We start from the raw sequence: 121896 nt of genomic DNA, 5'->3' as shown, positions 1-121896 counted from the left end.
GTAATCCTGATGGGCTTTGGGAGGCCGATGCAAGAGGATCGCGAGTTGAAAGCCAGCCCCAGAAACTGGGCAAGGCCCTGTCTCAAAATAAATAAATAAATAAATAAATAAATACACACACACAAATACTGGGGTTTGACTCAGTGGTTAAGCACCCTTGTAAAAAATAAAATAAAATAACCCATCTCCCATGGCACGTGGCATTGCCCAGCGGTAGGCAAGGCCAGAGAGCGGTCAAGACTCCTCCACAGGGAAGCTGTCGTCTTTAGGCAGAGCTGGGAACAGCCGGGAGCCAGCAAATAAGGACACTTTCCCCGGGTTTGTGGACACTGTAGCTAAAAGAAGGTGCCCTAGGGCCCAGAAAGGAGGCACCCCAAGTCTGGACAACACCTCAGCGCAGCCTGCACAGGATAAGATGCTGGGGGCGGGAAGCTGTGCGCCCTTCACCCAATAAAACCCAGACACGTCATTCTCACAGCGAGGCTTGAAACCAGTCAAGCACTTTTTATTTATTAAAAACAAAAACCAAAGAACAAGCCTACTGGTCAGGTGACAGTCTCTGCATGCTACAGCTAGGTGCCCCTCACATCAGACACTCAGTGTTTGCTTTTGTGTCAGAAGGAACCTGTCACTTTTCCACAAGGGTATGGGCCGTGTTGAGGTACCCAGGGATCCCCAGCATCGTCCCACGAGCAGACACCAGCTGCGGCAATGCTGCCCAGAGTCCACTGCTCCTGGAGGGATGAGAAGTGGCCCAGTGACGTGAGGCTTCCTGGAGCCGAAGGCATGGCTTGTAGTTCAAGGTCCTGTCTCAGTGGGGTGCTACTAGTTACTGGGCACAAGGCACAGCCAGGCACGCTGGGGTGGACTGGAACCCTCCATTGCATTAGAATTGCTACTGCTATGTTAGCCCCGGGGCCTTCTTTTTCAATACTGAAAGCAAAGGCCACCGGCTATGGCACAATCTGGTCCTTCCAAGGACCAAAGAGGCTGAGCCCCCTCTCTGGGGCCAAGAAGGCTTCCTTCGCAGGAGACACAGAATCAGGAAGGCGGAATGTTGAGCCACAGGGGGCTGGAGGCCTTGCAGGCTAGCACCAGAGCAGGATGGCCATGCAGCAGGGGGAGGCCGCTGCGGAGGGACACTCGGAGGGTGGTCCATGGGCAGGTGAGGGGGTGGAGCCTGGCTGGACCTCTGCAGGGGACCCTACTCCAGGTGGGAGCAGTTCCTACCAGAGGAAGCAGAGTGCCCTCACCCTCAGGCCTCCTTGCAAACCCATCTCCTGCTCACCTGGGCCAGGTCCCGCTGCCGCTGGGGAATCTTTGGTCTAAGGTATGGACGGCTGTCTTTAGTGCACACAAGAGCCCTGAGAGGATGAGACGAAGAGGTCATCCATGGCTAGGCTGCAAGGTGCCCATTAAGAAGTGGGCACAGTGGAAGGAGGGCAGTCAGGCTGTGGGGTTGCTGCTGCAGTGCTGGGGATGGGACGCACATGCCAGGCAGGCACTCCACACCGCGCCACGCCCAGCCCTCTTCTTAACCATGTCAGCTGTCATTTGAGGGCAGGAGTGGTTTCCTCTGTAGCCCACTCAGGGATGGACACTTAGTAATGAGTACTACACGTAGTAATAAGTACTTAGTAATAAGTACTGTCCAATTCTCGGCCCAATGTCCTTCCCCAGTCCTGGGCGGTTTGGCGCCTGTCCTTCAGTGTGGCGTATCTATTCATTCCTCCACTTTCCACCTGGCACTGAAACCCCCGGGGGCTCAGAAACACTTTAAGGCTAAGAACTTTGCCCTAGAAACGTACTCTATGCAGCACCTTGTGACAGAGGCTCAAATGACCCCTGAAAGCCTGGTGTGGCTCTAGCAGTTTCCTAGGAGGGTGGGGGCATGAAAAGTGGTTCGAGCTGGAGCTCAGCTCTCCCCAAGTCTCAGCCTGGGACAAAGGCCAATGTCACCAAATAGTGAAGACTGATTCTCAGCAGAGAATCGAAGCAAAATCCTGTTTTACCAAGTGGTGGTTTTCAAATTCAGATTTTTCAGACTTGGTGGCACTAGGACAAGCTGTACATCTGCCCCAGCTTGTAAGATAAAGTGGCCGGCACAAGGCAGTGAGCGGAAGTGAGTAGGCAAAAACCCACCTGTGCCCACCCTTGGCTGGCACTTCTCTTGTGACCTATTGAAATGTTTGACCAAGGGGTGGTGACAGCTAACTTCAGAGACTGGCCCCCTGGGAGCCCAGTGCACATTTCACCTCTGAAGGGGCAGGAAGGTCAGGGCACCAGGAAGAGCAAGTCCCCCACCTGAGTCCCAGTGAGGCACTGATTGGATGAGGTGGGGCACGGGACTCCACCCTCATGCATCGCTGTGCACCGAGTGGCTCCTGTTCCCCTCGCAGGATTGTCTCGAGAATAAAGGAGGGGACGTGGTGAAGAGCCGGTGAGGTGACCTGTTAGTATGTGGCACGGTGTCATTGATGGCCCCAGATGTTTTCCTGGTCAAGACTCCAGGGAATTCTGCATAAGCTTCGTCAGTTGCTCCCAGACTAGTGAGCATCGTCCTGGATACTGTAAACCTAAGTCCCCAAGCAAGAACAGCGAGGAGGGTCTCTGCCATAGAGATCCAGACAGCTTAGTTGCCTAGGGGCATGTCCACCACTGCAGCAGTGAGCAGACACAGGAGTCCTCAGGCCACAGAGGTGACCCCAGCAAAGAACAGCCACCACGGAGGAAGGAGCTTCCACGCCACACAGTTCCTGTCAGTGCTAGAATAGTCTAAAAGGCAAGTTCTTTGACTTGCAGGAAGACATCCTACCCACAGGAGGGCAGAGCAGGTCTGGTCCCACTGGCTGACCCCGGGGGGAGAGGGACGTGAGGCCACTGATACTCCTTCAGTGGACAAAGCGTGGAGCTCTTCACAGCCCGTGTTGGAGCCCCCACACCCTGGTCTACCCAGCGTCTGAGACGCAGTAGGTGCTTCCAAAATGCCTGAAAATGTCACTGAAACCAGAGGCGAATCAGAAAGAAAACCAGTCAGCTGTGTCTTTGGAAAGGTAGTCAGACCCCGTAAAGCAGCTCCACAAACAGGTTGATCAACAGGGTCCAAACCGCAGGAAAACCATGCTGGGCTTCCCACGCGGAGGGCCTCACATAGGGGTGGTCCTCTCCCACCTCCCTTTCCCCGCACTGCCACCTTCCTCCAGGTCGGGGCACAAATCAAGCCCTGCAAGAGAGAGCTCAGGCTGAGCCAAGGACGCAGGGCTGGCGTGCCACCGTGGACTGAGTGGGACGCCTGTGGAAGTGGCCAGAGCCCAGGGTGCAGCCTGGGGCTGGGGTGCAGAAGGCGGCTCTCTGCACAGATCTTTGGCACGGCAGGTAGATGCAAGCATTCCCTCTAGCAGAGGGACACCGGAATGTGGCAGCAGGTGAATGCTGTGCACCGGAGGTCTCTGGGGCAGGGCAGGGCAGTGGGCTGGGTTCTAGGGCTCTCGTCACACACCAGCAGCCGGCACACAGAAGAGATCTCTGGGATGGGAGCTGGAAAGCCTGGGTCCCGATTCTACTTCTGCAGAATGGTGCCTCTTCAGTCAAATCGGTAGAAGGCTGCCTGGTTCTCCTGGGGTGTATGCACAGGGAGATCTCCTTCATGTGCCAGAGAGAGCAGGAAGCCACGGCAGGGAGGGACAGGGAGGGACGGGCGGCCTCTGCCTGGCCCTGGGCACCTGCCTCCTTCTTGGGCTCCTAATCACCATGCTTCATTCTGCAGGGACCTGGCTGCTGGCCTGTGAGCCACCAGAGCCCCTCGTGGCTGGCAGGGGAGAGGCCACCTCAGCTCCCTCTGTCCCTTCGGCCTCATCCCCCCAGGGGCACCAGCACAGGAGCAGGGAATAGGGTCTGTGCCAGCCACCCAGGACCCCACAGTCCCCCCAAGCTGGGGCAGCAGCTGCTCAGCCTCTGGGCAGCCTGCTATATATGCTGCAGGGGCCTGAAAGGGACATCAGGTGGGGGAGCAGGTGTCCCCTGCTCACACCACAAGGAAGGCACGGGGCCACCTCTCCTGGCGGCTCCCTCCATGTGACTGGTTTGCCTTTCCCTGTGGGGGAACTCGGGCAGCCTGGTCAGAAATCCTCTTTCCTCTCTTCCTGGCTAGCACGTCCTTGGCCGAATTGAGTTTCCTCATCTATGAATGGGCCTAGTGACGGAGGTCTCTGTGAGCACTAAACCATGAGTGCTAAGTGCCACCTCATGTTTGGCACCTGTTGGTTATTGGGGGGGGGCGGTGCTCACGAGGGGCGTGGCTTGTGAATGGACCCTTATTCAGACAACCTCGAGCCTCTGGTCCTAGGAAGACAAACATGAAATGTCCCAAGCAGGGGACAGGAGTTTGCATTGAAGAGCCCCAGGTGGCGCAGAGCCTGCAGCAGCAAGTGAAGCGTGCTGGGGCTGGAGCCAGCCTGTGGCGCTGCTCAGGTCCAAGGCAGAAGACGGGAGCAGGGTGGCTGGTGGACCTCCAGTCCCCTCCTGGGGGAGCGGCATCTGCTGGAGCCTCAGAAGCTGGAGGGCCTGGGGCTCGGGGAAGAGGCCACTTTCCTGGGGACTGGCAACAGAGCTGATGCCTACCGGTCACCGCTCTTCCCGGCACCAGGCATTTGGGAGACAGTGAGCAAAGCGCCTGGGCTTCTAGAAACATGGAGAATCAGAGCAAGTCATGGTGGATCGGGCAGGCTGCCCTGTCCTGTGCCTCTCCAGGCAATGGGGGAGCCAGCGTGGAACTCCTCCTGGTGATAGGAGCTGGTCCTGGAGGCTTGGGAGGGTCACTACCACTGGTCAAGAGGAGGAGGTCTGTTAAGGCAGGGTGTTGGCGAGGACCCCCATCGAGCGGGGGCTGTGGCGTGCACCTTTGGGGTGCCACCACAGGGGGAGACCCGGCTGTGGGTCAGCTGCTCACTCTCCAGCCTCCCAGGGGAGGAGCCGAACTGTGGAGTCGGATAAATTAAGAGGCCATTAAATACGTGGGGAGGCCACAGGCAGCAGCGGGCCTCGGGCGGGAGGGCGCTAGGGCTTCTTCCTGAGGTAGTTGGAGGGGATCCAGCCCTCCCAGGAAGGGGCCCCGCTGAGAGCCTGGCATAGCCACCAGCCGCTGCTGCTCTTCTCCCGGACTTCGAACACCGTCCCCTCCTGAAAGCTGCTTGTATCTTCGTCTCCTTCAAAGTTGGCCACGGCCACATACAAAGAGTCCTTCAGGCTGTCGATGTCAGGCAAGGAGGCCGCAGCTGCCCTCTCTCTGTGGTCCTCCGCTTTGCCAGCTGCCCGCGGCCCCAGCCCACCTTTGCCCCCCGAGGAGTTGGAGAGGAAAGGTTTGGCCTTTGGGGGCACGAGGAGGGCACGGCCGGGGGCAGCAGCTGCCCTGCTTTCGCTGGCTTCCGGCTGTGGCCCTCTGATCTCCGGGAGGGGTCTGGAGGAAGACGAGGAGGAGCCTTTCTTGGGGGGCGGTGGTCTCCGGGGTGGGACCACAGGTCTCTGCTGGGTCGCCTCTTGGACAGGGACGGGCACATTCTTGGGCCCAGGATCGGTGGTCTTGGCTGGCCGCAGGGGGGCTCTGCAGGACAGCTCCTTTGGGCTGAGTCCGTCCTGTCTGCCAGGCCTATCCTGGGCACGGCCAGGTCCCTCCCCACCTGGAAGGAAGCTTCGGCTGAAGGCCATGTCTTGGCTCCCAGCAGCCAGGGCGCTCTCCCCGTCCAGTGAGGATTTCTCCTGGGACTTGGCGGGCCTGAGCTTACTCCTAAGGTTGCAGATATCCACTTGGTCTCCGCCCTGAGGTGGCTCTGTCTTGGGGCAAGGAGCTGGTTTGGGCCTGACCTGAGGTTTGGACTTCAGGAATGGATTCTGGGGGACAGCTTCTGGCTTCTCCTCAGGCTCAGCCTTGGACTTGGAGACTGGCCGGAGGTTGGGCTTCCTCACTTCCTTGGCCAAGACCTTGTGGCCGCACTCCAGCCCCATGTCATTCTTCAGCTGGAACAACTTGCTTTTCTCAGGTTTGGGCTCTGGCTTCCTGCCGTCCCGGGCCGGGGAGTGCTTGGCCGGAATCATTGGCAGGATCATGCCAGGAGGCTTCGGCGAGGAGCCACGGAGCTGCTCCAGCCTCTGCCGCTCCCTCTCCAGCAGCTCCCCCTCCGACTTGATCATGGATTCCTTCCGCGGAGGGAGGCTGGGCTTCTCCTCCAGGCCGGGGTCTGAGATCTCCTCGTAGCCTGCCGACGAGGACGCGTCTGTGGACGCCTTCCTCAGGGCCTCCTTCCCACCCTTCCAGTCTTTGCACCAGGACATACCAGAGTCGAGGGCACCGTGCGGGGTATCAGGCAGGGGCCGGGAGGGGCCCACGGCTTCGCTGCCCACGTTGTTCTCCACTGCCGCTGCATCCCCCAGCCGGAGCTGGGCCACCTCGTGGGGCAGGGGAGCCAGGAAGTTGGGTCTCGAGGCATTGCTGGTCTTCTTGTACTTGTCGATGAAGGTTGCTGGGGCCCACCCTTCCTTGTCTTCGATCTGAATGTACCACCAGCCGCTCAGATTCTTCTCGATCACCTGTAAGGGGACAGAGGTTAGCACGGTGGCAGTGTGGCATAAGGCAGGCAGATCAGAATGGCCTAGAAGAACCCACATGCCACCCAGCGCTGGCAGCTGTGCCTTTGAACTCTGCAGGTTCTCCTAAAGGCCTATGGAGCCATTCCCCTGCCTTAGTGCATCTTACAGAAGGCAGGTTCTCATCCAATATGATTTGTGTGTGTTTTTGAGACAGGGTCTCACCTTGTTGCCCAGTCCAGCTTGGGACTCTGGGCTCCAGCCGTCCTCCTGTCTCAGCCTTCCCAGTAGCTGGGGTTATACTCATGTGCCACCGCACCTAGCGGGTTCTTATACAATTTTGGATTCCTCCAGTCACCCAGACTGAACTTGAGTGCAGGTTTTGAAGTTAATACCTTCAAGTAGGGAAGTGGAGCAGGGGAGAGGGGAGGTCAACTGGGGCGTGAGCCACCAAGGACCATCTGAAGGTCCTGCAGACAGTGCTCAGAAGGGTCCCTTGGGGGTGAGGCATTGATTCTGTGGCCACCAGCATCTCCCAACAAGGGCATCAACTCCCCTGCCGCTGGGAGGTGGGACGCTGCCAGCCTGCAGGGACGTGTCACACAGAGCCCAAGTTACCCTGATCCCGCTTCCTTGGTTGAGCACTGGATGAAGTAGTCACCCAGTGGCTCAAGGACACCCTCATGCTATACCCAGGGTGCTGAGGCTGATGGAGTTGGCAGGCTCCTCCCTGTCCAGCCTCCTTGGCACCCACACACCCACCGACTGCAGCGGTAGCTAGAATCACCCACAGCCTGGAAGATCGTGGGTTTCTTGGTTCTTTTTGGTGCAGGATCAGATGGCTGGATTCACATGGGTGAAGGTGCACAGCCCAGAGACTATGGCTGAACCGTGCTGCAAAATCCACACGCTGAAGCCTTAACCTACCCAGTATGTCCGAACGTCACTGTACTTGGGCGGGGACTTTAAGGAGGTAACTAAGTGACAATGGGAGGCCCAAGTCCAATGTGATTGATGTCTTCATAGGGGGAGGGGATTCGGAAACAGAGACTGGGGGCCCACCACATAAGGACACAGGGAGCCATCCAGAGCCCAGCAGGGAGGCCTCAGGAGAAGCCAGACCTGCTGGCACCTCGATCCTGGACTTCAGCCTCTAGAACTGTGAGAAGCAAACCACTGCTGTGTAGCCCGCCTGCCTGTGGTGCTGTGTCCAGCAACCTCAGCGGATGAACACGCTGCCCTCCCTGGCAGAACGTGACAGGAGGTCTGACTATGCATTCAGCTCCCTGTGATACAGGGACTATCGTCCTATTGAGGAGGCAGGCAGGCGGGCTCCAAAGCCAGACCCTGTGGAGGATCCAGGCCTGGGTGAGAGGCTGCCAGGGGTAGAGGACTGTGGCCATGGTTCTGCTGCTGCGGTGCGGAGGCCTGGCTGGAAAGGGATGGCACCAACAGACAGAGCCAGGAGGCTGGGCCCGCCCGCGGTCCTGAGGTCAGTTTTAGCTCATGGCCTGCTTCCCAAATGGCCTGGGCAAGCCTCATGCCCCACATTCCAACCTGAGTGGGGATAATGATGAAAACAGCAACATCCACCTGGGGACTCCACTCACAGCTGCACCAGCACTGCAGGCAGGCGCCCGGCAAGTGCTGGCAGCCAGTGTGGTCTGTCCTTCAGTTGGAGCGGAGGTCCCTGGGAAAAAGCAGGCGGCACTGGACAAGCACAGGGAGCGAGGCCCTGCTCTGTGCAGCACAGGATGAGCGCTGTGAGCGCTGACCACGAGGGTAGCGCTGGGCACAGGGTCCTCATCAGCTCGCGTGAACCCACAGTGCCAAGATCAAGTCCCACACCCGAGGCAGCAGAAACAGGACCACAGACTGTGCACCAAGGAGGATCTGTTACGCTTCTGCTCTGTGCACAGGATTGTGGCACAGAGACCTGGTTCCAACCCAGGCTCCGCCACTTACTAGCTGTGTAACCTTGGGGATCCATTTACCCGGCTCCTCTGAGGCTCATCTGTAAAAGGGGCTGATGATTATGACCACGCAGGACTTCTGTAAAGGTTCATTATCAAGTCAGTTGACAAGATACATGCACTGAAGAGGCACGTGTATCATCATCACATCGTCACCACCGTCACTGTCATGATCATCATCATCACTACTGCAGTCATCATCATAACCACCTCTATCACCACCACCACCACCACCACCACCATCACCATCACTGACATCATCCCTACCACCACCACCACCTCATCACTGTCACCACCACCACCATGACCATCATCACTACCACCACATCACCATCACCACCATTGTTATGATTATAACCATCACTAACATCACCAGCACTATCACCACCACCATCACCACCATATCACCACCATATCACCACCACCACCATGACCATCATCAACATCACCACCACCATGACCATCAACATCATCTCCACCACTGACACCACCCCCCCCATCACTGTCACCACCACCGTGACCATCATCACCGTAAACCACGCCCCCAGCAGCCTGGACGAGGAGCCCAGCTGTTGCGGCAGCCCTACTGTTTGCTAGGAAGCTGTGGCTCCATGAAGACATCTTGAAGACTCCGGTGATTCTGAAGTGAACCAGGAGGCAAAAATGGGAAGGGAGAACAGAGCATGTGGGATTTATCAGAAGGAAAGAGCACCTGCCTAAGCCACCATCTTCAGACCACTCCTTCCCACCACGTCCCTCAGGCCACCTCTGGCGGGGCCTGATGTCATGGGGAGTAGGGCAGAGGCTCGAGGCTGGGTTGGAGAGCCAGAGGGAACAGGCGTGGTCTGCTCGGAGGCCCCACCAGCCTCAGCAAGGGCAGACGAGATGCCCAGGGCTGGGCCCTCTTTTGCTCTTGTGTGCCTGGAGCTAAGCCTCCTTCTGGGAACAGCAGCCTCGAGTTCCCTGGGGTTCTTGTCCTATCCAAGGTCCAGGAGTGGGAAGGCCAGTGGAATGGCCAGAACCCTGGCCCTAGGGACCCCAGCGGACAGGCTGGAGCTGGGGCGCTGGGGCCGTCTTCCCTGCTCCTGAGAATAGTGTGGATGGACTGGGCTTGGAGGACGGTGGCCACAAACAGAGACGAAGCCCTGCCCATTCCGGGCGCCTCTGCCAGCCAGGTCTGAAGCAGACCTACAGCACCTGTGTGGTGATGGTGACCGTGGCCATGATGACGGTGACGGTGAGGACCCCTGCTCGGGCTGCCTGAGCACACTGGTACCTCAAAGCAGAATTCCTCCCAGTATGCTGAAAACCGAGCTTTCAGAAGCCAGTCAACTTGCTCAGGTCCTGCCTTTGTCCCAGACTTCTCCTGCCTTTCTCCACAGCTGAGCTCCTAGAGTGTCCTGCGACCAGTGTCCCCATTCCTTCGCCTCCCGGTGCTTCCCACTCCTGTGATCAGGCTGATGCTCCCACCTCTCCTCTGGGTACTTCCTTCCTGGGTCACACACTGTCAATCACCTGCTCCTTCAAGTGGAAGCCACAGCTTCCGTTTGCCATCATAGGTCACTTTCCTCTTCAAACACGATGTCCAACCCCCCTGGGCAGCTCCACGGGGTACCCTCAGGCTGCTCTGCTTCCTCACGCTCAGCTCCAGCCACACAATGTTCCCTCCCAGCCCCATCCCCACCAAGTCCCATGGAGGCACTAGGTACACATGTGCATAATTAATAATGACATCAGGGCAGATTTTCTGTTAAAACAGAACTCAGGATTCCTCCAAATTCCTCCAAGTTCAATCCCTCTATCTCTTGACTCAAATAAGAGCAAAGTGAAATCACAGAAGGGATCAAGAATCTTTACTTTGGCCAGGTGTGGTGGCCCACGTCTGTAATCCCAGAGGCTCGGGAGGCTGAAACAGGAGGATCTCAAGTTCAAAGTCAGCCTCAGCAATAGTGAGGCGCTAAGCAACTCAGTAAGACCCTGTCTCTAACTAAAATATGAAATAGGGCTGAGGATGTGGCTCAGTGGTCCTCTGAGAGCACGTGGCACACGCATCCACCTGTGTGAAGTGCCCAGGCAGGCCACCTGCAGATGGCAGGCCGGGGCGGGCGGCCAGGACTGCAGGTGGGGGTGCCGGGTGTTCTGGGTGCACTCTCTTAAGTGCGATAAGGCAGTGACTCTGATCCCAGTGGCCGACTCACCTCGACCTTTAGGCCGGCCTGGAAGCTGATGCCGTCGGGGATGGTGGTCTGGAACTCGGCGATGGTGTAGTACTCCTCCTCCACATGGGGCGGGACAGGTGGCTTGGGCAGGTTGAGACCCCGAGGCTGGGAGGACACATATAGGGCTCATTCCAGGGGGAACAAGCCCCACAACATCACTGGGGTGAGACGAGGGGCCCGGGACACGCGGTCACCATGGAAGGTGCTGGTGGACCGACTTAATTCTGACGGACACACGGAGGACACCACTGGCATCTCCCAGTGAGCTCTCACTGACCCTCCAACCTCGGAGATGAGTGGACACACAGGGCATCTGGCTGCACCATGAAAGCATGGGGCAGGACAAGGTCTGAGGTGAAGTGGCCGCAGGGCCCAGGAAGAACAGGCTCGCGGGCCAGGCTATCTGGGTGGGGGGTGTGGCCCTGGGCAGTGGTCTCCCCTCTGAGCCTCAGTCTGGCCTCAGGCAGAGGGAGCATGGAAAATCTCAGCCTGGTGGCCGGCTGCAAGGGTCACACCGGTCACCACAGTGAGTGGCCAGTGCACTGCATGGTGCTCAGTGAACGGCACGCCTTCCAAAATAGGGCAGCAGCTCAGGGAACAGTGGGACAACCCCTGTCCAAAACGCGTGGGCCCAGGAGAGCTTTGGGTTGGGATCACCACACCATATAACGGGAAGTCTTGGGGACCCAAGTCCAAGCATGAAATTCTCTCATGTGTGTTTCACGTCTACAGAGCCTGACGATGGCATTAGACAATATTTTTAGTGTGCCTGTGTTTTGAAAGCAGCCCGGCAGGTGAGGTCAGGTGTGGAATTTTCCGTAGTGTGTCATCTTGGTGCTTAAAAAGTTTGATTTTGGATATTCAGAGAAGGGAGGCTCCACCTGTTAACAAGGCAGCTGGAGAACCCCAGATGTGGAGCAGGATATCAGAACGGCACCACAGATGCCATCCCTGTGCCTCCTCAGCCTGGGCCTGGGCAGAGGATCTGGAGAAGTGGGGCAAGAGCAGGACACAGGGGCAGAGGACCCTGGGAAGATGGCTTCCCTGCCTGGACCCGTCTTTCCACCTGCAGAGGGGACAGTGATCTGCACTGCCTGCTTCACCAGGCTGCTGCATGGACAGGAAGAGAGCTCTGGACAGGGCAAAGGCCTGGGGGATCTGCGGCATCCCTGATGGCCACAGACCAGGGTCCACTTACGATGGTCATGTCCCGGCGAGGAGGGGGTCTCTGCCTCATCTTTGGTGATCCTGTGGAGAAAAGAGACATATTTCCATCACGGCAAAGCTCCGTGTGTGAAGTTCCTGGCGTGGACACCAGGAGGGGCCAGCTGTCCTGCAGAGGGTGGGGCGCAAGCTCCGCACCAGTCAGCTTGCTGCCGAGACCCTCCCGGGAGAGAAGAGCTGTCTGCGCTCTTCCCTGGGTGGCTCAGGACCCTGTCAGTGTGGCACTGCCTGGATCTTTTCCACTCAGGAACCAAAGGGGACAGAGAGTGTCCTCAAGCAACAGAGAACTTTCCAGCAAGGGCAAGAAGCGCAGGCTTCAGAGCCACATGGAGAAGGGTCCTGGCCTGGCTCCAAGGCTCAAGGGCCTCAGCACAGGACAAATAGGTGACTGGACTCTCTGGACCACGAGGCCGTGTCCTGTGGAACAGGCACAGCGGGCACCTCCTGGGCAGGGGATGTAAACATTGCCAAGGCTCTTGGCCAGCGGTGGGCACGCAACAGATGTCACTGGGCCTGGCTCGTGGCCAGGGGAAGCCCAGACTGAGCGATGCCCCAGGCGAGCAGAGCCAAACACACCTGCGCTTGGAGGCCTCACCCTGGAGCCAGGCTGCCCAGCTCTGGGACTCAGGGTCCACAAGAAGACCACTCTGGTCAGGGGGAAAGTCACTCACTCTGCCGGATATCGCCATCGGGCGCCGCGCGGCCTTCGGTGCGGCCATCCCTCTGATTGTTGAGCAGCTCCTTCTCCCTGGCCACTGCGCTCTGCTGCCGAGAGACGCCGTCCAGGTCCAGGGCGCCCGGGGGGGCAGACGAGCCGGGGCCCAGCTTCGGGGGCAAGGGCTCCCCGCTGGTCTTCTTCAGGTAGGAGGCGGGGGCCCAGCCCTCTTTGCCTTGGTACCTGGGAGGAGGAGGAAGGGGCTGGTCAGGCCCATGGGAGGTCACCAGGCTCCTGCTGAGAGTCACGCTCAGGCCCCAGTGGGTAGGAACAACAGGCCGGGCTGCCCAGGGCCAGGCCTTCCGATGACACTGAGCCCTCTGCCAGGCACTGCAGGCCCTTCCAACGGGGCCTCTGATGGCCTCACACAGCAGCCTCCAGGCCACTGCCCTGCCCAGCTGCAGTCTCCTAAACGCCCCGTGCCTCTGACCCCGGCGCATCCTGTCCTTGGTGATCCTTGCCTGTCCCTCTCCTTCCTGGCTCTGCTCGATTCCATTCCTCATGAGAGCCTCTCCCACCCACCCTCCTGGGGAGGAGGCCCACCTCCACGCTGCCCTCATGTCTCCAGCAGGCTCTGCCATCCCAGCGCCATGACACGCGGTGGCACCACCAGTTGGAATGAAGTACTGGGGAGGGCACAGTGAGTTAAGTCCACACCGGTACCTGGGTGTGTGAGCTGAGGGGGAACAGGAAGACGGCGGACATGCCAGTGGGCATGGTGCTGAGGGAACCGCCGCAGACCTGTCACAACCACTGTGACGGCTTCACAGTGGTCCCCTTGCAACCCTGCAGTGAGGACGACAGCGTGACAAGGAGGTCAGCCTTGTGGGCACCTCCTCTGGCAGCCTGCCCCTCGCCCTCGAACCACTTCTGTACTTAATCCCAGCTGAATCGGGGGCGGGGGAGACAGGCTGAGCGCCCCCCCCCCCCCGGGTGACATGTTCCAGAGTCTAAAGCCTAAATGTCTACACCTGCCCTCAGGTGATGGGTGCAGTGGAGATGCAGGTGCGCCCAAAATACCATACAAAAATCTCGAGGCTCTGTGAACAGGTGCCCCTGAGATGCGAACGAGTTCCGTGCTCAGACTCAGGTGTGTTCCCGAGTCACCTCAGTCCACACGTGCCACTATTCCAAAACTCAAACCTCTGAAATCTTCCACACACCCGGTGCGGAGCACTGGGATGGGGTCTGTTTACAGACGGAGGCTGAGTGCCGAGGGGAGAAGCGCCCAGCTGACGTCACAGGCAAGCCTGGCAGGTGGGCAAACAGAACCCCTGGCTGCTGCCTGTTCCCGACAGCCCTGTGCTGGTGCAGAGTTCGGCCCCACCCAGGCTGCTTCACCTTGGGTGAGATGCCTGTCCAGGGGACGAGGAGCTGGCCTGGGCCAGCTGCCACTCAACTGTGGGCTGCCCGGGTCCCAGACAAAACGCACCAAGTGCAGTGGCCACTCAGTCCTCTGTGCGGCAGGGCTGAGATCAACAGCCATGACCAGAGGGGCCCTCCTGGATAGAGGTGTGCCGGGGCAGCCGCTGGGTGCACACTCCTTCTGGACTCCATGCTTAGTGACTTCATGCCGTTAGCTTGAAATTGGCCAGAGTGAAAGTAGCCACACCGTGGAAACCGTCCAACGTCACAGCTCGGAGCACGTGGGCTCGGCGTTGGCCAGCATCCACAGTGTGGGCAGCCAGCCACGCCTGTGGAAAGCGGAAGAGACCCGACAGACCATACGGCCAGTGGTGGGCTGCTCTCCTGTCAAGAGCCACTTAGGGGGTCACAGCCCTGGGTTCAATGAAAACAGGCCTCCACGACCACAGGCCACCAGGAGGTGGCAGGCCACCGCTCAGCGTCCCTCAGCCTTTGAGTATTCTGAGAAGGAATAAAACCTGGACTAATTGGTCCACATCAGGCTGCACATGATCCACATCCTCAGCTGCAGACAGGTCATCACGCAGGGACAGAAGCTACGAGGAGGAAGCATGCAATCGGAAGCAGGTGGCCAAAGCCCAGGCTCACCCAGGGTCCTTTGAGCCTCAGTCACGGGCTTGGCTGCCCTGTCAGCCATCCTACCATAACCTCCTGGGAGACCAGGTGCAACCCAGTGGCTCTTGAGTGCCAGCCCCCTGGCTCCAGGATGACTGGCTTCCCAGCACGGTGACAGGGACCGGGGATGTGCCCAGCGGCCCCAGTGCTGTGCGAAGGCCACCAGGAGGTGCAGCTGCCACGCACCATGCAGTCCCCTGCTCCCAGGGCCACCAGCAAGAGAAAACGGGGACTCCAGAGAGGGTGCAAACACAGGAGCCCAGGGCTCAGCGAGCCTGACGTGGAGGCACTGAGAGCAGCGAGCACAGGGACACGGTGGCCAGCACAGGTGTCTGTGACCTTTGCCAAGTACCGTGGAGGCCCACGGCCATGCTGCACTTTCACAGGAATGGCCAAGGCACAGCGCACCACTACCACGTCAGGGTCACAGCACCACCAGAGGATGGGACCTGCGCTGAAAGCTGCAGGGCGCTCCTCCTGGTGTCCCTGTGGTCTCCGCTGTCCCTGCAACCCTGCTGTGGCTGGTGACCACACGTCCTGACACTGTCCTCCTCACTCCCTTGTATCTCAGCTCTGAGGTCCCCTCCCTCAGGAAGCCCCTGAGCGGGGGATCCCCCCTCACTGCACCCCAGCGCCCCCCACGTCCCCCTAGAACTCTGGCATCCTCGCCGCACTGCTCTGTGGTGACTGTCCCCACTCGCTCTTGCTGGGGAAACAGTGGGGCTTGTTTGGCTCCACTGCAGGCTAAGGAAGTGCCCGGGTGCAGCCTCCCGCCCTGCAGCTGGATCTGGGGATAAATGAAACCAGAGGCCCGAGGAGGGTGACCGTGGTGCGGGGTTTGCACCACATGGTCTCAGTGGGGCTGCAGCGGGCGACTACTCACGTGGGCAGCCTCAGCCTCCAGTCACTCATCACAGAACATCTGGAGATGGAGACCAGTCTTGCTTAACAGGGCTCCCGCTGACTGGCTCCATGTGTTTGGAGAAGGCAATTTTGCTTATTAAGGGTTTTTAGGGAAGGACGTGGGTAGGAAAGAAGGCCAACGGCACCGAGAAGCGTCCTTCCATGGCCCAGGCAGAAACTTCCCCTCATCTGCAATCACTTATAGACCTGGAGGCTGGAGCCTGCATGACCCTGAAACCGCCCGCGACAGTGGGAACCAGCGGCAGTACCTGATCTTCCACCAGCCCTCCAGGTTTTTCTGGATGACTTCCACCATGGCCCCTCTCTCCAGGTTCATCTCATCCTGGTCGCGGGCTGTGTACGGGTAGATGACTGTGTACTTCTCCTCTGAGGGAGAAAGGACATTGGGTGAGAAACAGACAAAGTGTCCCAGGACTCTGATCCTGGGGTGACGCGGAGGCAGACTTGGCCTCACCTGCTGTGGTTCCCTAGGTGCCAGCAGCATCAGGACCCAGGACCCAGGACCCAGGGCAGATCCAGTCCCTCGAAAGCACCAGCAGCACTTCCCCCCCTCCCTTCCCAGGCCTGTCCTTCAAGGTCAGTGTCCTCGACCACCTCATGCAATATTCCAGCCCGTGGCATCCGCGTCCCCGTCCTCAGGCTGATGGCCCGTCCAGGGACGGCTTTCTAACACGCACACACTGCGCATCCTGTCCTGCGTCTGTGAGCTCCGCTGGACTGTGAACCCAGGAGCCGAGCTGTGTCCGCCCCGGCCAGTCCCTCCCCTAGCACTGGGCATGAGCCTGGGATATCGCTGCTCACGGGTAAAGTAGCCAGCACTCAGTAACTGGACAAGTCCCCAGGCCGGCTGGAGCCACTTGGCTCACACAGGGCCAGTTACACCCTTGGGGCTCCTCGCCTGGGAGAGGGGAGAATTCAGAGATGAGCTGGACTTGGGCAGCAGAAGTTTCAGGCTGAATACCCCCGAGGTGGGGATGGCCAGCCACATCCATTCCCTAGCTGGCAGCAGGTCTTGACCTTTCACTAACGATGCTCGAGGCCCTGGGTCCACAGCAGCGGGCAGCCCGAGGCCAGGCTCCAGGGCGCTGCTCACTGCTGCCCAGGCAGCGGCTCCAGAGAGCAAGGCCAGCCCTGGGGCAGAAGTGGAGAGATGTGGATGCCATCCTGGGGCCTGGCAAGGAGAGGGGAGGCTGCCAGCTCCGGTTACAGTTCAGTCACCAGGTGACGGAGCCAGTGCCAAGGCTGTATGCTGGCGTGGCCTCGGTGACTCTGGGAAAAGCTACAAGCCACCCCCTGCTGCAGAGGGAGGCGGGAGCACTGGGGTCTGTGTGAGGACCTGGCCGGTGACCTGCTCTGTGGGGGCAGCAGTCTGCACGGATCCTCAGCAGTTAGCGGCTCCCAGGCCCATGGAAGCCGAGGCTGGGCGCCGGCCATGGTCAGCGGAAGGGGGGGCTCAAGGCCGCACAGAGGCTCTGCCTGGTCTGGGCTGCAGGGCTGCCGTGTGGGCCTGAGTGTGGGCGCAGTCAGCCCTTTGACCCTGGTCTCCCGGGTCCCCTCACCCTGTGGCTGCATGGCACAGGATTCCCCAGCACCCACAAGGCCCTCTCTGGGACCACAGAGGCCGAGCAATTCCAGACAGGTGCAGTGAAGTCCCTGTAGGAGTGTCATGGGTACTGAAGTGGCCTGTCTGGCACCCATGTGCCCTCCCCTGGTGGCCTGCTAGCCTCTGCCCATGGGAGGCTGGGGAGGCCGGGCTTCCCACCTCCTGGGGCAGGGAGTGGCTAGGTGAGCCCGGCCAGCCTCAGTGCTGCACCCTCCCACCTCTGGGACTGGTTCAGGGATGCCATGGGACCCAGGTGGGTCAGCAGGACCCAATCCTGGGGCTTGAGTTGAAGGAGAAGCCCTATCTTTGGTGGCTGTCCCTGAAGGTGCCTAGAACTACTGTTACCACAGAGAATGGGGCCAACAAGGCAGAGAACAGGGCAGAGAGGTGGCAAGAGCTGCAGGTCCTGAGAACATTCTCAAGCCCCTGGATAAAGCCATGCCTGAAGCTAGCCCTCCGTTGGGCTTTCCAGGGACATGACTGAATAGACCTTGCTTCTGCCCACCCAACTCAGAAGGCCCGATGGCAGGAGCAGGCTGCGGGGTCAGCGTTACGGTTTTTAAACTAGGAAAGTTCCGGGCCTGGGGCTGACAGGGCTCGGGCTCCCCCTCCCTGACCCCCATGCCGGCACACACACACAGGAGGACAGACCAGCACTTCTCACATGCAACAGGCACGGGCAGTGCCGGGCAGAGGCTCATGCAGATGTCCAGGCACCCAACGGGCAGACAACTCCGCGGTAGGCACCTTGGTGCCAGCTGGAGGAGTACAAGTCCCCCAGCGTCCGGCGGCGGCCCACGGGCCGGGGCAAAGACCAGTACCTCCAGGAGACTGGACGGGCAGCATGTGGAGGGGAGGGCAGAGACAGAGGTGAGAAGAAGGCACCCAAGTGTCCGGGGGCCAAGGGGGCACAGGCCCCTGCTCCCTGAGAGGAATCCTGAGTCAGTGCTGAGGCCCTGGAGTCTCAGGGAGGCCGAGCACCTGCTTATCACCTTAAACTTGAGTGGAGAGGGGACCAGTGGACACGATTCTATCCCTAGTACAAGTGGAGATGGCACCAAGGGAAACCCTTGTGGGAGAGGAGGGAGAACATGGCCTCTCTGCTTCCCTCGAGCTGTGTGACCTGGGGCAAGTTGTTCTACCTCCCTGAACCCTTTCCCCGTCTGTGAGGTGGGAGCAGTACTCAGGCCCTCACAGAGGCACGCACACACCATATCATGGACTGTCTAAGGGGCTCCAGGTCCCATGTAGTGGACCTCCTTCCTCAGCTTGAGCTGGCTGGCCCCTACCACTCGGTGGGCCCCTGAGACACAGAGCAAAGCAACTCTGAGGTGTGCTGGCTGCGGTCTGACTACATGAAAGCCACGTGCAACCCCTCTCCTTTTTCTTACCCTGTTTTTGGCAATACTGAGGACGGAACCCAGGGGCAGTGATCACTGAGCTATATAGTCCAGTCTTCTTTATTTTTTATTTTGAGACATGGCCTCGCTAAGTTGCCCAGGCTGGTCTCAAACTTGTGATCCTCCTGTTGCAGGGGTCACAGGTGTGCACTGTCCCTGCCCTGCCCCCTCTTCTGATACATATAGGCTTCAGGTGGCTCTGTGCTTCCTCCCCGGGGTCCAGGACCAGCAGAGGCACAGGGCGGCTGGTCCAGTGCCTGCCCGTGATTACTGTTCCTGCTGCTTTGCATTTATCATTTCTTTTAATTTTTTAAAACCTCCATGTTATAGATACCACTCTGTCCACTATCAGATGAGGAGACTGAGGCTTAGAGAGGTCAAATGTCTGCCTCAAGACCACTCAGTGAGCGTGTGGCACAGCTGAGATTCAGGTCCAGTCCGCCTGGCTCCACGGCACCCGTCTATTGATGCAGGTGAAGGGGGGCTTTGGCTTTAGGAAGCTACTGGGGGAGAGGGAGCCTTAGCCTTGCAGTGTGACAGGTGTCAGGACCCCCGTAGGGAAGGGTGCCGGGGAGACGGAGCATTGACACCGCCAGGGCCATTTATACCTGCAGAGAGCTGACGTCTTTAAGCAGGCGGGGTCAAAGATCTCGAATCCGAGTGTCCTGCCACCAGAACTCCAGAGGCCCAGTGAGGGGTGGACCTGGATCAGACTGGGGCCCTCCTGAGGGTCCATGAAGGCATCAGGCCCAGCTTGGCCACGCTCACCCCAGGGGCTCTCAAAGGCCCCTAGAAAGGACGGACGGCCTCCCGCCCACCCCACAGCAGGCTTCATCCACAGGCTGCCCTTGGGCTGAGCCCGTGGCCTCCTGTGATCCAGGGCAGCAGCTGCCCAGGCTTCCTACCTTCTTCAGGCTGCAGGGAAAACTCATCCTGCCCAGCGTCCTGCCCCTCCAGGCAGGTGGCGGGGACCCAGCCTTGCTCCTCAGCCGTGCTGACGAACCACCAACCTGGGGACGGACAGCAGAGACGTCAGTGGGCTCAGAACAGGATCACAGGCGTCCCCCAGCACCTGGGCACTGGCCACAGCACCCCGAGGGTCCAGAGGACGTCCAGTCCCTTGTACAAGACGGGGCAGTAACAACATGACCGATCACCTCCTGGTCCCCTTGAGATCACCTCTGCAGGACCTACAAGACCTCACGTGACCCAAATGCTATGTGAATAGTGGCTCCAGGAACTGTTTGGGGATATTGACAGGAAGCAGTGTGGACGTGGTCAGTTTTGATGCCTTTTTGCCCTGAACATTGGCTGAATCTGGGGATGCGGGCCAGGGGCACGGAGGCCACTGAGCCTCAGCTGCTGCGTTAGTTAAGGCTCAGGGAGGCTGAAGAGCCAGGAATCCCGGAAGGACACGATGGCCCAGGTCAGCAGCTCACCGCCAAAAACAGGCCGGAGAGAAACTTGTTCCCGAGCCTGGGACAGGGAGAGAAGGGGCAGCTCAGGGAGAATGGAGAAGGCTCACCATGGGCGGGCCCTCACACCACCATCTCAGAGCCAGCACCCACCAGCCCACCGCACAGAGGGGGCGAACCCAGGTCCACATCCACCAGGCGGTGGCAGGGCAGGGCTGTGTGCCGGGATGTCTGTCACTGGGGCACAGTCTAATGGCTTCTCCAGGACTTGGATTCTGCATTTGTGCATGTCAAGGGATGTCCAGCTGCCAGGGCCACTGCTGGAGAGGCCTCACGCCAGACCCGGCATCCCTAGGAAAGGGCTGGCAGGGGCCTGACCTCCCAAGATGCCCACATTGACCCCAGAATACAGTCAGCCTCTGCACCTGCCGACTCTGCATTCACAGATTCAACCAACCACTGAATCAAACTACACGCCTGCGTCTGTGCTGAGCCTATAGGTGGTGTCCCCCGGCACCTGGGCACTGGCCCCATAGGTCCGTAAGGACCGCTCCCTTCACCGTTGTTCCCTGAACAACTCAGAGTAAGACGTGCCCAGGTGACATGCCAGTCTGCACTATTCTATCCAAGGGCCTTGGGCACCCATGGAGTGTGGAACCTGTGGGGTGCTGAGCCAGTCCCCTGCCATGCTGAGGGGTGACCGTCTGCAGCCTGCTGGCTGCTTGAGGACTGAACATCCACCCCTGTGGGGGCCCCTGTGGACACACGAACCCCCATCCCGACCCTGCTCCTTCCTGACTTCACTTGAGCAGGTGGCCCAGGGCTCACGTCATGCTGAACTCCCGAGGGCGTGTCCTGGCCACCCACGTGTTCTATGCATGTCCAGCCTCAGGAATCAGAGTCACAGGCCTGAGGGCAGCTGGAAGGGTCTGGGACCCTGGCCAGGCTGCCCAGCATCAGACTGGGTGAGTGGTCACTTGGAGCCGTGGCTTCTTCAGCTATGATGCAGGGATGACAGGGGTGACAGGTCCTGGTCCTCACTGTGGCTCCTGGCCTGTTGCTTTGCAGGCCTTGGTACTTCCAGTGTTCAGTCTAGAAGGATGCTGGGCCGTCGGGCCCCAGGTGACCCAGAGCTTCTCTCCACCCTCTCGCCTCCTACCACCCACGGACTGTCCACTGACCAGTCCCTCCTACTGTCCATGTGCTCTGTGACCCACGCTAGTGGTAGGTGAGGACAGCCCCACTTTGGAAAGGTCCTGCCCTGTGCCAGGAGTGGGAAAGGCTACACAGGGCGGCCACAGAGACTCTGACCCGGGAGCCTGCGGGGTCCCCACAGGTCAATCAGACCCCTCCACACAGTCCGGTCCCGACAGGGCCAACCGTGTTTCATTCATGCCTACAGTGAAGTCTCCCCAAGGCCCCAGGGGACAGGGGAGCTCCCTTAGTGAACCCTGGAGGTTCCTGGAAGGTGTCTCTGGGTGGACAGAATGAACTGGGTCAGAGGAGGCCCAGTGGGTGTCCACTGCAGGACCGCCTGCTTTCTTTTTGGTGGGAGAAATCCCCACACCTTCTGGGGTCACAGAAGTGATGTGCACTGTGAGCAAGTCTCAGGAGAAACCGAGATGAGCTGGGAGCAGCGCGTTCCTGGGTCCTGCAGAGATGACACTTCCTGGGTTGCGTAATTCAGGAGGTCTGGCCAGCAAACGCGGTCCCGTGGCTGGCGGTAATGTGATCTAGGGGATGCCAGGAACATCACCATCCCCTGTTCTTTGGAGCAGGGACAATTCCTAGATTGAGCAGCTGAGGTCTCACACCCAACGTGACTAAGGGTAACGTGACCCACAGATGCTGGCCACATATGTCTTCCTCCTGCTCCTTGGACCTCAGCTGCCCACGGGGTTATCACAGAGTCGGGCCCCTGATGACATTATCAGCCCTGCCACCATCTGCCACGGCCCCCAGGGAGGACACAGGCCTCTCTGGCCCCTTCCTTCTTCCCGCTCTTTGCCGTCATGATGCAAGGCTGCCCTAAGGCCATGGACATTTTGGGAGCACCTACTATGGGCCAGGTGCAGGCTCAGGCCCTCCGTCTGCGTATCCCCTGAATCCTCCCAGAGGCTCTCTGGGGGAGTTTTCTGTATTTTGCAGATGAGGAACCTGATGGCCAGATGAATGAGGCAGGCTGGATAACTGTGAGACGTGGCAGTCAGGAGGAAACACAAGCCAAGTGTCCTGCAGTCCCCTGAGGGCAGCAATGCTAAGGGACACTGAGCCCAGAGCTGTTGGACCCTTCCTGGACTCCCATGGAGGAATCAATAATCAGATCTCCAGTGTAAGCCCAGCTGTGTCTCCCTGTGCCTGAGGACCGGGAGTGTGCAAGGAACGTGAACCTCAGGACAAATCACTGACACCTGACCCAGTGGGATGCTAGCAAGTGGTGGCCCAGTGGTTACTTGAGCCTTATGATCAATCCTAGGCCTGGGAGGCCTCAGTTGGACCTGGGGAGATGCACCGGGCTGCACTGGTGATTTGTCCCTGAGTTTCCAGGCACTTTCAGTCCAAGGGGCTCGCTGACAGTGCAGGGTGGGAGGGAGCTGGCCTATGTCCCTACCTGACTCGTTCTTCTCGATGATGTCCACCACCTGCCCCACACTGAGGCTGATTTCTGAACTCTCCTGCTTCTGGTAGTTGGCCACCACCACATACTGCTCCAGGACCATGGGGTCCACCGAGGTCAGGTCTCCCCCTGTGGACAGGAAATGCAATCAGATGTCACTTCTGGCCACCACCCAAGGGTGAAGGAGCAGGAGCCAGGGGAGTCGGCGGGTCAGCAGGACCTTCCAAACGGAGAAGGGAGTTGTCACAGGACTCCTCTCCAGGGCCACCCATCCATGCATCCCTTTATCCATCTGCTCACTCAGCCACCGAAGCTCACCAAGTGCCCATTCTGAATAAGCCCTAGAGGTCCTGAGGTGACTGACACATGGTACCTGCTCCCAAGAAGCTGATGGCCCAGCAGGAGCTCACTGCTAGTGGTTCAAATATCCTCTCCAAAAGTCAAGTGGAAATGTAACGGCCACTATGACAGTGTCGGGAGGTGGATCCTTAGCAGATAATTAGAATGGACGGAGGTATTTGTCATGGCACCAGGTGAATGACGGGGGACCAGCCAACTCTTTCTGCCATGCGATGCCTCTGCCATGTTATGCTGCGGCAACGAGGCCCCCACCAGGTGCCAGACTGATATTACTGGGCTCCAGAACTTGGGAAATATATTTTCTCTATAAATAACCCAGTCTGTGGTTTTGTTATAGCATCTGAACATGGACTAGGACACATTCATTCTTATCCACCCAGCCAGCCACCATGCCTTCAACCACCTAGCCGCCCACCTCCATCAAGCCAACATCCGTTCATCATCACCCAACACCTGATTGCCCCAAATTATTCATCTGTTATTAGCTTGTTAAGTCCCCGTGATGTTCCAGATACTCCACTGGGCACCATGGGTACCAAAGTGGATGAGGCAGGTGTGAGTCCAGCCTCTACCCCTCAGGCTGGTTGGAGAGATAGACACATGCAGGACTCGAGGGAGAGGAATTGCTGGAAACCGCCAGGATCCAGGCAGGGGACAACTGATGATGCTGTACCAAAGGTGGTCAGAGGAGCATCTGAAGGAGGTGACAGAGCAGAGGCCTGGGGAGGACCAGCCACGAGGAGAGGGAGGAGCAGTGCAGGAGTCTGCACCGAGGGGGTGAGCGCCAGGGGCTGGGGCCCGCAGCAGTGCTGAGGTCAGCAGGCGGCTTGGACAGGGCCTTGGAGGGCCAAGCTAAGAGGGGTTTTTTTTTTTTTTTTTTCACTTTGCAGGAGAAAGGGGATCGAGGATCGTAAGAAGAGAAGGACAGAAAGCACCTCGTGGAGGGCGGAGCCCAGGCTGGCAAGAAAGACAGCAGGAGATTCGATGGAGACCAGGCAGAGGTCAGGCAGGAGGTGACAGTGGCTTTGGACCAGGGCAGTGGCAGTGGGAAGGGAATGGTGTGGAGGGGCCCCAGTGCCCCTGGAGTGGGCAGCCCTGCTCCACGCCAGGACAGAGCTGATAAACACAGGAAAGACACCATAGGATACAGGTGATTTAAACTGAAGGGACACCTGAGTTCAGGGACTCCAAAGAGAGGGGACAGTGGTGTGACTTGGAGCAGCAGGCTCAGCTCTGGGGGAGGACAGCGGGACATTCATGGCCACAGTTCAGATTTAAACTATTCCTATGGTGGGGGAGGGGAGCTGTGGCAGTGGGTCAGCATTGCCTCACACGTGTGAGGCACCGGGTTCCATCCTCAGCACCACATAAACATAAATCAACAAAATAAATCTCCACAAATCATGTAGATATCCAGGATCCCTGTTTCCTGTCCAAATGCACCCAGCAGTGGAGTGCCGTGGGAGTCGCGCACCCTGAGCTGATTTTGTGCGTCTCTTTCAACTCTGGGGTGGGGGGGGGGCGACATCTTGTTGGCAGCTTGAAATTGGCTATGGAGGCAACTGGCGGAGGCTGCAGAGCTGGGTTCCTCCGCGGAGAGCTGCGGCGGGGTTTTTGCCAGCACACCACTGGCACCCAGAAGGAGCGCGGAAGCCCCCGTCAGCCCTGTGTGGTGTGAAGTGTGGTGTGGGCCTCCTCTGGCAAAGGGTGCTGCTTCTTGGATATGTGACTGTGTTCCAGCCACTGTCCCCACTGCCTGGGAAATGGAGGCAGAGAGAACCCTGCTACCTGCACCCTGGGTGGAGAAAGCAGGAAGACAGAGGAAGCAGGACAGGGAGCAGATGCAAGATGGAGGGTTACAAGATGGGATCAGGGCAGCCTCAGAGAACGTCTCTCCCAGCTGCACCCTGCACACCGATGTCCCAACACTGCTGCTCTGGAAGATGGTGCCACCAGCCCTGTGTTTCACACAAGAAAACAGAGGCTCAGCATTATGACGTGACTTACTTGGGTCATGTAGCTAGCTACTGTCAAAGCCAGACTGTGCACCTGGCTCCAACGCTCTCCAGTGTGGGAGGGTATGGCCAGGAGGTGGGTGAGGAAAGAAAAGATGACAGGGAAGGAAGGATGGCCTGAGGCCTGCTGGCTATCCTTCCCTGTGAGTTCCCAGGGTCCAGTCAAGCCAAGCCTTAGTTCCTTATGGCTCTCAAAGGTCATCTTCACTACTGGCAGCCCTCTCCTCATCTGCCACCTCCCCAGAGGTCAGGCTAAGGGCTGACTTCTTCTAGCCTCCAGGACAACAGTGCTCCCAAGCCAACTGTGCCCCTTGCATAGGGTCCTGAGATCAGGAATCTTACGGTCTCCACTGACCTCCAGAAGCCACTCAGGTATTGCATGGAGACACCTCCTGGTGGAGTGTGGCATTGCAGCCAAGCTCTACAATGAATGATAATTGCAGTACCTTGAAGCAGCTAAGTTCCAGGACATGCCAAGTGTGAAATCAGAGGATTCTCAGGTGAGAAATGTCACATAGTCCAGCAGGAAACAGAACAGAGGGAAGAGGTCAAGAGGAAGGAGATTTGACAGTAGAAGAATGATTTTTATCATTAAGTGCTAAAAATCTTTCTCAAATGGTATAGTGCCTATTTTTTTTCCTTTGTGATGACATGTCTTGAGTTTTTAAAATGATGAGTAAAGGCAAAGTGGGATTTTCCTTCCAGAAATTCACTGTTTTGCTAGGCTTGCTGGAAAAATCCATAAACAAGAGAATACTTAATAAGTAAAGGATAGAACAATCAAGCAGAAAGACACCCCTTAAGCAATCAGAGGATCTTTTAAATGGTGGTGAGAAGATGTTTTTCCTACGGGATGAGCAGAATCCGAAACCACATTAGCCAAAGTCTGCAAGAGCCAGCCAGCCAGTCATGACTGGGAAACGCTGAGAAGATAATCCTCCTCCAATTCAGGGTGCTGGCTCAGAAATCTCAGGGAGTTAAGTCTGCTCATCTTAAATCCTTTAAAATTCAGTCAAGAAAGCAGGTTCTAAAATAAGGGTCAGATAAAACATAAGGCTGAGCCCAGCGTGGGCTCTTGGTGTGAATGAAGAAAGGTGCCATTTTCCACCCAGCTGGACTATAAATAAATCCACCCCCCCACACTGCAGGTGAGTGATGTCAACAGAGGTTACCACAAATTAGAGCCGTCTCTCTCTTTTCCAGACAATTCCCTTCATCAAGCCTGTTCCAACTGGCACTTTGGTTTTCACAAACCAGAGCTGTTTCTTTCCTCTCTTCCCTCCCTCCCACCCGTTCCTTCCAAGGAAAGTCTCTGCATAGTCAAAGCCAGGAACTCTGTGACCAGCCCAGGAGTGGCAGCCCCTCTTTGCCCTTTTCTAAGAAACAGGTAATTATCCCTGGGGCTCGGGAGCTATTTGCAGCTTCAGCAGGATGCCACAACCCTGGCCAGTGCCTATTAAACCAGGAAGAAAGTGGGACACTGGCTGAGCAGATGCCAGGGTTCACTCCAGAGGCGAGACTCCCAAACCTTCCTCCAGTGACGGCCTGGAGCCCTTGAAGCTGACCACAGGCCCCAGACCCAGGAGGCAACTGACTAGAGCCACGGAATCTGGAACCGCTGCTGATGCTGGGCAGGGGCATCCACACGCTTTCAGTTAGAGCAGGAGTAATACAAATCCACTGGACATGATCCTACTCTAAGTACTGAAGGCATATTGTAAATTTTATAAGAATCCTAGAAAACAGTATTATTATGTCCCATAATAATACATGTGGAAACCGAGGCCCGGGAGAGAAATCCTCCGTTTCACTTCTGGGATCTCTGCTTGTGCCAAGCCCCACCACCATCCCCACCAACCCCCTCTACCTCCCTGGAGTCCTAGGAAATTAAAGAGGTTAGAATTCTGGACGCATTGGAGACGCACTGGCTCCAGGTCTGGCATGGGTCAGCCTCTGCAGAGGCAGGGGTGATCTTGGGTGGTGGGAAGACAAAATAGGGCTGCTGCTGATGTCGACTCTGACTCAGCCCAGGCCCGTGGGAACTCAGCGCCTGCCCTGGGTCCCTGCCTTCTCCTTTCCCATGGTTGATTCTGGTGGAAGAATTGTGTTGTCCAAGAAATGGGAAGATTGTTATGCAAGGGCAGAGGTCACTGCAGGGAAAGGGAAGTGAGCATGGGGACCGCTGGATACGCGTGAGCCACGGTCCAGACATGGCTGACTGGAGCAGAGCAGAGGCCGGGCTGCTGCTGCGGTGTCAGAGGGACCAGGTCCAGATACACGGCTCATGCCTGCATGCCTGCTGGGGGCTCACTGTCCCCTCCGCCCAGAATGCCCTTTGCTGGGTGGACGCTTCTGCTCATTCCTTATAATCCAGCGTCCCTCCTTTCTGACCTTCCAGCACCTAAAGAACACTCTGAGCTTACAAAGTTGTTATGTAATGGCCTCTAACCCCTGATAGTGTGGCCAGGAAGACGCCTACCCGCTACTCCATAGAGGGATCTCAGGAAAAGACATCATCCCCTTTGTAATTTTTTGTAGGGTGAAATGACCCCAAATCTTTCTTTTAGGAAATATGCTGGAGTATCAACCAATCAATCAAGCATCAACCCAGCCAGCCAGTCCTCTTCCATTCATATGCACACCCAGTTATTTATCCAACTATTCATCCATTCATCTACCCAGATATCCATCCATCCATCCATCCATCCATCCATCCATCCATCCATCCATCCACTCAGCTACCCATCCATTTCCATCCACATGGCTACATCCCCAGTGTGGAACACAGCCCTTGCACCTGGCAGGTACTTAGTAGGAGTATGCTAAACACTGATTGAAGAGAAGAAAATGAGCAGGGTACGATGGCACATGCTTGTAATCCCAGCTATTCTAGGGGGCTGAGGCAGGAAAATCACAAGTTCGAGGCCACCCTGGGAAACTTAGTGAGATCTGGTCTCAAAAGAAAATAAAAAGGGCTGGGATATAGCTCAGTAGCAGAATGCCCTTGGATTCAATTAAGAGAGAGAGAGAGAGAGAGAGAGAGAGAGAGAGAGAGAGAGAGAGAGAGAGAAAAGAGGAAAATGGAAAATATTCTTACCAGATTTCTTTTTTCCAATGTGCTCCCTGTACAGGAAAGAATGGGGGCAAGAAAGAATAATGAATAATAGTTAGTATTTGTCGTGTACAGACAGGAAAATTCTGTTAGAAAATGAATTCTCCATCCCACAGCACCGTCAGTGAGTGAATGAAATCCAAGCCAACCCCAGGGACCTACGATTTCTTAAAAACAGAAAGAATCCTCTTAATTATCTCCCTTTACCTGATAAGTGCTCTGGTGCCCTGAGGACCAGTGTTCCCAAGCATTTGCAGAGTGGAGGGGCCCAGGCAGAGTTGGAGGGCCACACAGTCTGCAACAGTCCTGACACCCCACAGTGCACAGGGCCTGGCACCTGCCTCGCTGGAGGAGCAGAGGCTCTGCCCCTTAGTGGGGAGAGCAGCGCTCACAGTGCATCTCCCTGAAAGTGACCTGGGATGCTGCTGAGGCTGGAATCCACAGGGAATGAGGCTGACGGCTCTTATGTTTGTATATACAGGTCGGAGATTGTAGGTACAACTGTACTGCAAATACTAAAAATCAGGGTTCACATAGCACTTAATTATCTCATTAGTGACAATGAGCAGGTTCCAGTGGCTGGGCTGGGCTGGGAGTTGTGGCACCGGTGCCATCATTCAATGATCATGAAATGCAGCCCTCTGCCAGGCCCTGAGTGGCTCGGGCCATTCATTCACTTAAAACTCAGGACAACCCTGGGAAATAAGTGTTACTTTGTCTCTATTTTACTGATCAGGAAAATGGGATCAGGAAAAGTCAGGTAACTGCCCAGGGTCACACAGCTGGTAAGGTAAGCCAGGTCTACCTAAATGTTTTAAAATTGAGGGACAACTGGGTGTGGGAAGCTGGAACAGGAGGAGGGCAAGTTCAAGGCCAGCTGGGCAACTTAGTGAGACCCTGTTTCAAAATAAAATCCAAAAAGGGCTGGGATGTAGCTCTGTGCATGAGGTCCTGGATTCAATCTTCAGCACCAAAAAAATAGGATAAAATCAATATATCAAAAATAAAAAAAATTTGAGGGATAATTAACAAACCATAAAACTCAACCTTGGAAAGTACACAATTGATTTGGTTTTCATGGAGTCAAAGGGTTTTGCAACCATCACTACTATCTCATTCCAAAACACTTTCATCGCCCAAAAAAGGAACCCAGACTCAGGTAGCAGTCACCTCCCGTCCCGTCCCCCTCCTCCAAGCGGTGGCCACCACAGGTCTTCCCACTGTCTCTGCGGACCTGCCTACTCAGATACTCATTTACACAGAGTCCCGTAACGGTGGCTGTTGTGTCTAGATTCTTCCACTCAGCATGTCTGCAAGGCTCCCCCATGTCACAGCGTGAAGGAGTTCTCTCCTCCTTCTTATGGCCGGGACATCTCACATGTGATGGGCCATGTTTTGTCCATCTGTGCTCCGGCTGTGGGCAGCTGGGCTGCTCCCACTCTTTGGCTATCATGAGTCATGCTTCTGTGAGCGTCCATGTCGGGGGAATCCCGAGGGGTGGAACTGCTGGGTCGCATCATAAATGTAGGGCTAGTTTTTTGGGTGCCTTCAGACTGTTTCCCACGGCACCCATTTCACCTTCGCACCAGCGACATGTGAGAGCCCCGATTTCTCTGCATCCTTGACAACAGTGGCCAGGAGAGCAGGGGCACCTTGCGGAGGCTTGGACTGCATCCCCTCCTGACGATCTCATGTATCTTGATACGCTTACCGGCCCTTCGGGGTCTTCTTGGGGGAATGTCCATTTGAGGTCTGACTTGAAAGTCTGGTTTTTAACCATCATGGAATGAAGCTTCGAGGCATCCTCAGGAGGGCAGGGGGCTAAACTGACCCCAGGACCCTGGGCTATGTTCTTAGCATCTGGAAGCAGCCACTGGGCAGGGCCTGGAGGATGCTCCCCATGAGGAGGAACTTCACAGCTGCGGTGCAGGGAGGGCCTCAGGTCCCCGGGTCCTGGTGAGGAAGCTGTGCTGCACTGCTCACTGAAACCTCATGATTTACACACCCGTCTGGCAGGAGGAGACACTGAGGCCCAGGGAGCTAGAGTGCGGCCTGGCCAGCCCCCTGGAAGTCCTTGTGGGTGGAGTCCCCCTTGGTGGCTGCTGCAGGATGCACCACGAGGTCCTCCCTGGCTGCTTCTGTATACGCTGCCCCCAGAGTAGTGTTGGGGCCTGTGACCAGGGCCACTCCTATCCTGCTTGTGCCTCCGCCGTCCCAGCTGGAGCAGGCAGTGTGGGTAGCAGGGTCCATGGGTCCAAGTAGTAGCGGCAGCAGGGCCCTTGAGCAGGCACGTGACCTGCTCTGTGGCCTGCCTGGGGGCTCCCGCGTGTTCACCCCAGCAGCAAAACCCTCCTGCAACAGCGCCTTTGCGGCCCTGGTCTCCCCGCCAGACACTGCCAGAGAAGACCCCGTTTCAAGCCCAACTTGGGTCTGAGCTTCTAGCTCCTGACCAGGAGACCAAGCCCGTGGAGTAGTCACCTGGCCACTCGTTACACCCGGAACCAGCAACCGGGTCAGCAGAGATGGCCTGTGGGGCTCCAGAGCTGCCCGCAAACATGTTGCCACCTTCCTTCCGTCCCCCAGAGCCTGGCTCAGCCAGGAAGGTGCCACCAGGGTGCTGCACCGTCCTTCCAGGAGGAGGCTGCTGCATCTCACAGCCGGACCGCGGGCAGGGGAGCTGTGCCCTCTCAGGAGCCCAGTCACCTGCCCAAGGTCACACAGGTGGAAGGGGTGCCAGACTCTGAATCCTTCTCTCCAGGAAGCCTCCTGGGACCAGGTGATGCTCCTTCGGGAAGCTGTCGACTGCTCTGCGGTCTTCCTCCAGCCTAGGCTGTACTTTGTGTTTTATGTGGGTGTCTCAGTGGGTTCCCCTTCCTGAGACCAACCTGAGGTCAAGCTGTCAGCCAGCTTGACCCTTTCTTCCTTCTAGCAGCGCTCACCAGACCTCAGCACAACCCGAGGCTGCACGGCAGCTGTGGGCAAGTTTGAGTAACGAACGCATCTGAATGAGCGGACGCTGTCCACGCTGGTCTCTGTCCACCCTGGCCTCTGCTCAGAGACTTGGGGGAAGGGGTCCTATCTGGAAGGCCCAGTCAATGAGAGTCCCCTCCTTAGCCTTCCTGGAAGGGCTCCCGATCAGCTTCTTGGGGACCCAACTCCGCCTGGAGACTTGGAGCAAACCAGCAGATCAATCCCTTCCCCGTTACGGCTCTGAAGAAGATCCCAGCACCATGAACAACAGGAGGAAGAGCAGGGGAAGCTGCGCCCCGAGCCAGGCAGTGCCAAGCCGCCAGGGACCCAGCCAGCCTCCTGCTCCAGGCAAAGTCAGCACAGCTGCCCACCCTGGGAACAGGTGACGCCACAGGATCTGAGGAAACCTGATTCCCAACACTCCTGGTCCCAAGCACTTTGGGGAAGGGCCAGGCCTGCAGTTCCTGAGCACACCTGGCTCTTCAGTGAGGTGAGGTGACCCGGCCAGAGTCACTGCCACACAGGGCCACCATCCACTGGGTCCCAACACACTTTGGCAAGTGCTGCAGAGCATTATGGGATTACAAGAACCTGCCAGCTTCCTTCACCTGCCAAAGGGGACCAGTGTGACCCTCACAGTGACTGCGAGGCCCCCTGGGGCCATGCCTTGCAGGGAAGAATCAGTGAAATCTGGCTGGACATTACTTCCCCCCAGGCTGGCTGGACCAGCAGGGCAGGTAGGGCAGGATGTAGGGGGCTCACAGACCAACTTACTCTTTGGGGGGATTCAGGTCCTCGGGTCTTGTCTCAAAGAACTGCAGCACCTCATCACACTGAGAGATGTAGGGGGGCAGCTGGATCAGGGCCTGCAGAGGAGAGAAGGGGGTCTGAAGGAAGCAGGTGCGGCGAGGCTGCACACGGAGGTCTCGGGATCACCTGGTGGCCCCTGCCCCGAGGTCCTGACTCAGCAGGTCGGGGGCAGGGCCTGTGCATTTTGTCAAGTGGTGATGCTGGTATTTTGGGTTAAGAAACACACACAGTGTATGTGCATATGTGCCCAGAGGAATAGTGGGCACATCTGGACAAAGTGTATGGGCACATTCACACAGTATCCGACCACACCCTGCGTACCAGTTTGTAAGAGATGCTGTCACTAACAGTGCACCTGGCATCTAGACCGTGGGTACTGGATACTGGGTATCCGCTGTGCAGACACCGGGTTGCCTACAGGTGGACATCAGGCAGCTTCTAATATGTGTGTGCGTGTGCTGGAACTCCCCGACTGGAGCATTACTCGAGGGGCTACTTCAGAATGTGGATAGAGGCTCGATGGAGGTGTCCAGGCCGACGGAGGGCTGCCTCATCCCGGGTCCCCCACTGGCTAACTCCATGTCACTCTGCCACATGAGGACAGGAAGAAGCCTCAAGGGCACCTGCAAGGGGGCTGCACAAGGAGGGCACAGCGTGGGACTGGGCATCGTCATCCTGGTTTTTCCACCAACAGGTTCCATTCAGTGTGTCGCCGGGCATGTCCTGTGGGCCCGGCACTGTGCAAGGTTCTCTGCCACATGGGAGAGAAGTGCAGTGTATGTCCTGTCCATGAAGGATCTGAAACTAAGGCCTCCTGATAAGCAGCTCAGTCTAACCAGCACTGACTGAAGCCCCTCTGGCCCAGGTCCTGGATGGGGAAGATGGGGACACAGGTCTGTGTGCAGTGGAGCTGGGGCGTGCACATCTTATCACAGCCTGTGGGGGGCATTGCACACGCATACGCATGATTTAAATTGCACAGATAGCCGCAGGTAGCTTGGGGGTGAGGGTCTCCCAGCATGTGTGAGGCCCTGGGCCCAATTCCCAGTGCCCCTCCCCACACACATCACAGGTGACCTAGCCAGCCCTGTCACCCTGCTAGTGGTGGCTCTGCAGTGAGGTGGCTCTCTGCTCTGCCCTAGAAGGTCTTGCTTCTTGGTTCCTTTCATACACCCTGGCCATGAGTCTGGGGTGGGGACGTGTCACTCTGCTGTCTGGGGTGGAGATGTGTCACTCTGCTGTCTGGGGTGGAGATGTGTCACTCTGCTGTCTGGGGTGGAGACGTGCCAGTGTTTTCTAACATCCCTTAAAAGCCCACCGTCCCACGCCCAAGTGCACTACCTGCAGGGGGCCTAGGCGCAGAGGGGCCACTCGGAGAGGGGCTGGAGATCTCTAACAGGCACCTCACACAGGGCTTGGGGGTACTTTGACCCTATGTGATTTTCTCCTCCAATCAGAAATGTTTAGTTGTGCAAGACACAGGGTTGGAACCTGCCATCTTCCCCACTGTGCATTCAGGGACATTAGCACATTCTTATTGTGACACAGCCACCACCTCCTGTCCCCAGAACTCTTCTCATCCTGCAAAACAAAAACTTCAGCCATGGAACAGCAGCACCCCCTATCCCCGCCCTCTCCACCGGCTGTGAATTCCCTGGGGCCCGTCCTTGGAGGGATGCACAGAACCTGTCCTTCTCTGTCCAGCTGATTTCCTTCAGCATGTCCACCATCGGGGGTCACCCCTGCTGCAGCACGTGAGATCCTGTCTCCTGGGGCTGCCGCTGCCCTGCTGTCTGTGGATGCCCCGTGCTGCTTCTCACCCATTGATGGACGCTGGGCTGCTGACCCTATGTGGTCAGAGTCACAGGCTCTAACTTTGCCAAATTCCCTGCGTGTGACCTGCCCCAGGTTTAGAGTGGAAAGATGTGAAGTGACACTGGGCACCTGGCCTGTCACTATCCACTCTTCGTCCTTCTCAGGTGGAGGATGATGACCTAAAGGGCTTGCTGATATTTTTATTGGCCATTAAGTAGCTCCTCTCTGCAGCCTCTCCCCAGGGCTGACCTGTCCCAGGCTAGAGGCAGAGTCCCAGGACAGGTCCCTCCTACTTCTGAGCCTCCTCCTTGTCCTGGTACCGGCGGCCAGTGTCATTCTCCTGTCCAGGACGAGCTGCTGCCTGTGCCCTGCCCCGTGGGTCTCCCCTTCCTCTGCAGGCCCATGACGAAGGGGCTGATGACATGCTGGAGTGTGGTGTGGCCTCCACACGCTGAGATCCCTGCTCTCCTGAGGGTGGCTCGGCACCGCTGGTTCCTGAACGCACGGTCTCCCTATGTCACCCTGGGCAGCCGGGGAAGCAGAGGCTCTGAGGAGGTGATCTGGACGAGAAGGACCAGGCCTGGCCGATTCCAGCCTCTACCTCAAACCCACAGAGGGCAGACGTGGAGGCTGCGTGCCTTCCCTGCATCCCTCCATAACACTGGGCACACCCATGACACCAGGCTGGATGAGCAGCACGAGGGGGAGACCTGGCCCTGGCACGGGGCCTGCTGGAGGGCGGCAGGTGGGTGTGGGTGTGAGCTCCGAGGTGGGTGTCTGGGCTTGGACGGTCCCGGGTGCTCTTGTTGGAGAAGGCAGAAGAGCAAGGGGACCAGCGAAGGGTGGGACAGGGAGGCCCATGGAGACCTCGGGACAGTGCCGAATCTCCTCTGGTCTTGGGCTGTCCTTGGGACGAACAGCCAAACCCAATCTGCACCAGGAAACACACCAAGGCACCAGTGAAAGGCAGTGCCATGTGAGCAAGGCCACCCTCTGGTGTCGCGGGCTGGCTGATCCTCCGACGTGACCTCTGCGCACCGTGAGGCGTCCTGGGGTTGACAGAGCTCCGAGGTTCCAGAAGGAACCCTGTCCCCCACGGATGTGGGGATGAGAGAGAGTCCTGCTTGCTGAGGTCACTGTGGGCAGCCCATGTCACACACATATCCTTCAGAACCGGGCCCTGGGCCTAGGACCCTGAACTGGCCTCTTATCAGCCCGGGGTTAGGATTAGCTGGTCCTGTGTCTGCCTCCAGGAACTGTTTATGCCAAGTGGCATCACACAGACGGTGGGTATTTTAATGCTCCCAGGACAGCCCGAGCGGCCAGTGCGCGGGGCAGCCCGCAGCAGAGTCAGGTTCTCGTTGGGACTTTTGATGAGCAGAAGTTCTTAAATGTAATGGGGTCAAATAAACCAGTCTTTAGCAGTTGGTACATTTTGCATCTTTGGAAATCCCCCTGTCCCTAGAGTTGACGAAGATACTGTCCTGTGTATAAATTCTTTATGGTGCTGCCTCACATTGTCAGGACTTTATAAATGATACCACGTGGGACGCGAGGGAGGTCAGTCCTTGTCACTGACTTTTCCCACCTGGGTGCCCCTCTACTGAGGAATCCCGTCTTTCTTTGGTGACCCACAAAGTGGTCTTTGCTGTGTTAGAAGGTGCGTGAGGCCTGTTGCTGGTCCTCAGCTCCAGGCCAGTGTCTCCTCTGCCGGGTGCCAACGTCCTGCCGGGGGAGCGTCTGCCTGGTGGAGCAGGAAGTGTGCTGTGTGCACATGCGGGGCAAGTTTGGGACACATTGCCCCATCCACCTGCACCTTTGGGCGTGTCCACGTCTACCGCTGTGAAGTGAGCCCTGGGACCAGACTGGCTTCAGTTGGCTCAGAGCGAGTCACCAGCAGACACCCGAACGCCAGGACCATCCTGCGGAGCCTGGGAAGGATGGCAGATCTGGTGACAAAAGGCATATTTCCACTCCCTCTAGGCGGGCAGGCCCCAGGGAATGCGGCCAGCTCCAATCCCCGGATATCTGCTCTCTCTTGCGATTCCTACTGGCAGGGCTGCACATTTCCATGTGGCTCCCGTGACACAAGCTGTCTCTTCTATGGCCAATCCCGATGATCTCTGGTTCTTCCAGGTACCAGACAGCTGCACACAGCTGTTGCTTCCCCTTATTGCTTAAGGATCTCAAATTTCCTTTCCAACATCCAATCCCCGGAGGCTTGGGCCCCCTGGGTAGGAAGGGAGCCTGACTCTGGAGAGCGTGCGCCGGGGAAGCTGGGCTGAGGGGCGACTGCTGCTTCCCAGCTGGGTGAGGCAACCCCACAGGGCCTGAGCAAGGAGGGCTGTCTCCAGAGTGGGAACTTCAGGCTTCAGAGGTTTAGAAAAGGACAAAGTGAAGACGCGAATTTTCCTCTGAAAGTTGGAAGGCAAGCAAAGACATCCTTGAGGTGGATGACTCTCCCTGTCCCCACCCCCACCCCTTTTTAAGGATACACATGAGAGAGACGAATCTGAATCATCTGCTTGTGTCAGTCTTTTTCATAATACTATAGCAAAATACCTGAGGCTGGGTACTTTATAAGGTGAAGAGGTTCATTTGGCTCACAATTTTGGTGGCTGGAGGGTCCAAACAGCATGGTGCCAGCATCCTGGCGAGAGCCTGTTGCTGCATCAGGACGTGATGGAGAAGTGGAAAGGAGCCAGCTGTGTGTAGAAGGGGCCCAGTGGGTGGGGCAGCCTCGCTTTGTAACAAGCTGCTCTCAGAGAACTCGTCTCCCTTTGAGACCAGCACTCACCCCTTCCTAGGGTCCCCAGGACCTGGTTATCTTGCACCAGGCCCCCTTCTCAAAGGCTTACCCCTGCACACCAACACACCGGGGACCACCCTTCCAACTCTGGAGTCTCTGGGGGACACATGAACCACCCACGGCCCGGCTCTGCTCCGAGCACATGCTGAACATCCCCACCCCCTGCCCCTGCACTTCCTTAGCCACCTGGAAGGTGACCAGCAGGGTGTAGGAGTGGCTGTGACTGTCAGTAACCTTTCTGACCTCCATCTCCTCTTCTGCACAGTAGTAAAATCTCATCAGCGTTGGTGGAGGGACAAGGCGAGGTCAGGCCCCGCCAAGACAGACCCTCGGGAGTGATTGTCTGTCCTTCCTCAATGTCCCCTGCTGGGTGGAGGGGCAGTCATTGGTCCCCACCAGGCCCCTTGTTAAATGTTTAAAAAGATTTATTGCAGTATGATTTATAGACCATAAAACGTACCCATTATAAATGCACAATCAACTTGGTGACATCTGGTGATGGCAGAGTTGTGCGGTCGTCACCTCCACCCAGCCTTGGGGCCTCCTGTTGCCCCAGCCTCTCCTCCAGCCTAATCTGCCCTCCATCTCTACCCCACTGCCCAGGGCCAGGAGGCCAGGTCTGTTCTGTCCTGCGGATCTGCCTTCGCTGCACATTTCACTAACCACGGAACCACACAGTCTGCGTCTCGCCTCCGGCTTCTGCTCAGCCTGGTGCTTGGGTGATCCGTTGGGTTGGGGCGCCCATCACTGCTCTTCGCTGTTTGACATGCGAGCGTGCACATTCTGCAGCATGGACCCCACACTCTTCTGTCCACTCTCCCGCTGATGGGCGTGCAGGCTGCTCCCAGGGTCTGGCTACCATAAGCCGCGGTCGCTACAAGCATTCGCACCCAAGCTTTGCCGTTAGGTCTCCATGCTCTGGAGCACATGCCCAGGAGGGGCAGAGGGGCTTGCCAAGGGTTTTCCCAAGCGGCTTTTCCTCTCCAGGATGAGGGTTCCAGGGTCTGCGTCCCCATCCACGCCCGCTGCCCTGCTGCTGTGGCCACTGCTCGGGCTGCCTGGCACGGCCTGGTGTTGTCCGCATTGCCCTGATGACTGACCAGGCTGGCCTGCATGGTCTTATAGTCACCCCGATGTCTCTTAGGTAAGAGGAAAGTCTTCTCCCCATTTTAAAACTGGGTTGCCCTTTGCCCTTGAGATCTTGGTGCATTCTCAGTGTCTCTTACCAGACACTGAGGGCAAGCCTTTCCATTGTCTTATGGCATCTTTTGAAGCAAAAAAAAAGTTTTAAGTGGATTTGGTGAAGTTCAATTTGATCAATTTTTCTTTTAGGCCTGATACTCTTGCTGTCTTATCAAAAAATTCTTTCCCTATCCATGGTCATGGAGGGTTCCTCCTGGGAGCTCTTAGATTTATCTGAGTTGATTTCTGCACATGGTGGGGGCAGGGGTCCAGTTTCCTTATCTCTGACGCTCTCCCCCCCAGTCCCCATGGCCTGGGAGGCGACTCACCTGGAGATGGACAGGGCCTCTAAAGAGGTGATCTGAGTCATTGAGGATGGCCTGCGGCCCAAGGTAACTAGCATCTTTACAAGAAGAGAGATCAGGGCATGGACAGTGCCGAGAAAGGTTCCCTGAAGTCACAGGGAGGAGACGAGGCTGTCTGCAGGCCAAAGGGAGCAGCCCTGGGAAGCCCTGCTGCTCCGAATTCCGGCCTCCAGATCCGCGAGGACACAGATTTCTATTGTTCAAGCCACACTGTCTGGGACACTTTGTTACGCATCCCTAGGAAACTAATGTAAACACAGCTGTCCCAACTGTGTATAAAAAGACTGCTGATCCCTTCCCACCGAATCATCTTGGCATCTTCACTGAATGCGGACAGCATACTATTTTGCGTGAGCTCATTTCTGACCCTCAGTGCTGTTGCCCTGATCTATGTGCCACCCCAGCGTCAGTACCAGGCATCTCCAATACTGCAGCGTGTAGGAGCTCTGGAAATGGCCAGCATGGCTCCTCTAACTGCCCTTAAGCATCAGCTTGTCAATTCTAAAAAGGAAAAAAAAAAAAAAAAACACAAAACAAAAACAAACAAACCCTACTAGGATTTCAAGAGGAATCACAGTCAACACAGAGATCCGTTTGGGGAGAAGTGCCTCAACGCTGAGTCTCCCAATCCATGAATATGGGATGCCTGTCCACTAGTTTAGACCTTCTTTGACTTCCCTTGGCAATGCTTTGTAGTTTCAGTGTAAAATCCTGCACTTCTTTTTGTTGAATGTTATTCCTGAGTATTTTTTTAAACATTTATTACTTTTTTTAGTTGTAGGTGAACACAATACCTTTATTTTACTTCTATGTGTGTGCTGAGGATCGAACCCAGCACCCCACGCATGCCAGGTGAGTGCTCCACCTCTGAGCCACAGCCCCAGCCCTGTATTTTATTCTTTCTTGATGCTATTATGAGTGGAATTGTTTTCTTAATTCCATTTCTGGATTGTTCATTTGTAGATCATATAAATGCAAGCGAGTTCTGTATGTTCATCTTGTATCCTGGGTTTTACCAGGCTCATTTCCTAGTTGTGTGTTTTGCATGGATCTCTTGATTATCTACATAGAGACTCGCACCACCTGTGGGTCATGGCAATTGTACTCTTTCTTCCAACCCAGATGCCTTTCTTTCCTTTCTTGTGTGCTTACACTGGCCTGCCCCTTCAGTAGGAGGTGGGGGTGGTGAGGGTCAACATACTCACTTTGTTACCCATCTAAGGTAGAAATCATCAGCCCTCCATTTTTAAGGCATCTCTTGCTTATTTCTACTCTTAAAGCTATTTAACCCGAAGAAGTGAAAACTCAGAGAAACTACACACATGAAATATAAATATTTATATCATCCATTAATACATATTATACATGTTCCATATTATATATACACATACATATATATTATATGTATGTGTATGTATGTATATATGTGTGTGTGTGTGATTTCAATATTTCTTTCCTGACCACAGCTTCTAATTAAATGAAATACAACCTAAGGCAGGCACTTGTTTCAAATATTCAAGGGACAGGAAAGCAGTTGTACCACCTGACAGCAGGGCTGGCTGAACAACTTCTCAAACATTCACACACAGTAGAATACTAGGCAGTCATTAAAAGTAGGCTCAAGGGGATTTCTATTATATGAGGAAATTCTTATGTCACAAAGTAAACAGATGAAGAGCAGAAAAAAAGTATACACACAGGATGGTCTCAACATCGCAAAGAGTCACTCACACAAAGGAAAGATGGCACAGACGCACATAAAACCCTTGATAGATTCTTCTGGGCTGAGGGATCATGGGTGATTTTTCCCTCTAGTTACTTTACATTTCTTCCAATTGTACAAAAATTTTCATAACGAGTATCTTGTAGCCAGAAAAGAAAAACAAACTAAACTGGCCATGTGCTCTCAGCCTTACCTTGCAGTACTCGTCAATTGGTACCAGGCGCTTGACGGCCACATCCCGGACGTGGCTTCTCCGGAACAGGATCTTACCTGCAGGAGGGGAGAGCGTGCTGAGCATCAGGCAGCTGTGAGGTGCCGCGCAGCCCAGAGGGTGTCCTGGGTGGGCTGCGGGGGCTGCCTGTCTGTGCTTGACCTGGCTTGGTAACCCCATGAGTGTCCCCAACGCCCCATTCGCAGCTCTGGTACGGGACTGGGGAAACGGGTCAACAGGAAGTTTTGAGGAAGTTTTTAAACACATTTTTTTATCGACACGTGGTAACTACACATGCTTATGGGGACGGTGTGACATTTCCACACATGCAGATGAACTGGGGACAGAGCAGGTCCCTGGCCCACTGACCACCCCAGACACCTGCCCTGGGAGTGTCAAGGTCCCCTCCACCAGCGTTTTTGAGACGTGCAGGTCCTTCTGTGCCGCAGAACGTGGGGAAGTTGTCCCTGCGGTCCCCGGGCCCCCCAGCCTCTCCTCTCTGCCCCATGGTCTTTGGCCATCTTCCTACTCTGTCCTGTGGACCAGCCTCTCAGCCTCCCTGTCCCTGACGCAGCACCTGTCTCTCGGGGCCTCACCTCAGCGAGTTTTGATAGAGGGAGACGGGGGCAGCCGTGAAGGAGGCCCCCATCTGTGCTGACCAAGGACCGTGACCTGGGCGAGCGGCCCAGGGGACAGCCCAGGGAACGGCCCAGGGCTGTGCAACCTGACAATCCAGCCCCTCCCCACCATCCCCCTCTGTCTCACCTCCCGGTCCCCAAACTTCACACTCTTTCATGCTCCTGCGCCTCCCTGGCACACCTGTGCCTCCTGGAGAGAACTCAGGAGGAAATGTGTGGAAGGGTCCTGAGGGCCTGTCTCCTAGGGACAGGGGGCACAGAGTCGTGGTGGCTTCCTCAGGCCCCTGCCCTGCAGAAGGTCCAGTACCCTAGGCTCAGACCCAGGCCCAGCCGGGGCCCTCACTGTGACCACCGAGGACCCACTCCCCATCTCACGGGTCCCCGTGGGTGGGATTCCTGCCATCCAGAACCCCTAGGAGTGTCCCCACCTTTGGGAGAAACCAGGACCGTGTGGGGAACCTGCGTGGCAAGTGCCCTCCCGTGTGTCTCCAGGCAGGGGGGGGACACAAAGAGTGTGGCTCCATTTTGGCCCACACTGTGGCTCAGGGGACGGAGAGGGCGGTGACCAGGCCTCTCGCTGACAGCTTGTGCACAGGCTCAGACCCTGACAATCAGCACGGGGCCACTGCTGGCCCCTGGAGAAAAGCAAGCTCGTCCCCAGGTCACTGACCACTTAGGAACTCCAGGTGGGGCTGGGGCAGGGGCTCAGCGGCAGAGCGCTTGGCTCGCACGTGTGAGGCCCTGGGCTGGACCCTCAGCACCACATAAAAATGAATGAATAAAATGAAGGTACTGTGTCCATCACAGCTACAAAAAAGAAAACCACCACAACAACAACTACTCAGGGCTGAGGATCTACCCACGGCTCAGGACAGAAACCCCAGGTACCTCCAGGGTCCCCTGGGTGTGTGACCCAGGACCAAAGCTCCACTCCAGCCCCAGCAAGGGCATGGGACAGGGCCTGCTGGGGAGGCCACAGGCCCATCCCAGCCTCTGCTGCTGAGGCCTTGAGGAGTGTGGTCCTCTCAGAGCCTCTGTCTCCTCTGTAAGATGGGAAAGCAGCCCTTGTTCTTGGAAGGACACTTGGTCTAGGACACTCCCGGCACTGGGCTAGCCCTTAGTAGGTGTGCACAAAGGACTCATGACTGGTTTTTCTTTCTTTGAAGCAGTCTGGAATACGCTGCGCGGCACTTTGCAATTAAGAGCATGTGATCTTCCTCTGCCCCCGACTGCTTAAAGCCCAGCCTCTGGCAAGCCAAGGGCCCTTCCCCACAGCAGAGTGGCGTGTAGGACAGGGGCAGGGCCCTGCGGCCAGAGCCTCCTGGGCCAGCACCTCCCTGGTGGAGGGCCTGAGGGGCAGCGGCCCCTGCTGCCTCCTTGTGGCTCTGGGAGGAGGGGCGCCTGCTGCCTCGCTGGCGTGGAAAGGGTGTTCTGGGGCGAGGACTCCGCTCGCTCACTTGGTGGAGGAAGCCAAACTGTACTTCTTATTTTTCAAGCGGCCTCCTCTGCCAAGTTGGCTCTGGGCTCCTGCTGGGATGGAAACTGGGGCTGGCCCCTCCCCCTGCCTTTGTGCTCACATGAGACTGGCCTCTGTCCTGCTGACATGGCAGTCTGCACAGAAAGTGACCCCAAGGAGAGGGGACTGTGCTCCCCTGCCCTGGGCCCGGGCCTCTGGGAGGAGCAGGAGATGGGCTCAGAAGGGACGTGCCAGGGTTCTGGGGCCCAAGGGGACCTCTGCAAGCTACAAGGGGTGCCTTGAGTGGGGACAAAGGGGCCAAGTCGTGGAGAGCAGTGTCTTGGCTAATTCTTGGGTGGGACAGGGTTACGTAACCACCAAAGCTCTAGAGCTGGGAGAGGGCCAGCTGGGGGCCAGGCCAGTCCTCTTCTTGGGGAGCTTTTCCAGAGCTGCTTTTGCCTTTCATGCAGGAAAAAAAGCGCTGACTCTTTCCTTTCCTTTCTTGAAGAAATCCCTGTATTCAGAGCCCCGTTTAACTTGAAAGTTACTTATCACTCAAGGTCTTGGTCACTTAAGGGTAGCCCCAACACAGGCAGCCAGAGAACCCCTAAGGAATGTCCCAGGACCCTGTCTACAGAGAACCTACCCCAGCCACGAGTTGAGCCTCGTGAAGCCAAGGCTCAGCCTTAAAGCAGTGGAAACTGAGGCCCAGCGGGCGTGGCCCTGCTCTAAGCCACAGGCTGGAGGCCTGTCGGTCAGATGCGCCTGCTCCGTGGGCTTCCCCAGGGTCGGGTGGGACTAGACGTGTGAGCTTCAGGCAATGCTGCCGTCTAGCCCTGTCTCTACACCTGCCCAGGCTGCTGGCCTCTGAAGACCACTGGCTTTCTGAACGGAGGGTCGGGAGGACAGATGCTCATGTGACCCAGTGGCAGTTTCCTCGTCTGAAATAGGAAGGAGACCTATGCAGCCCTTTAGCTGTAACCCCTGTGACTGGGGGGTGACCGCTGCTGACCATCTGTGTGTAGAAACAATCACGAGTCAATGACCCCTGGCCAATGTCCCCTGGCCACCTCCATGCATTTACACCTCCTGTCCCATCACTGAAGTCCCTTTATCAGCTCTAACTTGTGAATGAAGAGAAAACTCAACGGCTGTCACTCAGCGGAGGTGAAGCCCCACGGTGGCCTGTAGCCCTAGCCACTGGGAGGCTGAAGATGGAGCAAGGTCTCTTGAGCCCAGGATTTGAGTAGGGGGTCCTGGGAGTGGGGCCAGGTGGCCCAAGTGTAGGTGTGACCTGCGGGGCCAGCCAGGCCCACCTGCATCTGAACCCCAGCTCTGCCCTCTTCTGAGCCTCAGTTTCCTCATCTGTGCTCTGGGCTCAGGAATGCCTGCCCTGCAGGGTGGCTGGGAACTGAAGGTGTCTAGCAATTGGCCCGTCTTGGACAGTCAATAAATGGCGCGAGCCCTCTAGGCGGACAGCGCTCTCCAACTGGCAGACGAGGACGTCTAAGGGATCTGAAGCACAGCAAAGACTCGCTGCCCTGTGGTGGGCCCAACGAGCATGGGCAGACACCGAGGGTCAGCAGACAGCCCACAGGCAAGCGGGATGTGCCACAAGGTGACCGAGGTGGGCTGTGTGTTCCCCAGACACCAGGTCATGCCTCAGCCCAGCTGACACCTGGACGTTGGCCTCCTAAGGCCCTAAACAGAGAACCCAGGAGCCAGCCTGGATGCCGCCTGCTGAGCTGTGAGGGGTGAATGGGGTCGCTCAGGGCTGCTGAGCTGCGTCTGCGATGCGGAGCAGAAAAGAGCCCGGCAGCCAAGCAGGGAGCTGCGCTCCAGGGCAGCGCCGTTGGCCATTCCCATTTGGAGGTGGACATGAGGCCCAGTCGTGGGCCTAGGAAACAGTGTGTGGGGCCCGTGTCCCGGGCACTCTGGTCAGTGGGACAGTGTTCCCCGATGACGGAGGAGGAGCTTGTGAGCTGCCCTGAGAGTCCTGGAGCTGCTCTGTGGCCCCGGCATCCCCTCCAATGGTGCAGGTGGCCTACCTGGCAGAAAGGGGATGATGCGCTGCTTGGGGTCCTTCTGCCCTCCTTCCATGGGAAACTTGTCCAACATCTGCATCTGAAGGTAGAGAACACCAATCCTCAGACCTCTTGGAGCACAATCCGTGTGCCTCTGACCTTTCAAAGGAACTACGTGATACCCAGAGTTTGCTCTGCCAGCTTTTCAGACCCCATGGAGAAGGCCACTCCAGCTGGTCTGGGGCCCCCAAACCATTCTTTACGTCCAAGCTGCAGTCTGTGAAGGCTCGGGGCTGCAGGACCTTTCTTGGTTTCCCTGGGGCTTCTTGCCCTTGGATTTGAAGGACATGCAAACAGCACCCTCAGAGGCCCCAGAATTTCAGGGACGGGAATCATCCTGCTTCCTAGAGCGGCTAGGTTGTGTTGAAGAACAAACCACAACAGGACTGGTTAGGTCTATGATCATGTCCGCTGGACCCAAGAGCTGCCCAGTGGCTCAGCAGACAGTATCGGGCCTGGCTGGGCTGGACGCGTGGGGACTGCAGTGAAGACACAGAGTCTGGAGGAGACTGAGCTGTACACTGGTAACTGCAGGTGGTGTTGGAGGCACCATGGGAAGGGAGGGGAGAAGCAGGAATGGGGACAGACTGTGACACATGGAAGCCTTTCAATGCCCTGAGGCGTGAATGTGGATCACCTCACCCAGTATCCCAAACCCAAGGGTCTGCCACTGATTCCCTCTGTGCAAAGATGGAGATTCATAACTGGTACCTATTTACCATTTTCTGTTTCTCTCTGCCAGGGGGACTGGCCACACTCCTGAGAATGACTTCTCTGCCAGCTGGGGTCCTGAAGGGAGGGTCCAGAGTCCCCAACACCTCTGATGGCCATGTTGCTGGAGTAAGATCCAACAATATGCCCAGTTGTCTCGTGAGGTCACTTGTTATAGCAGCATATCCTGAGCTATCCTGACTAGTACATGGGTCAAGAAGTCAAAGCAGACGGTGAGGGAGTCCTGAGCCTCCCAAAGTAATGTTTGGCAGGTGAAAAATGTGCCTGTCCTTGCGTTTCAAGGAAAAGGTCACTCCGCCTCTCCAGATCTGTCTCTCTGATAGAATCAAAGAAACTTGGAAAAGTCGGGGAGAAATGAGGTTAGTTAATTGCAGGCCTTCTGGAAGGAACAGCAGTTCCCCAGGTGGAACAGAAGGCTCCGCTGAGCATCAGGCCTAGCCAGGCATGCACTAGGTCTTCAGGCCCTGCCTGGCCACGTGGCTCAGTGGTAGCGTGCTTGCCTAGCATTCGTGAGGCCCTGGGTTCAATCCCCAGCACCACATACACTCACATACACACACACACTCATACACACACACACACTCACACACACACACACACACGCCCTCATGGAGTCCTCAGGGCACACCTTGAGCATGGACATTAATATCCAGGAAGAAATCTGCCCAGGCAGTGGCCAACAAGGCAGAAGGGCCAGAGATTGACACTCACGTGCCATGGTTACCGCCCCACCCTTGGTGCTATGAGACAGTTATGAAGAAGCTGGTTGGTTTTCTCAGGCTGGGTTCCTGCCCTTCTGAGCTGTTTAACACCCGGCCCCGGAGAGGTGGCCAGCCTCGGCCTGGCAGGGCATCGCAGGGCTGCCGGGAGGTACGGGCTTGGCCAGCAGCCTGGCTCGACACCTCAGCTGTGGGTTTTTCCCTGTGCCGAGGGCAGCATGCAGGGCCTCAGGGGTGCTGGGCAAACCCTCCCAGCCCTGTAGCCTGTGGTTTTACTTGTAGCTTTCAATCATTGGCCCTATTCTGTCCTGCGTGGTGACGGGGTAATACTTGGTCCACTGTCCTTCAGAGACTGGTGAGGCCACTCAGGGCCCTGTCTGGAAGAGGCAGGCTTCCTCTCTGGAGTTCAAGATCTCTTCAACACCAGCACATAGTAGGAACTCAATAAAAATTGGGAGAACCAGATACTGATAGTGGGGACACTGTGGGGGGTGGGCAGGGATATAGGAATGCTCTGCACTTTCCAGTAGACTTTGCTATGAACCTAAAGCAATTCTAAAACATAAAGTTGATTAATTTTTAAAAATGGCTAATGAATGATTGCAACAGAGACAAGTTTGGGGGCAGCAGCTTCAAGAGATGTTGCCAAGTAACCCTGATGAATAATATTCAGATCACTCACACAGAATGGTACTCAGTGACCACTGCTACACCGGGCAGCCGTCGATGAGCAACTCACACACGAGTTCATCTGACTTTTGCAGCAAGCCCAGGAAACGGACCCTAGGTCCCAAGTCGCAGGTGAGGGCGAGGGGAGCAGAGAGGGCAGTGGCCTTCCCAGGGTCACGGGGTGCAGCAGGGGTGCAGCCGGCCCAGCACCTCTGCTGAGGCCCATTCGCTTTCCCCGAGGTCACTCTGAGGTGGCCTCAGAGGGTCATATGAACATGAAACCCAGCGGAACTGAGGTCAGTTCCAGGCCCTAGCCTGTGGGCAGGGCACAGGGATCCGCTGGCCTCGAGGGCAGGGCCTGCAGACCTGTGGGTCCTGCTGCTCTAAGTGCTTTTCCCTCTGCAGATCTGTTTGTGGAGATAGTGCGGATACACCATCGGGAGAAACGTGTTTTTGAAGAATGCACAGCTCCCTACCCATGCACCCAGACGACTACTCCCAGACTGGGGCTCCCCTGAGTGCCCATCCAGAATCCCCCCCAGGGACTGGTCTTGGGAAGCCACCCTCGGCTTGTTCCGACTCGCTCTGGCCCAGGTGAGTGTGGCTGGGGAGCCAGGGGCTGGCCTCGTCTGCACCCTCCAGCACGTGGCCACTGGCCCCTAGGGCTTCCGAGCACTCGAAAAGCAGCTCTTGCAACAGAAGAGCAGAATTTCAAAACGTGCTTCACTGGCTTGGTCAGCCGCCACCCAGGGGAAGAGAAGCTGCCAGGGAGCCACAGCAAGGCCTGGCTGTGCGTCCAGACGCCACTGCCCAAGGCCATCAGGTCTCTTGCTGTTTCAGAAAGAAGGAATCACACAGCGGGTGGAAAAAGACGACCATGAGTTAGCTTAGCTCTGCGCCCTCACTAAGGCAGGGACGAAGACTTCCAGGGGACAAAGACTTCCCTCCAGGGAGCACCGAGGGCTGGTGGCACCTCCCATCTCAGAAGGGCCGTCTGGGAGGAGAGCGCGTCTGACTCAAGGAAAGGCAGTTTGGGGACAGATGTGGCCCCAGAGCCTCAGGCTGGTATTGGCCGGGTCTCTGGGACTCGCCCAGCAGGGCCAGGCTGCCTGCTGAGGAAGAACGGGTCCTGAAAGCCCCATGCCCGCCCCCAGAGTGACAGAAGAAAACCCTCCAAAAGGTGCGCTGGGGACTGTCACACTCTCGAGAGCTTGGGACAACTAGGCTCTCAGTCCTGTTCCCACTGAGACAGGACATGATGCTGGCTGAACGACTGGGGACAGGCCTCTCTGTGCCTGATGGGAGGAAGGCACAGACCAAGAGGCAGCTGCGCCCTGTGATGGATCTGATGCCCTCCAGACAGCTGCACCTGTGCCCTGGCCTGCCCACTGCCCTGTGGTGCGGCATGGGGGCAGCAGGGGGCTGCAGGGCCTCCCTGGACCCCATGCAGGGACTTCCCCTAGGTGTGCTCCTGCTACAGATGCAGCTGGCGCTCCACCCCAGACAGCGCTCCCTGGTAGACAGAGTGACGCAGTGGCTGTGTCCCACCTGCTCTGCAGAAGCCCAGCTCAGACTCCAGCTGCCCTGCTGGGAATGTCCTACTCACTAGGTGGAGGCCAACTCCCTGTCCACTGTCAAGACCGGTTCAGGTTGCACCTCCACCAGGAGGCCAGCCCTCTAAGAAGGCCACTGGTGAGAGGTGGCAAGAGGTCCCCTGGGAGCATCCTGACCTGGCTCTACTGGGGTAATACGTCCCCACTGCACAGAAAGCCTCAGAAAGTAGAAGCTCATCAGGTCCCTGTGCCAGTCCAGGGTCCAGATCAGTAAATTTTTAGCTACCTTGTGTGAGGGAGGCCCTGGCTTCACTGATGGCCATGACCTGGGGGTACAACAGACCTCTGACCAACAGAGGTCAAAGGTTACATGGCAAAGGGCAAAGTGGTCCTCACATCTAAGGCTTGTTTGCAAAGACTCATGGTCTGGGCTGAAGCACCCTCTGCAGAGTAGACTCTGCCCGTCCTGTAGGGAGAGAGGACAATTTATGGTTTTCTGTCACCTACTGCCTATTTCCCTGATGTCCACTGGGGAATCCCTGATGTCCACCCTTGGGTCTAGGCACATCGGCAGGGCAGGGAGCTGACTCTGTTTCAGTCCCTGGCTGACCCTGATGACCTGATCATGTGACCCAAGATGAGCCAATAAGATTTGCTCCAGTTGCTGGGGAGGGACTTCTCTGTTCCCTGATATCACTGTGCTGGTCTGTTAGCTAGAGCCCAGAGCTGTGGCTGCACCATGCCGTCCCTCCTGGCCTGGGCACGAGAAAATCAACAGTGGAGGAAGACAAGCCCTCCTAGACACGCTGGTCCTCACCTGAAGCCAAGGACCCTTGGGTTGGGCCACACCTGAAGCCAAGGGCCCCAGGATTCCTCAGTCCACTGGGTAATGAAGGTGCTGTCTGAATAACCCACCTCGACTGGGCTCCCATCATCTGCCCCGGGATGGTTCTGACTAACTCAGGACCTCACGGCAGCTAGGAAGGGAGGGTCTGGATCAAAGCCTAGTCCTCCTCATTCCAAAGCCCAGGATCTTAACAACCTGCACCACCACCCGCTCCGCCTGCAGCTAACTCCCAGCAGCCACCGTGCCCACCGCCAGTCCCAACAGTGGACACCGCTGGTGGGAGAGCGGGAGAGCCTGTGTGTACATTGTCTCTGCACAGAGAATGGGGACGCTGCGTACCCTAAAGTCACCCTCTAGAAGTGAGCAGTGGTCTTTAGTATATCCACATGTCCACACATGAGGCCTGGCATCTGCATCTAGAACATTCATTACCCCCAAGGTCCCGTAAGCAGGGTCTCCCTGTCCCCCTCCTATCCCTTGGTGACTCCTGGCTATCTGCTGTGTCTGGTCTCGGCCTCTCCTGGACACAACTGTCAATTTTAACTCATCAGAACCTTGGGATGCAGCAGTGGGGACCAATGTGGCCAAGAGGGTGGACTCTGGGGTCACCCATCCAGCCCTAAGTCTGAGTACTTCCGACGCTCACCAGCTGCGTGACCTTGGGCAACTGAGGGCACCTTTCTGGTTGCAGACAGAGGGGCTGGTGATGGTGCCAGGCTGTTTAGATCCTTGTCTGTGTAATGTGACAAGCTTGTCACGAGGATTAAATGAGTAGCTACGTCTAGATATCGAGCAGAATGGGTCCCTCATCCAGTGCTCTGGAAACGCCAGCTGCTTCTGCTGCCATCAGGCACAGAGGGGTTAAGGGGGTGCCCAAGGCCACACAGCTAGTGGGCGGCTGGGCCCGGGCCTCCTGACGAACCCTCTGCTTTTCCATTACAACACGCTGGCCAGGCTGCCCCTCGGCGAGGCCTCGGCCCTCCCCACTCTCTCTGAGCCAAGTTACTTCTGGAAACACCAAGGCGCGGGGCCAGAGGGGAGGAGGGCGGCGGAATCATGAAATCATCTACGGGGCGTCGCGGCCCCTCTGGGCTGCCTCCCGCCCATCATGAGGAACAGCTGCGGCCCTGGCTGACCTCGTCTGCTTCCCTCTGGGTGGGGAAGGCTGTTCCCAGGGTGACGAGGACCCCAGAAATCCCGTGACTCTCCGCCGCGGCTGCCCATCTGGGACTCCTTAAAGCCGGCTCGGCTGGGCGCGGCCTCTGGAAGACAGTGCTGCGTTGGGCCAGAGGGCTGGGCAGCCATTTATGTGACAGCAAACCCCCAACTGCCACCAATTATGCTGAGCTGGGAAGAAACCTAACTTTCAAGTTCTGGTCGGAATAAAGTTGAGTCAGGGCTGGAGGGGAGCCGGGGGCCAGGGACAGGAAGAGCTGCGGTCAGATCCTGGCTCAGCCCTCCCCGGCACGTCACCGGGCAAGGCGTGTCTGTGCAGGGCTGACCCTGGGCCCGGGCCTCTGGCCTTGGGGTTTGGTGCTGCCACCCAGCATCTGGTGGCACCCCAGCATCTCCACCCGGGTCCTCTTTGTTGTTCTGTTTACCTGACGCTTGCAGCAGAGCATAAGAGAATCATAATGTCTGGTCTGGCTGCTCACTGCTGAACAAAACTGAGTTCACTACATCTTAAATCACTAAGCAACTGGCATCTCAACTGCTTTGTGGGATGCCGCACGTCCAGGGTCTTCTGAAGGCGGCAGGATTGCCCAGTGGTGCTGGAGAAACCTGTCAGCAGCACATCTTTCCTCCCCTCCTGGGTGGGACATGGGGTCTGATAGCTGTCTGTGTGACATTCTCAGGAGCAAGGATGTCTGCCATTAACATCACCCAAGCTGCCAGAGGCCCACGAGGAGAAGGGACAAGATGGGGCAGGGCCGGGGCCTGTCCTCTGGTTCCCAGCTAACTAACCTCTGATCATGGCTGTGTCTGGAACCACCTCTGTCCAGGTCTCAGTCCACACCCTGGGACTCCAGGGACTCAGGGAAGCTGGCTGTCCAACCACTCTCTCATGCTGACTGGGTGGAGATGAGCCTGGGACACATGGTGCGCTTGCTGGGCCTCTGAGATGTAACCTCTACTTCTCCCTCGTACCCAGTGTGTGCTGCAGCTGCGGGAGCCACTTCGCAGCCCCAGGGGTCTGAGCACGAGGCCTACATGGCAGGGGATGTGGAAAGAAGGAGAGGCAGGCGGACACTGTGGGAGCTCCTGATGCAGCCGTGCCTGAAGCCCAAGAGGCCCGTGCTGCTAGGTCATTCAGCTACACCAGCCTAAAGCCCTCCTGCTCACTCTGGCAAATCTGAGTTGGTTCTGCCACTCGGAACAGAAGTGTGCTGAGTGACACACTGGAGGGAAGACCTCACCTCTCTGCAGCGGACAGAAAGCCGGGCAAGCTCCCCTGGCCCTCACCCCTGCGGCAGAGGCTTCCTAAAGAGCTCTGTCCCAGCCCGACCTGAGGGCCAGCGCTTCTCACACCTGCTCTGAGTTGCCTGCCTTCCTGGCTGAGATGGCACTGCTGGCCCAGAGGTCAGGACTGCTCTGCCCTCCTGGGATGGGGGACGCTGAGACCACAGGTGCACGTGGTGTTGGTCCACTGACTCATCTGTCCATCCGTCCACCAAACACTGCCTGCTGGGCACTGTGAGCTGGGCATTGAGTAGAACATCACAGAGACAGGCTGGGGCAGATGTACCTCTGCCCATGACTGTGCCTCTGCCCATGACTGCTGTCACCTAGAGGGGAACATCACTGGGGACACTGGGCCCCCAGACAGGCAGTCAACACAGAGAAGCCCGCAGGCCCGTGGGGCGCAGGTGGCTCTTGCTGGCTGGGGAGAGTCAGACAGGCTTTCCAGAGGATGAGTGCCGTGAGGAGCTGCCCAAGTCAAGCAGTGGCTCAGGAGGGGCTGGGAATGTTCCAGGTGAGACTCTGCAGGTACAAAGGCCCGGCGAGGGCAGGTCAGGGAACACGGGGCATTTCAGGAGCTGAGTGTGGAGGGAGAGGCTGAGGTGGGCCAGAGATGCGGCTGGAGTCAGAGCCCAGCTGCACCCAACAAGCTGAGCTCACCAGCAAATGAACTGGCATTCAAAACCCAGTTCAAGATGGCGCTGCAGAGCCACATGGGGAGGCCCCGGTCCTCCTGCAACAGCCCACAGTGCTGCCCCTCAGAGCACAGAGCATGAGGCACAGTGCCCACGGGGGAAGTGATGCATGTCTAAGTCTAGGAAGTAGAGAGTCCAGACCCTCCAGCCACAGTGCACAGTGGCCAAGGAACCCCTGCCCACCCGCAGCTCAGCAGGACCCGAGTCCTCACCTGCAGGTCGAAGAACTTGCTGTAGCGCCGGTAAATGGCCTCTGTGGAGCCGCTGGACCACGTGACGCGGATGATGTAGACCTGCAGGGAGGGACAGACAGTGTCAACACCAGGCGTCTTAAGACGGAGTTTGGTGGCTCTCCGACTCTCCTGCCCTCGTCCTCCTGCCAGGGGTGTCCAGACGCCAGCCCCTCCACCTCGGACTCCTGGGATTCCAGAATCTGCCCTGTGACAATGACCCACCCACAAAACGAAGGGAGCCAGGGTCCTTGGTCCTGGGAATCTGGGGAGCTCGAGGCCCAGGGCAGACCCGGTCTCCACGGCAGCCCTGCCGAGGTGGGCTGGAGGCTCCTGGCCCTCTCCGAGCCCAGCTGCCCCCTCAGAAGGAGGGCACCAACCGCAGGGTCAGACTGGTGCCAAGGATGAAGTGGTGTCAAGTGTGGGGGGTGGCCCCTGGCCACCTTAGAGTCCCCGCGGGCAGAGCCATGTTGCCCTGCCCATCAGTGAGGACGCGGCCATGTCACTGTCCCCCTCCCGTCCCAGTGTTTCTGTGAACTGGGTTGACAAGACCTACTTCTTCCCCTTCCCCTTGACAGAATCAAGGTTGGGGATCGTGTGTCACCCACACTGCTTGTGGCTTCTATGGCGCATGACAAAGGCCTGGGCTTTCTGCCTCATTCCCCTTTTGGTGCATTGAGCGCTTTTGTGCAACTAAGACAATTCTGACCTATGAGGAAAGTTCACCAGGGACACAATGGACTCTCCACCTCAAACGCATCACGGATGGCCCTGTGTGTCCGCAGGGTCCACCTCTGCAGATGGAAAATTCTGTCCTTACTCTCTTGACGACACAGGATGGTAAGAACTGACACAGCACCGACACTGACCTAAGGGACCACAAGCCCTGCGGAGGTGGGTCAAAGCACGAAGATTGTGTGTAAATACTACATTCTTTCATCTGAGCATTGAGGACTTTGATAGCTTCGAGGATCATGGACCCAATCCCAACAGAGACCAAGGAACAGCAGCATGTAATTAAACTCAACGTACATGAACATCTAGGCACATGCACACACTCACACCCCTACCTCTATGATTCCCAGCACCCACTTTCTACAGTGTCACCAAGAATACTGATTGACAGACGCTCCATTGTTACCCCTGGAGAGATGCAGGGTCGGGGTCCTCCGAGTCCTGCTATTTGCATCATGTGATCCTACACGGCTTTCTTGCATGTGTGTTTCTGTGCAAGGAGCTCTATTTAATATGCACCGTGCATCCATGAACTCTGAGCTCACGGCCGGGCTCCAGGACTCGTGCCTGAACCAGGCTTCTCACACACACATGGGGCCCATCAGGAACCCAGATGGCACCTGAGCACTGTGCAGGGGCCATCGTAAATCGCAAACCACCAACAAAAAGCCCAAAAGTGCAAAAAATAATGGCATCGTAGATCTGATAAATTTAGCAAATTAGTATAGCAGACCACAAAATCAACACAGGGAAACCAGTGGCTTTTCTGTACACCAACAATGAACTTCCTAAGAAAGAAATCAGGAACTTAAAAAACACAGAGGACTAACCCTGACCAAGGAGGTAGAAGACCTCGACTATGAGAATCACAAAGCTGAAGATGGAACTAGAGCCACCTGGAGGGCGGCAGCCCCACCCACCCCGTGGTGGGCTGGTGGGGTGCTGAAAAATGGCATGCTACCGAAAGCAACCTATGGATTCAGTGCGAACCCCACTGAAGGACCAAGGACACCACTCACAGAACTAGAAAAGTAATCCTGAAATTCACGGGGAAGATCAAAGGCCCTGAGTAGCTAAAGCAATCAATCCCGAGCAAAAAGGGCAATGCTAAGGCCATCGCAGGGCCTGACTGCAAAAGCCACCATAGAACAACGGGCACGTGACCTACAGGACAGACAGGAGACAGGCCCACTCGGCCACAGCCATCGACTCGGGGCCAAGGTGCCAGAAACAGGCTAGAGCAAGAGCCTCCCGGCCAAGAGTGCTGCAGCTCCTTAGGCAGAACCAAGCCAGGTCCCATCTCTCCAGAAGAGTCAAAGACCTAGAGATTAAGACCTGAAACTCTGAAACTGCTGGAGAACACAGGGAAGCACTTCAGGACACCGGCCAGACAAGGACTTCCTGACGAGGACTCAACAGCTCGGGACACAACAGCAAGGACTGAGATGGACAAGTGGGGCCGGCCAGCTGAGGAGCGTCTGCCAGCCTAGGAGGCCATCAGCAGAGTGGAGGGACGGCCTGCAGGGGGCCGTCCCTGCTCAGCTCTCTCAGAAGAGGCTCAATGTCCAGAAGACGTGGAGAACTCAGGAAACTGAAAACCAAAACACAGACGATTCGATCAGCGGGCAAATGAACTGAACAGGTGATTCCCCAAAGAGGAAGTAGGGACGGCCAACAAATACATGAAAAATGCCCAACCTCTTTCACCATCTGGGAAACACAAATCAAAACTGCACCGAGGCTCTGACTCACTCCAGTCAGAACAGCTGGCAGTCACCACAAACAGAACAAAACAGAAAACCACCACACGACACAGTGAGGACGCGGGGAAGGGAAGCCTTCCACACTGTTGGGGGGTGTGAACCAGTACAGCGCTAGGGAAGGAGCATGGGAGTCAAACTGTCAAACAAACCTGATCCCGACAGACCGGCCTGGGGGTGTACTTCAGGGAATTAGAGCCAGGGCACCCCAGAGACATCTGCACAGCCACGTCTCTCACAGTGCACTCAATGGCCAGGTTACGGCATGAGCCAAGGCACCATCAGCACATCATGGATAAAGGAAATATGTGCGTGAAGAGCATTATCAGACATGAAGAAGAATGAGCTGAGCTGGGTGTCCTGGCTGTGATCCCAGGAGCTCCGGAGGCTGAGGCAGGAGGATTATGAGTTCACAGCAGCCTTAGCAACTCAGTGAGACCCTGTCTCAAAATGAAAAATTAAAAGGGCAGGGGATGCAGCTCAGTAGTTGAGCACCCTGGGTTCAATCCCTGGTACCAAGGGAAAGAAGGAGGAGGAGGAGGAGCTGGCAGAGTCACACCTGCAATCTCAGCTACTCGGTGGCTGAGGTGGAAGGACTGCAGGTTCAAGGCCAGTCAGGGGAACTTAGCAAGACCCTGCCTCAGATGAAATTCTAACCAGGGCTTCGGAGGAGCTTGGTGGAGAGAAGAGCACTTGCCCAGCATGTGGGGGCCCTGGGGTCAACCCCAGGCCTGGACAGAAAATCGGGAAGGCGCATGCGGGAGACAAGACCAGTCATCTGCAGGGAAGTGGGGGAGCCGGAGAGCCCCATGTTGAGCAAATGAGCCAGACTCAGGAAGAAAAGTGTCGCAAGTGTCTCCTCGTGTGCGAATCTAGGAGGACAAAGATGATCTGAGAGTGGCAGGGATGGGGGGAGGGCCAGGCTGTGGTGTAAGCCGTATGTATGTTCCCACGGCTGCCGTGACACCCGCGAGTCTGTGTCATTAGAGTGCACTGGTGACAACGGCCCTGAAGGAACCAGGAGGAGGGCACTTGTTTAGAGCCAGTGGGCGCTCATGAGAGTGTCACAAGTGCTCACTTGGGGCTATAAATGAACCCGAGCAGATACGTGTCTTCCCACACAGGTCGCCAACCGTGCCATGTCTGGGTGTGTGTGCAGGCCCGCGGTTCATGGCAGGGCGGCAGGCTACGCAGGACCTCGAGGACTCTGACCTCGATGCCATACGTACTTCTAGAGTTGTGGCGGGTACAGCTGCTCCTCCACCTACAATGGGGCCATGCCCAGCGAACCCACCCCCTTGCCGGACGTCGCACTGATAGGAGCACCCAGAATGTGACGGGACCAATCAGTGTGCCATGGGTAGAAGGCTGCAAGCAACACAAGGATGTGACTGCAGAGCTCAGACCTAAGGGAGTAGTGTGCAAGTCCACCCCAGGGCATCCACCCCGGACCCCACCCAGTTATCAGCTGCAAGCACAAGTGAACTCGGACTTGAAAACCCAGACTTCTGGGGGGCAACAGGGAACCAGACAGAGAGACCGAGACCTCTGCCACTTTTGTCCCCACCCCCCGCCCCGTACCAGACTCCCCTGGCCCGGATGGTATTCCAGAGACCTGGACTTAAGACATGTCACAGGTGAGTGTCTGGGCCCCTTGGGTGTAGACTCAGTTGGGACTTACAATTAAGATGTGTATCTGGAGTGTGATGGACATTAATAAAATAGGCTTGATTGAATCTAACTGCGCCTTAGACGGAGTCGATAATGATCTCTCGTGACACACACTGCGTGACTTTGTCATTCCCCTCATGACGTGGGGCTGACTGGGCCGTGGCTCTCTGCACCGCCTAGCATCACAAGGGTGTTGGACAGCACAGCGAGCCTGGGAAAAGGTCCAAATTTGGAATTTTTAGTGTGATTTAAAGTCGAATGGCAAGTCAACCTGTCCTAAGTCAGGAACAGTCTATTTCTAACCAGAGAAAAGAACATCACCTCCTAGGACCAGAAGAACCAGTCTGGGGACGATGTCTTAGGAGCCCCAGCCGTGTCTTCACTGGGCCCTGGCTCAGGCCCCAGGCCTGGTTCAGCTGAGGGCAGAGGGCTCTCCAGGGTGGGGTAGGAGGACATTCACAGGCTGGGGACATGGTGGGGTACAGGAAGACAGGCCCCTGAGCTCATGGAGCTGGGGTGAGACCTCGGCCTCTTCACGCCCCCGTGTTGGACGCTGGTCCTTCCCACCCACAGGCCACCGTCAGGACTGAACGAGAACTTTTGTAAAGCTCCGGAAATGGAAGAAATGTTGGTCAGAATCTCTGCTCACACTGGGACTTGAAGGGAAATGTTCTGTGACTCGTCCCGTCCTTCACCCTCACCTCCCGTGGCAGGTCCAACCCCAGGCCGGCGCACCGAGGCCCCACTAAACACCAGGAATTTGGGCTCCATTTCCAAGCACCAGTCAGGGGGGTCAGTTCTGCCAGGAGTAAAGCCTGAAACCAGAATCAAGCTGAGTGGCCCCTGAAAGGCAGGAGGGGCCAGGTCTGGGCAAAGCCAAAGGCAGCAAGAGGCCTCAGCAAGATCCCCAAAGCCCCAGGGGGTCGGACAGCCTCGCTCCTGCCACCCACTAACCCAGATCCCCGCTGTGGCTGCAGCTCTTGCAAAGGCCCAGTGCCCCCAGACAGGCCACCCCTGCCAAGACGATGCGAAACAGCAGCGCCTGGCCCCGGAGCACAGTGACCTCAGGTTTCCACCATGTGGACTCGGAGCATGAGAAGGGGCTTCTGCCCTGCTGATAAAATCCCTGAGGGCAAACCTGTCCAGTGGGTTCCCAGAGTGTCTAGGTCTGGCTGAAACTCCCCACGGTGCCAACTAGAAGGCTGCTGAGGAGTCACGTGACAGGTATCCCACTCGGGGTGCACTGGCAGTGTCTGATTTTGGTGGGGACAGTGCCTCCTACACTCGCTTGGCTCCTTCCGTAAGGGGGAGAGGATCCCTGGGCGGCCGTGCTCCTCAGGAGGAGATCAGCGCTCGGCTGTCTCCTGCCTTGGAACGCCACTTGCCTCAGGCCTAGCCAGGGCACTGCTTTGCCATTTATGGTGGACGGCTGGAGCTTCCCTTCAAGAGCAGCTGAGTCGAAAGTGAGTCAGGCTCAAGAACAGTGCTGTGTCAGGTGGAGGGAACCGAGGAGCCCTAAGACCTGTGACGGTGGCCTCAGGGCCAAGAGCAGAGGAGGCATGCGCGGCCTTGCTGGCTGCCGCCCTCTTCCTGGAGCCTGTGGCCACGGTGCCATGGACACCTCTGCTCGGGCAGAAGCCCCCTGGCTCTACAGAGCTGGTGGGAATGATCTGGGTGGCAGCAGAGAACCCTGAAGAGAGGGCACAGGTGGGTGGGGTGCCTCCCGCAGGGTCGAGGGGACCACGGGCATGGCTCAGTGTCTGCTGTGGGGGGCCAGTGCTAAGTGGCCGTGCGCCCACCACATTCCTGATCTGGTCAACCCCTCGTAGTGACTTGCTTAGGGCTAGGCTCTCGGCTGCGGACACTTTCTACTTTTGCAAGTGTCAGGATTTTCTTGCAAGTTCCCCGTGCCCCTCTGGCCTCCTATGTGATGACCCACCTAGAGAACACTGAATCTGGACAGCTCTGGAGTTGACTGAGGCCAGCTGGCCTCCAAGAAGCTCCAGAATCCTGCACAGGCTAAGTGGGCAGGCGTCTGGGTGTCCACCCTGGTTTCCACAGCACTTTTAGAGCCGCTTTTAGCTCCTCTGCATATGGCAGAGGTGGACCGTGCAGCCGGCAGGCCATCATCAGACACCAGGGTACCATTTAACAGAGACCGAGACAGGGCCTGGGCTCCACTGCCCACAGGCCTGCCCTGCCTGCCTCAGGTGAGACGGGAACATGTGAACGTCTGCTCTTTCTTTTATAGTTAGGGATTTGAGGCCAGAGACCTCCGAGCCTCTTAGCCACTAGGAAGGAGGTCAAACCAGAAGCTGAAGGTCAAACCCCTTGGGAGGGGCCGGCTTGTGGCCCTCCCTCCGGGTACTGCTGTTCATTCTGGAGACAAGATATGGCCCTTTCCAGATGGAGGGAGGAGGAGCCCAGTCTCTGATGGAGGCTGGCTTCTGTGTGGGCCGAACAGGTCCGTGGTGGTCACTGGCCCGGGCCCCTGAGGGCATCCTGCTTGGCAGCTTCAACATCAGCACCCACGGCCACCATGTTCGGTGAAAAGGCCGGGCAGGCAGGAGGCTGGGGCCCCCAGAGGCTGGGGCGAGGCAGGAGGCTGGCGAGGGGTGCTATGTCCCTCGGGGAGGAGTTGCTCTGGTGTTGTAGGGCACAGCAGAGGGAGGCTGCAGATTTCAAGATAGCCAGGAGGTTCTGAAGGTTCTCACCACAAAGCAGTGGCCAGTGCTAAAGGCCACGGCCAGGCTCATTACCCCAATGTGACCCTACACCATGGGCGCAGGCGTCACCCAGGACTGAACAGCACGCTGTTCTCCCTGGGCACACACCTTACATTTGTCAATCAGAAAAGTTAACTAAAAGCAAAAAGATGCAGATGAACCCATTTCCTGCGGAGAGTCTTGGAGAACACATCCAGGGGTGTCTGGGGCCTGACAGACCCCGGCATCAGACACCATCTTTTATAGACGGTTGGGACCCCCACCCTCGAAGCTCCCACCTGGCTGTTTCTGGGCTGGCAGGTTCTGGGCAGAGCTTGCTAAAATGCAGCAGTGCACTGACCTGGCCACGGGCCGAAGTGGACGTGCAGGCCCAGGTGGGGGAGAAGCAAGCGAGAAGGGGGAACAGCGGCCACAGCCCTGGAGGGAGGAGGGCAGACGCCCCGGCTAATGGGAAGTGGGCGCAGCTCCTCCCAGGCCTGGTCCCCACGGTCCGCCCAGCATCTGCCAGTGTAGGTCAGATTGCCACCTCTGCTGGAGCTGCAACACCCTGCGATTTGTCTGATTTCCAACAGCCCACAGCAGCCCGGCCACCGGAAGTGCTGAGAATCGCGGATTCCTCTTTTAAATGGAAGCACATTGAATTTCCTCCTGGAGAGACCGCTGCCCAGCTTGGGCCGTTGGGAAGGAACCCGGGATTGGGGAGATGGCTGGGGGTGGGAGTTGCTATGATGTCCCTGTGCAGTGGCCTTGCCCACAGCGTGCTGGCCTGTGCTGGGGGCTTTCCCGCATACCCGGTGCCTCTCCAGCTGCAGGAAGGCGGAGGCCTCAGGTGGGGGAGGAGGACGTGACGCGAGGACCTGTGGCACCTGCCCAGCAGAGCAGCTGGGGGTGGGCGCCCGAGGCCAGACCCCGGTCCACAGACCTGGGACACCCCCACCCCCAGCCAGGCTGCAGCTCTCCTGCCGCACGGCAAGTGACCTGCTGGGATGGCCGGCTGCCCAGTTCTCTCTTTTTCCAGTTTTTTTTTTTTTCAATTAAGTGAATGCTTGGATCGGGGCCCAGACTCGAGTGTGTGGTGCTCGGATCAGGCAGGCCCCTGGGAGCCAGGGCTGTGTCCGGCCGTTCTTGGTCCACGTGGCACATGGCAAGGTGGGGCAGGCGGGGCTGGGGATGCTGGTCCACTGTGCACAGGTGCAGTGGGCAGGCCAGGGGGCAGCAGCCAGGAGAGGGGCAAGCTCCCCATGCCACGCTCTCCCGTCATTTGCCCACATGGCACATGCATCAGGAGACACACTGCGTACTGGCTCCTTACCACGGGCTGGGCGATGCCCATGGCCAAGGAGGACAGTGAGCAGCACGTGGGGCCTGAGGGCCCATCAGGGCCAGCTGCCCTTACCTGGACCCAGCACGTGCCCTGCCTCTGGTGGGCACCTTCTCTCCCTCCTGCGCTTAGATCCACTTCTCTGTGCTGGTCAGGGGTCCCCTCCCCTTCCTTCAAGGCCCCTGCATGTGGGTCTGGTGCAGCCCAGGGTCCATGGCCACTCTGCTGCCACCTCTCTGCTGGTGCCCTCCCAAGACAGGGTCAGGTCTGCCTCTTTCACCCCCTGCCCCTCGGTGCCTCCTGACCGTGATAGGGGAGATGACTGGGGGGGCAGACAGGCAGGCAAGCAGACAGATAGGCAGACAGATAGGCAAAAAGCCCATACAAATAGACAGGCAAATAGTCCCACACGGTCCACCGTCACGGGACCTGGCTCAAGGGCTCTCTGCCTAGACAGCGACACTACTCCTGAAATGGCTGAATGTAGAGCTCAGCTGCCAAGGGGCCCAGCATCAGAGCTGGCCTGGTCACAGGGGAAGGCAGGCCTGGCCTGACCTGGAGGAGTCCCTGTCCCTCCAGGGCTGCTCTGAGCCAGCGACGGAGCAGCGGAGAAGACGCAGAAGCCACTCTGCTCCTCCAGGATGCCCGTCCCACCCCAGGGCGGCAGGAGGGCGGGCGTTCCCCTGAGGCTGGCACTGTCCACAGCGGTCCCCATGGAACCTGGCGTCAGGGAACACAACACCAGGAGCGGGGCGACTCTGCTTGGAAGGTAAAGAACCAAACCAGCCCTTGCTGCTAAGGCCATTGACAGAAACCTGACAGGCCCCGCTCTGGAGCCCGGACACAGAGGGGCTCTGTGGCCAGACGCGGCGGGGACAGTCCCTCAGGCTCCGACCTTGCTCTCCCCATCTGAGCAACGGGGAGAACAGCAGCAAGGCTGGCAGGGGACCGAGGACGCAGGCCTGACAGCTGCCCCGGCACACTGCCCGCGGAAAGCTCCAGAGCCACCAGAAATCGGCTTTGTGGAGATGAGACCTGGGCTCTGCCTGACCAAGCCACTGTCCCCGCGAGCGACTCACACCTCGTGACGCGGGGCGAGTTAAAAGGAGTCAGGAGTGTCACCCTGGGACTCTGTGACACGGCCTCGAGCACAGGTCTGTGCCCACGGCGGCTGGTGGCTAAGCGCCCACACTCAGATGCCGCCGGGTGGCCACATTGGCGAGCACCGCAGCCGGGCGCCGCAGCCAGCTCACACCTCTCCACACATCTGGCCCGGGCGGCACGGGGAGCTTCCAACGGCAAGCAGAGGTGCTGGCAGCAGCGCCCGGGCCGGCTTTCTAGGAAAGCCTCCAGGGCAGGCACTCGGGCCTCGCTGAGTTCCTGAGGGTGCCAACCTCGGAGGAGCCCGGCAAGGCGGGCAGGAGCCAGGCCAGACCTCAGGTGGCAGCCTCCCCTGTGTAGCCACAGCAACCACAGCCCCGACCGTACCCAGGACGCACGGGTCTCGATGGCCCAGGAGCCCGTACCCAGGGTGCATGGGTCAAGATGGCCCAGGAGCCCGCTCCAAGCAACCAGGAAGGACCAAAACGAGCCCGTGTGTCAGTCTTACTATGCAGGACACTAAGTGCTTCCTTTAGGGTGTATTACTGGAGACTCAGAGAGGGCGCCTGGCTTGCCTGAGGCCACACAGCAGCAAGTGACAGGGCCAGGAACTGGACTTGGGCTGGGTGACGTGGGAGGAAAAGCCCAGGAGGGGTCTTGGTTCACACCCAAAGGCCCAGCACGAGTCTGGTACGTGGTAGGCACTGGACAGAGAGCAGGATTCTGTCACAGGCTGCAGCCCCTCAGCCCTCTGCGGGGCGGGGGTGGTGGTGAAGGGTCCTGTTCCTTGTGTGCGGAGGCTTTCTGCACAAGGAGACAACTGCTCAGTATCTGGAAGGACCAGCCGTTCCCCAGCTGGGGACCAGCACCTCGTGACCACTGGCTGCATCCCCAGCACTCTGCTTCTAGGAAACCCTATGGAGCGCAGCCTGTTTTCCACCCCATGTTACCAGCAGATGTTCAGAGAGGTCAGTCCACTTGCCCAAAGTCACATAGTGGGTTAGGGAGGGTGCCAGAACTGGAACTCAGGCTTGCCTGAGTCCAGAAGGCCCCTTTTTAACTGAGGGCACCAGCCGAGAAAGGGTCACGTGGACCATCAGCAACTGCACTAGTTTCCTCCCAGACAGCAGAGCAGACCTCAAAACCACAATGGAACAGCATCTCACTCCAGTTAGAATGGGAATCAAGAAAAAGACAAAAAACAGCACATGCTGGCAAGGCCCAGAGAAAGGGGAGCTGCCATGTGCCGTCAGCGGGACGCAGATTAGTGCAGTCACCATGGAGAGCCCGGGAGGAGCCCCAGAAACCTAGGAACAGCACCGCCGTGTGACCCTGCACCAGCACCTAGGAATAGTACCACCGTGTGACCCAGCACTTGCACCTAGGAACAGCACTGCTGTGTGACCCAGAGCCACCACCTAGGAACAGCACCACCATGTGACCCAGAGCCACCACCTAGGAGCAGCACCCTGTGTGACCGAGCACCAGCACTTCAGGCAGGTAAACAGAGGAACTGAAGTCAGCAGGCCGAGGTGGGGCTGGGAGGACCACAGAGGGATGAGTGGACGAAGGACACGAGAGCATTCACAACGTCCGTGGGCCAGCCGTAAGGATGCACCCTGTCACACAGCAAGGCGGCACCAGGGATGCCCTGGGTGTGAACTGAGTTGGGCAGAGAAGGCGGCCCCGCCTCTCTCCCCTGTGTGTGGACGCTGAGCAGCCATCTCAGAGACACTGAGTGGGACACAGGTGACCAGTGGGGGCGTGGAGGGCTGGGGGACGGTCAGCTGGGCAGGAGGACGAGCTCCTAGTCCCGGCCACACAGTAGGGCAACCTCAGTGGACAACCAGCTGCAGAGTCAAACCGCAACTCAAGGGTTCTGAACATCCCCAACACAAAGCCATGATGAGCGCTGAGGTGATGGCGTGCAGGTCACGACCTGGTCACGCTGTACTGAAACATCCCGAGGCGCACCCCATACGAATGGACACTCATCACGTGTCAACTGAGAAACCTCAGAAACAGCCACCACCACCCAGCAACAGGGGGCCTCGGTGGTGGGAGCAGCCGGCCAGGGCGGGCGGGCAGCAGGGACCCGAGTGAGTGCCCGGGCCATGGCGGGCAGCAGGGGCCGAGTGCCAGGGCCGGGGGGGCAGCAGGGGCTGAGGGCCTGAGCCAGGGCGGGTGGGCAGCAGGGACCCGAGTGCCTGGGCCACACGGCACCAGCCACACCAGCGCCCCAGCTGCGCTTTCCAACCTGGCTGCTCAGGACAGGGGGCGGTGCTGACCCTGGCCATGACCTTGCCTTGGACTTCCAGCTGTGAGGGAGGCGAATCCCACTCATCCCAACTCCTGCTGTACAAGGGACTGCTGCAGGGGGACTGAGTCCTCCTTGCCCTCAGGAGGGACCTGGCCAGGTCTACAAGAGTGAGTGGTTGTAGAAGGGCAAGCTGACCCCTCCCCACTTCCTGGCTTCCTTCCTCAGGTGATCTCTCCCTCTCTAAGCTGCTCCCAACATTATAGTGCCAGCCACCAGGACATGATACAGCCGGGTGGACCTCACCAAAGCTGGCGCCAGGCTATTTGGAGTTTTTTAGCCTCCAAAACTGAGCTAAACAAACTTCTTTTCTTTGTAAATTACCAAACCTCAGGTATTTTGTTGTAGCAATGGAAAACTGATTACCACCAACAGCATGTAGCCTGAGTCCTCTTAGTGCCTCCCATTAAAGAAAATGTGGATTCGTATTTAACAAGCACTTCCTTACGACTGACCAGGCTCCAATACTGGGTAAAAGGAAGTGGCTTCCCGTGTGGGGTTGCCAACTCTGTAAAGACAAGGAGCCCCTTTTTCTGCATGAAATGTATGTGGCTCCTGAGGTCAGATTCTGTGGGCACCCTGGGCTGCCCCTGGGTTGCACCTTGCTGAGCTCCCAACCAGGCAGAGAATCATCCCTCCACCCAGGGAGGGCCCTAGTGGACTATGATGTCATTTCACACTGTCCTCTCCTCCCCGGAGAAGGCTTGGACAGTGATAAACAGACGTAGAATTTAATGTGCTCTCCAGCATTTGAGGGTCTAGGAGGAGCTCGATGCACCCCATCTTAGCACCCTCCAATCCTGCATCGCTGTTCTGTACCACAGGGAACAGAGAAGGCCCAGGAGGTCAGGGGACCTGTCCAGCCCGGCCATAGCGAGCCGTCTGTGGGGACTGAGGTCCTCCACGCCTCATTTCTCGCTCGGGTGCTGGGGGCTCCCTCGCAGACCTTCGCAGGCACAGAAACATTTTCACAGCTGAGGTGGCCTGTGGTCGTTCCTCTGTGCCCCTGAGACTGGCTCCAGGAGCCCCTCCTCCCCGTCCCCATGACACCCCAACCCTGGGCGCTCAGGCCCTTCTATAAATGACAGACGCCTGCACACGTGCGGCCCTGCTGCTTTAACTGTCTCCAGATGACTTACAACTCTGCCCTGCGGATGCCATGTCCGTGGTCACTGTGCCCTGCCCTGCCCAGGACTCATGGCCATGCAGGCCGAGCTGTGTGTGCAGAGGGCAGCAGCGGGTGGGCGGCTTTTTCCGAGATCTTTGCTCTACCTGCAGTCAGGGGCTGCCGAGCGGCCTCTCAGGGACGCTCCAGACACCGCCATCAGGGGTCCTCAGTGCCCGCTCAGGCCTCCACGACAGACATCCACATGGAACACTGTCTCCATCACCATCCGCGACTCCAGACACGTCCACCTGTGAGGAGAGCCCCTTCAAGTCCGGGGGGCACCTCTGGACGGCTCACGGAGGGTCCTTCTCAGCGTGCTCCACACCGCCTACGTCGGGTCCTTTGGGGCCACTGGCTAAGCAGGCATCCTTAGTCAGATGATGATAAGAATGACGACAACAGGCCACCGTCTGTGAACGCTTCTCTTTCCCAAGCCAGGTCGGGGCTCAGCCCTCTCCAGGGCCAGTTCACAGTTACTCTTGCCCTCAACTTACAGAAAAGCACAGAGAGGCAAACCACTCACTCAAGGCTGCACAGCCAGGAGCTGGCAGAGCCAGGCCAGAGGCATGCTGTGGGGCGTCCAAGCCTAACCTCTGAAACCTCTTTGCAGGGGCCTGTCAGCTTTTGGGGAGCCAAGGACCCCTTTGGAAATCTGATATAGCCTCAGAATGATTTCAAATGAGTGAAATGCACAGGATTTCCAATGAAATGAATTTAACAGAACCACAGTCATTAAAATGTCTCAAAAACAAAACTAGGACGATATTAAAACAATAAAGTCACAAAAAAAATCCAGTGGGGGGTCACAGGACACTGTAACTAGTAGCAGCGTGATGCACAAATGACCTCTGAGGATCCAGGGAGCAACTGTGATTTCTTCAGGTGGCAAAGTCCCATGCGTCACTACTGTCACCATGGGCTGTAGCCTTTGTTAATAACAGAAGGCAAGCCAAGTTTCAGCTGGAGGTTGGTGAGAATTCAGATCAAGCCTCCCCCTTCCAAGTTCAAGGGCCATGCTGAGAACGCTCTGCAGGCCGGCCTTCCCAACCCCAACCACGGGTCTCCAGTTGACACCGAGGACACCCCAGCAGTGGGCAGGCAGCCCAGCCTCTGGCCCTCCCTGCCCGCAGCCAGCTGCAGGCCCTGTGGGCCAAGGCCTGCTGAACAGAGGGCCACCGTCTGAGGACAGGATGGAGCCTGGTCACCTCAGCCTCTCAGGCCCTGGGCCAAAGTGCTGACAATAAACCACATTTGTGGAACTGTCCGGAAGCCAAGGGCGGCCCCAAGCCTGGGCTGCTGATTCACACCTTGGCCCGGGAGGCGGAAACGGTGATGCCCCTGGTGGGTCCCGCTCCAGGGCCCAGTGGGAGGGTCACAGCTCGGCTCTGCTGAGTCTGCAGGGCAGCTCCCATCCTCCTGTGCATCAGGCAACCCCAGGGTGTGCAGTGGGGGTGGCCAGCGGGCTGTGCCCCTCTTCAGACAGTGACGGGCGCAGGGCCAGCGTGATCCCCGGAAAACTCGGCTCCCTTCTCGGCCTCAGTTTCCACGTCTGTGAGATGGGCTTCTGACGGCACCCACAGAGCGCGCGCTGTCTCCGCCTCCCCAGGCCCCCTCCTCCCAGTGGCAGACCCCCAACTCTACGTCCCTTACTAGCAACGTCAGTGACGCTGTCAATCACGACACCCACCCACTGGAGAGTCTGACCTGGCTGGGCCAATCAGAATCTCTCTTCCTGGAACTGGACCCAGTGGCTGGCCCAAAGGTGGCCTCTGGGCAGCCTCACACCCACTCCGGGGGCTCCAGCTGCCCGCGGTTTTTCCACGGCTGGGTGCCCAGCTCTCCGCTGCCTCTGCCAGCCTCATCTCCCAGCACATCAGTGGCTTCTGTCAGTGGATCCAGAACCTGCACACTGGCTCTTGCCTCACAGAGGTGCAGCGACATAAAGCAAGAAGACCCTCGGGCACAGAAGACGCCTTCCAGTGGTGACTGTCCTCCAGCGGGGGACACTATCATTAAACATGGAGAGCAGACAGGTCTAGAGCTCTTTAACCCCCCTTCGTGGCCTCCCTCCCTCCCTGATCAGCTCCACTGTCCACACGCAGCCCTGAGGCTAGACTTGCTTCGGGGTCTGCGAGTCTCCGCTCGGGTCTGCGCAGGGCCTGCCCGCCCATCAAGCTGGGGAGGCCTGGGTGCCGGCTCTTTCAGGGCCTCCCATCCAGCACCTGCCTCTGCTCCTGAGCCCCGGGCCAGGGCTCCCCAGGGCGGCCCAGTCTCCACCCCTGGGGTTCTCGGCCAGTCAGGAGCCCAGGCCCCGCTCCAGTCTCTCCTGTCCTGCCCTCCTGCCCTCTGTGCCTGCCATTGCACTGCCCTTGTCCCTCGATAACACCCCTCCCATGCTTGAGATCAGCCTTCAAGGTGCCGCTGTCCCCAAGTCTCCCCAGAAGCCGAGGCCACAGGTGTGAGGCTCAACCCAGGTCCCACCTGGGGGTCTCCTGGCTGTCACCTACTCAGCACCCGAGCTGCGCAACGCCTGGCCCAGAGCGCCATGTGTTTGTGCCCCACATTCTCAAGAAAGGACTGTGACCGTACGGTGCAGGGAGTTTTCTTGGTGGTGGTTCTGGGAGCACAGTGTGGAGCCCGGGATGCCCAGGAAAATCTGAATTTCAGAGACACGACGAAGCAGCCAAACGGCATTTAGCATAAACGTGTCCCAGATACTGTGTGTTTATCTGACATTCAAGTTGCGCTGGGTGCCCTGGGTTTCCATCTGCTAATCTGGCACCCTGGACCTTCCAGGGGCTGGAGATGGAGTGGCAGACCCAGAGCTCCACCCGCCTCCGGCCATCACTGGAAGGAGGCCGCAGGCCAGGAACCCAGGCACGTGGGCATGACAGGGGAGAGTGCCCTGCAGCCTGGAGGTGGGGCAGAAGAACCCCACTGCGGCCACGAGGGAGTCTGCAGGTTCCAAGGAAGAGTCCCAAGGGGACGGCCACCCCTGCGCCCGGTGCCCCTGCTGCAGGCTCCACGCCTTTGGGTCTCTCCTATCAGACGGTTCCCATGACACACCCAGGGGGCAAGGGATGCCAGCTCCACATGGCTTTGGGGCATGAACCCAGGCTGGGAAACTCCAGGGACAGCTGACCAGCAGCGCGTGTCCCCAGGCATTCTACACAGAAGCTCCTGAATCTCCCAATGTGCCACCCACTTCCTCGAGGAGACTCAGGGCCAGCGCCTGGAACGAGGCTGAGCCCACTTCCCAGCCAGAGCCGCAGCCTCTGAGCAGGCCTCCCCGGGCCCCTCAGCTCCCACTGGGCCCTGGGGACAGAGAGGCTGCAGAGACTCACAGCTGGCCCTGTCTCCAGAGGACGGGAGCACAGAGTCGTTCTCCCTACAGCAGCTTCCAGAGGAGGGAACCTGTCACCTGCAACCAGGGCACACGTGGCAGGGAGAAGTCCCCTGAGGGAGCCTTGTCCTCTAGGGGAAGAAGTCCCCTAAAGGGAGCTCATCCTCTAGGGGAAGCCTCCTGAAGGGAGCCTTGTCCTCTTGCTCCTGCAGGCACCCCTTGTGGTGACAGTGGCTGAGTGCAAAGCCCAGGGGACGGGTGTGGGACACACTCTAACTTGTAGGGTCTTTCCAGTGCTCCTGTGACCTCAGGGTGCAGCCAGGCCAGGCTGCAGGACTCAGCTGAGGGGCAGGGGCCTGGCGAGGTGCATGGTAAGGAGGGCGCCTGCCAGCCCTGGGGACTGACACTCGCCACTTTCTGCTTCTTCAGCTCCAGACAGGGAAGCCACATCCTGAGCCCTCCCTCAGGTGGGGCTGGGGGAGCAGAGCCAGTGGCCTGGGAGGACTGGCCAGCCGGGCAGCCTGCAGTGGGGCGGGCGGCAGGATGTGGGCTGGGGGCGCACGGCTTGGCACTGCTTCTGTTTGACATGAGCATTCCTATTTTCTTATTTTTACTAAAAACAGGACGGTGTGCCCACTGTAGAACGTTTGGAAAACAGAAAAAAGCACAGACGAGCGAAAAACAGCAAAAGCATCCATTCTGTGAGCTCTCTTCCTGGGCCGAGACGCCCAGCCTCCTCGGCCACCAGGAGGGACTCGGCCACACGCCGCTCTCACCAGCTGCGCACTGTTCCAGAGACAGAGAGGGAAGGCGTCTGGGCCACCTTGGTGGCACTCTGGCATGGGAAGATGGCCACCTCCCTCAGCTGGCTCTCTCTGATGGGATTTAAGGAGTTACCAACCCCCAGGGTGGGTGACGGGCATCAGGGCTCCTGAGACAGTCGCCCCCAATGCCACAATAGCCCGAAGGAATTGGAGCTGTTGCCATCCCCATCTCACCAAGGACACCAAGGCACAGACAGGCCACGGGTGGAAGGTGGCACGGCGGGGCTGGATCCTGAGCTGCTCACCCGAAGCCCAGATCCAAAGTCTGAACTCAACTGACATCCCAAATAATTTGAGGATGTGGCAGCTCCACAACCTTTGGCCTTGGGACACCTGCAGGAAGCCAGCGTGTAGGAGAGGTGACACTGTGGACAGGGGAGGGGACTAGAGGGCCGTAGGGGGATCAGGACGTGGAGCACAGCTGTCAGGCCCGCGGGCATCCTGGAAGGCCAGCACCAATTAGGGCCCTCTGCCCGCCTCCGCCCGCCTCCACTGGCCTCTTGGGAGGCACACCCTGCCTCTGTGACAGGCGGCAGCCATTTAAACGTCACACCCAAGGGCCCCAAGATATAAGAGCCCAGGGCTGAGCCTTGCTCACGGTCTGTCCAGCTACAGCTTGGTGCCCAGCCTGGGGCAGCAGGCAGGGAGGGACATGGCTCAGGTTGTGGCTGTCAGTACCCTTAACAGTGTGTTCATGGCCACCACTCACTGCAAGAGCCACCAGGCTCGGGCCCGTGTCATGAGCCAGACCTGCCAACCACCCTACTTGCAGGCAGGGGCCACCACCCACTTACAGACGCCCAGGCATGCTGGAGGCAGACGCAGGTCTTTCCAGGGACAAGTCACCCGCTGGCCTCCAGCCCGCAGGGGCAGACTGAGTGTAGGCACCCTCGGGCCCTTGACCAGCAACAGCTGCGAGGGCACTGGCTGCACCTGGTCTCCAGACGTGGACACCAGGTTAGGGCCATGGCCACATAGAACTCCGCAGTGTGCCGCCTGCAACATCCAAATTCTTCCCTGTGTCTGCCGCAGCCCCCGGGTTTCCACCACGGGGTGCCAAGGAAGGGGGGGGGGTGCTGGAAACACACAGGGACTCTGGGCAGCAGAGCCACAGCTGGCTCCAGACCTCTGAGCCAACCAGCCAGGGGCCTCCGCAGGGCGGGGACGGGGACGGGGACGGGAAAGCTGAACACGCAGATCTGCCTGGGAGGCCACTGTGTGGCATGGTGATTGCAGCCTCCCAGAGCCTGGTTAACCAAGGAGGGAGCTTTCACAGGCCAGGCCCACCTGGCGCCCCAGGCCACCACTCACCCAGAGCTCCTCAGGTAAGGGTGACTGAGGCTGGTGGTGACGCTCACTGCGTCTCTCTAGGCTGGAGGTACTGGGGGATCAGGGAAGGGCCCAGGATGGCTCTGACATCTCACATAAGGGAGAACTGGGGCCGAGCAGCAAAAGTGAGCCACCCACGGTCACTTGGCTGGGTGGTGGGATGGCAGGGCTGCTCTGTCTCCACCAACACAAAGCCATCTAGCTCAGTTCCCTTGCAGCCACTCCATGCTGTGTGACCTCAGGCATGTGCCTCTACCTCTCTGAGCCCCCAGCTCCTTAGGGGAAAGAAAGAACCCTAATGAAACTACCTGAAAGATTAGTATTCTGATATATAAATAGATCCTTCAAACCTAGAGAAGAAAGTAACAAACCACACTGGCAAAAGGGAGAAGGGTGACATGGGGCAATTCACAGAAGAGGACTGACATGGCTGATGCAGGCGTGAGGACGGAGCAGACTGGTGTGACCTGAGACATCTCATGGCTCAGGGTGAAGCAGACACGGTCACACATAGAGCCCAGGCCCCAGCAGGTCCCCGAACAGGCTCGAGGAAGCCCCAGGCTGGCTGCTAGGCCATGGGGGCCGAGGAGGGGGCAGCTCTGGAGCCTCGTTTCCCAGCGGCAGCTGAGGACAGCAGGGCCAACACAGCTCTCAAAGCCAGCTGCTCTCGCACGCATGGTTTGAAACTTTCAGGACAATCTGAGGTGGCGGCAGGTCGGAGGCAAAGACACTGATGCAGGCTGGGCGGAGGGGCTCCTGCAGGGGCGTGAGGCACCTGGGGAGGCTGGTGATGGGAATGTCCTAAAACCAGATTGTGGTGATGGCTACTGAGCTCTAGAAACGCATGAAAAAGATCAGTGAGTTCTTCTTGTGACATGTAATTGAGACCTCAATAAAGCTGTTAAGAAAAATCCTGTCTGTTGGTCTCTACCTGTGTATATTTTGGGGTACTGAGGATTGAACCCAGGAGCGTTTAACCACTGAGCCCCAGCCCCAGCCCTTTATATTTCTTATTTAGATACAGGGCCTTGCTGAGTTGCTTAGGGCCTCACTAAGTTGCTGATACTGGCCTTGAACTTGCAATCCTCCAGCTTCAGCCTCCTGAGTAGCTGGGATTACAGATGTGCACCACCATGTCCAGTTTAATGATTTATTTCTTAAAAAGTAAAACGGATCTGCAGCGTACATGGGAGACGTGGTGCTCTGGCCAAGAGGAGGAGTGAAGGCTATTGACCCGTGTTTACTTTGGTCTCTGTTCTATGTATTTGAAGCACTGGATTCATATAATACAACACGCCCAGTTTAAAGGGCCATGGTGACCACCGAGCACAGAGGCAGCTTCATCGGTGCCTGGCCACAGCAGTGGGTACACTTCAGCTGTCCTCAGATGGCTCCAGGAGGATGACCTGTCCTGCTCCCTGGGACCTGAAGTCTCCTGTGCAGAGCAGGCAGCCTCTCCCGGCCCCACAGACCAGACTCTGCTAAACCAAATGCCCCCAGGTACCCGCCAGTCCAGAGACTGGCAACCCAGACAACCCACTCCCACAGTCCTCCTCCTCCCTGAGCTGGAAGGGCGCAATTGGGGTCTCCAGAGGATGCCACACTCAGATGCCCCCTTCCCATTCATTCTCAGACCCTGGGGCTCTGGGGCAGGCAGGGCAGGTGTGGGCAGAGAAGCAGCAGGCCACAGCTCCAGGGGAGCCCTCCTCAAACAAAACTGTTGTCAATTCAGCCTCACTGCTGGGGTCTCAAAGGACCCCCGGGAGTGTCAGCCCCTGCATTTCCCATACCTGGCCTATAGTCCTGGGCACACTGAGGCAGCCTCTGCCCACAGGTGCGGCAGGCCGGGCTGGGGCTGGAGAGGACGCCATCCTGACACGGGGAAGATGCCACTTGGGGCGGAACAGGTGGCTAGCCCTTGTGGCCAGACCTGCACTCCAGGCATGCTCTCTAATGACATCTGCAGCACCATGACCTGTCCCTCCCAGGTGACTGCTGATGAGCAGATGGTGGCTGAGGTAGCTGCAAAAGGGGGGACAGGAAGGGGGACCGGGGGTGTGGCGACTGGACACTCTGAAACTGCTCTGCATATTCTGTTGACAGACACTCCTTACTGAGGTTTGGAGGTAGAAAGAGTGTCCCCCAGGGGTTCCTGTGGTGGAAATTCATACCAGCGTGACCGCATGGGGCGGGTGGAACTTTGAAGAAGTGGGGCCTGGTGAGCGGAGGTAAGGTCAGGGCTGCTGCTAAACACCCTTGATGCCAGGGACAGCCCCACAACAAAGAACGACCTGGACCAAAGGTCAGCAGTACTAAGGTCGAGAAACTTGGTCCCAGAGGAAACCAGCAGTATTCACAATCTGCAGATCATGAAAGCCAGGGCTCAGAGAGGCAAACTGACCATGCAAAGTCACACAGCAGGAAGTGGTGGAGACCAGGACTGCCCAGCCCCCAGTTCACACTCTCTTCACGGTGGCTTCCTAAAGGGACACTAAATGGGAGCCCAAGTCCAAGCCTTCTAACAGCTGTTCCCTCACCCGCTCCTTCCAGGGTGGGGATGGGGGCAGGCTTCGGGAACCAGGGTGGTGGTGCTCCAGTCCCTCCAGGTCTGAACCCCTTGCTCTCATGGCACCAAACTCTCTGTCCCTGCAGATGCCTCAGCTTCAGCTCAGCCACATAGCCCCCACACACTGGCCAGAAGGGAGCTGGCCCCTTGAATCACACCAGTGACTAAAACCACATGCAGAGAAACAAGTCCCTGGTGGACTCCCCTCCCCCATGTGACTTCGGCATGCTCCCAAGCACAGTGACGTGGCCACCATGCGGCAAGCAGGCTGCAGGGAGCTAAGGAACTCCATTCCTGCCAGTCACAGGGTGGCTACCCTGGAAGAGGGCACCATCATCCCCATCTTATGGATGAGAAGCCGAGGCGCAGAGCACACACAGCAAGCTGGGAGACCAAGATCTGAGCCAATAAACGTGGGAACACAGACTCGCTGCAAGGGACCCCTAAAGAGTGGCTGAGAGCTTAGCAAGATGCCCCCAAACCTGCAAACCCTTCAAAAAACGTGTAGCAAGAAGGCATCTGCTGGAGCAGAGAATGAAGGACTTCTGGCTTATCACAAATGACATGGCCGATTTCCCAGTTTTCAAGTGGACTTTGCCCAGGGAAAGTGTGGGGATTTGGGATCTGGGAGGCTGTGTGATCTGATAGGACAGCAATTTGGGAGCCCAACAGACCTGGATCGACATATTTGCTCTGCTCCTGACTGTGACCTCAGGCACAGAACCTCAACTTTGTGAACCTTGGTTTCCTCATCTGTCAAGGGGGCATGAGAACTGTCTCTTGATGCATGTGAAAGGAGAGGACAGGAGGGAGGACGATGACGCCCAGTCCTCAGTGGCTGTATCTATTCCCTTCGACTAGCTCACAGACCTGAGGGGGAGGCAGCATGGAGAATTCCAGACTTCTTCTGTTGCCATGTTGGTGAAAACTATCTTCATACCAAAAAGGCAACTCAGTTAACACACTCAACAGGCTCCAACAAGAAACCAAGATTTGGCAGCACTTGAAGCAGTTAAAAAAAAAAAAAAAGGTTGGTGTGGGGGGGAGACAATTTAGCTCAGCTTGGATCGAGGGAAACTTCACTCTATTTAAAGATGCCACAGGTCCAGGAAATAGCTTCCCACCGCCCAGCTGAGGGCTGAATAGCTGGCTGCCCAGCCAATAACAATACAGACCCGCACAGCACGCCCTTTCTTGTAGACTGCACAGTGGATTCCCCACTATCTCCAGAATTTTATAGGCTATTCATGGAAGGCATGTAGCTCTGCTTTGTAAGGATGAGTCTCTTTAAAAAACAGATGCAAAGAGGGCTTCCAGGGAGGCCCAAGAGCCGAATTTAGACAGCCAACGCCCTTTTCTAGTCATTGTTCTCCACTTCTTTGTTAGGATTCTTTCCCTCCCTCTTGCTTTTTTTCCCCTTCCTGGTTAACTTCTCTGCTGCCCACTTTTCATCCCCTGAGACACCACAGCCCCTTCCTCCTGGAGGGAGGCCTTCCCCAAGACCTCCTCTCCACCTATCATCTCTCCACCCAGAAGCTCAGAAGTGGTCTCAGGGCTACCTGGACCCAGGCATAGCCTCTTTCCACCTGCAGGTCACCAGGAGCCCCAAGCTCACCTTCCAGAAGGAGGGAAGGCCTGAACACAGCTCTGATTTAGAACCCTCAGCTTCTGAGCCTCACCCTTCCCATCTGCAAAAGGACACTACTGGCCCATTTTCTCTAGTCCTCGCCAGCTCCAAACATGACTCTCATTTCACAGAGGGAGATTCCCAGAGAAAACTTTCCTACAGTTTTACACGGAAGTTATGGGGGGGGGGGGTTTACTCCAATGATCCATTCCCAGAGATCTAGCTCGCTCAGGCTGGTTGTTCCAAAAGGACGGGCCAAACCTGGCCATGTTCAGAGGGGCTACCTGTTGGCTGGGCACTGCGGGTCAGGTACCTCTGGACAATGAGGGGCGACCCGCGAGCAGGCGCTTCTGTCTTTCTCCCTTTTCCTCTCTGTCCCCTACACCGGCTGGGGCCGGACTTTTTCACGGATGGGCAGCACCAGAGCTGCAGGGCTGGGGGAGACGGAAAGGGGAAGGGGAGCGGCAGAGGGGAGCAGGGGACCAGGCGGCAGGAAGGGAGGAGGAGGGGACGGGGCCAGCAGGCAAGGGGGAGGGGAGCGGGGTCGGGCTGGCGGCGCGGGACCAGGCACGAGGCGGGCGGGCGGGCGTCCCCGGGCCGGGGCTCTCGCTGGCCCTGGGCGCCAGGGGCTCGAGGGGGCGTGGGGGCCGCGCCGCACTCACATAATGCTTGTTGGGCACCCGCCGCTTCTGCACGTCCAGCACTTTCACCTCCACGATGCTGCGCCGCGGCGGCATGGCCGCTGCTCCGCGGAGCCGGGGCGGGCTGAGGGACCGGAGCTGGGAGCCGGGAGCGGGGACGAGCGCGATCCGGAGCCCGCGCCGAGCACGAGCCGCCGCCGCCCTTCGTTCCGCGCGCTCTCCAGCCGCCCGCAGTCCAGGCCCCGCCCCCAGAAGGCCCCGCCCCTAGAGAGGCCCCGCCCCGGGACCGCCCCTTAAAGGTCCCCGCGCCCACCCGGCGCGCGGCCCCCGCGGGCCACGTCCGGCCCCCGCCCAGCCTTTGTCCCGGCGCGCGGCACTCGCGCCCCGGGCGGTGGGGACTGGCCTCCGCCGTCCGTTTTTGGAGTGCCCCGGGACGCGTTCCCGCACTCGCTCGCTCCGGCCCAGTGCTGGGCCGGCTCGGAGAGCCTGACTCCCGGGTTCCATCCCCGCGCCGGCTCTTTGCCTCCTGGGTTGGGTTTCCTCATCCGTCAAATGGGCCCAGCATTGCGTTTACCAGTCGGGCTGTTCTCGAGCTCGAGTGAACGCAAGCGAGCCATGGGAAAGGATCCAGCCACCGAATGAATGTTGGTCACTGTGAGCCCCCTCCAAGCCCTGGGGTGGCAGGGAGGAGTTAGAGGCTCCTGACCGGGTCTTCCAGGTCTGGGAGGTGGGGAGAGAGGAAGAGGAAAACGGAAACAAACTCACTACAACATCATCCCAAAGAAAATAGCACAGAAGGGCAGATGGGTGAACTTGAGCCAACCAGGGGATACTTAACAAGGCGCTGTGTGTCTCCCCCCCCCCACCCCCCCCCCCCCGCCGAGTTCTGACTCTGCATCAGGAGCTCTGCACCCAGTGCTTTTCAGAGAATTTTACTCAGCATCCTTAAGACAACTAGTGGGGAGGGGGAGGTAATTGATCTGATTTCTCAGAGGGTGCAACCCACAGCCTGGGAGCCGGCTCCAGGGACAACTGCCAGGGTGAAGGATGCTGCTGGTGGGCTGCTTCATGCTTCTTTTTCTAGTGGCTCCCAACACTGTCTGGGCACTCACTTTCCAGAGAAGCTGGAATGAGTGAATGAGAACACAGTGCATGTGTGGGAAGCTCAGGCCCAGCCACTGCTCTCTGTCAGTAAGTGGAGGCTCTTCAACAAAACAGCATCTCTTCCTTCATGCCTGAAAGAGCCCAAGGCTCCTTCCCCAGCACCTCCAAGATCAGCCATTGAAAAAGGGTGGGGACTAGCCAAGGGGAACGCTTCCTAGCCACCCTGTCAGGCCAAGTGCAGAGTGGTGGTGATTCACTTGGATTCACCACCACCCCCGACCCCCACTCATTTGCTCCTGGGACTTCCCTGTCAGCCTTTGCCACACTGCTCTGGCTGCAGTGGCCTGAATGCGCCTTACCACGCTCCCTGTTCTCTGGCTTCCTGTTGGACTTGGCTACTGGGAGGCCCTGGCATGGAGAGAGAGAGGTCTGGGTACCCCTTCCCCCTCCCCAGCTCCCTTCCTGCAGGACTGTCCTTACCTAAGGTGACCTTCTCTACACAGACTCTCTCAGGGTTCCTGTAAGCACTGTGGCACTAAGGCTCTTGCTGTTGCAAGCCGCTGTAAAACCCTGTCCTTTGGTTCCCTTGGCCTTGTCTATCTCTTTGTAAGTGGGCTCTTTACTGCACTGTCCTCACTGACCCAGTTTGAGGGCAGGATCTGCAACGAGGACCCTCACTGATGTCATGATTCCTGTGAGGCCGATTCCTTGCCAAGTCAAAGGGTCCTGTGGCCTCCCTGGAATGTCCAGTGTGGTGAAGGTCTGGTTTTCTGTTCCCTTTACCTCCTCCTCTGCACCATCCAAGCCTTCCTAATAAGGCAGAGCCCAGAAGGCAGAGCTGGAGGAAATCTGTGAGCCAGACAGCTTCCGGATTTCCAAGAGAGGCAGACCTGCCCCAGGCCCACCCTGAGGGTGGAGCTGGAGCTCAGGCCTCTGGGTGTGTCCACTCCTGCAGTCGCAGGGGCAAGCCTGGCCCCGGGAGACCAAGCTGTCTCCCCCTGACCTGCTGTGCCTGCTTCTTCCCACATGGTCTGTCTTTTTAAAACAATTGTAGTAATATATACATAACATGAATTTTTAACATTTCCACCATTGAAGTCTACAGTGAAGTGGTTTGAATACATTCACATCATGGTTCAGCCCTCTCCAACGTTCATCTCATTTGCTCTTCTTAAACTGAAACTCTGTCTGGATCCATTAAATAATAATCCCAATATCCCTCCCCCAGCCCCTAGCAAAGACCCTGCCACTTCCCGTCTCCGTGAGTTTGACTACTCCAGGCGCTGCTCAAACAAGGGGACCAGAGGGCATTTGTCCTTCTGTGTCTGCTTAGTTCACGTCGAGTGCCAGAATTCCCTTCCTCTTCATGGTTGAATAATATTCCATTGTCTGTTCTTTATACATTCACTGGCTGATGGTTTCCATCTTTTGACTGTTAGGCAAAAGATGCTGTGAACATGGGGGTGCAGGCATCTGCTCCAATTCTTGCTTTCAATCCTTTGGAGTCTGTACCTGGAGGAGGAGTTGCTGGGTCACATGGTAAATCTATGCCTAATTGTTTTCTGCCGTCTTCCCCGTCAGCATTGGTTTATGCTGCCATCAGGGACGCACAGGGGTCCATTTCATACCTCCTCACCGAGGCTTGTGATGTTCTGTTCCTTTGTTTTTGAAACAGTCATGCCAATGGGCTCAGAGAGGGATTTCTCTGTGGTTTTGATTTGCACTTCCCTGATAATGAGCAACAGTCGTTGGTCAAGTTCTTGTTAGTAATTTGCATTTTGTGTCTTCTTGGGAGAAGTGTCTAGTGGAGTCCTCTGCCTGTTTTGAAACTGAGTTGTTTCTTCCCCTTGGTTTCTATATCTGCCATTGACCTCCTACCTGGGCTTTTCTGAATAGGCAGCATCTTTTGGGTGGGTGGGGGGGACTGAGTGGTGGACAGTGGTATAGTTTAGGTTGGTTGTTCAGACTGAAATGCTCCTGTAGGCTGTGCCTGGGAGAACTGAGGATTATCTGCAAAGATAAACCTCAAGGCCGTGGTCACTAGAGTCCACAGGGACTAGACCACTGTTGTTCCTTGTTAGAAGCCCAAACCCCTTCTGCAAATTCAAGTCCACCAGGGAGCTCAAATGCGAGGGGGAACTCAGAAAGAAGAACATTCCCGCCTGGAACCTGAGTCCTGCTAAGTTTAACCCCACCTTGAACTGGTCATCATCCTAATAACATCTGTGGCCCTAGCCAATGGGCCTGGAGTAGAGCAGGGGCTTCCCACAGAGAGTCTTGCTTGTGGCTGCAGGAGCCTCCCAAGTTACATACTGTCCTTTGCACTTGCTGGCGGAAATGGAAGCTACGTGAGGAGTCAGGGCTCTCTGAGACGGCAGAGCCAGGGTGCAGCAGGCATCTGAGGCTCGTCTTGACTCTCACAGTTGAACTTGGCCGTCCCTCTGTGCTAGCTCTTGCTGGGCCCCTCGCCAGGTGTGCGAGCTGGGGCACTCACTTCCGCCCTCTGAGCCTCAGGTTCCTCTGCCCCTCACAGGCCTGGTCTGGGCCCCAGGGAGATAAGGCAGCACTGCCCACGGGCTCCTCAGGGTGCTGCCTAGATTGACAACAGCTAAACATCCCTGTCACCTGTTTCCAAATCCAAAGCTAAGTCTAATCTCCATGCTGCTCCGATCCACATCTACCCTTTCCTCCTCCTGACCTCTTTCCCGTGACTCTACATCTAGACTGGTTGCCCATGTCCCAACAGGGAAGTGCCTCGTCCCCTCCAGCAGAAGACACTGTGGCTTTCCTAAGTGTGTCTTGACATGAGCTGGTGCTTCCCCACGCTGTCTGCTTGTGACCTCTTACTCAGCCTTCAAAGCCCAGCGGGCCCGTCCCTTCTCCAGGAAGACGTGTCTCCCAGACACGCAATTGCCTTCCCCTGATTCAGGGATGTAATCATTTCTTAGTATCTGGCTCCCCCTCACCAGACCCCAAGCTCTCAAGTAGCCAGAATGGCCTTATTTGTCTCCAGTCTCCCCAAAGCGCTGCTGTGTTGGACAAACCCCACGTGGCTCCTTTGCTCTCGGTCCTCGTGAACACTAATGGAGCCTCCAGGGTGGGCTTGCTGTGGCGGCCCATTTCCAGAGAGCAGCCCCCTGTCCATTCCGCTTCTGGGGCTGTGGTCTCTCCCTTGAAGCAGGAGTGCTGAGGATGGGGAAGAGCAGCTGGGTCTTTGCCTTAGCCGACTTTATTCTCCTGAGTTTCCATTCTAGAAGTGCGGTCTGCAAGCTCGAGGGCTGTGGACCATAGAACATCAATGCTGGGGCCGGTGGGGTGCAGAATTCCATGTGGCGGGATTGTTGGGAGGAGGGCTACAGAATCCAAGGGCACCAAGTCCGTCCACTTGAGCTAGACCTTGGTCTCTGTGATTTGGGTGTCTGCCTGGCTGGAAGCCTGTACTGCTCCTGTACTCCCAGTCCCCAGGACGACAGCCAGGCGGGGAGGCCAGCACCGGCCCCTTGGCTGCCTCTCCCCCTTACCTGTCTCTGAACCAAGTTGGGCTTCTTTCCAGGACACGAGCAGCTGGGTTGAGGAAGTTCTCTCCCAGCCTGGTTGGCTGGTATGGCAGGATGCTGCTCATTAACACAGCCAGGCCCCAAATGCTTAGCAACCTGGTACCCATGGGCCTGGGGAAGAGATCAGGGCCATAGGGAAGCAGGACCTCAAGCAAAATTCCAGGAGTCCAGGCAAAGCCTCAGAGAAAGGGGAGGCCCGGATCTCACCTCCCAGCTGGAGGGAAAGCACCAGCTGCTTTCCTCCATCTTCTCCCTCTTTCCTGGCTGCCAAGATTATCTTCCCAAAGGGGAACCCGGTTCACCATCCTCCTCCACTCAAAAGCCCTGATCAAGGATTTGGTTGGCACTCAAGTCCTGCACAACTCACTCTTTAGCTCCGCATCATGTCCTCCTGCTTGGTGTTCATCAACTGTGATATGCAGTATCTCTCTGCTTCCTGCTCCGTAAAGGGATGTGTGTGTGTGTTGCCATGTGATTTTTTATTGAGCACTGACTAGACCCTGTCTAGGTACCACACACTTCATCTCCCTTTGTCTAGCTAATGTGTTGTATTAGTCCATTTTCTGTTGCTTTAACAAAATACCAAGGTCAAGTGTTTTTTGAAGAAAAGAAGCTTATTTAGCTCACAGTTCTGAAAGGTGGAAGCCCTCGGTCAGTGGCCCTATCTGTTCAGGCTCTGGTGAGGACCTCATGGTGGATGGCAGCCCAGAGATCACAGGGCAACACAGGAAGCAGATAGGCTCAGGCTCACAACTCACCTTGGTGGGAACTAACCAAGGTCCTATGAAAACTCTGCTAATCCTGGGGGTGCCCCCCATGGCCTAACTACATTCCACTAGACCCCACTCTTAGAGACGCCCCACCCCAACACCGCCTTGCTGGGGACCAGGCACCTGGGGCATACACCAAAACATATCCAGACCATGGCAATACCCCAGAAATCTGCAGTGTGAGCATTTCTCTCATTTCAATGAAAAAACGGAAGCTCAGAGCAGTTGCCTACGGTCACAACACAGGAAAATTGTGGAGCTGGGACTTGAACTCAGAAAGCCTGGCTGGACGCCTTATGTTCCTTGCATTAAAGCAAGCTCCCCTGGGACAGAACTGCAGTCGTCCCAATTTTGTGTGCACTCCACCGAGAAGGGGCTCTTCTGTTCTCCATCCTCAATCAGATGGGCCTTCAGCAGAGGAGAGTCAGAAGGCATCTCCCAGGCCCCGCCCCGCCAGGCCCCGCCCCGCCAGGCCCCGCCCCGCCAGGCCCCGCCCCGCCCCTCTCAGCTCCACGGGGCACTTCTCATTGCCAAGATCTCATCAGGACCCTAAGGCCCTGCGGAATCTGGCCTCTTCCATCTTCCCGCAGGCCCTTCCAGCCACTCTCCGCACATCTCTTCCCTCCTCTTGGAATGCCGTTTCCTCCACTGTTCTTTCTCTTTCAGGCTTTGGTTTAACTGTCGCCATCCCGAGGGCTTCCCAGCCCCGAGTCCTCCCCTCATAGCCGGATCCTTGCCATTCCGTTGCGCTCTGTCTCCGCACGTCAACTTGACAGACCAGCCCCTCATTAGCGCCTGTCCAGGGCCAGCAGGCTCTCAGCGAATAGTCGCTGAATAAGTGGAGGGCTGTATTCTGCACAGAAGAGCAGGGACAGTGTCTGGCCCGTGGTAGCCCCTGGCTGGCTGGCTGGCTGGCTGGCTGGCTGAACCCATGCTGTGTGCGTGTGCAAAAGATCATGTTCATCACAAGTAAGTTTGGGGTTGCGGTTCAGGTCGACGGGCACGTGCTCCAGAGGCCCCTGAGACCACCAAGCCTGGGATTCCCATCTTCTCGGAAGCTTCGGACTTTTGCACAGAGACTAAGTGTGTTTCAAAATTGTGGCTCAGTGGTAGAGTGCTCGCCTAGCATGTGTGAGACACTAGGTTCGATTCTCAGTACCACATGATAAAATAAAGCTATTGTGTCCACCTACAACTGATAAAACATTCTTAAAAAAAAAAAAAGTGGACATCTCCTGCCATTGAGCAGCTTCCCAGGCCGACTAACTGCACTTCCTCACTCGGCCACAAGGTGGCAGCCTGTCACCAAGGAGCAACAAGTACTGAGCGAGAATGGTTCCCAGCGCTTCCCATCCTCACAGTCAGCCCCAGGTGAATCTGCTTGGTTGCTGTAAGATGGTTCCAGTGACCAGGAAGATGATGGCTCCTCCTTGTTGTGCTCAGATAAAGTGTTTCAGAGCATGACCCTAAAGTGCCAGCCCGTTGGGCAGCCCAGAGCTGCCTTCACTAGTTAGAAGTATTTACTGAGCACCTACTCCGTGCCAGGCACTGTACCTGGTGCTGGGGAGATATCAGCCAGTTCAACAGCACATTGCATTCCTGTGGTACCTGCGGGGCTTGCTCCTGGGAGAGGCCAACAGAAGGAGGGAGCAGGTTGTGCCAAGGGGGGAGGTGGCAGCCTTGCGGGGATTGTGGGAATTCTGGCTTTGACCAGGAAATGGAAGGACAGCAGCAGCATGACCTGGCTTCTGTTTAAGGAGCTCACTCTGTCCGCTAGGTGAGTACAGAGGCCTCCTGAGCTCATGCCCAAATTGCACGCCTGCCTCTCTACCCCATCCCCACCTGTGCCCAGAATTCACAGTCGGTCACGTGACACACGTGGTCACTGAATGTAAACAGAGGCAGAGGGTCTCACCTCCAAGCAGAGGGGCCCACAGAGAACTTGGCCTCTGCTCTGCACCTGGCAATGGTCTGGATGGCGGCTGCTTTGTGGACCAGGGTCCTGGAAGGACCATGAATCGTTGAATGTGAGTGTGAGAAAATCTTTGGTGGTTGAGTGATTGGGCTTTTTGGTGCTGTTTGTTGCTGCAGCATGAGCTAGCCTACCCTGACTGCTACAAGCTAGGTGGCTGCGGCAGTAGTCCAGAGGAGAGCTGAAGTGTTCCAGGCTAGGATATCCGTAGTGGAGATGCACGGATGTGGCTGGATTCTGGATACGGTGAGTTCTACCTTATTGGATTGGATATTTATAGTCAAGTAAATATTCTTTAACTTTATTTTAGGATACAGTTAGGTTGTCTGGAAATGGTTTGATCCTTTCAGATCTTGCCTTTATACTTTATTAGGCAGCATCAGAGCTGCATTTAATCTAGGATTCATTTGTCCTCATTACTGAGGCTAGATCCTTCTTAGAAGTCCAACTGATGCCCAGTGAGTTTTGAGATTTTCCACTCGCACAAACCCCTCAGTACCCTGGCCTGAGAGGTTTGTGCGTGTTTCCCCCAGATCTTTACGGTGGTTCTTTCCCGAGGGGGTGTTCTCCTATGCATGTGCTGATACTCACTCACCTGAATACTCTGCTGTCTCCCTTCTCCTTTTCAATGACATGGGCACTGTCTCCGCTTCTCAGTGCTCACAGCCTGTTGTCCATGGCTCAGGGATCTGCTGTGGTGGGCGTCACAAGATCCACCTCTTTATTCTTGCCCGGTAGGCTCGGTTCATGGTTGTCTGCAGTCCGATATCCTGACCGTCATCACTTCCTATATTTCCTCCTATTTTTTAGTTCAGGAGGGAGGGTGAATCTGGTCCCTGTTCTTCCCCCTGGCCTGGAAATATGTGTGACATTTTGATACTGAACTCATGCAAAGGAATGCCCATCCCTCACCTCCGATGCAGCTGGAGGTGAGAGAAATGACAAATCTCTTGACATGAATGAGTAAGACACATTTCAAAACAAGGAGAGGCTGGGTGACTGGGAACCTATTTTTATTTTTAGTGGAACATACAATATTGCTGTCCCTGATAACTAACAGCATTTTTGGAGTTGATAAAACATGTGATTGCACAGTCTCTCTAACAATCCCAATGTTGGGGATTCTACAGGTCTGTTTCTATCATCTGTTGTTTCTGCTGCACCTAATTCATTTTTGCTTTTTCTCCTATCATCTTTCATTTTTTTTTCCTGGTCATTTTATTTGAGAAAGTATTTGTAGAGATAGTTTGAGGTCCAAGGTGACATTATCTTCCTTTAGAAAGGATTTGGGGACCTCTGAGCCTAGGTTTCAGGCTTGATGTTGCAAAGCCAAACTGCAGCCCTGCTCCGGTTGCCTTCTTTCTTGGTGACCCTTGTTTCTCAGAGCCCCAAACACGGTCGGGGCTTACGGAGATCTCAGCCCTTGGCAGCCCCAATTTCAAACTGCGCCCACCTAGCCTTCTGAGGTGGAAAAAGAGCAATTCAGCCTATCCGCTGGTCAGACTGACCATGCCTCCAGAGGAAGACCGGCCCTGAGCCCTTGGCCATGTGGCAGGTCCCTGGCCTGGTGTCACAGATTGAGCATCCCTGAATTCATACATGGAACCTTCATCCGTCAACGGAGCAGCATTGAGCTGGGGCCTGGGGAAGTCTTAGAGTCCTGGGGTGCAGCCTGTGAATAGATGGGTGTCTCTCTGGTGGGTGCCTCTCCCAAGGTGCTGGATTAGTCACTGAAAGTGCAACTGAGTCAAAGCAGATTCAAAAAGGAGCCCCAAATACCTGCTTCAGCCATGAAGACAAACGACACCTTCATGGAATATTTTAAAAAATTCAAAGTAAATGAAAAAAATAAAAAAAGAAAACTACGATGAGCAAATCTCAGCATCTTCAAGGCAGCGTGAGCAGGGTCACAGCTCATGGGGGGCAGAGTCAGGATCCAAATCCAGGCTGCCTGGCCGCAGTGACCCCAGCACGACCAGGGGGTGGCGCTGCCTTCTCCTCCCCCAGCCCCAGCACACAGTAGGTCTGCTGCAGGTGATGATGGTGGGAAGGCTGTGGGATGCAGACACAGCCCTGCTCTGGCAGGCGGCTGCCCTAGGGCTTGCTCAGGTGCACAGGGCTTGCTCCTGCTCGGCCCCCAGACGCCACAGCAGCCCTAGTTACCATCCCACGCTAGTGAGCTGCTGGGGTGTGGCTAGGGCTGTGCCCCCAAACTCATGTTAAAGGTTGATTGATTGCCATGGTGGTTGTGTTGGAAGGAGGGGACTCTGCAACACAACTATGTCATCAGGAGTGATTGATACCTTCCCTGGGGAAGGGGTCGGGGAGTGGGTTGGTTATGGCCAGAGGGGGTCGTTATAGAGCAAGCCCAGGTCCCTGTGTCTCCTCCCCACACACCGGCTTCCCTGTCTGCTTTTCTACCACGTTATGATGCAGCACGAGCCCTCACCAGGTGCAGCCACCTGACTTTGGACTTCTCAGGCTCCAGAACAGTGAGCTAAATAAACTTATTTCCTTTATAAATGTCCCAGCCTCAGGTATTCTGTTACAGCAACAGAAAAGCCATGGGCATTGGGAGCCCAGAGGTGGGGAGGACGACTTCAAGACGATGACAGGCTTGAAGGGGGGGTCACAACTGAGCTGGGCCTTAAAGAATGCGAAGGGCTTCTGCAGAGAGGGTGGGGGAGATGCTGAATCCTCACCCGTTGTTGAGTCAAGAAAGCTGGTCGAAGGAATGGTTTCCTAACATGTTCGGACTCCAGGTGGGCACAAGGTACGACCGCACCCAAGCAAAGCTCTGGACACTGAGTTAGCCGGCTCCCCACTTTGGCTGTGACTGTAAGCCAACTGAACAAGAAAACGGTGGACTAGGCCCGTGTTTGGAGGTCCCAGTACTTTGGGTCTGTGTGAGGCAGCGCTTCCTGTGGGAGAGCCTGCTGCAGGGAGCTGCTCACCTCCAGGTTGCTGTAAAGCAGGGGCAGAGGGTGGGCGAGGCCAGGGTCTACGGTGACCTGAAGACCTCCCCCAGGCTCCGCCTCTAGGGGTCCTCACAGCTTCTACAGCACCAACCTGAGGGCCACGCCTTGACATGTGGGCCTGTGAGGCCACTCAGGTCCAAACCAGAGGACACTGCAGGAGGGCGGGGGAGACCGGAGACCCTGGGAGAGGGGCCTCAGCCTGCTCGCAGTGTCCAGCTTCCAAAACCAGAGAGGAAAGTAGCCTTCCTTGTATAATTTACAGTTAATTTATAAAACAGAGGGAGGAGGTCTCTGGACGCAGGGCAGGAGTTTCTAGAAGACATGGTTAAATGCAGAAAGGCATGCTTTTTTTTTTTTTTTTTGTAAAGATAGACCTTGTGGAGAGGCAACCAACAGGTTGAAAATGGGTGTCCATGGGAGGAGTGGGGGGAGGAGACACAGGGAGGGAGGGTAGCCCTGTTTTCATAGTTTTGGACTTCTGAGCCGTGTAAAAGGATGACAGAATTTTTTTAAAAATTGGGGGCGCAGCTCAGGGCAGAGTGCCCGCCTAGCCTGCATGAGGCCCTGGGTTCCCTCCCAAGTGACCATAAATAAAAAAATACATAAGTAAGGGGAGAGCCCGGATGTGGCCTTAGGAAAAGGATGTCGGGTTCAGGTGGCCCAGACATGCAGCAGGGTGAGGACCGGCAGCCTGGGGAGGGGCTGTGTTGGTCCCTCGGCCAGTTGTGACCCCGGCCATGCGAATCCCCCCTTTAGTCCATGCCCCTCCCTGGTCCACCCTGTCCTGGGGTGAGAGACTGAGTATACAGAGAATGGTGGCCAGATCCCCTATTAAGGCCCAACTCAGAGCTGCAGCCTGAAATCGGCAGCCCAGGAGGCAAAATGGAGGGGAGGAAGCTGGGCTGGCTCAGGCACAGGGCAGGAGCCTCTGGAACGCAGGTCCCCAAGGGCCAGGGCTTCATCAGAACCCAGCAGAGTCTCACGGGGTCCCTGTTTCCAATTTAAGACCCACCATAGCAATCAAAATATGCCTCAGCCAAGCACGCAGGACACCTCGATAATGGCCAGCCCGCCCAGCCTCCCCAGCCGCCTCCCAGCCTCCCAGCCTCCCCAGCCAGGCCCAGCAGAAGTCCCCTTCTCATCCGACAGCCTTCCCCCTCCCTGCCTGCCCAGCCTGCCACTCGCTGTCTCCCCCCTGCAGGAGGCGGGGTGACACCGGCTCTGCTTGGTGGTCTCTGTTCTGTCCACCAGGGCCCCCTCCCCCCGCAGACACCTGGGGACTCCCTGCGAGGTGCGGTGCTGTCTCTGGGCACGGTGCTGGACTCACTCACCACCCGTCTTTAAGAACCACGGAGCCTCCTGTGTCCACCTCTATTGTGAGGACAGGAGGGGGTCAGGGCGGGAAGCGCTCACTAGGCCGTGCCTGTCCTGGGGCAGAGAGATACAGGGAACAAAGGGGACCCTTGGTGGGCACTGCTGCCTCAAAGGCAGGTGGAGCTGCATCTAAGGAAAAATAGAAACTGACTAGAGGAAACCTCTCGTGAGGCTGCCATTGTTCACTCTAGCTTAAAGACAAGCACAGGGGGCCCAGAGAGGGTCAGCGACCCGGCGTGGTCACACGGCTGGTAAGTGGCAGAGCTGGGACCTGCAGCCAGGACTCCTGGCTCAGGACACGCAGTCCTTACTCTAGCGCCCCCTGGCTTCAAGGTCAGGCCAGTGACTGACCGGGATGTGTTGGGCGTGGGTGAGGGCGAGGGCCACAGAGGGGCTAGGCTGGAGGGCAGGCGGGCAGCACTGTGCCAGGATGGGCCTCCACCCTGTGCAGGGGGCCATGGGCCCTGTCTTTGGTTCCGATCTCTCAGGGTCTGATGGGTGGGGGTGCTGGAGGGGGGGGGGCAGAGGGCTGGGGACAGACACCGTGCAGTTGCTCTGGCCAAGGCCACTGAGCCTCTGCACGACATGGCCTGTGGGGACAGGGGTAAAGGAGGAAGGTGAGGCCACAGGACTGGCCACCTCATTCACAGTCCCTAACACACAGCCGTCACCTGCTGCCACCTTTGAAATGGACCTCACTCCAGAGGCTGAGCCGGGTGGCAGGAGCTTGGGCGTGGCCAGGTGGGCAAGGGTTCAAAACTCGGCCCTGGAGACTTGAGGGTCAGGATGAGGCTTCCGCTGAGGGCTCTGCTCAGGGGCGACCTCCTTCTCCCTGTGTCCTTGCATCCCGGCGACTCTTCCTACAAGGGCACTAAGCTGCCCCAAGGTCCCACTCTCAAGGGACTCCCAGCCAGAGGCCCATCTGCAAATACATCATCCTGGGCTCAGGGACATTTCGAGGGGTCGCAGTTCGGCCACCGCAGTAGGACGCAAAGCGGCTTCTCCTTCATTCCTCCCCCACCTCCTCCACCTGGCAGGTGGGCTCTGGGCTTCGGGACCCTGGTTTTGTTCCTGAGCAGCGGGGATGACTCGAGCAGCCAGCCTCTCGGAGCCTCGGTTTCCTCTTCTGTGGTCTGGGGTCTCGCGGAGTGATTCAGAGGACAGAGGACGGAACAGACGGTATCTGAGAGGAGCCTGGGCGCAGTAGGTGGCCATCAGACCTGCTGTTTAACGGAGAGGGGCGAGGCCACCTCTGGGCTGCTGACTCCGTCCAGAAGGGGGCAGTCACGGCTTTCCCATTCCTCACGAGCCCTCGGCCGTCTCACCACCAGGGGGCTCGCCCGTCTGCCGAGGCAGCTCCCGGAATGGACGGACTGATGCAGGTACAGACACCTGGACACCTGGCCAGCCCGTCGGGTCCAGCTCATTTCTCAGGGTTGCTCCCCGCTGTGACGCGAGGGGCCCGACAGCTGGTCTCTCCAAGGCCTTGTGCTGGGGTCCCCTTCCCGCGGACATGACTCAGGGTGGACGTCGCAGCAGGGCGGGTGCGCAGGTCGCCGGCTGCCGGCTCCGGCTCAAGGCGCCTGGGGCACGGTCAGCGCAGCCTGGGGTCGGCTCGCTGGTCGCAGTGCACCCCGGTCTCGGCCTCCCCTGGCTGGACGAGGCCCTGTGGGCCAGGCGTAGCGAGTGGTGGCCCAGCTGCAGGGCGTCCCTGCTTGGGACCGGGAGGAGTGCGAGTGGGTACAGGAGTGGCACGGGCACCGCACCCAGCCAAGAAGGGGCAGGCTGGACTGAGCCCAGGCTCTAGGGGATCATGGTGGGCCTTTGTGGGGTGTCCATGCTGTGCCCAGGCCCAGAGGGGCATCTCTGGGGGACTCAGGAGAGCAGCCGCCTGGGTGGCAAGCCAGGGCACAGGTCTAAGCTCTGGCACCTGGGACTTAGCCACTAGCCTCCGACCAGATCTGGGAAGGGGGAGCATGGCCTCGCCTGACCTGAGGGACAGGGGAGGATGAGGCAGGAGGATCAAAACCAGCCTCAGAAACTTAGCCAGACCCTGAATCGAAAATAAAAAATTAAAAGGACTGTGGGAGTAACCCGAGTGGGGTGACCCCCGTGTTCAATCCCCCGTACCACCCCCAATAATAATAGGTATTCCTTTCCCCCCAAGAATTGATGATGGCAGAAACTCTGTTCTTCAAATTCTATATTCTATGTTTGGGCCTCTTCAGACTCTTACTCATTTATTTGACTAAATACATCTTTCTGTGAAAATTTGCACGTATTTTTTCATTATCTTGTAATTTTGTTTCTTTTTAAGTGACAGGTGTCACCAACAATTCTGGCTTCTGGCTTCACCATGACCCGGGTTTGAATTCACATTCTGCTGCCAAACAATCTGTGTGACCCTGGACCAATGACCTAACCTCTCTGAGTTCCATCTTCGTCCTCTGTGAAATGGGGAAATTAGAATGTGTTTCTCGGAAGGTTCTTTGGGGACCTTTTAAAACATACTTTTCCTTATGAAAAATTCCAAACACCCGTGAAAATACAGAGAATCGCACAACTTGAAGCCCAGGCCCTCACCCTGCATCTCGGCCCATCTCCAGCTTCCTGGCCACTTTCTCTCCACCAGTTCTTTTCCCATGGTGCCCTCTGCACATGGGACTATTTTAAAACAAACCCTGCTCATTGTGGCATTTTATTTGTGAATATTATAATGTCTACCTCTCAAAGGTAAGTGTTCTCTGCTAAGATACAGTCTGGAGAGAGAGCTCTCTTGGGCCAGGCCCCAGGGCCGGGATTTTTTTTTTTTTTTTTTTCCGGGATTTTTAATGAAGTCCAAGGCTGTGATAAGAGCTGCTGAGTCCGGTCACCAGGGCTTTTGAGGACGATTTCTATACACTTTCCAAACTCTTCAGCTTGTCGCTCCTGGCTGGGCAGTTGGAAGGCAGCCACAGGCAGGACTGGCCTCTGAGCCTGCGGTGCCGTAAGCCTGATAGTCACTCATAGAGTACCTACTGTGTGCTACGCTGTGTTTTTACAACCCTTTGAAGTATGGATGACTATATTCATCTGTAAGCAAGGAAAAAAGAGGCACAGAGAGGTTGAGGATTTTCCCCGGTCACACAGCAGCAAGCGGCAAAGCTGAGGTTTGGAATGAAAGCCCGTCTGACCACAGGTCGGGCCCCTTCTCCTGCCCTGGGTGCCATTATCTCTGGTGTCCAGGTCGCCTTCTCTGTTTAAATGATAAACTCTTCAAGGGAAGGGCCTTACTTTGGATATCGGAGTTTCCACAGTCTCCGGCTGGTCATCTCTGCAGATAGAAAGCCCATGGCCGCCTTGTCTCCATCCTCCTGGGCCCCGGCTGGGGCTGGCTGAGTGTCTGCGCGGGCTCAGACCCTGAGGGACTTAGGAGACACAGGCTCTGCCCTCGAGGTCCTTCTGCAGTTGGCCAGCGGTCAGTTTGGATGTGTGGGCACCAAGCTGGGGGATGCAGGGGCATCTTACTGCCCACAGACTGGGGGGCCGTCGGGGTGGCCCTATGCTGCCCAGGAGCACAGGAGGTGGGCACTCGGGGGATGAGCGTTGGCCGTGCTCGCCGTTGTGCCTGAGCCATCTAGGATCTGGGGACTTGGTGGGTGACATGGCTGCAGGTGGACAGATGGACAAGGTACAGCAAGAGAAGAAAGAGCAAGGGATTCTGAGATAGCGGCACGGTCAGACGGAGACAAGTACGGTGGGCAATGCAGGGGACATGGACCCTGCCTTGGATGGGGTGGTCAGAGGAGATGTCACTGAGAAGGTGACGGCAGAGTGGCAGGCAGCCAAACAGGAGGTCCAACGTAAAGGCAGCTGGTTTGTCAGGAAGCCTGCCCCGCCCTCCCAATGCTTGGCAAGGTGCCCATCTGCTGGTGCCTTTTGGTGGCACACAGTGCCACACTAAACCAAGAGTCGCAAGCCATGAAACTTTTCTCATTTCGTGTGACAAGCAGTCTGGAGGTTGGGCAGGTCCAGGATTACTTGATTCAGGCATGACCAGGTCTTTCCTCTTTGCCCTTCATTATTGGTGATGAATCTCCTCATGGTCGCAAAACGACCACCACAGCTCCAGACTACGAGCTTTCTACTCAATTGTGTGCTGTTCCTTTCTCTGGGATCACTTGCTCTGGGGGAAGCCAGGTCCTGAGCATCCCCACAGAGCAACCTGGTGGCCAGGAGCTGAGGCCTCAAGCCAACAGCCACATGAGTGTGCCTGGAGGAGGTCCTCTGCCCCTTGGACACCACAGCCCTGGCTGGCCTCTCGTCTGCCCGGTGGCCAGGAGCTGCTGCTCTTGGGCCCTGACCTAGGACCACATGAGACAGGGATGTGGGTCCAGGCTGCTGGGTTTGGGGTTGTCTGTTACATGGCAGGAGCTGCAGATGTCACAGTGCCCTGGTGCATGCCCCATCCCAAGATGCTGCGTGCCTGATTGACAGGATCTGGAGAGTGTGTGTATGCGCGCACACATGAGGGTGCGCAGGCCAGTCCTGGGGACCTGGGGCACCTCCTAGCAGGGGGAGAGCTCTCCTTTCCTCTGCATCTTGGGCCCGGCTGAAGGTGCACAGAGTGGCCTGGGAGAATTCAGGGGGATCATGGGATGAAGGGAACAGGATGCGGTCGGGTGGAACTCACTCGGCTACCATGGAAACCGCATCCGGGAGGACGCGTGCAGCCTGGTTCCCCTGAGAAGCCAGGAGGTTGGGCAGCGACGTCTCTGTGCAATGTCTCAGAGGCGGAGGAGGAGGCGCCCAGAGGATGGGGCCTCCCAGGTCCAGAGCCCTCACCTCCAGTGCCTCCAAAACTCATCCAAATACACCTTGTCTAGTGAAGACCTAGTGTGTGCCTGGCTCTTGGCCAAGAGCTTTCTGCCAGCTCTGGGTCTTAATCTCACCAGGGCAGAGCTGCCTGTATCTATCTTGTCAGTAGCACAAGGCCCAGCACATAGTAAGGGCTTAAAACCTATCTGTGAGTGAGTGAACGATTGGATAAGAGGAGGGAGGGAGGGAGGGCCTCCCCCGACTCCTCACATAAAAGATAAAAGGAGCCATCCACGAGTGCAGAGTGGGAAGAATGCCCTGGGTATCAGACACTGCATGTGCAAAGGTCCTGGGGTGAAGAAAGCCTGCCATTGGAGCTGTGCCTCCCAGTCCCTAGGTGGCTCTTGCAGTGTCCTCTGGGGTAAGCCCTCTTATCTCCAAGGCTCTCAGCATGAAGAGAGCCTTCATGCCCCCTGAAGAGGTGGGTCCTGGGCTCTGGGAGCTGCGGGCAGCCTGTTGTCTCCATTTCCAGACAGAACCGGGCGCCGCTGCCTCAGAGGAACCTGAGAGTGAGATGAGCTGCTATTTTAAGGCAGGCGCGGAGCTGGGGTGCCACCGTGCTCTTCTGTCACAAGCCTGAGGAGTCGGCAGCCAGGGCAGGCTGGGGGGACAGGAGCAGGAGGGGCCCTCTCGGCTAGTCACAAACCACCCAGGAGAGCCAGGGTCTGAGGAGCGGGAGAGCAGGGACCCCCACTGGACACCTGTGGCCCAGCGCCACAGGCTGCACATCCCGGGTGTCACTTGGGTGCCCAGGTGTCCTAAGCAGGTCCACACATTTCTATTTTTAAAAATCTACCCTTAGGAGTCCCAGGTAAACACCGGCTAGGCCCTGGGGGGTGGGGGGCCGTGGGGAAGGAAAGCCACTCGCAGATGAAGCTCAAGTCCCTGTGAGCCACCCTGGTCACTTCTTCAGAGGCCCTCGGCACTGCAGGGCATAGACCCAGCCCTGACCCCACCCCGTGGATGAAGTCCCCAAGGTCACCCTGACCTTAGCTAGGAGACTTGCCTCGCCTGGCCGGAGGCGAAGGCTGTGGGCTGTCCACCTCTGCAACTGACGCCTGAAATGATCAACTATGGAGAAGGGTCTATCTGGGCGCCACTCTGGTGTGTCAGCCCATGACACGCCTCCGGTGGCTTTGGGGCAGACGGTGAGGCAGCCACTCCGGCAGGAGCGGGTGCCGAGCAGGATGCACACATCATAGAGGGAAAGGAAAGGAGCCGGTGGGTGCAGGGGCCACGCCTTCCATCCCAGTGGCTTGGAGGCTGAGGCAGGAGCACGGCAAGGTTGAGGCCAGCCTCAGCAACTTAGCAGACCTCAAGCAACTTAGGGAGACTGCCTCTAAATATAGAAGGGCTGGGGAGGTGGTTCCAGGTCCAGCACCCAGGCCACGCCCCCCAGTGGCCACCAGGCCCCACCCCTGAAAGGTTCCTGCTCCTCCCCTCAGCGCTGCGCTGGGGACCCGGACTTGAACACCTGGCCTTTGGGGGACATCTGAGTCCAGACAGCAGTGGTGTGTAGACAGGGTCAGCTGTCTGGTTTCAGCGTGGCAGAAGTCTGCGTGTTGGACACAGACATATTTAGTTCTTCCAGACATTTTGGATCCGAGCTGGGTCCCGGAGTGTGGTTCCTGCTCGTCCCCAGGGCCACCGTAGCTCTGGTGTCCCCATTGCTGCGCTCACAGCTGCATGTGTTGTGCTAGGAGACGTGTGGACAGGGCTGGGGGACGTGTGGACAGGGCTGGGGGACGTGTGGACAGGGCTGGGGGACGTGTGGACAGGGCTGGGGGCCGTACAGGCTGGGAAGCTCCAGTGTGGGGCTGCGCGAGCGCCCAGTGCCCCGTGGTGCCACCTGTGTCGCCCAGGTGGCTCCCGGCCACTGGCACATATAGGCCTCCTTCAGCTCCTTCCCCCTGTGTCTGGCTTCCAGCTGCAGGACGTGCCTCCTGTCTGGGCACTTGGTGGCCACATCAGGTGCTGGGTTCCCAGGGGTGCCTCCAAAGGGGGACCCATGGGTGTTGCCAGGGGCATGGCCCCTCGAAGCCACCTGGGGGAGAGGGGACATCCCAGGAGACACCAGCCAATCCGTACTTTTCGCTCCCCTCCTGTCTCCCTGTTGGCCCCTTCCAAGGAAGACAACTTTGCAGTGCCCAGTCCACTCTGTTCTGTGCCTGCCCCCCTCAGCCTTTCCTGTGGGTAGAACCGGCCTCCTCTGCGCCGCCCGAGGGGACACTCGACCTGCCTCATGGAATAACCCAGGCCCAGGCCACAGTGAAAACCAAAGCCAAGGAGGGTCCTTAAAGGTCACTGTGATCTGCTTTCCTCTGGTGGGTGGGGCTCACGATCAGATGGACCTGGGCTTGGCCTCTGTGGCTATTCTCCTGCTGTCTTCCTTGAGGGTGCTGCGCGGGGTCCCTGGCACGTGGGGGTGCTCTCCAGCCCCTGGCCTCCGGCACCATCTCTGCCGCCCGTGGGGGGGGGGGCTACGCTCTAAGCTAGGTGACACCACTCCTTGGTCCCCTGCTGTGTTGCTGTGTGCCGGGCTCTGTCGGGAATTCCTTGTTGCAAGTAGCAACGGAAAAGCTCCCACCGCTCCGCAGAGCTCGGGGGCTGCCTGGACTCTGGTCCCCTCCATGCTCCCTGTGAGTTGGCTTCTCCAATAACGAGGCCACCCGCTACAACGCCTGTTATTGGACGGCCGCTCCCTCGGTGGCCCCGGCAGCCTCTGGCAGCGCCCAGGTAGCGGTCTCTTCATTCCCACGGGACGCAGGGAGCCCACACCTACCTCTGGCCTCGCCAGCAAGGCTTCCGGCTCCATGCGGACCCCTCGTCTTGGGCCACAGCCCTCCCTGGATGGATCAGGGCAGGTCAGCAGGGCCACAGGCACCTTCAGCGGCCAGGCGGGTCCCAGGTCAGCCCCAGAGTGGGGTCAGCCAACTATCGACTCTGCACGGACTGAGGCTGGGGAGGGTGGGAGGCAGGGGGGCCTCGGGGCAAGAGGAAGCAAGTCCCCGGGGAATAGGAACGGGGCAGGGCAGAGACCCCACCCAGCCACCTGTCCTGAAGAACGTGTGTCCCCCAGGGTTGCAGCCTCTGGGCCCTGGTCCCCAAGGGAGACCTGACCCCTCAGGTCTGGACGAGGGCCGGGTCCCTGAGTCCCAGAGGAGGCTCGGCGTGAGGAAGGAGGGTCCCGGTGAGACCCAGGGCCGTGGAGGCCACAGCTGCAGGGGTGGCCTGTTGATGCTGGGAGGCCAGCAGAGTGCGGGCCCTGGTGTTCCCCCTGAAATGATCCTTCTGTCCTGGGGCTGGGGAAGGTGCTGGGGAGGGACGGGCCCTCTAGCTGGAGGTGGCCCCAGGCCTCAGCCGACGTCGGGCGGGACATCCTAGAATTCTCCCTGCTTTCTTGGGGTTGCCTCTGTTGCCACAGAAGGAAGGTGGACGCAGAGCTAGACAGGTGTCACTGGCTAGCTGTGTGGCCTCGGAAGACACTCACCAGTCCTGGAATGACTTGCCCACTGCCTCCGAGGGGCTGGGAGGCAGCAGAGGGGATGTGGAAGTGTCCCGCGGGGAGCCTGTTCCTGGTCAGTGCAGAACAAGTGTGCCTGGCTCCCAGCAGGACAGACGGTCTGTCCCTGGGCAGGGGCTCGACCTGGGGTGGCCCCAGCCGGCAGGGCTGGGCCTGAGGAGTGGGGCTGCCTGGCCTCTGCAGGTGAGCTGACCCGCCGCTGCAGGGCCAGGCCTGCCCACTGGCACCCACGCACTTCTCTGGGGCTCTGAGGGGCTCGCTGAGCTCAGCAGCAGGGTAAAGCTGTGGTGACGGGTGAGTCACCCAGAGAGGGGGACCACATCAGGGAGGGCAAGACAGAGAGCCTTTGTTTCCCTGGCGACTGTGATGCTCTGGAAGGGACCCCGCATCATCAGCTACTCAGGGCCTGAAGGGATCCCAGCAGGGACCCAGCGGGGGCAAGCAGTGGAGATGCCATCCCAGTGGCAGCCCTGGGCACTATTGCGTTGTCCCCGAGCCTGGGGAAAGCCGGGCCAGAGCACCCCTACGTGACACGTGTTCCCGGAGAGTCCACCCTGGGGTGGGGAAGGCAGCACACTGCTGCTCTGCACCAGGCCACTCCACATTGGCTGTGTGGCAGGGTGGCACTGTGTGGGCACAAGGACAGCTTGAAGCAGAACTGCTTCCCTCCTGGAGAGTCGCTGCCTGCTGGCCGCCTGGTCCCTAGGGCTTGCTCTTTTCTCACAGTCCTGGGGATTGACCCCGGGGCCTCATGCCTGAGGGCAGGTCTGGGCTCCATCTTCAGATCTCTTAATGATTATTTTGAGACAGGGTCTCCCTGAGTTGCCCAGGCTGGCCTCGAACTTTCCATCCTCCTGCCTCGGCCTCCTGAGCGTCTGGGGTTGCAGGAGTGTCAGGCCTCTCCTCTCTCCAGCACTGTGTCCCAGGCCAAGCCCGGGAACCCTGCAGCTAATAGGTACGCAGGCAGATGACAGAGGGTGGACACACAGGTAGAGAGGCGATAGGTACAGGGATGATTGACAGATGACAGATCCCCAGATGACAGATGCCTTGACAGGTGATGGGTGGGTGGGCACATTCATGTTGATTCCCATCTTCCGACTCTCCCACCTGCTGCTCCACATCTCTGCTTTGTACTCAAGGACACTGAGATTCAGCAAGGACGGGCCTCCTCAGGTCACACAGCAGCCAGCGAAGCCCACTGATCCAGGCTTGGGGACCTCACTCGGCACCAGGGTGGGCCTTTGAGGACCGACAAGGCTGGTGCCAGGACCCCACGGCCCCTCCCTGCACAGGCGGAGGTGCTCCGATGCCCAGGAGGCTCACACCTCCCCGTCTGGCTCTTCCAGGGCCTCGGATCCGCCCCATCAGGACATAAGGACGTGAGCATTGTCAGGAACCAGGAGCTCCGGGGGAGCAGTTCCGTCCCCGGCCTTCCTGACCCGTGGCTACTGAGCAGCTGTGGGAAGAATTCTCCTTCCTGGGGTTTGTCCAGGGGAAGTCAGAAGATGGGTGCCAATACAAATGTGCCCACCCACCCACCACCTGTCAACGCATCTGTCATCTGGGAATCTGTCTTCACGGATCAATCACCCCTGTACCCTCTACCTATATATCCACCTGTCATCTGCCTGTGTACCTACTATCTATCATGGATCGAGCGGTCATCTGTATCTCTCATCTACTATCTGCCATCTATTGATCTGTGCATCTGCTTATCATCTGTGTATCTATCTTCTACCTTCTATCTATGTATCTCTCCTCTATCAATCATTTATTGATCTATCTATCATCTATGTATCAATCATCCACGCATCCATCATCTGTCTACCTGTCCTCTACTTATCATCTATCTGCGCCATCTGTCATCATCATCATCTACCTATCACCTGCCTATCATCGTGATCTGTTATCTGTCCTTGGTGGATCTATCTTCAATGATTCGTCTTCTACCTGTCTATCACCTGTCATGGTCATCTGTCTATCTTAGTCTTAGGCTTTTGTCACTGTGACAAGAGGAAGAAAAGTTGATTTGGCCTCTGGTTTCAGAGGCTCAGCCCACAGACAGCTGACCCTGTTGCTTTGGCCCCAGGTGAAGAAAGGGGGGCAGAGGACAGCAGCTGGAACATGGCCACCAGGAAGCAAAGAGAGCCCTGCTCACCAGGGACAAGACTTATATACCCCCAAGCCACACCCCCTGGTCCTGCCTCGGGCCACGCCTCCCTGTCTATGGTGGCCACCCAGTGAATTCATACCAGTGGGTCACGCCTCTCACGACCTCGTCATTTCATCCTGGAAAGTTCTTGCATTTTGTCACACACGAGCTTTTGGGGAACGTCTCATATCCGGATCATGGTAGCAGGTCCCTCATCTGTGCCTGTAAGTGTCCACTGGCCTCTCTTCTCTCTCTATCATCTCCTGCGTACCCATCTGTTACCTACCAGTCACCTGTCATCTGTCTGGGTTCAGAGAGAGACCACAGTAAGAAGAGCACTGCTTTTGTCCTTTAGAACAGCCAAGGTTGGATGCCAGTGCTCCATGTCCCAGGGCCATCTGTATTCTGGGTGGGGGGTGAGGGTTCTCCTTTCATTTGGGCCTCTCTGGGCAGTCAGCAGCCCAAGCAGGAGAAGCTCCTGTGAACTGCACTTCTCCAGAAAGTTGTGTTAATAAACAGAGACTTTGGGAACCAGTGGCCACTTCACGGTGCTTTTTGAGGACTCTAGTTTATTCAGGAAAAATAAAAATAAAAAATCAAGCAATCTGATTACTGTACAAAATGTGGACATGAACAAAAAACAAGGCCGGAAAGAGGGGTCGGCTGGGCTCTGCACCATCCAGAGACTGGAGTGGGCTCGGTTCAGACAGGCGGGTGGCTCCGCTGGGCCAGGCAGGAGAGTGTCCCGAGTGTGAGCCCAGGGCCGAGCCTGCAGGGTCTCACCCTCAGCGGGAGGCGCAGGGCGTGGGCCAGTGGGTTTGATAAACACTGCAACTGTTCACGCTGGGCACGGAGGAATGTTCTGGAAGACTCTGGAAGAGCACCAGATCCCAGGGAGAGGTCTCAGAAAAGCAGATCTGGACTCGCAGGCTGCAGGACCAGGAGGTGCGAACTGCCACCACCTCCCCGGAAACTGCGCCAGGGGACACAAGGCACTTTCGCGCATGCCCAGAGTGGCCACGGTGGCTCTGCGGTGGCTCCGGCTTGTGTGGTGATCTGAACCAGGCTTTGCCTGGCGGGAGCTGCGTGGCAGGTGCAGGGGTCCCAAGCCCTGGGGCTCCCGGGAAGAGCAAGCAGGTGGAAGAGGAGTCAGCGCTGACCTTCACCCAGGGGTCCGGGGACCACCTGCCTTGAGGCCCGGCTGCTTCTCGACTTCGGGAGCCAGGATCAGTCTGTCTGCAGAAAACGGGGTGGCATCGGCCCTGCCTGCCCCGCCGCGGCCGTGAGGACCCGGAGAGAACAAAAGCTGTGTGAGCCGACCGATGCGGGAACTGTGTTAGGAGAGAGGAAGGGACCAGGTGCGCCTCGCAGGAGCAAAGCGGCAGAGGGGGACATCCGGCCACCTCCCAGCGGAGGGTTACGACTGGGAAAGAGCAACACTCACTTCTTGAACTCCGATCCTGTGCCAGACTCTGTAGGAGGAGCTGTGCCCACAGGGCAGCAGAAGGACCACAGTGCCAGTGGCAGAGTGGGGTGGGGTAGGAGGGACTGGAGCTCAAATAACTGGACAGGGCTTTGAAGAAGGCACATGTCTCTGGAGCAGTAACTGGGATCTGAGCCAGTTGGCAATGGAGGAGGGTGCTTCCTGCAGGAGGTGGCTCTTGCTGGGAGCTGAGCATGAGAGTCCCTGGACCAGGAGTTGGAGGAAGAGCTCTCAGAGCAGCGGGACAGCAGTGCAAAGGCCCTGTGGCAAGAAGATGAGACTGGCACATTGGAGACACTGATTCAGGCTGGAAGAGCACACGCTGAGGTTGCCAGAGGGGGCACAACCTCACCAGGGTCTGCTGGCCCCGCAGCAGGGCCCAGGACCAGCCAATGGAATAAGGTTCTTGCCCTCCTGGGGCTCTGGGACTCAGAGGGGTAGCTGTCTTGCCTAAGAGCATTCAGCCTACAGGACAGGAGAATACATCCTGGGAATTCTAGCAGAATGTGGCTGCCGAGCTGGGGTGGAGGTGCCCGCTGGGCCGTCGGGAGCCACAGGGGTCCTAGAGCACTGGGTTCCTGGTACAGCAGTGGTTCATCCCCCGGGTCAGAGGCTCAGGACGGTGTCCAGGGACAATGTGCCTGGCCTGCCATGCCACATGCCACATTTAGTTATGGTCAGCCCCAAACCTCAGCCTCCTCCAGGGCAGGGCTGGTAGTGGGGCTGGCATCTGAGTTTAATTGGAGCATGCTGTGGGCACTGTGCCCTTTGGAGGAAGAAGTCCAGCTCCTGTCCTCGGGGAAATGGGGGGGTGGCATTTCCACGTCCCACATGACCAGGAGTGCAGAGGGGAAGGGCACTGAGGAAGTCCCCTGTACCCTAACCCTCCCTGACACCTGGGGAGCCTCACGTGGGATTGATTTTGTCCACCTTCACGGTCACCTTCAGCTATGGCAAAGCCGCCTGGTTTTCTTTTTGGGGTCATGAAATTCCTTCGGGTCAATTTTCAATATATATATTTGAATAATTAATCATGACCCATTGGAAGAAGGAAGATCCTTAGTCACTGAGGCAGGCTCCATATGGGGGTGCTACCCTGTGGCCTCACCAGAAGGCAGAGGCCAGCCAGGGCCATCTCCTGGGATCTTGAGGAGTCACCCCCATCTTACAGCCAGAAACGCTGAGTCCCTAAGGAATTAACTTGCCCTCTGTCCCAGGCCGGGCCTGGAACCCCATGTCCCCCCATGTCTCCCACCCCTTCCTGCCCCCAGTGCAACAGCATCTGGGCCCCCAGGGCCCTTGGCAGCCCAGCCCTCTGCAAGTCGGGGTTCCGGCCCAGGCCTGGGGCCACCCCTCCTGGATGGCTAGGTGGCCTTGGGCAAGGGCCTCACCTTTTCTGTGCTGCTCACTCATCTCGAAAAGGGAACCGGGCTTGAGATTGCTTGAGGCGGGGGCTGGGGATGTGGCTCAAGCGGTAGCGCGCTCGCCTGGTGTGCGTGGGGCCCGGGTTCGATCCTCAGCACCACATACCAACAAAGATGTTGTGTCCGCCGAGAACTAAGAAATAAATATTAAAAATTCTCTCTCTCTCTCTCTCTCTCTCTCTCTCTCTCTCTCTCTCTCTCGGGACTTAATGAGATGCTGTTACTGTTCCCAAGTTAAAGGTGAGACAGGAGGGTCGTGGCACCATGAAGCCACCACCCAAGGTCTCGTGGGAAGAAAGGAAGACCCTGGGCACAGAGGAGGGCGTGGGCCCCGCATGTTGGCTCCCGGAGCGGGGACAGGGAAGGTGCCGAGGGTGTGCCCGTGGGGAGAGCGTGGTTTTCTTGAGGCAGGAGCCTGTGGACGCTGCCAAGATCCCCCAGAAGTGCAGGGTTGGCTGGGAGGGCACTTTCCTGTGGGAAAGTGTGGGGCGTTTCCACTTATAGCCTGATAATTGGGCCCGAGAGGTCCAGGGCCGGTGACGCCATCCAAGTCTGGGGCCTGTGGGGCTCCGGGAGCCTCTGGGGGAACGAGGGTTGGGGGGAAGGGCTAGAGGACAGGGAATCCAAAAGAATGACAGATCCAAACAGGAGTCAGGGTTTGGGTGGGTGTGGCCGCGGCCAGCTGCCAAAGAAGGACAGCACAGCAGGAAACACTCCTCCAGGCCAAGACAGGAGGGCTGGGCAGTGCTGGGGAGCTCCAGGGCATGAACCATCGAATGGACAAGGGAATGGAAGGGTCACCACAGTGCGGCTGGGGGAGGGGTGCACAAACAAATGTTGTCATTTGTCAGCTGTGCTACTTTGGGCTAATATCTTGACCTCTCTGAGTCTCCATACAGCAGAGGTGATCAACTTCCACTTGATAGTCATTTCCTGAGTCATCCTGGCTAACCGAACCTTGAATTTCTCAGGGTGACAGTACATCAAGCCTGGGGCCTCTGCGTTCCCAGGCTCCTTTACAGCTGGGGTGTGGCCTCATGGACAGCCTCAGTCTCCTCATTTTCTTGAAATGAAAATGACAGCAGGCCACGCAGGGACCAAGGGAGGGTCAAGCTCGGCTCCTGCTCCTCAGGTGTCACTGGAACGTGACGGCTTCTGCCCTTGCTCTCGGGTCTGAGCTTCTGTCTCTGGCATTCCCACCTCCAGTGACTCCTGACCCACCCTGTGCCACCACCCAGCTCCCCTGGGGTCACTCAGGGCCCCCTCGCCTCCCTCGCAGGCCCTGGCGCCAGCTGTTAGGATTCAGGCCTCGGCCCCCACTTCCAGCTCCATGTGATTGCAATTGCAGTAGCCCCGAGGTGTGCACAGAGACTGCTCCTGGGATCCAGGGACCCTGAAGTGCCCTGTGCCCGTGCTTCCTGGGTAGGAGGCAGGCTGCGCATCTCGGGCTCCTGGAGAGCGGCTGCGGTGTCTCACAGCACCAAGGTGGTGTGGGTGCCCAGGGGAGCCGGCCTGCTGGGCTGCTCAGGGAGACGACCCTGGCTAAGAGTCTGTGCTCAGCTCAGAGCAAAATGGAAAGAAGAAAATATTTTCTGGGTGCAGCTGGTAGAACCTGCAGGTGAGGAGTCTGCAGGCGCCCAGGCCCCACGGCCCCTGACCAGGCTGCCCACAGAGCCACCTCCCACGGCGGCACAGGCCCAACTCCAGCAAGTCCACCACGGCCCCGGGATCTAGTGGTATCACGGCGCTGTCACTCTGCAGAGAGGACGGCCAGCTCCTTGGTGGCCTCTATGCTGTGGCCAGTCTCGCCTCCCTTTCCGGCCACTCTTGGTGGCCCCGCCAGTTCCCTGCCCCTCTCACACCTCTGGGGCTCATGTTGCTGGGCCTCTGCCTGGAAAGTTCTGCCCTGAAGCCTTCTCTTCATCTGATCTCGCTTTAACCTTGAAAAGATTCATCTCTGTCACCTCCTCCAAGAAGCCACCCCAACAGCCTTCTCTGCCCGGTTCTGGCAAGTGCGTTACTGCAGCATAGTGTCCTCTGTGTCTGGGTCCTGCAGCCCCTGGTCTCACTCCTCAGGGCTCCTCCCTCTCTTCTTCTTCTTCCTCCATCTCTTCCTCTTTCCTCTCCTCCTCCTCCCTCTCCTCCCTCTCCCCCTCCTCCTACTCTCTCTCCTCCTTTTCCTCCCTCTCCCCCTCCTCCTCCTCCCTCTCCTCCCTCTCCCCCTCCTCCTCCTCTCTCTCCTCCCTCTCCTCCCTCTGCCCCTCCTCTTCCTCCCTCCTCCTCCTCCCTCTCCTCCCTCTTCCCCTTCTCCTCCTCCCTCTCCTCCTCTCCTCCTCCTCCCTCTCCTCCTCCTCCCTCTCCTCCCTCTTCCCCTCCTCCTCCTCACTCTCTTCCTCCTCCCTCTCCTCTTCCCTCTCCTCCTCCTCCTCCCTCTCCTCCTCCTCCTCCCTCTCCTCCTCCTCCTCCCTCTCCTTCTCCTCCCCCTCCTCCTCTTCCTCTCCCTGCCTCTATCTCATCCCTCATTTCCCCACCTGGCCAGTCATTAACAGTTTAGAGGGAACTAGACCTTCCCAGCCTTAAGCTGGTAACACATTCAAATGGATGGGCCACAGGTCTACACCCAGGAGCTCACAGCCCAGCAAGGGAAGACCCACCAACAGGTACAGACGAGTGGACGCTGAGGATGGCCGTGGAGTAGTAGGAGCCCCGAGCCCAGAGGCAGTGACATGGGAGGGTCTTCAAACACGAATGGGAATTTTCCTTGTGTGGAGTGAGGCTCAAAGAGAAGGAGGCCCCATGGTCTGGAGAGGAGTCGAGAGCCCAGGTGTGTGGGGGGCCTGATGAGGCAGGAAGAGGAGGCGCTCAGAGAGACATCTGCAAGGTGTGACCAGGGCTGCATGCGGGCTCTGCAGGCCCCAGAGCTGAGCAGGAGGTGGGGCAACCAGGCTGCTCTGTGGGTCTTGAAGGTAGGGCAGAGACTGGAGCTGCAGGCCTTGGGTTCACACAGGGGCTTCCTCTAGGACCTGGGTCTGCCAGGTTCCCCCTCCCCCTCCCCCCTCCCCTCCCCCCTCCCCTCCCCCTCCCCCTCCCCCTCCTTCTCCTCATCCTTCTCCTTCTCCTTCTTCTCCCGGGATTGAACTCAGGGGCACTTGCCCACTGAGCCACATCCCAGCCCTATTTTGTATTTTATTTAGAGACAGGGTCTCATTGAGTTGCCTAATGCCTCTCTTTTGCTGAGGCTGGCTTTGGACTTTCGGTCCTCCTGCCTCAGCCTCCCAAGCCACTGGGATGACAGGCATGTGCCCCACTCCAGGCTACGTCTCTTCTTGACATGCCCTTTGTATTGAGATAATTCCCAATTCATACAGGACCATAGGAAACAATTCAGGAACACACATTGTGTCCACTTATCTCCTGGTAACATTTTCTAAAAAAATATTTTAGTGGTTGTAGACAGACAGCATGCCTTTGTTTTATTTGTTTATTTTTGTGCAGTGCTGAGGATTGGACCCAGTGCCTCTCGAGTGCTGGGCAGGTGCTCTGCCGCTGAGCCCAGCCCCAGCCCGCTCCTGCTGACAATCTGCGAAGTCACCCTTGCGCTTTTCCTGTGGATCTAGTGTGCTCAAGGGCAGCTGCCAGGGAGCTGCCTGGGCGCCTTCTCCCCCATCGTCCGCCCTCTCTCCAGGAGCCAGCTGTGTTTCACAGGCGCGTCCTGGACCAAGTCTGGAAGCTGTCCCAGCGACGCACGAATTCATCCTTGTCAACTCCTTTCCTATCTCGTCCCAGAGGACCGGCCAAGCCCTTGGGCATCTCCCTTGAGCTCATGCAACATGCAGGGTTACAGCCGAGATGGTCAGCGGACCAGCAAGGGCTCAAGCTCTCCTTCCTTTGCACAAAGGTGGCTGGGAAGGATCTCCCAGCATCCCCTGCAGGTCCTCACCAATGCACAAAGGGACCCTTGGCCCACGGTCAAGCTGACACATTAAGTAATGTGTGGGCCATCTTCCCTTCTCCTGCCAGTCTATTTGGTGGATACCACCATGACCCAGAGGTCACAAGATGGTGTAGGAGCCTCACAATAGAAAGGCTCCTGTCCCCAAGTCAGCACTGGAGGACAGCCACCCAGGGTAGCCACGGGCCAGAAACACGATCTTGGGCTAAATGGGGGTGAAATAAAGAAGTGTCCATGTCTCAGACATACAGAAAGCTCAGAGCAGGGCACAAGGGCCACCAGCCACCCAGCTCAGCTTCCAACACCATCCACATTGCCCCAGCTGCCCCTTGGCCACTCCCTGGCCACTTTTGGAACTGTTTACTGGAGTGTTTTAAAGCAGATCCTGGACATCACACAGCAAAAATAAGCAAACATCTAGACGCAACAGGAGGACGAGGGGCCGATTGTCAAAGCAGGTACGGCGCCTGGCTGATGCCGTGGGCACCCATGTCCAGCAGTGGGCTCCAGCACAGCTGGCCTGCTTTCCTGGGCTGACCAGCGTGCAGAGGGAGGTGTCCAAGCTCAAGGCAGTGAGCAGGCCAAGCCTTCCCGCCCCCAAGCTTCTCCCTTGTGCTTCTGGCCCAGCTGCCTGCAGCTGCCCCCGCACAAGCCCGTAGCCCCCAATTCTTCCTTTTTCCAGGCCCTGGGCTGCCCAGGGGAGAAGCCCAAGGTGGGATCAGGAACAGGGCGTTTTTCAGGCCATGTCCTTGGCCGGGCTGGGCTGGGCTGGGCTGGGTGTGGCAGGGTGAGGCTGTGCTGGACCGAGGGAGCAGACAGGGATGGACGCTGGACACCCAGAGCTGTGGGGGGAGCTGGAGCCTGCGGAACGCACCCTGTATGCCTCCCAGCCTGGCCGTGGTCACGATTCTGAAGCTCAGGGTTGGGATGAAGCTCTGGGGTTAGGACCTCCAGGGGGCTGAGTCTGCTAGGCCACTACCAGGGCTGTGCTGGGTCCTGGCTTAGCCATCGCATAGCTCTGGGCTCAGAAGACGGGGAAGGGGGAATCACCTTCGCTGGGCCCGGGAGTCGGGCTTGGTGTGGAGAACCCAGGCTCCCAGGAGGCTCTCCATGACACTGGGCCACTGCCAGGGACTCTGTCAACAGCCCAGCTGCCCAGGAGGGGAACCAAAAAGGCCCCGGATGCTGAGCCCCCTCCTGGGGCCTGATTCCAGAGCCTAGGAGGGGAGATCATAGGGTGACTCAGGGCTCTCTGTGGAAGCGCCAGGTCTCCTTTTGCAGTCGGAGCAGTGGGGTGGGTGGAATCCTGTAATTCAGGGCTCCTTCCTGGAAGGAACTGGGTTGGCAACAAAGTCCTCCTCCCTCTCCCTCCCTTGGAGAGTATTCTTGCAGCTGTCAGGAAAAGACAGCTGTGTGGCTTCCCTTCAAAGAGGTGAGCCCTCAGTCCTGTGGGAGGCAGAGGGGGACAACAGGACAGCAGCCCCTAGGCGGGCTCTCCAGCTGGGATGGGGTGGGTTCCAACCTGCTCTGCCACTGGCCGGCTGGCTGTGTGGCCTGGGGCAAGTCACTTCACCTCTCTGAGCCTTGGTTCCACTGTGCTTTAAAGTGGGATAAAGATGTGCATTTCACGGGCTGGAGCTGGGACTCAACGGTGGAATGATTGCCTGGCATGTGTGAGGCCCTGCGTTCCATCCTCAGCACCGTGTATAAGTAAAATATATTAAAAAATAAAAAAGATGCACATCTCATAGGCCGTGATGCCTGGTAGCCAGGAAGCCCAGTGGGTGGCCATTATGAAAGCTCTGTCCCTGCATGAAACTCCCTTTCTGCTCTCAGCAGCCTCTAAACACCGCATCTTCCCTTCTCCACGCAGCCCCATGCCCACCCCACCATGCCCACCTGACCATGCCCACCTGACCATGCCCACCCCACCATGCCCACCCGACCATGCCCACCTGACCATGCCCACCCCACCATGCCCACCCGACCATGCCCACCTGACCATGCCCACCCCACCATGCCCACCCGACCATGCCCACCTGACCATGCCCACTGACAGCCGACAGCATCAACTACACCTCTGCCAGGGGCTCTGTGGGTGGAGTTTGAGGCTGGGTCCTGTTGCTACTGCGGGCCACAGGTTCCGGCTGTCCCCTCTGAGCTGTTCTGACGCTTCCCGCAGCCTTTCCTGTGGACCATTTGTCCCCTGGCCAGGGCAGTGCCATAGGAGGGCCCCTCCACCGTCAGAATGCACAGTGCCCGTTGGTGTCCCAGGGGCCTGGTCCCAGGACCCCTCCCCTGTGGACATGGGACATCTGCACAGCCCCTGGAGCACCTTCCGCCGTCTCTAGATGGCTTGAAATGTCTAATATCATGTAGAATTCTTACACCACCTTGTTTTTCCTTGTTGGATGCTTTATTGTTGTTTTATTTTTTCATGTCTTGGATCTATAGTGGGTTGGGAGGGACACAGAGCCCGTGGGTGGAGGGTGCCCGGATGGCCAGTCCCCACATCTCTGATCGCCTCCGGGTTCCCACGGCCCTCCCTGTCCTGCTGTCCCCAGCCTCTCCCTGCGTGTCCCTCCCCTCCTGCCCTCCAGCTTTAGAGCCAGACCATCAGGACATGCAGCACAGCCAGCACTGTCCCTGGCCCTCCCCCGCCCCTCCCTCTTCTTCCCCGGACTCCCTCCACAGCCAGCCTCCCAGGCCACAGGGTCTACTCAGGGTTCCACCAGCTGCGGATCCCAAACACCCAGAACACAACCGCGTCTGTGCTGAACACACACAGAGTTTTTTCCTGGTCGTTTCCCCTGAACAACCCGTGGGACACCCCTGAGGCGGTTTGCAGTGTTACCAGCCTGCTGCCCCCTCTGTTTGGGCATCTGTCCTCCAGAACCGTGAGAACAGACTTTTGTTATTTTAAGACACGAGTCACTGGAGTTTGTCCAGCAGCCACAAGAAACTTGTGTGGGATGCACACTGTGGAAGGTCCTTGCCCACCTGGGACCCTTTCTGGATGACCCTTTCTGCAGGGTCTCAGTGCTGTCCACTGTGGGTGGGGAGAGAGGGCAGGCGCTGGTCTCCTGGTGGGCAGCAGGGCTGAGGACTAGGACCGGGAAATAGCTCAACCGGAAGCCTGGGGCCTTAAGGGGTCTCCCAAACCCCTGGGGGTTCCCCTTGCAGGGCGGCATGGGTGACGGTCCGGTCAGTGGAGGGTCATGGCACAGTGCCAGCTGCCAGTGTTCAGGGACCTTGGGGAGGGGGGGCGCTGCTACAGCTCCCCTGTGGAGGTGGGGGAGAGAAGGGGGCTGCCCACCGCTGATGTTCCGGACAGCACGGAGTAAGACCCCGGTCCCCCCTCGGACCGTGCTGCTCTCGCACCAGCTGCCTCGGCCACCGTCCCCGTCCCCACCGTACGTACCTCCCGTACATACCTCGTGCTTCCAAAAGCGGGTCCCATCCTGAAGGCGGTGCTGGGACAGTTCCCTGCTCGAAGTCATTTCCTTGGTTTGCCCCGGAGCTTCTCTCCCTGGGACAGCGCCTCCCGCTTGGTGCCTGCCGGCTGGGCTCCGGGCAGGTAGGGGATCCGCCAGCCGCAGCCCCTGCCTTCCACCCGAAGGAGGCCGAGGCCGGGGCTCCCCCGCCCTCCCCAGGCGCTCCCCGTGGGCAGGGACAGCTAGGGCCGCGTGGGAGGCCCCGGGGCGAGCTCCCAGCCTGTCACCACCGAGGCAGCAGTTTCCTTTTGGGGACTGAAAATGTGACCTACAGGGAAGCTGCTGCCGCACCTGGTGGAGGGCAGGTGAAGGACGCGCCCAGCAGAGGCCGGCGGAGCTGTGCCTGAGCCTGAGCCGCGCTCAGCCCGGGCGCATCCCCACCCTCCTCAGCCCCGCCGACGCCAGGCTCAGCTCCGGGCACCTGGACAGCCCCGCCCCCTCATTGGCGGAGGCCAGCTGGAGGGACTCCGCCCAGTGGCCTCGGGTGGCTCCTTGCTGTGCTGACCGAGCTGGGGGCACAGTCTGAGGGTTGGATACTGTGCTGTTGGCTCCAAGTGCGGCTGCAGCTTCAGCTCCTGGCAGGGTGATGGGCACCCAGTGGGGGCTCGGGAGTGTCCACTTTCCAGCCGCGGCCTGTGGGCAGGTGAGATCGGGGCTCACCTGAGTGTCTTCCTTTGACAAGGGGCTGGTGTACAGTACCAAGTCTCCCTGTACTTTTGAGGATCGAGTGTGTGTGTGTGTGTGTGTCTGTGTGTGTGTGTCTGTGTGTGGGTGTGGCTCTGTGTGTGTGTACACATGGATATCACCTCAGAGTATCAATCTCAGCTCCCAGAACCAAAGATGCGGCCCTCAGGGAATCTGCAAGCCACTGCTAAGAAAAGCCATTATTGCTGGTGAGGAACATGTCATCATTATCATTCCTGCAAGGCACAGAAGACCTCCCTCTTCGAGACCCTTGACACGGGGGATTCCAGATGTTCACCCAGGTGACTGGTGCAGAGGGTCCTCTACCTCCTTGGCAGACCTTCTTGGTCCCTGTTTTGTGCAGGAGGGCATACAAAGCGACTTTGGCTTCTCGATGCTCAAACCATGCTGCACCCCCCCAGCCTATGAGGTCTGGGCGAAGCCCTCTCCACTCTGAGTCTCAGTTTCTACATCAACAAAATGCAAATAGTCTTGTGAACCGCGAAGACCCACAGTGGCACTCGCAAGAGACACCATACAGCAGGAGGGGAAATTGGGACCCACCTGGACCATAACACTCACCTCAACACATTTAAAGGAATAGAAACCATAATGTCACGGCTATTCTCAGACCACAGTGGAATTAAACTAGAAATCTTAGCAGAAGGATAGCTAGACAACTCCCACCCGCCCCCCCCCCAAAAAAAAAAAAACAGGGACATTAAACAACACACTTCTAAATAATATGTGGGTCAAAGAAGAAGTCTCAAAACTATTTTTAATTAGGCCGGGTGCAGAGCACATGCCTATCATTCCAGTAGCAGGAGGATCCCAAGTTCACAAGTAACTCAGTGAGGTCCTGTGTCTAAATGGAATACAAGAGGGCTGGGATGTGGCTCCGTGGTTGAGTGAGGCCCTCTGCCTCAGCAAGTGTCTCTGGGTTCAAATCCTGGTACAAAAAAAGAAAAAAAGAAAAACTAAATCAAATGAATATACAACTATCAAACTATGTGGGATGCGGGGAAAACAGAGCTCGGAGACAAATGACACTGAATGCGTGTGCTAGGAGACAAGGGTCTAAGATCAACAAACTTCAACCCTGGAAAGCTTCAGGGGGAGAGAAAATTACATCCAAAGTAAGAAGAAGGTATAATAAAAATCAGAATAGGAATTTAAAAATTCAAAATAGAAAATCAACAGAAAAAAAATAAAACTCAAAGCTGTTCTTTGACAGATCAATACAATGGATAGGCCTCTAACCAGGAAGAGAGAGAGGCAGGGGGAGAGAATGAATCACTGATATCAGGAATGAAAGTGGGGACATCACTGGTCACTACCGACCCTGGGCACACTAGAGGATGCTAAGGATGTTGTGAAAAGCCATGCCCACACACTCTATAACCTGGGTTACAATTCCTTTAAAGACACAGCCTTCCAAACCCACCTGAGAAGAAGGTGTATAGGCCTATATCTGCTAAAGAAATTGAATCAATGATTAATAATCTTGCAAAAACAAAAAGCATCAGTTCCAGATGGGTTCACTGGTCAATTCTGCCAAACATTTAAGGGCAGGATTAAACTAATTCTCTATTAATCTCTTCCAGAAGAGAGAAATAAAGGGAAGCTTCCTAATTCCATAACTTACCCTACGAGGCCAGCATTACCTTAATACTAAAACCAGATCAGAACAGGGGAAGAAAAAAGGAAATTGCAGACCAAACCTCTCAGGAACACCAATGCAAAACTCCTCAACAAGATATTAGCAATTTAAATCCAATGAAGTATAAGAAGATTATCAACCTCAACCGAATAAAATTGTCCTAGATACACAAGGCAGGTTCTCATTTGCAAATCAATTAATATGATGCATTGCCTCAATTGATTAGAGAGAAAAAAATCACACGACCATAATACATGCAGGAAAAAAATCTGGAAAAAAACACAAACCATTTAAAAATGAGCAAAAGACCTGAACAAACACCTCATCAAAGAAGATATACAGCAAATGCAGAAAGACACAAATTAAAAGGTTATCGATGAGACACCAATCTACAACTGTCAGAATGGCCAAAATGCAAAATACCAACGATACAAGACGTTGACAAGATGTCGAGAACAGGAACTCCTGCTCATTGCTGGTTGTTACAGCCACACTTAGAAGACAGCGTCACAATTTCTTAGTATACTCATGTAATTCAACAATCCGTGCCTTTGGGATTTACCAAATGAATTTAAAACTTATGTCTGCCCCCAAACCTGCACACAAATATTTGGTGCAGTTTTATTTATAATTGCCAAGGCTAGGAAGCAACCAAGACATCCTTTGGTGGGGTGGGTGGATATTTAAACTGCTGTACATAAAGACAGTGGAATATTATTCAGCACTAAAAAATAGTTGAACTATCAAGCCATGAAAAGACGTGGAGGAAACACAAATGCATATTCCTAAGTGAGGGAGTCCTATCTAGGAAGGAAGCCCAACTACATGACATTATGGAAAAGGCACAGCTACAGGGAGAGCAAGATTAGTGACCGCCAGGGCTGTCAGATAACTATAGAGTGGTTGTATCACTAGAACACAGAGGAGATTTTAGGTTGGTTGAAATAAAATGTAAAATTATACCACATTGGCGGACATGGGCAAGTTTTGCACCTGGGGGACCAGAGAATAGGAAGCTGTACACTTCCTGTTTCACTTTGGTATGAACCCAACACTTCTCTAAAAAATTAAGTCTGTTTTTTTTTTTAAGGAAAAAAAATTGGGACAAGTACTACAACAGGGATAAAGTTTGAAGTCGTTACACCATGCGGATTCCACTCACGGGCTGGTGCAGAGAGGGAGTGCCTACAGGAGCCTGCAGGAAGTGTACTTGGCTTGTTTAAGGGTAGTAGTGGGGGTGGGGACTATAAGGCTAATGGCTATGGGTTTCTTTCCAGCATCAGAAAAATGAGAATTGGCTGGAGTGATGTTTGCACACTTAAAATCCATCGAATTGTGTACTGCAAGTTGATGAATTGTGTGATAGGTAAATTACAACTCCATCAAGCTAGTTAAACGACATAATCTCAGCACTAGCAAAATAAAAGACAAAGTCAGAATGAAGAGCAAAGAGAGGGGCAATTCTAAATGGACACCAACCCTATAAAACAGTGCAAAGAGTGTACTACAAAACCTTAAACATAGGTAGAACTAAATACACAGCAACTGTGATATTAAAGTCCAAAGTTAATACACATTGTATTAACACGTCCTGAAGCCTTTCTACTAGTGGTGAGAAAGAGAAAGACACTAATCAATTAGACTTTAACAAGTCAGGTGTATGGGTCAGCACTGAGAGGTACATGACAGCCGGGGTGCAGTGATCCATGCCTGGAGTCCTCGCTACCGGGGAGGCAGGGGCAGTGGTTGAGGTCAGCCTGGGCAACAGTAAGACCCCATCTAAAAAAAAATGCACACATACAGGGAGGCAGCCAGCGCCTCACTAGGGAGTCCTTCTTCCTGCCCGGGAGGGTGTAAGCCACCAGAGAAAATAAATCAGAAATATATTAGTGAAAAACAAAAGAAAAAGAATCAGAATTATAGTTTTAAAGTAGGGTGCTTGATAGGTCCAGTCCACATAGGACCTGGAGCTGGACAATTAGAAAATGGCTCCCGTGGTTTATTTAAGGGGGTACATCAAAGGCAGGGATAAGGTTTCCGGGGTGGGATCTTGCTTCATGTGTCTTGCAGTCAGCAGGTGGATTGGCATCTGGGAAGGTCACACTCGTCTCTAAGAGGCTGTGTGGCTGCAGCAGCTCACCCCATCTCTGGTGCTGTGTGGGACCAGGCAGAGCTTGAAGAAAGCTCACAAGGTGTCTGGGTGGTCTTGGCCAGAGGAAATTTCCCCTGGAAGTTCCAAGACACTCCTGTAAACAAGGCTGCCATGCCGATATAGTCCACACACAGCCCACAGATGGCTCTACACACACACACACACACACACACACACACACACACACGACTTCCAATTTGAAAAGAAAAAAGTAATTCTAGAAAGTCAATACATGGGCTAGGGCTATAGCTCAGTGGAAGAGCACTTGCCTTGCCTATGTGAGGCACTGGGTTTCATACTCAGCACCACATAAAAATAAATAAAATAAAGATACTGTGTCCATCTACAACTAAAAAATCTTTAAAAAATAAATAAAAATTTAAAAAGTCAATACATAAAAGAAAAACAGTTTAATCAGAGACAAAATTTTAAAAATCATCAATGATTACATTAAACATAAATGGATTAAATAATTCTCTCAAAAGGCTATTAAAGTGTCAGACTAGGGTAAAAATACAAATCCAAACCATGTGCTACATGCAAGGGTCACATCTCAAACAAGAATACAGGATGGTTGAAAAGAAAAAAATGGTAAAAAGAAATGCTGACCAAGAGAAAACTGGTATTGCCCCATTAAATTCCCACAAAATAGACTTGAAGAACCATAGGTGTTGGTAGCACCGTCATCTCGAACGTTGCAATCTGAAATCACCCACCCACCCATCGAGAGTCGTTGGATAGACCGCGGTGTACTCACCCAATGGGAGTGAATGAACTACAGCTGCCCACACCCGGGCAAATAGCCTAGACCACTGGCTGCAAGCTGAGGCCTCCTTGCCTCTCCCTGCCCAGGGCAGGGGAGGTCTCAGAGGAGGAGTGATGGGTGGACCCAGGGAGAGAGAAGTAGGTCCTCCTCACCTCCCTGATCTGGACCATCTGGCCCCACTGTGCCAGTCCTGGAGACCTTCTGGGGCCATTTGGGCTGGGGTGACCGTATTTCATATCACATGACCCTTATTCCCAGTCTGGGATCATGGAATTGAGGTGTTTAGTCCAACTCCCCCTCGAGTGCCTGCCAAGGAGCCCCACTCACATTGGAGATGCAGGAGCAGTGGGATGGGGAGCTGAGGCTATTTCTGTACTTTGATCGGATCAGAGCAGGATCTCAGCAGAAATAGGACTTCCCAAAAACAGCTTCAGGCCAGTGCCCCAAGACTTCTCTCTGGTGTGTGATTTGGCCACAGCAGGTAGGGGAGTTTGCCCAAGTGAGCACTTCTACTTAGACCATCTGCAGACGGCTTCCTGATGCTCCCTGTGGCAAGAGTGGAAGTCGCTGGAAGCATCTTACTGGCCGGGGATCCTTGCTGGTGAAGGTGATGAGTGGCTACCTTCTCCCGCCCGCCTTCCTTCCCTCCTTTGCTCTCTCCGGTGTTGTGCAATCATAATCCTAGGAAATGTCAGTAGTTTTTATTTTTCAGAGGCCAATTGTGGGCACAAGGCCCTGACAAACTCCAGACTGCCCTATTCTGGATGGAGACCGGCCACGGTGATAACTGTGGGCAGTGCGACTGAGAGCTGGTCAGGCTCTGTGTAGGCAGAACCAACTTGGCAGGATGAAAACCTCAAGCTTGCAGGCTGGGTGAATCCAGGGCCTCCTGTTGTTGCCAGCTCCTCCCACCACCCTGAGTTTCTGCTGACCCTTCCAGTGCCTGGTGCTCACCCACGCCCGCCATCTTGGTTTGGCCTCACCACGCTTTCCCACAGTACATCCAGTCTGGCTCAGGATAAGAGAAGTCTGGAGGGATAATAGACTAGAGTCTCTTCTTGCCCTCCAGCAGCTGTCCTTCCCTTGAAACCCTTGGGTTGTTCCCGTCACCACCTGCAGTGCCACCTGAGCTTACTGGCCAGCTCTTCTCCTGGGAGTAGCCTGGCTGTCTAGCTCGTTCTGCCCTCTGTCATTGGTCCTCAACCAGGAGTGGTCATGACCCCGGGCCCCGCCTTGGCAAGATCTGGAGACATTTTTGATGTACAGTGGGGGTAAGGGAGGGAAGGTGTGCTAATGACATTTGGGGGTCCAATAGGGAAGTAGCTAAATTTCCCACTGTGCACAGGCCTGTCCCTCACAATAAAGAGTCTTCAAGCTCAATGAAAAGTTTTCCAGGGCCAAGTCAGAGAAATGCTGCTATAAGATTTCCACTGGATAAAATGGTCTACATCTTGTTTCAGTACATCAAGAGTATAAACAAAGCAAACTCCCCAAATCCCAGTTCCAGAGACAACCATGGTCTACATTTTGGTGCCATCCCTCCATCTCCTCTCTGCATACTTACCCATGGGCTTAGAGATGTGTGTGACCAACAGACACACGTTTCTGCTGCATGTACTGCTTTGTATCCCGTTGCTTTTCTTCCACTTGACAACACACCACGGGCATCTTTCCACTGTCAACAAATGTAGATTTGTGACATCCTTTCTAGAAGCCTGCACGCATTCCATAGTAGGGACGTAACACTTTATTTAGACAACCCTTAATGATGGATATTTGGATCACTTGCAGTATTTTGCTGTTATAAACAATACTGTGATAAATACCCTTGTATATACATCTTAGTGCACTTGTCTGAGTTAATCCTTAAGATAAATTCGGAGACTGGAACTATTGGCCTAAGAACAACACGTCCTTTTAGGACTCCGGACGCTCAGTGCCGGTTGCTGCTTGAACAGGCCTGTGGATTTGTAGACCCTCCACCAGGGCATGAGCTGCTATCTCCACCCCTCCCCACAGTGGACGTTTCCGGGGGCTTTAACCTGCAAAAGCAGCTTTTCCAGCCCCAGTGGAGATTCCCAGCAGAGCTCAGGGCTCAGTGTCCGAGTTTCTCTTTGGTGGTTGACTCCTGGGGCTTGATTGGAACTTCTGGAGCCTGGATTTCCACCTTTCTGCCCTTGAGCTCTTCTTTCTTTGTGTACATCTCCGCCAGGCCAGGGCAGACCAGGGGGACTTGGGCAACCCTGGGGTCCCCGCTTTGGGGCTGCTGCCTGCACATCCAGTGGTTCTTCCTATCCAGCTGGCTGTGCACCTTGGTGTCCCTTTCTCTAGGGCTGCTCTGCTCCCTGGCTTTTAAGAGACCAGAGTGTGTTCCGACTGGGGCAATCTCTACCCATGGCCTTGGCCCGAAGTCACCTGTGGCTCTTTATGCTCTAGTTGGTCAACTGTGTGTTCCCAGTGAAGCCCCACGAAACAGCCGTCCCATCACCCACAAAGCACCTGTTCCAGGACCTGGGTGGGTGTTGGAGCGGAGCACCGAGCCCTGGGCGGAGTATACTTGTGTATAAATTAGGCACAGTGAGAGTAACACTAGTGACTGATAATAAAACAGGATGATTATGATAATGCACACAGCCAGAACCCGTGGGTGCACTGTTTGCCTCTCCCAAACCATCTCCTTTGGGTGCTCGCCCTTCCTACGGTGCTGTGGGATGACGGGTGCCTGTGTGGTGAGTTGAATGACATAGGTCACTACGTAAGTTAAACACATAACTTAAACACAGGCTGACACCAGGGCAGTGGCCCTGATGACCAAGATTGTCACTGGACCTGAGTTCCTCTGCTCACCACACGTCAGACCAACCAAGTCAGGAGACCAGGTGTTGAGGCAAGGAAGAGGATTTGATATGAAGAGCTATCGATCAAGGAGACAGAAGACGGTCATCCAAAGTCCGTCCCGCTCCTCGGGGCCAGGGAGGGTTTTCAAGAAGAGGCTTAAAAAAGTGGGAAAAGGGGTGTAAGTAAAAATCAAGGAGTTGTTGTGAATTGCAGTTCCCAGACACCATGAGAGCCGCTGTCTCTGGTGGGTGCACTCCAGCCCTCACAATTTTCTGTAACTCAGACACTTTCTTGTTAGTATAGATGGCCAGCTTAGGCTGTGTGTGACAGACTCCATGCTTCCTGTCACTGTGTGCAAGAGTGCAGGTTGCTTAGAGGCTGTGGTTGTGTCCACACTGTGTTCCATGACATTACGGTGAGAGTTAGCAAGCCTTATCTTCTAGGGCTAACGAGTTATCAAGTGACCAACAGGTGAGCAGCACAGACAGCTTGGATACACTGGACAGAGGAATGATTCCCCTCCCAGGTGAGATGACATGGGATGTTACCACACTACTCAGAATAGCTCACAATTTAAAACCTAAGAAGTTTATTTCTGGAATTTCCCGTTTAATAATAGTGTTAGTCAACTTCAAATCACAGTGACCCACATACATAACAAGAGCAGCCTAGGGGAGGAAAGATTCATTTGCGCTCACCATTTTAAAGGTTTCAGTCCATGGTCAGCTGGTTCTATTGGCCACCTGGGTCTGAGACGAGGCTGGAGGTCACGGCAGAAGGGTGTGGCAGAGGGAAGTTGCTCAGCTCATGACAGCCAGGAAAAGCAGAGAGAGAGAGAAAGGGACTGGGGACCTCCAGTGACCTACTTCCTCCAGCCATGCCCACCTGCCTAGTCTGTGTCACCTCTCCATAGTCCATTCACCTCTCAGAGCCCCTCTTCCCAAAAAGCCCCACCTCTGGACTCTGCACTGGGAACCAGGTCTTCAACACATGAGCTTTTGGGGTATATTCCAGATCTAAACTATAACACTAATTTTGGACCTTGAGTGTTAGACTGCTTTTTGTTGCTGTGACAAAATACTGAGAAATTATATACAGGAGGAAAGATTTATTTTGGTTCATAGTTTTAGAGGTTTCTCTCCATACTCAGCTGGTTCCATTATTTCTGAACCTCATGGCAGAGCGGAAGTCCTCACCTCATGGTTGCCAGGAAGTAGAGAGAAAGGAGGGGAGGGGCCCAGGTTAGACAGACCCCTCCAAGGTGTGCCCCTACAGCTCCATTTCCTCCAACCAGGACTCACCTCCTGCAGTTCCCACCACCTCCCAATGGTCCATTCAGTTATGACTGCTGGTCCGTGCACCAAGGGGTTAACCCACTGCGGAGGTCATGGTCAGATCACTTCCCAAAGCCCCATCTCTGAGCACGGCTGTACTGCGGACCAAGCCTTCAACACATGAGCCTTTGGGGGGCACTATGAATGCCAGCCATAACAGCATGGTTGGATGTGGGTAACTGTAACTGGGGGTAACTTTACAGCCATGGATCAGGAGTGACAGCTCACAGGGACAGAAGGGTTTAGGTCTGGAGTGTGAGGTGGCTTGGTTTGGAGTTCCCATGAGTCCTCCCAATAGCCACATGAAACGTTATAGCTACTCTCATGCTGATGACTATTTCCTTGATGTAGCAATGGGGGCTCCAGGGAGGAAATGGTGAACTGAGGTCCCACAGCAGGCCATCAGTAAGGCAGGCAGGATGTGAACCTGGGCCTTATGCTTTAAAACATGTGTGGGATTTGTTCTAACCAGGGCTGGGAAGACACACAGACACAGAGACAGACTTCACGAAGACAGTGGTTCTCCTCACGGACCCCAGAATAGGAAGCCCAACATGCCTTGCGGGGCCACGTGGGATGCATGGGACCAGGAAGGAAGCGGAAGGGGCGAGCAGAGGCCTGTGCTTGGGGCCTTGAGTGTGGTTCTGTGAAGGAGGTGGTGAGGCCGGTGAGCAGGTGCAGGGTTGGCCAGTGTGAGATTTCAGCGGGCTCCGTCGTGCACGAGGCTGATCCCTGGGTGGGGGCGATGCAGGCACCCCACCTGAGAGTTCCATACAGGAGATGTAGCCTGTGAGCGCTGGCTGGCTTGGTTTGCATGTGAGAGGCCAACTGCACCTTCTCTAAACTGACTAGCCTGGCAGGGGCAGTCTCTTCCCACTCAGTGAGGTCCCTGGTGCTCTGGAACCCAGAAAAACCAATAGCCTGATAGAGTGAAGGCGTCTTCTGACTCCACAGTGCAGGGCTCAGCCATCACAGCTCCACCCAGCTCTGCCTGTGCCTCTTGCTGCTCTTCTCCCCCAGTTCTGTGTATCTGGGACAGTGTTCCAGAGAAGCCCTTCTCTCCAAATAGCTACCACATACCAAGAGTCTACTGGGGTGTCCTGCACCCCATGTGCTATCTCATGTCATTCTAGAGATGAGTCCTGAGCAGGGCAAGAGGCAGGGTCCAGGCCATGCAGCTGAGCCAGAAGCAGGACCCAGGTGACTTGACTCCAGGGCATGTGCTCCAAGAGAAGGAGCCTGCAACCAATGCCTGTTTCACGTGCAAAAGGAAAGACAGGATGGCAGCGACTCGCCTGCTGGTACCGACCTGCTCTCGGCCAAGGGAGCCTCTTCTTGCTGTTTGGCTTCAAGACTTTCACAGACAAAAGCATGTGGGAGAGGTTGATCCTCTGTCCCTTATTGTCCCCTCCCCTCTCCTGTGGGTCACTGCTGTGTGACTCCCCAAAGTTCACGAGTTGGAAACTTAATTCCCAAGTTCAAATGGTGGTAGTACTTGCAGGTGGAGTCTGGGGGAGGTGAGAGGGTTGGCGGAGGGGTCTTGAGGTGTGGCCCCATGATGGCAGGACAGGAAGGGAGGATCCTGGGTTCACTGGGCCCTAGTCACATGATGCCCACTGCCACATCAGACACATCAAGAAGGCCCTCACTAGACACCAGCACCTTGATATTGGACTTCCCAGCCTCCCGAGCCCTGAGGAGTAAATTCCTTCTCTGTGTCTAGCACCCGGGCTGTGGTGTTCTGGAGGAGCAGGAAACAGGCCAAGATGGGCACCTCTGCCCGCTGCTCAAGCCTATGCCTGGCCTGCCCTCTCCTTCCACGTCCAAACCTATCTGTCTAGTGTCCTGTCACCTCAGGGGTCTGCTCCTTATCCATTAATGACCCTGCAATACGGGGCCCCCCTAAGACTATTTACAAGGGACAGAAAACAAACTCAAATGGGATGAATCCAAAGAGAGATTGTTCATTCCTCACAGCCAATCAGAGGAAAGTCCAAGGACGGTGCTGGCGGGGCCTCGGGTGCCACCCTCTGCTCATCTCTTTGCCCATCTCTCTAGCTCTGCCTTCTGCGGACCCACCACCTTGCAGCTCCAGGTCCCAGGGACCAAGGAGAGCTTCTTCAGGAAACCCTGCAAGAAAATCCCAGAGAAGAGCTCTGATTGGTGTGTCTGGGATCACGTGTCCTCCTGTGGCCCAATCAGTGGCCAGGGGGCTGAATGCGATGATTGGTCAAGATCAGGCCGCTTGCCCACCCTCTAGGGAGCAGGATCAGACCTGATACCAAGAGAAGCTCTCTCAGGGGATTTTTTTTTTTAACAAGCAAAAGCCAACATCCATTATACCTTTTATCAAGTGACGTGTCCTCCAGGGACTTCTGGGGATAGAATACCCTAACAGGGGGACAGAGCGGTGGGAATTTCAGGCAGTGTAACTGGAATGTAGGGAGCTATTCTTGGCTTGGGAGGAACTTGGTTTCTAGGCTTTAGAAGGACCCCATCTTTTATGCCGTGGTCCCTCACCAGCAGGTTCCCAGTGTAACCCGTTTCAGCATAGGTTCATGTTGCACAGCGGCGTGGGAGTCTGTCTCTGAAGGTCGAGTGCAGCCTGGGATCACGGTGCATGTCTAATGTGTCACCAGGCAACCAACTGCGGTAGGTTCAAGCCAGAGCTTCCCCATTGGAGGCTTCAGTTCAAACCCTGGTTCCACTGGTTCCTAGTTGTGGGATCCAATGACTTAACTCTGCCACACCCTCCACTTATGGCATGCAAAAAATGGTTCTAGCAACTTCTATTCCACTTGGTGGATGTGAGGAAAAAACAAGAGAGTGGATATGATGGGGCATCGTGCCAGACACTCAGAAAAGTCTCAATAAATATTGGCTATTTTTATTTGTAAACCCCAAATGAATGGTTTTCGAGTCTGGATTTTTAATGAGAAGCCGTAGATACTGATTTTGGAAAAGAAAGGGGACTTTGAAGAGGAGATATCTGGGCTCAGAGAATTGAGGTTGGAAACTCAGAATTGATGAAGGGGCAGAATGCAAAACAGATTTGGGGGAACGCGAATCAGGAAGTGCAGTGACCTCGGAATCAGAAGGCACGCTGTCCCAACCTCTCGATTCCTTCAGACAAGCCTCTTGGCTACCAAGCTCTGCCCGGGTGCTGGGTGCTGCAAGTGGGTCACGGTCAACAGTGAAAGAAGGGCAGTGTGGCAGGCTGGTCCACGGAGGCCCGTGCTCCGGGTAAGAGGCAGGCATTAGAGAGAGCATTGGAAGACGATGGTGTGCACATGGCAGTCCCACTGCACCCCACCTGCCAGGTGCTGTGTCTGAATCACCTCGGTCACTTCAGCCTGGCCAGGTGCACACTGATCTGCTCATTTCACAAAGGAGGCAAACTGCATCCAAAAGGGATTAAGTGGATTTGAACTCATTCCTCTCAGACTCCATGTGAGAGTGGATGTTCAGGGTGCACAGCGGAGGCGGCCACTTGGTGGGGTGAGGAGGAATGGGTGGAAGAGGATGTGCCTGTCTCGAGTAAGCTACCAGGAACACCCACAACATGCTCTGTGTCTTTCACCACAGCAGAGTTTATGAAATGACAGTCAACTCACAGGCTACACCACTGTCACCAGTGACGGTTCACTGAACCGTGTGGGTTACCTGGGAGTCAGAAGCTGGGCAAACTCAGGCTCTTTTATTCCAATCTTAATTTCTAATACCCCTAACACTCGAGTCACACACCACACTTTGCACAGTGACATATGCAGGTGACAGAAAGGCTAAGAAAGGGTTAATGTGGCCACAGGGTTCAGGAGGTTGAACTAAGAGCAGGGAGGAGATAGGGGTACAAAGCGCCCTGGCAGGTGGTCAGCTAAGTCCAGGAACCAGCTAAAGAGGGCACAGAGCTGTCAGAGTGCAGCAATTACTCCAGGCCAAGGTTCCAAGGACGGCAGTGTCAGTGTCATCCTGAGATGCCACAGTGTCATCCTGAGGTGCCAGCTTGGACTGTGCCCTGTGGAGTCGTTGGGGGCAGGAGACACACTGATTAAGCTTACAGACAGAATTTCAGGGGTTCCTCATGATTTTCCTGGGCAACACTTGTGATGAGTGACCAGGTGAAGAGGTCAGGGTGCTGCTGCTGCGCCCACCCTCAGGGTGTGCATCCTTTTATGGACCTCAAGCAGAGGGCGCTGTTTACCTGTACAAACCAGGTGTGGAGTCCTCGCACCTCCGCCCTTGGAGTGGAGCAGGCATGGCAAGCTGCTGCTTCTAACACAGAGTGACTCAGGGCTGGGCATGGCCTGGAACCTGTGGTTCCTCGCTCATGGGCAGCTCAGCAGGGCCCAGTCTGCTCTGCACATGTCCATGAGAGAGAAAAGTGCCTTCCCCAAAAGGGAGTCAGCATTTTCAAAGCCTGTGTGTTGGTGGGGGTGCAAGATGCCTATGGGGAGCCAGTGTCTAGGGTGCTCTGATTGCTCCCCAGACACCCACGGGTGCCCAGTCCTGGGCTCGCTGTGCACCTC

At 56.8% G+C, this 121896-nt stretch overlaps 2 protein-coding genes across 3 annotated transcripts; both read right to left on the bottom strand.

Moving 5' to 3' along the window:
- Positions 1 to 477: 477 nt before the first annotated feature.
- On the bottom strand, positions 478 to 75541 carry SH3PXD2B (SH3 and PX domains 2B). Its single transcript, XM_081303887.1, has 13 exons — positions 75315 to 75541; positions 52147 to 52227; positions 44224 to 44299; positions 40064 to 40140; positions 31941 to 32032; positions 28182 to 28207; positions 22704 to 22838; positions 19583 to 19687; positions 15923 to 16040; positions 12667 to 12893; positions 11970 to 12019; positions 10751 to 10876; positions 478 to 6582 (listed from the first exon to the last, which is right to left on the bottom strand). The coding sequence occupies exons 1-13, from the start codon at positions 75387 to 75389 to the stop codon at positions 5056 to 5058; spliced, it is 2715 nt and encodes a 904-aa protein (XP_081160013.1). The 5' UTR covers positions 75390 to 75541; the 3' UTR covers positions 478 to 5055.
- Positions 75542 to 98141: 22600 nt separating this feature from the next.
- Positions 98142 to 108325, bottom strand: LOC308636892 (uncharacterized protein). 2 transcript variants are annotated; one of them, XR_014019518.1, is made up of 4 exons: positions 107877 to 108325; positions 100458 to 100623; positions 99028 to 99327; positions 98142 to 98914 (listed from the first exon to the last, which is right to left on the bottom strand). XR_014019518.1 is itself a non-coding variant. In XM_081272749.1 (3 exons), the coding sequence occupies exons 2-3, from the start codon at positions 100477 to 100479 to the stop codon at positions 98369 to 98371; spliced, it is 981 nt and encodes a 326-aa protein (XP_081128875.1). In that variant the 5' UTR covers positions 100480 to 100623; positions 107877 to 108325; the 3' UTR covers positions 98142 to 98368. The 2 variants fall into 2 exon arrangements, 1 of the variants encoding a protein (XP_081128875.1); XM_081272749.1 differs by having other exon boundaries at positions 98142 to 99327.
- Positions 108326 to 121896: the final 13571 nt, after the last annotated feature.

This window comes from Spermophilus citellus (genome assembly GCF_964194105.1).
Source record: "Spermophilus citellus genome assembly, chromosome: 1".
NCBI classification, from domain to species: Eukaryota; Metazoa; Chordata; class Mammalia; order Rodentia; family Sciuridae; genus Spermophilus; species Spermophilus citellus.
This window is presented reverse-complemented; position numbering and strand designations above follow the sequence as displayed.

Bases quoted from the DNA above. Each gene is read 5' to 3' on its own strand.
- SH3PXD2B (XM_081303887.1), bottom strand. From the start codon at position 75,389: ATGCCGCCGCGGCGCAGCATCGTGGAGGTGAAAGTGCTGGACGTGCAG. The intron at 12,894-15,922 runs GTACTGCCGCTG...TCCTCCTCCCAG, and splicing joins GAGGGCTGGTGGAAGATCAG to GTACCAAGGCAAAGAGGGCT. The intron at 12,020-12,666 runs GTGAGTGACTTT...TTTTCTCCACAG, and splicing joins CGATGGCGATATCCGGCAGA to GATCACCAAAGATGAGGCAG.
- LOC308636892 (XM_081272749.1), bottom strand. From the start codon at position 100,479: ATGAGTGAGCAGCACAGAAAAG. The intron at 99,328-100,457 runs GTGAGGCCCTTG...TTCTTGCCACAG, and splicing joins GAGTGAGCAGCACAGAAAAG to GGCCTTTGCACTGCTGTCCC.